This window comes from Nyctereutes procyonoides, unplaced genomic scaffold (genome assembly GCF_905146905.1).
Source record: "Nyctereutes procyonoides isolate TBG_1078 unplaced genomic scaffold, NYPRO_anot_genome, whole genome shotgun sequence".
NCBI lineage: Eukaryota > Metazoa > Chordata > Mammalia > Carnivora > Canidae > Nyctereutes > Nyctereutes procyonoides.
Window position 1 is genome coordinate 29647644 of NW_026575046.1, and position 144179 is coordinate 29791822.

Here is a 144179-nt window from a genome sequence, read left to right on the forward strand (position 1 = left end):
GGGTATGATCCTGGGTCAGGGATCGAGTCCCGGATTGGGCTCCCTGCAAGAACCTGCTTCTCCCTCTATCTGTGTCTCTGACTTTTTCTATGTCTTTCATGAATAAATAAATAAAATATTAAAAAAAAGAAAGATATTATGACTAAGTGGGGTGCAAGGATGTTCTGACATTTAAAAATCCTATGTTGGGGCACCTGGGTGGCTCAGACAGTTAAGCAGTTAAGCATCTGCCTTTGGCTCAGGTCATGATCTCCAGGTCCTGGGATCAAGCCCCACATTAGGCTTCCTGCTCAGCAGAGAGTCTGCTTCTCTCTCTCTCTAATAAATCTTTTTAAAAAAATCCTATGTTTTTGTAGAAATTGACAAACTGATTTTAAAATAAATATAGAAATGCAAAAGACCTAACAAAGGAAAAAGAAAACCTTTTCAACAAACAAGAAATGAAGTCATTGAGGTGGGCTTGAATCCAACCAGTGTCCTGATATAAAAGGGGAAATTTGAGGCATCTGGGTGGCTCAGTCAGTTAGTTAAATGTCTGCCTTTGGCTCAGGTCATGATTTCAGGATCCTGGGATCAAGCCCCATGTCAGGCTCCCTGCTGAGTGGAGGGACTGCCTCTCCTTCTTCTCCCTGCTTGAGTTCTCTGTTGCTTTTTCTCTCTCTCTCCAATAAATGAATAAAATCCTTAAAAAAATAAAATAAAAGGGGAAATTTGAAAACAGATATATACACAGGGGGAACACCATGTGAAAATGAGGGAGATACAGGGATGATATTTCTGTAAGTCACAGAATGCCAAAGCTTGACAGCAAACACCAGAAGCTAGGAGAGGGCCCCGGAACATACTCTCACAGCCTTAAATAGAATCAACACTACCAACACCTTGATCTTGGATGCCTAACCTCCAGAAAGGTGAGACACTAAATTTGTTGGTTAAGCCACCCAGTTTACGATACCTTGTTACAGCAGCCTTGGCAAACTGATACAAATTTTGGTATGCCAGACAATAAACTGGACTTCATTAAATGAGAACTCTCTGCTCATTATCTGCACATTAGGAAATAGGCAGACTTGGATTAAGTATTTGCAAACATGACAGAGGACTAATATCTAAAATATATATAGATCTATGTATATTCTATAAATAAAAAGGCAGCCAAAAATGGCCTAAATTCTTGAACAGATATTTCACAAAAGAAGAGATATAAATGACCAATAACTACTTGAAAAGGTACTCAACTTCTTTGTCAAAATGGATATGCAAATTGAAACCACAATGAAATACTATGATACACCCACCAGAATGGCTAACAGTCAAAAGAGTTTTTACATCAAATTTTGGTGATGTTGTAGAGCAACTTGAACTCTTGTTGGTGGGAACGTAAAATGGTTCTACCACCTTGGGAAAACGCCTAACAATTTCTTTTAAAACTAAACAGGCATCATCAGCCCTATGATCCAGGATTTCACTCTATTTATTCAAGAGAAATAAAAACATATATTCGCAAAAAAAAATGTGTACAAGGATGTCCATAGCAGCATTAATTCATGATAGCAAAAAGTTGATAGGTAAGTGATGGTATTATCATACAGTGGAATGCTACTCAACAATAAAAAGGATTTATACACAACATCATGGATGATCCTTCAAAACATCATGTTGTTGGAAAGAAGCCAAATACAGAGTTTACAATGCATGATTCCATTTATATAAAGTTTTAAAATAAGTAAAACTAATCTACAGTGAAAAAATCAGAACAGTAGTTGCCTCTGGAGATTGGGGGTGGGGGGGTGGGTATTGACAGGGGGAATTTTTCTGGAATGATGGTAATGTTCTACATCTTGACAGGGATTTGAGTCACATAAGATGGACACCTCATCAAAATTCTTGAATAGCATACTCAAGATCTGTGCATTACAATCTATGTAAATTCTACCTAGAAAAGCTACAAATACTGAACTCTGGCTAATTATATAAATGCTTAAGTGCTTCAAGGAGAAGTATACCGATGTCTTCAATTTACTCTGAAATGCATAAAAAAGATTGACAGATGCATAAAGGAATAGATATGTGATGAAGCAAATATGGCCAAATGTTAATTGTGGATCTAGTTAGTGGATATGACTGCTCACAGTAAAATTCATTCAAACTTCCTGTAGGTTAGAAAATTTTTATAATAAAAATGTTAGGGAGAATACAAAGACTAGAGGAACTCTGGGGGAGAACTTATTCTAATCTTAGAAAGCTATTTCATCCTATACCAGTCTTTCTCAGAGGGGTTGTCTGCCTCACCAACTTACTTAGATCCACTGAAGGAACTTATCGACTGAGGTTTAAGAACTAATGTTCTAAATCCCTATCCTGCAGGATTTCACTACACACCCAGAGCATCAAATGCTACTTCATCACCAACGCCCAAATCTTGATCTTTCTTAAGCTCCAATTCCCTTTAGGCTGGGGATTGCCACCGGTCTCCTAGGTAACTTAAACTTACCAAAATCCACATTGGATCATTTTCTTATCCTTACTTCCCAATCTCACTCTCTTCCCCTACCCATCTTTCTGTCAGGAAAAGCCATCCTTCCACCATTTGACCAAACAAGAGACTGGGGGGTCATCCTAGACTCCTCTTTCACTTCCATTTATTTCAGGATACAGTGGTTCACTGACTTGGCTTCTAAAACATGTTACATCACTCTTTGTCCTATGAGCAGTTCAGTTGTCATGATGTACTTTCTGGGCCTTCTCCATGAGAGGACCTCAAAATACTATAGACAGTGAGAAGGGTTAGGAGGTGAGGCAATAGGACAAGTAAACAGAGGTTAAGTAATGTGCCCAAGGGCACAACACTGGGAGGTGCTGAAGGGAGGACTGAACACAGTAACCTGGCTCCAGAGTCCGTTTAAACCATGACTCGGTATAAATAAAACTGGGGTTTCTCTTTTGTGTGACGAGAGTCAACAACATCTCTGTTGTAAGTAACACTAGCTGCCGTAACAGATAAACCCCCAGGTCTCAGTAGCTTACTCCAACAAAAATTCCTCCCATCACAGTGCTCTCTTCAGAGCAGTGAAGAGAACCCAGGCTCCTTCCATCTTCCTGCCATCTTCCTCCCTCCATGGGAGGGATATTAGGGAGATGGGGAAAGAACTCAGAGGATTAAGGGAGAGGTTTTTACAGACCTGGTCTGGGAATGCAAAGGTTACTTTTCACCAAGTGTGCCCCCAGCTGTGTGCCCTGGAGGAAAAGGAAATGGAGTTGGTTAAGTACCAAAGAGTTTTTGTCAGAATCTAATTGCTCTTAATTTTGATTCACTCAAGAAAGATTGAGCAGTTTTTATACTTCAATTTATGCTGGCATATTATGCTTTTCAAAAAAATAAATATCCATAGCCAGGCAGTGCACAAAATTTAGAATCTCCTCCTTCTCAAAAAGGCAAGAATATACAATTGGAGTCATATTTACATATGTATATGTATACATGTACAGGTATAATCAAACTTGGCAATTATTAAAACATTACATGTTATCCACATCTTATTCACAAATTGGCTAAAAATCTTTTACATATTCAAAAGTAAGCCAAAAACAAACCCAACCCTACCCAAAATGTTGTCAAAACACTTGGAAGTAACCTCATTAGTTTACATTTGGTACTACTAGAAATTGAATCAAAATTTCTAAGTCCTTGTAAATTAACTTTTAGATCTTAAAAAAAAAAAAAACCCTCGAAAAACAAAACAAAAAGATGCTCAAGATGAAGTGCTCTAGAGGAAAAAAAAGTTCTCTAGAGAGGCTAAAAATGGTTATATGAGTTATGTCCATCCCATAAATATACAGACATTTAAGGTACATGACACAGAATTGGCTTCAGGAAAAGTTGATTTTTAGATAACTTTTGCTTGTTTCCCTTTAAAATGACTTGTATAGTATGGCAATGACTTTTTAAAGTTACCACTTATCAACCACCACATGGCAGGCTCTGCATTGAGTGCCCTCTGTGCATTATCTTATTTCAGCCTCACAACCATAAGTACTTAATAAAAAGGCCTGGGCTTTCTTCCCATTGTAGAATGGATACAGAGATAAAAATCAAAACAGCCTAAAGCCAAAAATGTACTGGTTTCTAACTTCTACTGACCTCCAGGTGAGCTACCAAAGGATACAGAAAACAAAAATCTAGAAATAAGCCTATGACAAGGTTTGGAAAATTGACCCGTTTTAATTTTTTAAAAACAAAAAACACAACACAACATCAAATTATTTTTACCAACTACAATTCAGTTATATCCAAACATTCTAAGACCAAACAGAGTCCCCTGCCCAGAAGCGGGGGCTGAAGACACATGAAGGTGAATGCTGGAGGTGACAGTCCCAGCTGCAGGTCACAAGTCTTCCAACACGCGCCCGTGCCTTTCGTCTCACAGTTTGTTCACGTGTTTTACAGGAAGCTCTTTAAAAAGAATTTCATCCCAGACACCAGATTCCTTCAATGATACACAGCTCCATGACATTTGTGTTTCCATCCAATTGACAGGAATAAAAAGCATTTTTTGTTTTTGCCTTGTTTTGGTAGCGCAGAGAGAGAAAACTATCCGCCAGATTCCTTTAGTAATAAATGAGGAAAGGAGAGGTAAGAAAAGATCTGGGCTGTGCTGGGTGCTGGCTTCTACTTGTCTCTTTTTTGAGAATGTGACTTCTGAAGTGTTAAATCACACTCATGCCACTACAATGATTAGTACTAGTAATCTTTTTTCAGATGATAAAAAGGAAAAATACCCAATGGACATAAAAATGGTCAAAAAGATTTTACTGCAGGTCAATTCCCACCTCCCCCCCCCCAAAAAAAAAGATACAAAATGAACATATAATTGGGATGGTAACTCAGACATTCCAATTCACCCGGTTGCTTGTTCACCAGAGAAGTAAGGAGAACAGGCGATAAGTTTTATTAGTATGTTAGAGTAGTAACCAGATGTGTTAATGGCAGCTTATTTGAGGTCCATCAATCCTTGGAATACGTGTAGGAAAGCATGGCTATCCTTCTCCGACTGCCCACATCTGAACACATTCAGCTACCATGGAAACTACAGAGGAAGGAAAAATATATTTATTCCAAGATTCATGTACTGGGATTCTGAAGCGCCCTTTCTTCTGTAAAGCCCCGGAGTGGTGATAATGTGCTAGGGACTGCTGTGTTTCCCAGCATGAGCTCCCATCCTCTGAGGGTCCTGAGAAGGATAGTGGATTGGTCCTGGAGCCCTCATGAAAGGAGGGGGTGGTCCCATTGGGTGGAACATGTGTGGCCCAAAACCTGCAGATGGGAGAGGACAAATTTGTTAGGCTTGCACTTTCCTTGACAGCCTTTCAAACCTCTGAATCTTTCTATGGTTAAAAGGACCTACACATGAATCAAAATGAGAAGGGACTTGAAAAAAACATCAGTTCCCAGACTTGCTTAGGAACATCTACCTGTAGTACTTCCTTGGTTTGAGAAACCTGTCCCCTCACACCAGACTACAAGTCCTCACACAGGACTCAAGGTATCCAATAGTGTGTCATCTGAGCCTTTGGTGTTTATGGAACACACCATGCCTACTGGACAGGATTCAATCAGGATTTGGGAGGGGGAAGAAATCACTCTGAGGCAAGACCCTATCACCACCAATATCAATGCTTTATACTAGAATGGAGGGTGTTCAGAAACCAGGACTTGGTTAGAGAGGATGAGGACTCTGCCACAGGAGAACTAGCTATTTGTCATTTACCTACACTCTTCACATTGTCACGGACAGCTTCTAGAGCAGCATGATACACTGTGCTGATCCCTGAACTGTTTATTACTGCCCCCTACTTGCCCCCAAAGATAAAGCCAAATGTAACTTGAGCCAAAATTTAACTTAATTACGAAACCAAGCACACTGTTTAGTTCATGTGATACATTTTTGTAACAAGATTTTCTTAGTAAATTTACATCCTGGCACAAACCCTGTATCTTATATCCTAGAGCAATGACACTTTAAGACATCATTTAGGATTCAGTTCAGAACAGGGAACAAACTGATGATATAGATCACTGTAACATAGTAACTCCCATTCTGAGTATACATAACCTTGGCAGGCCAGGAAAAAAAAAATCACAGATCAGGGATCCTAACAAATCAGGTTTACTTGCATACCTCTATGGGGCAAACTCAAAGGATTTAGACATGATAATGAGGTGTGAAGACAGGACTCTCACAAGGATTTTTCTGGGCTAAGTTAGACCTATTTACTGAGAAGGAAGATGCACGTTACCTGGGGGTGGGGGTGGGGCAATACCAGGGGGAGGTGGCAGTGCAATGTTCACCACAGCTGGAGGACCACTCGGGGGCAGGTTGAAGTAGTTGGCAGAGGCTTCTTCTTCTGCTGCAGGAGGAGGAGGAAGAGCTGGAGAACAGAAAACAGCCAATAGTTAGAGGGGAAACAACTGTGAAACACTGTTTCTACCTCCTGTTAGTCCTGGGCTCCTGCTGGGAGAGAAAGGCTGCTGCAGGAACCAGAGACCCAGCTGGTCTTCCTTCATACTGAGGAACATCAGGGCAGTGTGAGCATCCCATGTCAGCAGGCTACTGGGTAGGCAGAAAGTCTGCACTCACCTCCTGGCAGTCCCGGAACGGGCTCTAGCTTGATCCCAGAGTCTGTGGTCCCATCCTTCTCTTTTTCTTTTCCTCTGGCTGCCTGGGACCTAGAAGACACAGACACATACGACATCAACACTTGGTCCCACCTTCTCTCATACCTCTGCTTCTCGTATTTCTTAGGGAAGCGGAGATCCTTTGCTCCTTGCCTCCTCTTTGGCAAACACTCTTTCCCCATAAATGCCACAGTGCAGAGTGGATAAAAGCAAATGTTTTGAAGCCATAAAGACCTAGATCCAAAATCTGCAGGAAATGTTGTACAGATGAGAAGCTACCTCTGTGTTGTTTGGCATAGCGCTAATTACTTGGCACACTAGAAGCATGGTCAGGGGCGCTGCTGTTCTCAGTGATTTCCTTCCTGCTGGAAACATATTCTCCCTTTGAACCTTCAGGGCATTTCAACCTGAGTCTCTTACGCAATCATCACTTTCAAACTTAAATAACCTATTCTTCTCCACTGGACAACCTCTAGAAGGCTGAATCTAGGTCTAAGGCATCAAATCCACTTTTATACCCCAGTATCACACTTGGCCTACAATACCTAGTCACAAAAAACACAAACCTTCAAAGAAGTAGATTACCACATCAAAATCCTGAATAAACTTTCCAAGTAGGATCCTCCCAAAGTCCACAGGACTGAAGTGTTAGAAAATGAAATACTCTTCTTAATGGTCCTACTGGCTTAAACCTGTTCACCAAAAACATACTAGTCCCCAGATAATGGAACACATTCTTAAAAACCTCAGTAAAGATATTTTAAAATAGTCTAATTCTCACCTTCCCCATTTCACGTTGAGTCTACGGCCATTGACAATCAACTTATTAAAGGACTTCTCCGCAGCCACCTCTGCAGCCTGCCTCGTGGCAAACTGGATGAACGCACACTGCTGTCTTTGCACAACAGTGATCGTCCGGATTTCTCCAAACTGGTAGAAGTGATTTCTGAAGGGGTAAAAAGGTAGAGAAACAGGAGAGTTAGGGATACTCTCCCAGGAGGTTGCAATGGATGATTATTCACTTTTCCACTGATTTACAAGGTAGGGGGCCCCATGGTTATGTTCTAATCATCTGCAGGTTAGTCCCTCCAATATCCTGCCGTATCGTGGGTGCTACTTACGGAGATTAAGAAAAATGAGTAAATAATGGTTTACAAACATGTCAGAGGTTTTTCTCATGGAGAAAAGGGAGCTCCAGGAGGTTCCTTTGGGACCCTAAACCCTACATAAGGGTCTGGCAAACCACAGCCCCCCATGGCCCATGAGCCAAGAACATTAAAAAAAAAAGTTTATGGTTGCAAAACGACAATGACAATGATGGCAAAAGGGAGGAGGAGGAGGAGGAGGAGCAGGGAAACGTCTGCCAGTCTAGCTCACTTAGACCAGATTTAATGGAGAAGGCTACCAAGGATGTGTTATACACGTATAGGAGATTCTTCATTTTATCTCTTTGCAAGAGGTAATTCCTATCACTATCTGTCCAGATGTCTCATCAAGCCAAGCAAAATACAAGCCAAGGATAATACAAATAACACCAAATACAAATCTCTTTAAAAAGCCAACGATTTAAAACATGTTTTATAATTGCCAAGTTCTCTCTCTCTGACATAATCATACTGAGATATATGCCTTATTTTAAAAATTCTAAGTAGCTACTAGATCAAATAGAATTTCACACAAGGGATACCTGGGATGCCCACTTAAGCATCCGACTCTTGATTTAGGCTCAGGTCACGATCTCAGGGTTATGAGATTAAGCCCTATGTTGGCTCCATGCTCAGCATGGAGCCTGTTTAAGATTTTCTCTCTCCCTCTCTGCCTTGCATCTCCTTGCTCCCCGCTGTGTACTCTCTCACTTAAAAAAAAAAAAAAAAAAAAAAAAAGAAGAATCATCTCATGTAATTACTATCATATGCAAGGACCAAGCAACCACTGTTGATGAACATTACTCTGGCATTGGAAAGGACAATTTTATAAAAATTCTAGTCAGCATGATACTAACTTCAGAGTGGCTAAAGAAAAATGTTTTTTACACAGAATTATCATGCTTGCCTGTGTTTTTGCCAAGAAAGTATTCCCGGACAGTTAAAAGCAGAAAGAGCTCATAAAATTTTACGAACCTTAGATCGGTCTCAGTAATAGTATCGCCCAGACCACCAACATATAGTGTGGTGATAGTCTTGTCCTCTGGCGGGTCCAGACGAGGCATTGTGGAAGCTCGCTTTAGAAGCTTATCTGCCACAGGGTCATTGATACCATAATATCGGTCTTTAATATTCTGATCAGCAAGGGGGTCATCTGGATCTGTTGGTTTTTCATGTCTATGGTTCAAGAAAGAACAGCACATGAAGGTGCAACAAAGGAAGATAATTTACAGGTATCACCCAACAGTAGCTATATATACAGGCTCAGAAATGCCTTTTGAACTAGAAATCACCACCCTACCAAAACATATTATCTAATACCAAAGGATTCACTATAATCACACAAAGACTTGCCAGCCTCCTAAAAGCCATTTAAATAATGGCCATCCAGAGTAACAGTGTTTCCCTACCAGAGTATACTTTTCGCACAATCCGCTCTAAAACAAAAAGTAACCAAAACCTGGGTACCCTTCTCTAGGTCAATGGTTCTTAATGTATCTGAGGTCTTGCATTACACTGACAGTCTCATTAAAGCTAGAAACCAGCCCCAGAAAAAAAGCCCCCCGCCCCCCATGGGTGTGGAGTCAACCAACCCCAAGTCAAGAACTCCTAATCCAGATGCTTGGCAGTCTTGACTAAAACATACTCATACACCCTTTAGGGGTCTGGCCTTTACTGGACTTCAACTATACACTAAGATTCAAGCTAGTTATACTATGATAGTGATGACTTACCTCTCAGGTGGAAACTTCTAGAGTCAATATCTATATTATATGGCATAACAAACTTAGTTTCCCAAGGCCTGGTTACAATTAAAAGTCCCGTTACAAGTAAGAACAACAATTTAAACAAGGCCTTCTAAATGTAATAGCCCTAAGACATGAAATCTACCTCACTAGTTGTATAACCTTGTAGATTTTGAAGCAGAAATAGTTTAAGCTATCTTCCATTTCTTAGATAACTAATTATCTGAAAGCTAATAATGAAAATGCAATTCAGCTCTTGCCTGTATGGACATTCCTCTCCTCTCTTACATTCTCCTTTTACCCAGAAGGAGCAAATGTGGGGTCGATTCCTCTTGTAGTAGGGTGTGGTCCGGGCCAGCTTGAGCAGCATGTCACTGGTGGATGTAGCTTTTCCCAACATGCCAACTGGTCGCGTTCCATCAGAGTTAGAAATCTACAGAGGGATGACAAGTTCAAAAGATAAATTATGTAGACTGTCAATCCACTAGGATTCTACCAAAAATAAAATTACATCAAGAAAGTGGCAGCATACTTCTCTCTCCATATTCTGCGTGTAGTACTCTTTGTTGACATCTGACTTTGGCATGTCATCCTTAAAAGACAATCCTGCATCACGAACCTGGATGGGCAGGCCTAGTCCAAAAGAAAAGAGGAAAAAACCCTCAAGATACATTTTAAAACAAATCCATACTGAACCTGCACATGGAATACAACATCATTATTCCCTTCTCTAGCTTCCTAGGTATTTGGAGGCTTTATTTTTCTTCAAAATTTTCATTACCATCAGATCAAAATTACCAGAGAGTTCTATGAAACTGTCCAAATTCTTGAGCTGTCATGAAATTTGAAATCAGTGTTTTAGAACATATTTTAGATGAACAACATTTGCTTACAGTCAGACTCGACCTATAATTAATAAAGTACCTAGCTTTTATTAGAACAGATTTAAAATAAATATAGAAAGTGGGTTATTTTTAGGGGTCTTACAGATCCTCTGGATAGTCACAGGCATGTATGAATCACTGTATTCCAGAACCAGAACACTTCTTTTAACAAACATATAAATAGTATTGTGTGTAATACTATTACATGTGTGTGTAATAGTATTGTGTGTAATACTATTACACATGTGTGTAATACTATTACACAATATGTGATCAGGACTCCAATCAGCAATCTTTCTGACCTTAACATATATATAAATTTATATTTTCCCTTTTATTGTATAGTAGAAACTCTTGTTGAAAAAGTATTTTTCTCGGGATCCCTGGGTGGTGCAGCGGTTTAGCGCCTGCCTTTGGCCCAGGGCGCGATCCTGGAGACCCAGGATCGAATCCCACGTCGGGCTCCCGGTGCATGGAGCCTGCTTCTCCCTCTGCCTATGTCTCTGCCTCTCTCTCTCTCTTTCTCTGTGTGATTATCATAAAAAAAAAAAAAAAGGTATTTTTCTCATGAACAAAATGTCACCTGTAGTTAAAAAAATAAAAAAGATCACCCTCAAAAGGAGTTACTCCTAAGTAGTAGCAGTTATAGTATATCAGTCCTAAAAACACAGTTGAGACAAAAACCTAACACAATTGGCTATGCTTCTGGTAGGGATTGGGGGAAAGAGCTTTGGATCTTGAAAGAAGCCCAAGGAAAAGAAATTACCTATTATATGAACAGTGCCTTTACCTCACTTTGGCTATAGGCATGTAAACGAGAGAGGTTTGGGCCAGTTCTGATGAATTCCCAACTTTTCCTTAAGCTCCTCCTGTTGTTCAGAAGGGCTCTAGAATGGCCTAGTATGATTCTCCTCTTCTAGGAAAAGGAGAGCAGAGTGGGCACTCCAAAGTGGGGTCAGAGCAGAGATGGGATGAGAAATAGGAAACAAAAAGACTGATCTGTCATCCACGGCACCTGCATCTGCATGCTTTCAGATCTGTGAGACAGGGCAAACATACCGTACTCAAGGTCCAAAAGGCAGGTCTGACAGACATTCTTCAATTTACTACAGGTTTGGCACACTTCAGTTTTCTTGAAACGCATGCGGACCCCGGGGCACCAGCGAAACACTGTGAATGGCCTGGCACAGATCTGGAAAACAAAGTAAGAGCCACACAGTGTTAATGGTGCTGATCTGGACAATAAGACTAAGAGATTTTACAACAATGAGAGGCTGAAAGGAAAGACCCTTGAATGTAGGGTTTAAAAAAGATCTTAGTGATCAAGTAGTCTAAACACCATCTGGTGTTTCAATCCCATTTATAACACCCTTCCCCAAGAGTTAAAAAAATTCACATAGTACAGAAATGAAATATTCAAAGTCCTCCCCACACTAGAGGTAACCACCACTAATATGACCATTCATCTTTTTGGGGGGCAATGAGGAGTTACCATATACTCCTTTAAGAATCTTGTGACAGATATGTCCTTCTTCCTCTGCTAAAATCCTTATGTGCATTGTCAGACAACACTCAGTATATCATCTCAAGAGGGTTCGAAGTCCATCCACAGACACTAGGTTAAGAATCTTTACAGAGCTCACTTTCTTATCTCTCACACTAAACAGTTAACAGTCAATGAGTATATAAATGATATATGATAGTCTGTGTAGCGCTGACTTTTATTGGAGAACCTCAAAGCCCAGCAAGTTGGAAAATGAAATTAAATCATTACTCTTTAACAGACACACTTACTTTACATTCTTTCCCATACTTTTCTTTGGTCTGAAACAGAAAAAACAGAAAAGAGCAAGTTACAGAAAGATAAAAACTAGACATGTGCTCCTTCACCAAAGATAACCCCCAAGAAATGTGTCCGGAGATCCCTGGCATCCTAACGAGGTGGGGGGACCGCCAACTGGAGGTGGCAGAGAGGAGAGATACTGTAACCAGCTACTGTGAATTATAATCTCCTAAGAATATTACGGACCTAATACCAGGTAAATGTGTATTTTTCCACTGCCACAATTATTAGGCTCATTTCTGGCTCCCAAGTTCTCTCCCGAAGAATTAAAATTCCTAACAGTTTCCCCAGTCCCCAAATCACGGAGGACGTAGCTATGGCCATCCCGTTGTACAACGGTTAGTCAGAGGTAACTACTATAGACTCATCCTGTGCAGATACTCTGTATAGGGTCAATTAAGATCTCTGGGATCCATCACAACACAGCCCTATGCTAATCATTAGATGTTAATTACTGATCATTTCCCCCTCATCTATAAAGATGTGGTTACCTTACACTAAAGAGACTAAAGGCACTTGGTTAGGAGTCAGGACACCTACTATCTAGTCCTGGTTCTCCTCCTACCTTGCTAAGGCTCCTGGAGTCAGCGTATCTGAATTTAAATCCAGGGTCTACTCCTTACTTGCCATATGGAAGAGACAGAGGTGTCTCTGCCTCTGGTTAACAGACCTAACTGCTAGGTAATGCTCAACAAATATTAGCTGTTCTAGTAGGACTCCTACATCTCAGGGCTGCTGCTGAGTTCCAGGGACAGAATAATAAGCAGGACAGTCCTTTGCAAACCGTCCTACGCTGTGGGCTAGGTCAGTACAGGAGCAACGCATTGTTTTGGCGTAGCTAAGAGAAGCATTTCTTTTTTTTTTTAAATTTTTATTTATTTATGATAGTCAGAGAGAGAGAGAGAGAGAGAGAGAGAGAGAGAGAGAGAGAGAGAGAGGCGCAGAGACATAGGCAGAGGGAGAAGCAGGCTCCATGCACCGGGAGCCCGACGTGGGACTCGATCCCGGGTCTCCAGGATCGCGCCCTGGGCCAAAGGCAGGCGCCAAACCGCTGCGCCACCCAGGGATCCCAGAGAAGCATTTCACTGGACAGCGAGCCAATACATAACACTGACAGAACCTGAGAACTCCCGTTTCACGTGCGATCACTCACCATTCGGATATATGGGTTTTCTCCTAGGCACGTCTGGCACAGAATGGGGAAGTCCTGGTGAAAATGGGAAATGCGGTTGAGAGCCAGGCCCCGAAGACGCTGCCGTCTCAGCCACACTCGTGGGCACGGGGGGAGGGGAGGCGAGGAGCGGGGCGGGGGTCCGGGTAGGGCAGGAACCCGGGGTCCAGCGCGGGCCCCGCCGCGGGAGGGGGCGCTGCCTGCACTTCCGGCAGGCGGCGCGAGAAGAGAGCAGCTCGAAAAGAGTGGAGAGGGCGAGGATGGGGAGCGAGCCGGTCCCGGACCCGGCGAAGCCCCGTCCCTCCCGGCCGGCGGAGGAGGGCCGCCCTCCAGCCGCCCGCTCCGTCCGAGCTAGGCCGCGGCGCTGGCTCCTTCCCGGCATTCCCTCGGCCGCTCGCCAGCCGCGGCCCAGCCTGCCCGAAGGAGGCCTGGCTCCGCCGCCTCTCTCTGTCCTCCTCGGGCGAGCATACTCACCGCATCCTCCCAGTTCTGCCTGTTGTAGGTGTTGGAACCCAGAGAGGTCGCCATCTTGAGAGCGTCTGGAGGCAGCGGCGGCTTCCGAGTTGGGAGAGGGGACCGCCACAATCCCGGCAGGCCCCGAGGCTGGCTCCCGGCCCGCTGACGTCTTATTTATGCGTCTTGGGCGCCCCTCGGGGGGCGGCGCTTGTGCGTCATGACGTCGGCCGGAATTTCTTACCGGTTGGGAGTGCGGGTGGGTGGTACCCTGATGCTTGCTTCGAGTTGGTCCCTGCCTGGGGAGAAGAGCCACCAGGGCAATTGGTTTAAAGTTGAGCGAAAAAAATAAAGGAACAAGTAAGGAATGAGGGGCTGGGATTAAAACAGACTCCTAACTCTGGGAAACGAACAAGGGGTGGTGGAAAGGGAGGTGGGCGGGGGGTGGGAGTGACTGGGTGATGGGCACGGGGGGGGGCACTGGGCGGGATGAGCACTGGGCGTTATGCTGTATGTTGGCAAATTGAACTCCAATAAAACATTTAAAAAATAATAGAACAGCGTTAGCTCCCACGGAGCGCTTACCATGCCCCACCCTGGGCCCCCGGCTTGCTGTGCCAGTATCTTAATTCTCACAAGAGCTTCTCGGTGAGGTTGCCAGCTTTACCAAGCAGCAGCACAGAACGTCCAGTTGAAGTTCAGATAAACAACCAACAACTATGTTTGGGACATATTCATACTAAAAACGACTCGGGCATCTGAAAGTCCCGTCTAACTGGATGTCCTGCATTTTATCTGGCAACCGCTACCCTCTAGGCAAGTATGATTGTCCCTCTTTTATAGAAAAGGAAACCTGGAGTTCAGAGAGATCAAGTAACCAGCGCTTCTGGTGGTGTAGCTAATGGTGAAACCACAGACCCAAGGACAACAGTACTCTTTTCTGACCTTAGGAAATTAAAAAGGGCCTTCTGGATCAACACGTCCGTTGTCACACCATTTCTTGAACGACTCATTACTGCATTGCCAATATTTTTATGAACTCAAGCATTCTGTACCCTGTCCATAATTTTAACACGCTGTTGTTAAACTACCTAATATGTTTAAGTCATCACATTTTTTAAAAAATCAGTTTTAAGGTATAATTTATGAACAGTAAGTTTACCTTGGTATATAGTTATGAATTTTTACTTACATTCACTACAAATCGAGAATGGTTCCATCACCCCCAAAAGTTCCTTTGTGACCAAGTAAATTCCTCTTTCCCCACAACGCAGTCCCGGCAACCACTGATTTGTCGTGTTCCTGTAGTTTTGCTGTTTCCAGAATATCATGAGTGGAATCCTATATAGCTTTTTGAGTCTGGCGTCTTTTCTTCCAATATTGTATTTGAGATTCGTCCATATTGTTACATGTATCAGTAACTTGTTCCTTCCTAATGCTGAGAATTTTTATTTTTGAATTTAAATTCAGTTAATTAACATATAATGTTATTAGTTTCGAGGTAGCGGTCAGTGATTCATCAGTCTTATATAACACCCAGTGCTCATTACATCATGTGCCCTCCTTAATGCCCATCACCCAGTTACCCCATCCCTCCCCCACACCCCTGCAAACCTCACTTTGTTTCCTATGATTAAGAGTCTCTTATGGTTCATCTCCCTGATTTCGTCATGTCTGATTTTTTTTCTCCCTTTCCCTATGATCCTGTTTTCTTAACTTCCACGATATCGTATAATTCTTCCTCCAATTCTTATTTCACTTAGCATAACATCTTCTCGTTCCATCCATATGGTTGCAAATGGCAATATTTCATTTTTTGATGGCTGAGTAGTATTCCACTGCGTATGTATACCATACCTTATCTTTTCATCTGTCAATGGACATCTGGGCTTTCTCCATAGTTTGGTTGCTGTGGACTTTGCTGCTATAAACATCGGGATGCAGGTGCCCCTATTTTCAACTTTTTGAGGAACTTCCAAACTGTTTTCCAGAGTGGCTGCACCAGATTGTATTCCCACCAAAAATGTACTAGTGTTCCCCTTTCTCCACATCCTCGCCAACATCGGTTTCCTGACATGTTAATTTTATATTGCTGAAAATTTTAATGTTTGGATGTACCAGGTAGGTTAAAAAATCCATATGCCAGTTGACAAACATTTGAGTTGTTCCAGATTTCAATGATTATAAATAAAGCCATTATAAACATTGACATACATGCTGTTGTATGGCCATACGTTTTCATTTGTAAATACCAAGGAGTGGGATTACTTGATCATATGGTAAGTATATGTTTCCTGTATGAGAAAGTTCTTGGATTTATGTTGCCTTCTTGAATCTATGTTTGTTATCTTTTTAAAAACGATTTATTTTTTCTTAGTAGGAGGACGGGTAGAGGGAGAGAGAATCTTAAGCAGGCTTCATGCCCAGTGGATCCTGATGCAGAGCGCAGTCTCACAACCCTGAGATCAAGACCTGAGCAGAAGAGTCAGATGCTTCAACTGAGCCATCTAGGCACCCCTTTTTCATTTTTTATTTTCAAGTAAATTTTATGCCCAGCCTGGAGTTTGAACCCAGGACCCCAAGATCAAGAGTTGCAGGTGCTGCTAAGCCAGCCAGATGCCCCTATGGTTTGTTATCTTTTGTTAGGTTTTGCAAATTCTTTTTAAGTTTTTAAAATCTTTGAGTAATCTCTGCACCCAACCTGGGGCTCAACTTACGACTCCAAGATCAGGAGTTACATGCTTTTCTGACTTGAGACAGCCAGGAGCCCCTGTTTTGCAAACTCTTAGACATCATTTCTTTAAATACTCTTCTGTCTAGTTTCTTCTCTATCTGGGACTCCAATTATACATATCAGATATTGTTCCATAGATCTTGAATATGGTGTTATTTCACTATTTTTGCGGGGTGTTCTGTTTGGATCATTTCTATTGGCCTATCTCTAAGTTTCCTGATTATTTCCTCAGCTATGACAAGCCTACTCATGAGGTCATAGAGGATATTCTTCATCTCTGGTCCTGTTTTTTTTTTTTTTTTTTTCCAATTTGTCCCTTTTTTATAGTTTCTGCCTCTCTGCTGAAATGTTCATATATATTATCCCTATTTTCAAGTAGATTTTTCAACATGTTAATAGTTTAAGTCCCTGTTGATAGTTCCAACATCTAGGTCATATCTGTATATGGTCTTATTGTCTATGAAAAAAGTTTTTTCTTGCTTGCATAACTCAAATTTTTTTATTAAATACCGGTCATTGCAGATAGTATTAATGCCTGGAAATGCAGAGATCTGTTAGGCTATTTGTGTGGGATTTGGTCAATCCAGTTAGAAATTGAGCTGGGTTTGGGTTTTATTGTTGCTAAGGTTGCCTTCAGTGCATTACAGATTTCATATCCTCTAGCCTTATTTTGTGCTTAGGATGGGGCTAAAAAACTTTTCTCAAGTGTTTATATTTCATCCTTAGCTTTTAGCTGCCTGCACACCTGTACCATAGTGGTAAGTCTCTATGGCCTTGCCTGTCCCCCAGCTGCTGTTGTTATTAGCTCCTTGCTAGGTTGGTAGTTGGGAATAGGTTGGGGGTTCTTTGTTCTGGTTCAACCTCATTCTTTAGTAGGTCCTTTGTGGCCAGGCCTTGGGAATGGTTTTTTTCCCTCAACATTCTTGCCCTTCCTGTCTGTGGTAGCCAAACCATGATTTGTGTTTGTGGCTGGCCTTGTAGGGGAGTTTCCAGTCCTTCCTGCAGTGGTACAACTTTAATGGTTTTGGTTGGTATAAAATCCTGGAGCTCAGGACTAAATCTTGTTCCTTTCCCCCAAGAGTAGAGGATTTTTCTTACCAGGCCCCTGTGCCCTGGGAAGACACAATTTTCTGTTCCTCCCCCAGTAGCTTAGGCCTTTTTCCTCCTTCTGAGGGAAGAGCCTGGGCAGGAGGAGGCAAGCTCCCTGCCTTTCCTTTTTTTTTTTTTTTTTTTTAATTTTTAGAAATTTATTTTTTAATTTTTAGAAATTTAAATTCAATTTGCCAATATATAGTGTAACACCCAGTGCTCATCCCATCAGGTGCCCTCCTCAGTGCCCGTCACCCAGTTACCCCATCTCCCCACCCTCTCCTGGCTTTCCTATAGTAGCAGCAGACCTCTCCTGCAAGGCTCCAAACCAAGGACACTCTGAGGAGCTCCAGGATCCTCCCCTCCTTGTAGGTCTTTCTCATGAATGCCCGCTGGAGGTTTTGAAAAGAGCTTATGAGAGCATGCAAGCTCCTAATGTCTTAGGCTCCCAGGGATTTTAGGCTGTCATGTTAGCCTAAATTTGGCCTTTTTAACCATTCTTTAAGATTTTAATTGATTTTCTCTTACCTACTCGTATCATGGTCCACACTTCTTCCTCCCGTGCTGTGCTGCTCTGCTACAGGAGAGTGCAGTCTATGTTTCTGTCTCTCCTTGAAATTCAGGCTACTTTGTTGCTCTGCAATATCAGCTCTCTGATCCAATAAAATTTGTGATTTTATCATCTATCCACCTTTTCTTTTTGAGTGGGGGGTGACACTCTTTCCAGATACCTATATCACAGGCAGGAGTCTTGGAACTCCTGAGTGACCTCATTTTGAAATACAGCTTAAGAGGAAAATTTTTGTCACTTCTATAAATGGGAAATTAGTATCACATGTTTAGATGTAGCCTTAAAAACAAGTACAGTGAAAATGAACAGTATTTTTTTAGTAAGTAGCTACTTTGTCTGCCAAAAGCTCTGAACTAGAAACTTAGGTTTCAAAAAGAGTGTTAGATGTTACAAACATGGGTATTGATACTTTTTTTTAACAGAAGGGCCATTTTTGATTTTTTCTTTTTTTTTTTTTTTTTTTTTTTTATTTATTTATGATAGTCACAGATTGAGAGAGAGAGGCAGAGACACAGGCAGAGGGAGAAGCAGGCTCCATGCACCGGGAGCCCGATATGGGATTCGATCCCGGGTCTCCAGGATCGCGCCCTGGGCCAAAGGCAGGCGCCAAACCGCTGCGCCACCCAGGGATCCCTGATTTTTTCAATAATATGGTAGATTCCAGGACGTCTGGGTGGCTCAGCGGTTAAGCATCTGCCTTCGGCTCAGGGCGTGATCCCATGGTCCCGGGATCGAGTCCCACATCGGGCTCCCTGCATGGAGCCTGCTTCTCCTTCTGCCTGTGCCTCTGCCTGCCTCTCTGTGTCTCTTGTGAATGAATAAATAAAATCTTTAAAAAAATATGGTAGATTCCATATTATTTAATGTTACTTGAATTTCATACTTAAAGTCATTATATATTTCTCTATAAATGCCCCTGATTGCCAGAAAATGAGGATAAAATATTGCCATTGAGCATCAAGCGACTCAGCTGAGTTTTTTTTTTTTAGTTTGTGCTGGCTGCTTTCTCTTTTTTAATATTTTTTATAATTTTTTTAAAGATTTTATTTATTCATGAGAGACACAGAGACACAGAGAAAAAGGCAGAGACACAGGCACAGGGAGAAGCAGGCTCCACACAGGTAGCCCGATGTGGGACTCCATCCCGGGACCTCAGGATCACGCCTTGGGCCAAAGGCAGGTGCTAAACTGCTGAGCCACCCAGGGATCCCCATGGCTGCTTTTTCAATGGAATAAAGGGGAGACACATGATAAAGGGGCCCAAATTTATCTCTGAATGAGTGCAATCCAGTAATTGGGCTGCACACATACAAAACCCCATAAAGAAGGAAAAGGGAAATGCCCTGGAGAGATAACAGTGCTGTAGATCAAGATAATTTCTAGATGGGAGTAAGGGAAAAATGGGAAGACAGCAGAGAAATAGTTCTGGAGAAGGTGCAGAGAGAAGGAAGAGTATTCTGGGTTGAAAAAACAATAGAACAAGAAAGCTCAAGGCAAGTGAGATATTTGGCTTATGACAAGAGGCTTATGTGTATTAAAAAAATAAAGCTAAAAGATCAAGAGACATATACATAAGGGAAAGGGTGGCATTATTCAACAAACATTAGGTGCCTACTATTTGTCAGGTATTCTATCCTCTGCAGCTATAGAAACTAAAAAACAAAGACAAAATCCCTGCAGTATAGAGTTTGTGTTCTAGTGTGATGTGTCAAAAAGTAAAGAATATATTATGCTGGTGTGTAGTGCTATGCTAAAAAAGAATGCAGCCAAGGGGAATAGGGAATGTGCTTAGGGAAGACAGTTTTCACACCATTAAACAAGGTGGTCAGGGAAAGCCTAAGAAGGAAATCTTTCAGCAAAGGCCTGATTGTGATGAGGGGGTGAGTTATACAGGTATCTGGGAGAAGAGATTTCTAAGTAGATGGAACATCCAGTGCAAAGGATTTGAGAAGATGCCTGCCAAGGAGACTCAGGAACAGCAGAGACTTGTATGGCTGGAGTGGACAAAGCATGGGGAAATAACAGATGAATTCAGGGAGGCAGCGATGGTAGGGAGTGGGTTCATTTCATGTAGGACCTCATTAGCCATTATAAGGAGTCTGTATTTGTTTTGCTCTTGGACAAGCTAAAAAGCCTAAGAGTTTGAAGTGGAAAAATGCCTTATTCGTTCTGGTTGCTGTGTTGAACACGGAATAAAGGGTGGGGTTAGGTCAGACCAGTTTGGATGCTACTGCAATAACCTCAAGGCCTACAGAGCCTATGGTGATTTGGCCCAGGATAGTAATGGTGGAGTGTGTGAAGTGGTCATAGTTTGAAGATGGAGCTGATACGATTTGCTGACTTACTGCATGTGGCATGTAAAGAGTCAAGGTTGATGCCAAGGTTTTTGTTGTGAGCAACTGAAAGGATACAGTTCCATTTAGTTAGGGATGAATGCAGGAGAGGCAGATGTGGTAAGAGAAAATCCACTGTGGTTTTGAACTTTCAGAGACTATTCTAGAATTGGTAGGTAGGTAGGTAGGTAGGTAGGTAGGTAGATAGATAGATAGATAGATAGATAGATAGATGAGAGAAAGAAAGAGAGCACGCTCACAGGGAATGGCAGGGGGAGAGGGAGAATCTTAAATAGGCTCTGTGCTAGGCATGATCTCACATGGGGCTTGATCTCAATGATCCTGAGATCATGACCTTAGCTGAAATCAAGAGTCAGATGCTTAACCCACTGAGCCACCCAGGTGCCCCAGTATGTAAATTTACTAGATAGTTTGAAAACAGATCACTAAAAGTGAGCAGAGAGAAAAGAGTAAGAAATACTTGGCACATTCCTTATGGAAAAGCTTGCCAGTAAGGTAGAAGCAAAACCAGGAGGCTTTGTGTTCTGAAACCAAGTCAAGAAAGATTTTCAAGGTGGGTGAGATCAGCTGCCAGATGCTACTGAAAGATTAAGCAGATATGGACCGTGAATCAGCCATGCATTTAACAGTGTGGATTGTTGGAGAACTTGACATAAGCAATTTTGGTGATGTGCTGGGGTGGTAGCCTAAGTGGAAGCAGTTCGGGTAAGAACAGGAGGAGAGGTACTCAAAGTTTTTGAAGGAGTTTTGCTGTAAAGGGAGTAGAGAAATGGAGTAGCACCTGAAGAGGGGTATGAAGTGAGTTTCTAAGATAAAAGAAATCCTAGCATGGTGATGGAAACAACGCAGGAGAGTGGAGGAAGAACTGCTGAAGTAACATCCTTGAACAGGTGACAGGATGAGACCAACTGCACTAAGTGGTGGGTCTGGCTTTAGACAGGGGTATGAACAGTTCATCTACGATAAGAGGGAGGGAAGAGTTACAGGAGTACAGGTGAAGGTGGAGGAGTGGCTACCTATCAGAGGTGGGCCACTATAGATATCTGAAAATATATCTTTGGGAGCAATGACTCAGGATAAAAGCTGATAGAGACCTAAAAGAACATTTATATACTAGTTCTGAGAATATAAGGAGCCCAAGTATCGTCTCTATGTTATAGTGAACTAACTATATGAGGTTTCAGCTTAGTTCATTTAAGAAATGGAAGAGGGAGCATGCCCCACTGACATACTAATTCTCTTCACTCCAAGCCAGTCTTCTGACTCTGAGCCATGCTGTTCCAATCAGCCCTCCTGAATGCAAATGAAAGACACACTCAAGCTTTGTCTGCTTTATTTCACTACATTAAGTTAAGCTATAAGGCAAAACAGGAACCTGTAATTCATAAAGATCAAGGAAGTGCCTCTCATTCTCAAAAGGGACCAAAAAGGATGTTTCTTCACAAATATGCATGACATTTACTTGGCTCATTATACCTATAAGCACTTGGAACAAAAACCTTAATGGGCTAATCAAACCACAAATACAAGTTAACTTAGCTTTATGTTTCCAAAACCGAAGTTTCTAGTGCTAATGACATCTCATTCGTCTGCAGTGGTGGGCACTGTCTATGCATTGACAATCTTGCACCTGATCTAATATAAAAAAGCAACAAATAAAATTCCGAATTCACCAGCTAGAGGTATTGAACCATAATTTATGTATACTAATACATAGAATACTGGTTGCACTGAAAACTATCTTGAGGAAACATTAAAACAATGGCTCTGTTATACTTCAAATTAATTTGGCTTCTGAAGAAAAAAACTTCTATGATCAAAAGTATTTTTGTGTTTCTGTGTCACATGGGGGTGATGAGACTGATTACTTCAACATTATTATTTCTGGGAATGAGTACTAGCTAGCTACATGCCATAAATGCACAATATACAACTGTGTGTAGTCTGCAAATGTGTAAACACAGGAAGCCATTCTCTACTTTGACATTTGAGTCCTCCACCCGCAAATCTGGAAGAATGGCTTCCGAGTAGGCTCTAGCAGGTAGTGAAATAAAAACTGATACTCTGTGGGGTCACAAAAAGTTAAACTATTTCTATAGACTGCAAATTTGTCATTATACAATCCCCTACCCCAACTCCTAACAGGCTAAACCCTACTTATTATTGTCATAATATTAGAAATACGTGTATTTTTTTTCTTATATTGCAGCATATATATTACTCTGTGGAACATTGTTTCATAAAGTTAGCTTGACCTTTTGAATACAATTTAGTGTCTTTCAAAGGCTTCCTAAATATTTTTACTTTCCAGAGGGAGCTAATGTATTCTAGATTACTATATATCTTAATTTTTTTTTAAATTAAAAGCTTGAACTTAAAAAAAAAAACACAACAGGATAAACAGGAAATTTCTCTTTTCCCCAAAAATGTGTTGGCTGCTTGCTAACAATACATTTACAGAAAATGTGGTGCAGCTGGTGGTCTGCTTGGTCAAGTCTCATTTTAGAAAACATCACAGAAATTAAGGTTACAAGCCAACTGCCGGATACCAAAAGGAAACAGCATATGTGCTGTCAGGCAAGTATTCTGGGGGACTAGCAGAACTACTTTATGGTTTACAATCAAAATGGCCTTATTCAACATATCACATGATATAAGTCTTAAACTCAGTAAGGGGAAAAGTTCTTTATCTTAATATCCAATTTGGGGTTCAAGACATTGTAATTGCTATTTTCCCCTTCAAATCAATGGAAAGACAGCAGTTCGGATCATGCTAAAAATCTAACCTTTAAAATGTTTTCTGCATTCCAGAAGTGAACTTGTCTACCAAGTTTTCTTTGGGCTCTTTCCAGGTGTCAAGTATGTAAAACAAGTTATTGAATTAAAGAGGCAGAGCAAAGGGGAGGAAGAGGGAGTAAGACACAAAAGGGCTGCCTCCGGATGTCAGCGTTAACCCCTGGATATTGTGGTAACATTTAAAATGAATGGAATTCTCCACCCCTTTGACATGACATGTGATTGCTGGAATAAGTTCCATACTCTAAAGAGAAAGAATTTTTTTTTTTTATGAGAAAGAAATTTTAAGAGCACCTGATACATAAGCATCCTGTATTCTCAGAAGAAAGCAAATGAAAGTGCCTTAAGAATCTCACAGGTTTTTCCAAACACCACAAAATTAAGACAATATGACAATTCTATTCTGTCAAATGGAAACCTCAGCAAGATGGGAGGCATGGCAGCGAGTGAAGGGATACATTAGGACTGTGAGATTATAACTAAATGGAATGCAGATAGTGGTTGGTACACTGGGACCAATGCTGGCTCATTAAGAGAAGGTCTACCTTTCAGTTATCATTTAACATTTTATCTGTGAGATTGTGATCCTTTTTGAGATCAGACTGGGAGACATGGTCAGAATTTTTCAGGTGGTAAATCCAATGCCACTCCAAAGAACAGCCATCTCCCTTTTTGGGGAGGGAACTATGCTGTTGTTATTTGACGTGCAGGGTTCAGTGAGGGAGACAGATTTACTGCTATTAACAGAAGTCAGAGCAAGAGGAACAGCAGTTAGCTTGTGTTCCCCATGCCTTGCCTATGCCCCCACCCTCCTAGGAATAGGATTCAGTAGTGCATGGGTACATTGTTACAAACAAGGCTTAATGAAGCAGCGGCTTCCACATTTTAACGTGGGCTTGTGGTGATAATGTCCTTTGGGATCTGCCCCACCAGTGGCACCTTTTAAGGAAGAAGCGGACCCAAGCTGAGTTCCACATGCTGGGTGAGCCAGATGACTTCTGTGCCCTGGTCACTTTCTTCAATGGGGCGGATGGGGGCTGCCAGGTTTTTAAAATCATGCTTCATCTTAAAACACACGGTCACTTCACCCTCCTCACGTTGTGGGGTCACTTTGATGAAAATACCCACTTTGTTGGCCTTTCTGAAGGCTATAATGCTATGGAAAAAAAAATAGTATTAGGCAGGTCACAAGTCAGCCAAGCCACCAGGATTTACATTTTATCTGATGACAAGTTAAGGCCACCATCCCATTTTATAGTAAAGAATTCTTTCAGCAAAATGTCAATCTATCTTTTTAATATTACAAAAGTAAAACATAGTCCTAAAAAATTCAAATGGGAAAAAATAAGTCTTCCCTTATTTTCCCTTTTAGCACACAGAGAAAAACTACAAACACTTTGGTTCTTAACCTACCAGATATTTTTCTATGAGCTTTTACACTTTTCTGCTTTTTTAACCAACTTAAAAGGGACACACTATTCTATTAACTTGGTTTTTCTTCCACTCAGTTTATCACAAACACCTTTTCATACTGGTATATATAGATTGTCTCCATTCTACGTAATGGCCACATAGTACTCTATTATAGATTTACTGTAATTGGTATATACTGATGTTATTGCCAATTTTCCTGTTATAAACAATGGTGCTGTGAATATCCCTTTACATTTATGTTTGTGTGCATGTGGTAATATTTCTAACGGATACAGACTGATATTAACTCAGAGCTTTAAAGGAATTTCTGGAACACCATAAAATTAGTGTTTTTATAAATAAGCTCTGTAAATTAGAAACTTTTAGAATATGGATGCTTGAGTGGCTCAGTGGTTGAGCATCTGCCTTTGGCTCAGGGCATGATCCTGGGGTCCGGGATCAAGTCCCACACTGGGCTCCTTGCAGGAAGCCTGCTTCTCTCTCTGCCTATGTCTCTGCGCTCTGCCCTGCCGCCCCCCCCCCCCCGTGTCTCTCATGAATACATAAATAAAAAAACTTAAAAAAAATTTTTTAGAATAGAAAAATAATCTTTTTACTTAAGATTTCCAATCTGATTATCTCTGGCATGCACTTGAGGTTTGTGCTTTAATAACTTCAAACAAAAAGTCAAAGGGCAATGAAACATAATTTGATCTACTATTCAATGATACTCTAAGTTACTGGATTTAAACATTTACAAAGTATTATATAGTATTAATTTCCAAATATCTGAAAGTCCTAAAAGTGCAATGTGAAATATAATTCAATTTTTTATTAATCTGTCCTGTAATCTGACTAGAATTTGATATCTCAGATGATCTTTCCAACAGCTGACTTTGGTTTAACATATTTATATACTGAATTAATGTCATTTAAGGACACACATAAAGCAAAGATTACAGAGAATGCACTTTGTATTATATTAACTCAATACATTTTGTGCTCTAGTAAATAACTAAATCACTAATTTGTCTGATTCATTTAAAAAATAAAAAACTCAGTTAAAAAGAGTGAAAAGAAAAAAAATTAGTGTCTTTCTTGCATAATTTCCTAATCACTGTATCTGGGAAGCTTTTTTAAAGAAAAAAATGCAGATTTTGGTGCCCCCCCTACCTACATCTGCTAAAAACAATCTTGCTTTGTGACACAGGACTCTGCTGTCCATCTTTCAGCTTTGCAGGCTGGCTCCTGTCAAGTGGAGGGCTCTGAAGGAGACTAGAAACCTGGAGGGGAAAGGGCTTGCTCCTGCCTACAAGCTTCCTATTTGTGTGTGGTTCTCTGGCGGGCATCACTCCAGCAATGCTTCCTCACCCAGGAAGGGGCAGTACCTGCGCTGCAGTTTTAGACTGGATCCTGACTGATGTACTCCTCATCCCGGGAACGGTTTGGTTTTTTACTTCTCAGTTACTAAGTATGAGAGAGTAAAATCTATTCTCAAAGGGCAGGTGGGGAGGGGTAAATGGACAAATCCAATGATAAAACTATAGGGAGGGAATACTGTATTCTGTTTGCAACTACTAAAAGTCATGCACTTGAAAATGTTTATTAACGGGAAAATATATTTAAATGGGAACAGAGATCAGAAACTGCTTACAGAATGATCCTAATGATGGAAGAAATATATGGAAGGGCAAACAACCAAAATGTTAATGTGCTTATCTCTAGTGGTGGTATCTTATTTTCTTCTTTACTATTTTAGGTATATTCTGCAAATTTGTCATAATTATTTTTATAAACAGGAAGAAAAAAAATCACCTTAAACAATCAAGATAAGAAAATTGGGATCGTTAGGTGAGCCTCCTCTATTAGCCAACTGCAGGTGTGTTGGGGAGTCACTAAGAGAGAACTCACTCAGGATCATCCTGGAAGTCCTGCGGTTCCGCCAACTCGTCATACTCTGCTGCTGCATCCTTGCCAGCTAGAATGAGCTCTTTGGGAGGCACTACCACCTGGAGCATAAAACAGACAGGGTCACCTCAGAAAGAATGTGTTGTAGGACATTCATTCAACATACAACACAGTAGGACACTGACTTAAACATACAGAAGTAAGCTTCAAGTTTCAAAAAAACATATGGTATTACTTCATTCATACAGAGTTTAATAACATACTGTTTAGGAACATAGACTTTTCTAGTAAAAGTACAAGAATAAAGAACAGGTCAGCATTCTTCAGACTAAGCCTTATGTCGTGACTAGGCCTCAATTTTGCTATGTCAGAGGTTAGCAGATTGAACAATGTCAACCACGGTTGTAATTATGGATATACGAATGAGGCTGGGGAGGCATAAGAGAGAGAAAGATAGGAAGTCTGTAAGCTGGGTGTACACTTCGGCATTTATTTCTGTCTCATGGGAACAAGTTATCAATGTTACTAAAAAGAACAAGGACAGATGAGTTTCATCTCTCTTTGAAAGTGATGCTAGTAAGTGAAATAATTAAAAAGCAGAAAGAAAAAAGAAAAAGGGGATCGAGAAAATTCTCTAGTAAGTATTTTTTGAGTAACAGCTAAGTAAAACACAGGCATCATTTCTATCAATTCTTGCTGTATCATGCAGAATTATGAGTCAGTAATAGATTGCCCACTGAGTAAAGTTCTTGATCTAAAATTCCAAGTATTACATGAATCACCAACTAGCAAAATGAAGAAAGGCTACATTTTACTCATTCAACTGACATTTACTGAAAATCAAAATCACCTATTTTAATAGTTGGTGCCATGTATACTGCATGTAAGCAGAGGGCAGCTAGAAGAGGCACCAGCTTTTAAAAGGACATGCTGAAAATTTTCTATGGGTCTTGAAAACTGAGTATGATAAGACTGAGAGAGGTGTGGGCCTGTATGTCAGAGAATGGCACTCTAGGTAGAGAGTAGCATCTGTAATTCTCCAGCATGAAAGTGCATAACCATTGCATCTGCTCGGATAATACGCATTAATATGTTTGATTTGGAGAATGCTAGATTTGGAGATCTGGGGGAAGGGCCTCCTGGAACAACAGAGGGGAGACCATGGAGGACCTCTCTAGCTATGCCAAAGAATGTGGATTTCCTCCCTAAGTCAGAGGAATGCCAAATGACCAGCATGCCATGATCAGAGATAGATTTTACAAAGGTTGCTCTTGTGGCAAAACAGACAACAGGCTGGAAAGGAAGTAAGGGTGGATTCCAAACAGGTCATCCCGAATGTTACTGGCACAGTCCAGGTAAGAAAGAACAAGATCTGCAGAAGGCAGCGGCAGTGTGATTGTGCATACAGCAAAAAAAAAAAAAAAAAAAAAAAAAAAAAAAACCTCAAGGGGTGAAATCCAAAGAATTTGATTACTGCTTGGATGTGGGAACAGAAGACAGTGTGGAGTCCTTCAAGCAGGTCAAAAGGTCCAGGGAAAGTCAAGGTCCCTCAGGATAAGGCAAAATGCTCCTACCTTAGCAGTGCTATTGACATTATCGGGGTCTCCCTCCTCGCACTCCAGCAGCGTCACATGGGTGAGGTTCTCCACTGGATTTGTAAGTGTCAGGAGGACCTGGCTCTCCTGGGGAATAGGAAAAGCCTGTCTCAGACATGTTCCACTGCTGCCACCTAGGTCCACCTTCTTACTGCTACACCAAGCATTTCAGAAAACCATTACAACCCCAGCCCCCCTTACTCCTAAGCAATAACACCCACCTATACCTCTAAGTCACTACATCATTCTCAGAGGGTTGGCGGATTCCTATTTTATTATTTATATATTGGGCTATATGTGCTCTGGAGCTACTTAAATTACCTGAGGAAATAGGACAGATCCCACAGAAAGGGCCAGGTACTAGATTCAGAAATTCTGAGGAATGTACATTATCTAAGTGATTAAAGTTTACAACTCTTGCTCCAACCAGTCCTCCATGTAAGGACTCCTGAGCAATAACTTAGTCTGCTTAGTCTGAAAGTTCTCATAAATAAAATATGGGAGCTGCAGGGTAGCCAGATATTGAAAAAAATCATTTGTTAGGACTCTAAAAGACTTTTAAGATTTCTTGACCCATAATTTGCTCGTTTTGCACTTTCTTGAGATTGCCAAAATCTTTCAGATGAACATGGATTACATAAATGTCTTCATAAGCAGCACAAAAGTAAAGAACTAAAGGGGCTGCTGGAGAATATTCTACAACCCCCGGGGGGCAGGTGGGGGCACAGATAAGGAACTCAAAGAAGAAGAGCTGTAATAAAGAAGAAATCTGGTTGATTCCTGGTATCTGACACGCATACAGAAATGGGATGTGGAGAGTCTTCTGGCTGGAGAAGAGCTAAAGGTGTCTGTGGGGTAAAACATTTTCTCTCCTCACCCATCATTCCATCTTTATATAACGTGCACATTGCTCCTTCAAAATTTATGTTAAAGATGCTGTTGCCAAGAATCTCAGAATAAAGAAATTAAAAATCTCAAAACTTTTATGATTTCAAACTTTATCCCTTGCTCCTGAATTTCATGCTAAATATACCGCCACACACACACACACACACACACACACACACACACATCTCTGATCAACCCTTAGTCTTCCTGTTAATAAGCAAAGTACTAACCTTCATGTAGCGAAGGTTGGGAATCGACATGATTCTCACTTCTGGGATATAATTGCTATGCGTGAATAAAAAATACATTAATGTTCATTGAAGTCTCTTAAAGTTATTACTTTTTTTAAGCAATTGCAGCAAAGATTTCTTCAAGTTAACTAGAACATGTCACACAAAAAGAATCTTAAATAATCATACCATCATAATAAGATCTTAAGACATGAAACCAACTGGTAATGAGTTGTCCTGAAATCCTGAAATGATAGGGACTCTTATCATTTATTATTTTTTTAAGATTTTATTTATTTATTCATGAGAGACACACAGAGAGAGGCACAGACATAGGAAGAGGGAGGAGAAGCAGGCCCATGCAGAGAGCCCAAAGTGGGACTCGATCCCGGCATTCCCAGGATCACACCCTGAGCCAAAGGCAGACGCTCAACCACTGAGTCACCCAGCCGTCCCAGGGACACTTCTATTTAGAGCCTATGTGTCTCTGTGCATTATAGTAAATATCTTCCTTTTATACATTTGCTAGATATATTTTTGAGATTTTACTAATTCATTTCTGTAAATCGAAAAGGCAACTAGTTATAGGGCCCATGACTGACTGGGTCAAAGTACTACTTACCACCTACTTACCACTGTTATATAGCTCTATTTGCAAGGTAATGTTTTAAATGCTTTAAATTTAACTTATATAATCTTCCCTGTGACTGCATGAGACAGGTGTTATTATTATCACTGCCATTACCGAAATGAAGAAACTAGGCTTGGGAGAAGTAACTTGCTGGTGAGTGGTCAAGTAGCTCTAGGGTCTTTCCCCTTAACCACTTCATGTTTTGCTGCCTCCCTAAGTAAGACAACACAATACCATACTCACATGTGTTTAGTCTGAACTCAAAACCACCCAGAGTCAAATCCCAGTTTAGTGTTTATATACCTATTCTTTCCTCCAAAGTCAACAGATCAGTGTTTCTCAACATTCCTGACTACTGTAAGGACTTATTTTTTTTTTTAATTTTTTTTTAAAATTTATTTATTTATGATAGTCACAGAGAGAGAGGCAGAGACATAGGCAGAGGGAGAAGCAGGCTCCATGCACCGGGAGCCCGACGTGGGATTCGATCCCGGGTCTCCAGGATCGCGCCCTGAGCCAAAGGCAGGCGCCAAACCGCTGTGCCACCCAGGGATCCCAGGACTTATTTTTAATTACTGCGTAATATTCTACAACCTGAGTGTACCTCAATTTAATCAACTATTGTTAATGGTTAACCAGACACTGGAATTTCTAGATTTTTGCCTTTTTAAAATGTTACAATACACATCCTTACATATATATCTTTAGATATTGGTGGTTTTGCTTCAACAGAATAGATTCCTAAGATAGTACTGCTGGTTTAGTCTATGTAGTTTTGTCTTGATATTCCAGGGCACTCTCCAAAAAGACTAGCAATCCACAAGCCTACCAACAATGTATACAAATGTTTCCCCACATTCTCAGGAGTACTAAATGCTATTTATTATAGCATATATTTATAGCATATATTTATAAACTTTTCCTATCAAGTACCAGCATCTATCCCTGTATTCACTGACCATTCGAAATTCTTTTTTTTTTTTTAAGATTTTATTTACCTATTCATGAGACACAGAGAGAGAGAGAGAGAGAGAGAGAGAGAGAGAGAGAGAGGCAGAGACACAGGCAGAGGGAGAAGCAGGCTCCCTGCAGGGAGCCTGACATGGGACTCGATCCCAGATCTCCAGGATCACGCCCTGGGCCTAAGGCAGGTGCTAAACTGCTGGGCCACCGGGGCTGCCCTGAAATTCCTCTTCTATAAGCTGCCAGTTCAAATCCTTTTGTCCCATTTCCACTTTTATCTTTCCAATTTGTGGGAATTGTCTAGGAACAGTAAATTTTTATCTGTCATGGAGTAGGAAATATTCTTTCTTGCTCTATTGTCTGTCTCATGATTCTGTTGTCAATTTTTTTTTTTTAAACAATTCACATCTGTTAGGTTTTTCTCTAAAGGCCGAGCTATTCTCTTCCTTAGTGGTTTCTGGGTTTGCTGCCTTACTTAGTTTCCTCTAAGCATTTCTTTCCCTGAAGTCAAGACAATATTTTCCTAATTTTTCAAAATATTTTTCTTGTTTGATTGATGGTTTTTGCAGCAAAATTCCCTTCTACTGACAAGTCCCAGTAAAATTAATACTAATGATCACTTTAATCTAATTCGATGACTGTTATTAGGACATAAGTAAGATGAGCATTGTTCCAGGATACTCTTTGATTTGCTATACTTGGTTATTTTTTACTTCAATATTTTGGGTCATTACCAAAATTAGGTACTTTATAATTTGTAATCAATGAACAGTTACTCTCTGTCCAATAATCAACATAACAATCACTGTCCCACACCACACTATCAGTGTGTTTCTGATGGAAACACTCTTGATTCTAGGTCTATAAGTTGTTTTAAACTTCATGGTACGTAACTCAAAACCTAAACAGAAGAAATAGCAAGATTATTCTGATGCGTTTTTTTTTTTTTTTTTTAAGCCCAGAGTAAATACATTTCATGTTGAAAAAAGGCAAAGAACAGTAATAACTAAAAACACCAATTCCAAAATACTCACACAGCAACCAGTTGGATTTTGAATTTGATAGATGTTGGATTAAATTCTGGCTTGCTCAAATTATGTTCACATTTCTAAAAATAAAAAATTATAGTATGTATCAGAGGAAATCAAGAATATACTCTGCCGGATCCACAGAGCTGTTAAATTCAGAAGGACAACATTTACTCAAGTTTTGTTTTATTTTGTTACAAGACCATGCATGTTTTGAAAGAGCATATGCTACTGATCACCAAAATTTGCAAAAGATGTTTTAGACATAAGTAACCACACTATCAAATATTATTATACTTTTGCGGTACTTTACTGAAATAAAAACTAACACATACTGAGTACATACGTGTGTGGAACAACGATGTGTTCCTTAGTTTAAATGGATTTAAACATCATATTGACTTTATAAGTGTAGGTACCATAACAATTATTGTCCCCATTTTACACATGATGAAAACGGCACAGAAAGGGTTAAGTAATCTGTACAACTCCATAGAGCCAGTGAGAATTGAAGCTGGGTCAGGGAGTGTGGGTAGCTCAGTCAGTTAAGCATCTGACTCTTGGTTTTGGCTCAGGTCATGATCTCGGAGTGGTGAGATTGAGCCCTGAGTCAGGCTCTGCCCTCAGATGGAAGTGTTTGAGATTCTCTCCCTTGGCCCCTCCTCACACCTAATGCACTCATGCTCTAAAATAAATAAATAAATCTAAAAAAAAAAAAAAAAAAAAAAAAGGAAGAAAAGAATCAAAGCTGGGATTTAAATCCAAGTAATGTGATTTCAGATCCCATGTTTTAAAATACAGTAACAATTTTTTACTTTCTTGAATGGGTACTACATATACCTGGTTAAAAATTTCTTAACAGTACAAAACAGGTTCAGTGTAAAGGTACCCATTACTTGTCCTTTGTCCTTCTCACAGCCCAATCAGTATCTCATGTGTTTTCTTACAAATAGCCTATATATACACATACAAATATATACACATATCATTTTTTTACAGTAACATAAAAGGGAGCATTTTATATACTCTTCTGTCCTTTGCTTTTTTACTTATCTATCTTGGAATTCCATACCAGCACAAAGAGCTACCTCTATATTCCATTGTAATCATTTCTGTAACTTATAATACAGCAATGAGTATTCTTATACATCAGACATTTCCCACATGTGTTAACTTTTGCTAATCTGGTAACTATCAAACGGTATCTCACTGTAGTTTTAATGAGACATTTCTCTGATTATTGTAGGAGTATCTTTCATGTTTACTGGCTACTGAGATTCCCTCTGCTGTGACTCGCATGTTACTATTTACTGGGTGCTTGTATCCTGGAGTATCTTTTCCTTACTAATTTGCTAAAGTTCTTTACATGTTCTGGACATTAATCCTTTAATTATATATCTTACAAATTACTTTTCTCAGGCCATGGCCTATCTTTTCATTACTTACGGGTCTTCTTTGGAGTGCAGATATACATTTTATTTTTAATATGTCAAATATATAATAATATTGTCCTCTATACTTTGTGATTTGTCTTATTTATGGAATATTCCCCTACCCAGAAGTCAAAGATTTTCTCCTGTTTCCTTCTAGAAGTTTTGCTCTTCATATTTGCTCATTAAAGTTTCTAATGTTCCAGGGTGCCTAAGTGGCTTCAGTTGAAGGGTCTGCCTTCAGCTCAGGTAATGATCTCAGGATCCTGGGATTGAACCTTGCACTGGCTCCCTGCTCAGTGGGAAGTCTGTTTCTCTCTCTCTGTCTGCCCTTCCCTCCTGCTCATGCGTTCTTCTCTCAATCTCTCTCAAATAAAAAAAATTTTTTTTTAAATAATCTTAAAAAAAAAGTTTCTAAATTCCTGAAATTGACCTTTGTGTATGGTGTGAGACAGAGACCCAATTTTATTTTCATGTAATTATTTGATCTAGCAAAATTTAAGAGGCTATTCTTTTCCCAACGATCTGGAATGCTATATTTGGTAAATACCAAGTTTCCTCATACCCATGAGTCTGTTTATGTTAGCTCTATGTTATTTCTAACCTAACATATATGCATATTGAAAAAACTTTTTATATTTATACATATTTTCCCTCCCTTCCTTTCCTCACACAAAAAGTTGTGTACTTGTCACACATCCTGCTTTTTGCGCTTAAAAATATACCCCAAATTAGTACCTTCTTTTTTAGAATTATAGTACTCATTGTGTGGATGTACCATAATCTGCATATTTTGGTTTGTATTTGTGGAGGTCTATTCACTATTTCTTTTCTTCTACTTACTGTAGTATAGATTTAATCTGCTCTTTCCAATTACCTAAGGTAAACACTTAAGATGATTGATTTTTAATCTTCCTTCCTTTTTCTGATCTACAAATGTAATACTATAAAGTTCCCTCTAAGCACAGCTTTCACAGCATCCCACATATTTTGCTAAGTTGTTTTCCTTTTTATTCAATTTAAAATATTTTAAAATTTCTCTTGAGGTTTCTTCTTTGACACATGCTATTTAGAAACGTGCTGTTCAATCTCCACATATAATACATGTATTGAGGACTTTCTACTTTTCACTACTTTCTAGTTTAATCCCATGGTGGTCTGAGAGTAGACATGGTATGGTTTCATTCCTTTTAAATTATAGGGTTTTTTTTTTGTGTGTGTTTGTTGGCTCAGAATGTAGTCTGCCTTGATGAATGTTCCAGGTAAGCTTGAGAAAGATGTGTATTCTGCTGTTGTTAGATGAAGCTGTCTACAAATGCCAATTATATCTAGTAATTAATGGTGTTGTGTTCGGCTATGTCTTTGTTTTCTACCTGCTGAATCTGCCCATTTCTGAAAAAAGGGGTGATGACACTATGACAGTGGATTCATCTATTTCTCCTTGCAGCTCTCTCAGTTTTTGCCTCACATGGTCTGACACTATTATTAGGCACATATACACATTAAGAACTGTTATGTCTTCCTGGAAAAATCAACTTTTTTTTTTTTTTAAAGATTTTATTTATCCATTCATAGAGACACACACAGAGAGAGAGGCAGAGGCACAGGCAGAGGGAGAAGCAGGCTCCACACAGGGAGCCTGACGGGGGACTTCGATGCAGTGTCCCCGGGATCAACCCCCGGGCTGCAGGCGGCGCCAAACCGCTGCACCACCAGGGCTGCCCGAAAATCAACCTCTTTATCATTATATGATGTCTTTTATCCCTGTTAACTTCCTTTACTTTGAAATCTGCTCTCTCTGAAACTAACATAGCTACTCTTGCTTTCCAGTGACTAGTATTAGTATGGTATATCTGTCTCCAACTATTTACCTTTAATCTATGTGTCTTAAAGTGGGCTTTTCCTTTTAATTTATTTTTAAAAATTCGTTGAGTATAGTTGACACATAACACTACATTAGTTTCAGGTGTACAACATAGTGATTCAATATTCCCACATATGGTATGCTCACCAGTGTAGCTACCAGCTGTCACCCTACACTATTACAATACCATTGACTATATTCCTATGCTTAGCCTTTTATTCATGTCATTTATTCATTCCGTAACTAGAAGTCTGTATCTTTTCCTTTTTTTAAATTTTTTTAGAAAAGATTTTATTTATTCATTCATGAGAGACACACACAGAGGGAGGCAGAGACATAGGCAGAGGGAGAAGCAGGCTTCATGCAGGAAGCCTGATGTAGGACTCAATCCTAGGACTCCAGGATCACGCCCTGAGCCTCAGGCAGACACTCAACCACTGAGCCACCAGGAGTCCCTTTTTCCTTTTTTTTTATAAAGCCTTTCCATTATAGAAATTTTCTAACATATGCAAAATACAGCATAGTATTACAAATTCCTAGGTACACGTGACCCAGCTTCAACAATTAGCAACTTGTTAGCAACCATGGGCAAACTCGTTTCCTCTATACTCTCACCCTTCTACCATGTCTTATTATTCTGAAACAAACATTGGGTATCATGTCATTTCACCCATAAATATTTTGGTATACATCTCTAAAAGACAAAGGTATTTTTGAAAATAACAATACTATTATCCCTAAAAACATGAAAAGTTCTCTTAATAGCATAAAAAAATCCAGGTAATGTTTAAATTTCCCCAAAGGTTTCATAAATGTTTTTTTCCCATCCCCCCCTCCTTCATTTTCTTCTTAGGTTGTGTTTGAATTGGGATTTAAATGAAGTCTACATGCTGTGTTTGGTTGATATGCCTCTTAAGTCTCTTCTAATCTAGAGTTGTATTGTCAGTAGCCACTAGTCACACGTGATTATTTAATTAACAAAGATGAAAGATCTAGCACCTCAAACACAATGTCACATTCAAGTGCTCAACAGTGACATGTGGCTAGTGTCTACCATGTTGGACTGTACATATACAGAACATTTCCAGCATCAGAAAAATTTCTGCTGAATAGCACGGATTTAAAAGTTTCCTTTTCCTTTTTTTTTTTTTTTTTTTTTACAATTTATTTATCAAAGAAACTCAATTGTTTGTTTTATAAATCTATAGAGGCTGGATTTGCTGATGGTTCCTCTTTCTTCCTCTCTTTTAAATTATGTTATTACTCCTTTTTGTTTCCTCTTTACCAGCCTATAAGTTATATATTCTTTCACTACTCTTTTAGAGGAGTTAGTGCTATGAATTTATTAACCTTCAGGTACCTCAGTGTCCATATCTGTAGAACAATAACAATAGTATCCACACCTCATAGTTGTAAGGATTTTTACCTTGAAAGCAAATTAAATTGGTACCTGGACACCTAGTACATTCTCTAAGTATTTTTTATATTTACTACATTCCAGAAGCTTTGATTGGCCAGATACAAATGTTTATTTTTGCTTTTCTCTTGTAGAAATGGCAACTCTAAAGAATGTAATAATTACCCGACAGCGCAGGGATCGTTTGATCAGAAGATGTTTGTGACGAGGATAGAGCTGTGAAGCACAGACTGGCTGGAAGTCAGGCTGCAAGAGGCGCTGCTGAAGGGTGGTCACTAGCATGAAAGGCAGAAACCAGACTTAGTTTACAATGACTCACTCAAAGTCAGACTTACATGAGATAATCACATGAACCAATACTTCCTTGGTGAATAATTCTTCAAAAAACTACAATAGAGATATTTGACATTTTAAAGTTCTTCAAGTGATTATATCTATTTCATTTGTTACTTGATTTATTTTACCACTAACAACTATGATACCATTAAAAATCTCAAACTTGGGGCATATTAGCAACAAAAGCAGAATTAGATGTAAAGTAGAAACAACGCAAAATAATGTAAAATATTACCCTCTGTTAAATTTACTGGTCTTGTATAGTAATCTTCGGGTAGAGGCTCCACTTCGTCTACAGCCTGAGCTGGCTCAATCTTTATCTCTTTTTGGTCCTCTCCTTCTTTAAGGCTAAAAGATAAAAAAGCATTCATTTCTCAAAGGTCCACCTGATATCCTCAAAGCCTATGATATCAGTAACTTAAGTATTCTTCTACTGTAAATTCTTTGTTCAGGTCTTTTCTAAGCATGACAATCTTCTTTTGTCATGTGGCAATTGTTTTATGCCACATTCCTTCAATATTCAGTTCAATACTTGTTTTTCTCCTTAAAGCCATTTAATGTCCAAACTTACGACAGTCCAGCAAGGGTACTGATGGTTGCACCAGCTCGTGGTCGCTGAAGTCTGGTTCCAAGACCATATTTGTCCTAAACAGAGTTCAGAAATTCCAATTACAAATCCCATATTTATATATCCTATTTACCAAAAGAAAGATTTTTTGGGGGGAGGGGGTGGGACAGCATGAGAAGCTCAGGGAAATAAGCAGGAAAAGAAAAAAAAAAAAGCTACTTTGAAAGCTCCTTTTAAAGGAAGTAGCCCCAGATCATCTTATTCTTAAAAGTAAAAGCACCAAACATGGAGACTAAAGCTACATTAGTAGAGTAAAACTGAACTAAATGTAATTTTTAGAAAACTGTTAATCTAAAAATATCTAAGCTACGGCTTAGAACAGAACTATGTGGCGTGTCTAAGGTACATGGCACATGATGAACATCTTCTTGGAACACCAGTGATCATCTGCTAACTTCTTCAGGGTTAGCAAGAATCATAAAAGAGAACTTACCACTACATGAATAGTGTGTTGCTGTAGGCCCCCAAATAGCAGCAGGTTGCAACAGAGACAAAAAAATGCAGCATAAGACAGAAGCAAACTCATACAGCAGGCAGGTTAAAAGGGAAGCTGGAAGAATAATGCCTTTAATTCAAATTCCTCTCCTAAATATACCAGTGCATATGCCGATCATACCACTGGGCTATTCCTAAAATTTCATTAAATTCACTAAAGCTTCTGCCAAATCTAGATGTTTTGCACGTTTTAATGTTTTATTAAGTTCTAAACTAAGTATTTTTATATGGACCTCACCAATGCTTAGGGTTTCAACGGTTTAGCTAATTCTCATACGAAGTAGTATGAAGCAGTACAAGTTACATTTCCTCAACTGTCAATCTACCCCACAGGATTATTGTGAGGATTAAATATGTGAAAAGTGCTTATTAGCACAGTGCCTGACACATTACTGTCCTTCAATAAATGTTATTGTCAACCTCCTGGGCCCCAAGCAAGCATATAGAAAAGAAATTATTCTATGAGAGCAAATAAAACCTGAGGGACAATAACAAAAGCTTCAAATGCTTATCTTTGCTTCTGGATTGGTAGTATACAAAATAGTAGAGAATGTCTTCTGTGAAGAATTTCTATCAATTACACTGGCATATAATACTATTTATTTAACCAGACAAAATGCACTGTTGTAAAAGTCAGTGTTCTTCACACTGGGGAAATATAGGAGGGTGCCAGAAATAATGTGAGCTGGGAACCCATTACTACAGGATGTCAAAGGTGGCCTACCTGGGTAATATAAATAAAATCTAAAACTTGCCCACCTTCTTCTGACTTTCTGTTTTAAGAGTTCTGTGGTGTCTACAAAATTAAACATTAGCCCTGGGGAATAATCAGAAGAGAGAGGGCAGTGATTCAAAAAGGAACACAAAGGTCCTTAAAACTCAAAAAACTCGGGATCCCTGGGTGGCGCAGCAGTTTAGTGCCTGCCTTTGGCCCAGGGCGTGATCCTGGAGACTCGGGATCGAATCCCACGTCAGGCTCCCGGTGCATGGAGCCTGCTTCTCCCTCTGCCTATGTCTCTGCCTCTCTCTCTCTGTGTGTGACCATCATAAATAAATAAAAATTAAAAAAAAACAAAACAAAACACAAAACTCAAAAAACTCAAATAGAGTGAATGATATGGCAAAAACCTAACCGCTGGACTTAAATACCTATGATTTGAGAAACTTTCTTTGCTACCCATCATTCAGGAATCTAAGGTCAGCAGCCACTTTCTGAAATAGTCATTGTTCTCAAGGCACACAGGTCTTGATCAATGAACTGCACATTCCTTTTTGTACCAAGTCCTCACCGAAAAAGCCAAAGGCATATAGTTTCTACGCCGTGCCAGTTTCTTGCGATCTCGCTCAACCTTCTCTTTCTGAGCAAGCTGCTGGTAATATTCAATCAGTTTGTTCATCTGCAAGAAATCAAAAATGTAGTATTTATTTTCATGAAAAGCTAACAAGAAATATGCAAAATTAATCAATGAAACTACCTGGACACATAATGAACAGAGAAGTCAAATTACTATGGTGGGCAAATTTGCCCTTTTCTTCAAAGAGAACTTTTATTAGATTTCTCTAGCTTATTTGCAGAATTAAAGTGGAAACTTTAAGCTTAAAATGGGAAGAAATGGGCAATGAAAAGGCTTGGAAATTTCATGCCCTCTTTTTACTACTCTTTTACTCCATTACTTATTTCCCCTTACAGCTGATCCCTTTTTTTTCTGCATGGCCATAGGCCCATCTATTTCTAAGAATGTGACATCTCATACTCTGCCTTCTCCCCCACTCATACATTTTCATTTTTTAGAATATATTTTAATCCTAAAAACAATAAATATTGTGAAAAGTTCAAGTATTAAACATGAAGAATAAAAAGCAACACTTCTCTTTTATCTCTTGTGCCCAAGTTTACCCTTTCCCTTACTAAAGGTATTTGCAATCATCAGCTTACAGATCTTTCTTACACACTTACAGACAGAGGTATGTTACATTTTACACACATTAAAACAGAAATCCTGTATAGAGATATATAGCTTTTATATGTCTGAAAAATAGGTATTTTTTCATACAGGGGAAAAAACATTATTTTGTAACTTACATTCCATGTAGTACTGTTTCCTTTTTCTGAATCATAACCTGACTGCAGAACTGCAGCTACAGCTAGTTCTCTACTAACTTAAGCCAGACTAGAACACACAACCACTGTGATTTAATGTTTTATGAGAAGCACTGTCTATGTGTAACAGACACCAAAATACACATCACAGATTTCTTTTTCTTTTTCTTTTTTTTTTACATCACAGATTTCTAAGCATATGTTCTATCCACTGATAAAATGGAAGATCTTCAGTCTTTTTCTCCCTCTTTTCTTAGTTCATCCTCTCTCCGACGATACTTTACTTACCCGTTGCGTGTGAGGATTTTCAGGTTCCTGCCAACCACCACTAGCTGCAAAACAAAGGAACATTAAACAAATTTCCATAATTTGGTATTTTTATTTCCATAGAAACAGGTAGTTCTGGGCAGCCCTGGAGGCTCAGCAGTTTAGCGGCATCTTCAGTTCAGCGCCTGATCCCAGAGACCCGGGATCAAGTCCCATGTCAGGCTCTCTGCATGGAGCCTGCTTCTCCCTCTGCCTGTGTCTCTGCCTCTCTCTCTCTCTCTCTGTCTCTCATAAATAAATAAATTAAAAAAAATTAAAAACAAGAACAAAAAAGCAGGTAGTTCTGAGTTATATAGACCAGAACATTTAGAATGAATTTTTCATTAAAAATAATAATGGTTAAAAAAAAAAATAATAATAATAATGGTTATAAAGATAACCACAACCACAACTAATACATGCATAGCTTCTGTGACAGACATCAAAATGTATTACATTTCATTTTCTACAATAACCCTCTAATATGGGGATTCTTATTATTAGTCTCATTTTACAAATGAGGAAATTGAGGCTCAGAGAGGTTAAATAACTTGCCCAAAGTCACACAGATAGTAAGTGTAAAGCTAGGACTTAAACTCAAGCAGTTAGATTCTTAAGACACTGCTCTTATTTATAATACTATGCATTTTCTATGTTCTATGACCTCGATTCAGAGAAAAATTTCTTACGTAAGTAACAAACTACACAAATCATAATGGAAAAGATTATTCTGGAAAGCTAAAAGTAAAACCAAAATGAATACAGCTGACTCTTAAACAACACAGTTTGAACTGTGTGGGTCCACTAAATGCATATTTTCAATAAATACAATACAGTACTGCAAGTATACTTTTTATTGCTTCCCTGGCCTACTTTACTATAAAACTATATCTATCTATATCTATATACACAATACATATAAAAATATGTGTTAGTCAACTGTTTATGTCATCAGTAAGGCTTCCAGTCAACAGTAAGCTATTAGTAGTTAAGTTTTTGGGGAGTCAAAAGTCACGCACAGATTCTTCACTGCACAGTGGGAGTGTCAACACCTCTTTCCTCTGCACTGTTCAAGGGTCAACTGTATATATCTCAATTAGACTCGCCAAAAAGAGGGGAAAAGTAAATTATAGTGAGATACCATTTTACAACCATCAGTCTGGAAAAATTTGAAAGTTCGATAATACTAGAGCTGCCAAGGATCTGGAGCAATGGGTAGTCTACTCTTATTACCAGTGGGAGCAAAAATTGGTAAGTTATTTTGGAGAGCTAAAGATACAAACAACTTAAAAGAAGCAATTTTACTTTCAGTTATGCAGAGAAACCTTTATTCTTGGATGCTTCTGAGAGCACTGTTAACAAAGGTAAAAAAAATGAAAGCCTAAATAAATGTCCATCAAGAAGGGACTAAGTAAACTCTGGTAAGTCATGTATAAATCAATTATGTATCAGGAACATAATGCCAACACAGAAAAGTTGTAGCAGGATACATACAGTATGTTTCCACTTGAAAAACACTTGTTAGTGGCTGCATACATACATACATATGTGGAGAGGTATAAAGACATGCATGGATACTAATAAACACTGAATTCAGGAGTAGGATGATTACTTTCTCTCTAGGAGGCTAAGGAAGGGGAATATAGTTGAGATGGGCTACACAAGGGGCTTAAACTGTTTTGGTCATGTTTAATTTCTGAAGTTGACTGATAAAATACATGAATGTGTATTATCTGTATAAGTAAAAACAATCTTTTTTCAAAATAACAAGGACGCTTGTTGAAGAGGACATAAACAGTTGACCTTGCAAGAAACGGCAAAAATATCCTTTAGCACAATATTCATATTTTAAAGACTGCCTTACTTTAAGGCAATCATGAAAATAATTATGTGAAACAAATGTTTTAGTTGTAGTAATATTTTGCAAAATCTAGATGTTTTACCTAATTGCTTCTTTAGAACTGGTAATTTACTCTGAAGAGCAATTTGGGAGACATAACAATCTCATTTCTCTGCACATTACAGACATAATGGCTTACTTATAAATAAACAAATAGTTCTAAAGTGGTTTCAGAACTTCTCAGACACCAATGACATCATGAAAAAAATTATCTGTACTCTTTAAGAGCTCCTAGTATTCAATTATCATTGTCAAAATACTCTACAGGAGATAGATTTCTGGAAGTAAACACAGATTTTAAGCTTTGAAATACAAATTCTCCAGTCTTAATAGCTCATAATCTAAAAAGCATAAAACATTCTCTTAAGAGTAACACTGAGAAATCTATTTGGATTTCTGGGCTTTGTTTCTTTAACTTGATAACAAGAGACAAAATATAAACAGAAAAATACACTTCAAAAAAATACACTTCAATTCAATGAGGCATATATACTGCCACTTTGAGGATGGATGGATGAATGGATGGATTTGTTTGTTTATTTGTTTATTTATTTATTTCAGAGAGAGAGAGAGGCAAAGACACAGGCAGAGGGACAAGCAGGCTCCATGCCGGGAGCCCGACACGGGACTCGATCCTGGGACTCCAGGATGGCACCCTGGGCCAAAGGCAGGTGTTAAACCACTGAGCCACCCAGGGATCCCCCTTTTTTTTTTCATATTCAACTTAAATGCATAAGCAAATTCCAACAACTTACTTGCTACACTGATATTAAAACACAAATATTTACTGACAATCTAGAAAGGTGCTATAGAATCTTCCTAATACAAACCACATTTCAGGAAATATCAATCCAGCAACAACAAAGAGCTCAAGCATTCCAAACCAAACAACAGAATCAAGGATTAAATTTTTAGTAACAGAGTTGAATCTAAAGAAACCTGACCTATACTAACTTCCAAATTATGTAAAGAGTCCTTCATTTTAGTTACGTCAAATGAAATAATGAGTTAATTATGGGCTTCCTCATAGACTAGGAAGCTGAAATTTTAATGAAAATCCAAAAAAAACGAAGTTGTTTCAGAAAATTGAATGAAATTTTAGAAATAAAAAAGACAACGGGGAGTTAGCAATGCTACTGTTTTATAAAAAAATAAATAGCAACTCAAGACTTTGAACTGACTGTACAGTTTCTCTTACGTTAACCACGAGTACAGGAAATGTAAAAATAAAGGAAGTTTCCTTTATTAAAGGTAAGTGCAATCTCTACTCTGAAATGCTCAAATGATGGAAAGGTAATTAGTGCCTTAGGTGCACTTTAGGTCCAAACACAATTTTTCTGTTTCACTGGTATTCTACATAAATACATGTATCTTTGAGCATGTGTTTAACGCCTCAGGGTATTTGGATATGAAATTGCTAAGCAGAAGGATAAAGCAATTTATTATTATTATTTATTTTATTTATTTTTTATTGGAGTTCAATTTGCCAACATATAGCATATCACCCAGTTTTCATCTCGTCAAGTGCCCCCCTCAGTGCCTGTCACCCAGTCACCCCATCCCCCTGCCCACCTTTCTTTCCACCACCCCTTGTTCGTTTCCCAGAGTTAGGGGTCTCTCATGTTCTGTCACCCTCACTGATACTTTCACTCCTTTCTCCTTTATTCCCTTTCACGGTTTTTTATATTCCCCAAATGAATGAGACAAACATATGTTGGGTATTTGTCGTTTCTAATGGCTGAGTAATATTCCATTGTATACACAGACCACATCATCTTTATCTGCAAATTATTTTTAATAAATGGTGAAGGAGTTTAAGAGTATACTATCATGATGAACACGGAGTCATGTACAGAATTGTGTAATCACTATATTGTACACTTGAAATTAATGTAACACTGTATGTTAACTCTACTGGGATTAAAATAAATAAAATGCCATTTATTTTGTTAAAATAAGAACAAATATAAAAAGGGGCACTTTGGAGCACCTGGGTGGCACAATCAGTTAAGAATCCAAATCTTGATCTCACTCAATTCTTTTTTTTTTTTTTTAATTTTTATTTATTTATGATAGTCACACAGAGAGAGAGAGAGAAAGAGGCAGAGACATAGGCAGAGGGAGAAGCAGGCTCCATGCACCGGGAGCCCGACGTGGGATTCGATCCCGGGTCTCCAGGATCGCGCCCTGGTCCAAAGGCAGGTGCCAAACCGCTGCGCCACCCAGGGATCCTGATCTCACTCAATTCTTAAGCTCATGGTCGTGAGTTCAAGCCCGGTGTTGGGCTCCAAGGTGGGGGTGGAGCCTATTTTGGGGAAATAAAAAAGGAGGGGGCGGTGCCTGGGTGGTAGAGTTAGTTAAGTGTCTGACTCTTGGTTTTGGCTCAGGTTGTGATCTCACAGTCATGAGACTGAGCACCAAGTCTGGCTCTGCACCCAGCACAGAGTCTGCTTGAGATTCTTTCTCTATCTCCCTTTACCCCTTCCACTCGTGCTCTCTCTCAAACAAATATATCTTAAAAAAAAAAAAAAATAGAGGAGTGCCTGGCTGGCTCATTTGGAGGAGCATGACTCTCAATTTTGGGATTATGAGTTCAAGCTCCATGTTGAATATAGAGATCACTCAAATAAATACACTTTAAAAATTAAATAAAGTGTAAAAATAAAATTTAATTTTATTATTTTATTAATAAATTTTAAAAATAAAAATTTTATAGAAGTTATCAAACTGCTCTCCCAGGTAGTAGCATATAAAATAACTATTTTCCCATATTCTTGCCAACACTTGATATTACCAGATTTAAAAAATTTGCCAAATCAAACAAGTTTTAATTTGCATTAATAGTATAAGGCAATTTATGATACTCAAAGAAAGAGTTAAGAAATAAAAAGAAAGGGCTAAAAAATGTCAGGGGAGGGAAACACAAACTTGAGTCATAAATTTATGAGAGGTTAAGGTCTTACTATGGAATTTGCAAGGTTTGGAGAAGTTTGGAGTCCAGATAAAGATCATTTTAACCCTATCATAGGGTCTTCCATGTACACATTTTGGTTATCGATCATTTTTATTTCCATTTTGAGAGCTGCTCTTCTTATCCTTTGCCTGGTCTTTCTCTGGGTCCTCTTTCTTGATTTACAAGGGTTCTTCATTTTCAGTTATTTATCTTTAGTCTGTTACATATGATCCAAATATTTCTCTTAGTTTGTCATCTTTATCTTTTAGATTTGTTCATGGTGTCTTTCATCATCAGGACTATTTTTTAGAAAGAGCATCAGTATTTTGATTCTAAGGGGACACCTGAGTGGCTTAGGGATTGAGTCCCACATCAGGCTCCCTGGAGAGAGCCTGCTCCTCCCCTCTGCCTGTGTCTCTGCTTCTCTCTCTGTGTCGCTCATGAATAAATAAATAAAATCTTTAAAAAAAAAATCTGCAAAAAAATTTTTTGATTCTAAGAAAGTGTTGGGATTTATCAATGCTATTTTATCAACTCCAAGAAAACTAAATAGTTTATCCAGTCTTAGATGAAACATCATAGTCCATAAATGTGAGAGTTTGGGAACACAGAAGAATTAGATCTGAATTTAGCTCCTGCCTTCCAACAAGTAACAGAAATAATAACCTGCTCCTGCCTTCCAACAAGTAACAGAAATAATAATCTGTGGGCAATTATAACACTGCCAATTTCACAAAATCTCATGTTGAAGTCCGCCTGACTCACCTACAGATTTGTCTGCCATGCCTACATCTCTAGATGTCCAGCGACAAAATCCACAGGCCAGGTAGTAGGCTTTCTTCATGGTGGTCTTGGCAGGGTCATCTGGAAGCTGTGTGGAGATGCTTGTTGCCCGAGTGGAGAGAGTATGCATACAGCCAGGACAGTCAAAGCAGTTGGCACATCTATAACACAACATAACTGTTCAGTCATTTGACAAATATTGATCAAGCACCTGCCTTGTGCCACATGTTGTTCTAGGTATTAGGAATTCCAGAGGGAACTATAAGAGAGGAGTGTCTCTCAACTAAAAAGAAATTAAAAAGTATTAAAATCTTGTTTTAAAATTTAAAAAATATGTATGTATATCTATTTTTAGTAAAATACAATCATCACCAAAGTTCCTGAAGAATTAAAGCCTGACTCAACCCTACTCCAGAGAAAATCACTGTTAAATAGTCTGGATTTAAGTATTTCAGACTCTTTTTAGGCTTACACGGACCACGATTTCTGAGGAAGAGAGAGGTCACAGGACAGAGCAGCTATACAAGGAAAACTTGAGAGGCAATAACACAATAAGCTGTGAAATTGGGTTTGGAAAACAACTGCTTATTTGCTGTGTCAGAGAGCTGACACAGAAACCAAACAATGCTATCAAGGTGCAACAGTTCAGGAGCATTGCATTTTCAGGGCTTTCCGTTCTCTCCTTAGGCCCTACTCTTCCCCTTCAGGGGCCCTGTGCCTTGTTGCTTATAACTTTCTCACCATCTGAAATTATCAAGATTTCACTTCCAGTCCTGGACTTGCTCTGAAGCTCTGTTCCACAACTCTATCTGTGATACTTTGCCAACTGGATAACATCCTCATATGAGGATAATAATGGTATCCACCCACTGTTCACTGATATTTTGAGGATTAAATGATAAAATTAGTGTGTGAACAACATTAAAAAAAAAGTGTCTGGCTTATCAGGAGGTAATTATCAGGTTCAGGAAAGATAAGTCATAGAGGTTCACATCCACGGAGGCTTAAGGGTATGATGGTAGAAAGGATCTCCATGCTAAGCTAAAAATCCAGTGGGATGAGCACACCTACTACCCAAATCTTGTTTTTTATTAATACCATTTTTCAATAAAAGGAACCAGGGCTACTTGGAGAAATTGCTAATTTAAAGACTGAAGCAGAGTCCTGGGATGAGACTAGAGTATCTTGTAGGACAGAAAAGTAAGGAAATGCTCCAAGAATGAATAACCCCCGGGCCCACCCCATGCAATGATGGCAGTATGTCAAAGGTATACAGGAGTCTACTAAAAGAGCTCCCAATGGCCAAAGCTGGAACAATCTAAGCAAAAAAAAAAAAGTGGTACTGGATTATATCCTAATGCATAAAATCAATATTCATGCTTTAAATAAATAATTAAATAGGAGAGAAGAGAGAAAAACCTGCCATTCAAAAGAATTCCAAATAACTTATGTAGAGAACCCTCACGGAGGGGGCGCATAACTCCCAACTATTTAAGTGTCAGCTGTAAGTGTGATTTTTCCCTCCAAAGAGTACAGTATAAAAAAGGAGAAAAAAAGAACGACCCTACATCAGAGAAACCTGACAAACGAGAGTTCAAGCCAGGTCATCAAAATTAACATAAACAGTGGTAAGTTCTATTAATAGTATGTACCCTCAGTGGATGTAATGAAAGATGTACTTTACCTCTGTTGTCTTCCTCCCCAAAACATATTTCCCCAGCTGATGAAAAAAACATCAGATAAATTCCAATCAAAGGACATTCTACAAAATATCTTACCAGTACTCCTCAGAACTTTTAAGGTCCTCAAAACAAAGGAAAGCCTAAGAAAATGTCACAACAAGAGAAGCCTAAGGAGACATGACTATTAAATATAAAGTGTGTATCCTAAGTAGAATCCTGGAACAGAAAAAGGAGAACAGGAAAAAACTGAGGAAATCTGAATAAAATGAAGTGTTTATTTAATAATAAAGTATCAATGTCGTTCATTAATTGAGGCAAATATACTATACTAATGTAAGACGTTACTAGGAGAGACTGTGTGTGAAGTGCACAGAACTCTCTGTACCATCTTCACCTTAATTCTTAAGTTTAAAGCTGTTCTAAAATAGAAAACTAATTTAAAAAATCAAAGGACAATTCATCTTTGGCAAAGGTGATGCTAAAAAGTGAAAACCAGCTAGTTAGAAATGAGAGTTAATTCCATGTATTTTCTTACTAGCTATTAAAAAAAAAACAGTTGAGAAAACAGAAAAAACAGATCACAGTCTTACCTATTCTTTTTTATTTTATTTTTTATTATTTTATTTTTTAAAGGTGCTTTTTTAAGAATTTTTAAAATTTATTTATTCAGAGAGAGAAAGAGAGAAAAGCAGAGGAAGAAGCAGGCTCCATGCCGGAAGCCCGATGTGGGACTCGATCCCAGGTCTCCAGGATCACACTCAGGCTGCAGGCGGTGCTAAACCGCTGCGCCACCGGGGCTGCCCCTTACCTATTCTTTTTTAGTTTGGCTTCAGCTGATGGCATATTTTCTAAGCAGCTGGGACAATAATGGGAGTCCACCTAGAAAGAAACAAGAAACTAAAAATCAGAGGAAAAGGCACTCAGTCTAGCTTGTATATACATCTATGCCAAATAGCGAATTATAAAATATACTGCAGCAGAAAGTGAGAAACCAATGATATGCCAAAGAACCTAGACTGTTTACAGCTTATTCTTCAACCATGTTTTTTCTTATCCTCTAGATTTTCTAAAACAGTTCCATTTTTCCTTTCTGATCTTTCCTGTTCCCTTTCATCAGGGTTTTATGTAATACACGTGTTAAAAGGTGTCTATGGAAAAGAAGAACTCTATGATAATTTAGTGTAACGGAGTAATACAAAATATAATAACCTACTTTGTGAAGCTGTGATCAAATATCCTTCCATCCTTTTTACTGTTTAGCTTTAATGGACTGTAAGAACGTGACCACACTTAAATTGTTAAGGGAGACTTAAAAAAAAGTTATCTTATTACTAAAGTATTACAGGTTCACAAAAGCATAAATTAATATTTACAAAACCAGCTTTAGACAACTGATTAGAGATTTTTAAATGGCAAATTAAACTACTAAACTAGCAAGATAGCCTTATTGTATTTAACTCAAAAACAGCAGAAAATTAAATTCGCTGTATTTTTTAAGGTCTGAATAATTATTTTCTTTAATGTAGGTACATCCTATTGGACAATTCTAGAACTCTAATCACCTACAGATGTAAAGACAGATTTGAATATAAATACTATGATACAAACAGGCTTCTTTTTTCATCATCTGCTCTACATAAGACCACCTTTGAAAGAATAGTTTCTGCTCAAATAATCTCCAGGATAAAATAAAATAAAATACAGTATTGGCTAATATGTGCACTCACTCATCATAAAAGGCAAACAATAATTTGTTCCTTCTTGTGGCTCCTTTCAAATTACGGCTGTCCCTTCAAGTGCAGCTCCAATCCCAGGTTCTTGGTTAGAACTTTCTGGACTCCTCCAGCCCTCACTAGTCTCATCCTTCCCCAAACTCTAAATGGCCTCCACTTCATAGGTGGAAGTACCCACGAGTCTGTGAAAGACGCAGTAAGACACAATGTCCTAGCTCAAGATATCCTTGGAAATCATGGAGACTGAGCTCTCCAAGGACCACCAAGTGGGAATCTAATCCAATAAACTCTGGAGGTGGAGGTGGAGCCTGAACGGGAAAAGCATGTAAAAGACAAAGGACCTGCTAAAGAGATACGGAGAAGGCACAAATGAAAAAAATACAAGAAATGTCATGTACATGATATGGCACTGATTTTTCTCTTGTATTATTTAACTGCCTTCTGTGACTATTCTTATTTTTTGTGACTATTCTTAATATGATGAAAAATATACCAAATAAAACTATTAATGATAATGTGTAAAATGGCAGACAGCATAGGGCACGTATTCATACGCATTTTTAACAGGCTGGGGATCTTCAGTGAAGTTCTCTGAAGCATGTTTCAAACCCTGATTTGAAAGGCTGAGGAGTTTCAAATCCTGGTCCTCCCTGTCACCTCCAAATTTTTGGCTGTGATCTAGGTCAAACATTGCATCTGTTACCTTAACTATAAAGTAGTGTGTGTGTGTGTGTGTGTGTGTGTGTGTGTGTTTAAGGTATCCATTCTGTTGGGCTCTGGGATGATTAAAGGAGCTTACATAAACCCATGGCATATACAAAGTACTGAATAAGCAGTAACTGTTCCCAGCAGCTTTTTCTTAACTAGACTGGGAGTCACTCAACAACAGGATTTATGTCTTACTCGTCGTTTAATCCCCAAAGCTTACTGAATGAACAAGTTGTGCCAAGTGCTGCAGAAGTTTGAGGATTTCGTTATTTGGCATACACACACACATATATAATTTTTTTTTTTTTTTTTAAAAATAGGGTGGAGTGCTTTACGAGTTCTGAGCAATCCCACTTGCAACGCCCAGTTGTGCCTGAGGACAGCACCATACCCTGTGGAGAAACGCCATGAGCTTCTTACACGACACACCTTATTCTAAGCACTGTTCGCTCAACTCGCCGCAACCCAACCTCTTCCCTGCTGCAGGCCTTGGCCTGAGCCGGAAAACAGAGCCCGGAAGGCCCTTTCTGGCCAAAGTAAGGGCAGAACTTCCAGGAGGGAAGAAGCGTGAATGAGACAGCCTGCGGGCTCCACCCTACAGACGGTCGTGGAAAGACGGCACGTCGCCCCTCAGGTGGGCCCCAGTCAACACCCCCACAGCTTCCTCCCCAACCCACCCAATTACCAGACCCCCACCCCCACCCCCCAGGACACAGCCAGGGCTCCCAAAGTCAGGTTTGTCCAATCAGAGGGCGCCCTAGACCCAAAAGATCCGCTCAGCCCCACCCAAGGCCTCGCCTTCTTTCCAAATGACAAATCATAAGGCAAATTAAATCGCAAGCATATCTGAGTGACGGAAGACACAGCCAATCGGCAACTAGGAAAATGACTACCCGCCAGTCGCGGTGACTAGGACGAACCCTGCCCCCCTCCCCCAACACAGACACAGTCGGCACGGGACGGCCGCATTACCTCGTGAGACACACATTCCAGCGACCGCAGTTCGCTACAATAGCGGCAGAAGTAAAGCTGCGACAGCGGGGCCCGGACCTTCTTTTCTCCCTGGACGAGGTAGAGAACCCTCTCTGATTGCAGCAAGGACGCCATCTTGGAGGGGGAGGAGCCGACGACGCGCCTGCCGCGTCACGTGACCCGGGAGCCTGCGTTTCTCTCGCCGCCTTTCCTACGTCTTTCGTCCGACGCTTTGCGTCAAGCTTCCGACCGCGGGGGCGCGGGGCGCCGGGCGGAAGGCGGTGCGCGTGCGCAGCTGGGCATCCCCGGTTTCTCCCCGGCGCTTCGGTGAACTTTGGCTACCTGGACGGGAAGTCCGGCCTTTCTGTGGTTAAGCACGCAGTCAACTGATCGAACACAGACAGGCCGGTGCTCTCCTTTTTCCTTATTTCTCCCCAAAAAGAAAGGCTGCTCTTTTGTTCTATTGACAGCTGCCCCTCCTGCCCTCGCCTTCCAGGCCGACCTTCGGAAGGCAGAGGGAGGGTCTCGGGGACAGAGTCCTCTGGGACTGGAAAGTTAGGAGTCGCGCCAGCAATTTCTCTGGACTGCCCTGTCACTGACCTGTAGGAGATCTGCACAGGCCTTATCTCGTTTCAGATTTCGTAGACTGTGAGTTCCTGCACATCGAAGCCGTGTCTCATTCATTTCCCGGTTTCGAGTACTTAGAATTAGGACTAAGTCTATATTATGAGCGTTGGGTAAGTTATTGATTAACGGAGGAATTAAGTCAATGAGTGAACGATGTTGCTAGGTGTCATTTACCTTTTTTTTTTTTTTTAAGATTTTTAAAGAATTTGCTTATTCACGAGAGACACAGAGACAGAGAGAGAGGCAGAGGGAGAAGCAGGCTCCACGCAGGGAGCCCGACGTGGGTCTCCATCCCGGGCCTCCAGGATCACGCCCTGGGCTGAAGGCGGCGCTAAACCGCTGAGCCACCAGGGCTGCCCCCTTTTATTCTAATGCATACACTTTGGGACGCCTGGGTGGCTCAGCGGTTGAGCATCTTCCTTTGGCTCAGAGCGTGATCCCGCATCTGGCTCCCTGCTCAGTGGGGAGCCTGCTTTTCCCTCTGCCTCTCCCTCTGTGTCTCTCTCTCTCTGAATCTCTCATGAATAAATAAAATCTTTTTAAGAAGGCTTAAATATGTAAAATGACCACTTAGGACCCGCCTCTCTCATGAATAAATAAATAAAATCTAAAAAAGGCTTAAATGTGTAAAATGATGACCACTCAGGACCCGCCTAGCAGGGGCGGGAGCCTAGCAGGTGCCTGCCACCAGCTCTGTGCTCCTCTCATCCTACTAATGTATTATTTACCTGCCTGATATTGGAGTTGGTGACTGAGAAGAAATGGAACTGAATGTTAATATTAGCTAACATCTATTGAATACTCATCGAGGGCAATAAGCCGTGACAAAACTTTATGTACACTGTCTCATTTAATTTCAACAAAAAACTCCGAAAGGTAAGTACTGTCATTTCTGTTTTGCAGCCCTGGGAAACTGAGGCTCAGAGAATTTCAATGACTCGTCTTAAGATTTCATAAACAGCGGCGGAACACTGTTCTGACTCCAGAGCTTGCTTGCGTTATTCCTATGCACACTGCCTCTAGCATGTTTCCGCCCAGCTTTATTGAGATACAATTGACAACTTAAAATTATATGTATTTAAGGTGTACACCCAGATAATTTGATATACATTGTGAAATAATGAACTCAAGCTAATTAACATATCCATCACCTCACATAACTCTTTCTTTTTAAGATCTTATTTATCCATGAGAGACTCACAGAGGCAGAGACCTAATGAGAGGGAGAAGCAGGCTCCCTGCAGGAAGCCTGATGTAGGACTGGATCCCAGGACCCCAGGATCATGCCCTGTGCTAAAGGCAGAAGCTCAACCACCGAGCCACCCAGGTGCCCCTATTTCTTTCCTTCTTTCTGATGAGAACACTTAAGATCTACCCTCTTAGTAAATTTCAAGAATATACAATATTGTTAACTATGGTCACATTGTTACATGTTAAATCCCCAGAAGTTATTCATTTTGCATAACTGAAATTTTGTACCCCTTGACGAACAATTCTTCATTTCCTCTTCCCGCAGCCCTTGGCAACAACCACTCTCTCCACTTCTATGAGTTTGTCTGCTTTAAAATCCATATATAAATGAGATAATGCAATATTATCTTTCTGGGTCTGACTTATTTCACTTAACGTAATGTCCTCCAGGTTCATCCATGTTGCTACAAATGGCAGGAGATAATATATTTATGTTTATATTATATTTATATATCAGTTATTATGTATATTTATATATCACATTTTCTTTATTCATCTGTTGACTTTACATTGTTTCCATATCTTGGCTATTGTGAATAATGCTGAAATGATCATGGGAGTGCAGCTATCTCTAAGATTCTGATTTCGTTCTTTTGGCTGTATACCTGGAAATGGGATTGCTGGATCATAAGATAGTTCTATTTTTAATTTTTTGAGGAACGTCCATATTGCTTTCTGTAGTGGCTATACCAGTTTACATTGCCACAAAAGTGCACAATAGTTCTCTTTTCTCCATCCTCAACAACATTTGTTATCATTTGCCTGATAATGGCCATTCTAACAAGTGTGAGGTGTGAGGTCATTATGGTTTTGATTTGCATTTCTCTGATGATTAGTGATGTTGAGAACCTTTTCATATAGCTGATGGTCATTTGTATGTTTTCTTTAGAGACATACCTATTTAGTCCTTTGCCCAGTTTTAAGTTGGGGTATTTATATTTATTTAGCCATATATTTTGGATATTAACCCCTTATCAAATATGATTTGTAAATATTTTCTTCCATTCTATAGGTTGTCTTTATATTCTGTTGATTGTTTTCTTTGCTATGCAGAAGGTTTTTTAGTTTGATGGAATCCCACTTGTCTATTTTTGTTCTTTGTTGCCTGTGCTTTTAGGGTCATATCCAAGCAATCATCACCCAGACCAATGTCAAGAAGTTTTTTCCCTGCGTTTACTTCTGATAGTTTTGATTTCAGTTCTTCCGTTTAAGTCTACATTTTGAGTTAACTTTATATATGATATGAAATAAGGGTCCAATTCCATTCTGTTGTATGTGGATATCCAATTTTCCAACACCATTTACTTCAGAGACTATCTTTTCTTGTCAAAGATCAGTTGACTGTTGATGTATGGATTTATTTTGGGACTCTATTCTGTTCCATTGGTCTATATGTCTGTTTCTATTCCTGTTTTGATTACTATAGCTTGTAACATATTTTAAAATCAGGATGTATGATGCCTCTAGCTTTGTTCTTTTTGCTTAAGATTGACTTGGTTACTCAGAAGTCTTTTGTGGTTCCATATAAATTTTAGAGTTGTTTTTTTCATTTCTGTAAAGAATGCATTTGTGATTTTGATGGGGATGGCACTGAATCAGTAGATCATAGATCACTTTGGATAGTATGGACATTTTAGCAATATTAATTCTTCCAATTCATGAACACTTTCCATTTATTATCTTCTTTAATTTCATTCATCAGTGCTTTATAACTTTTAGTGTACAAATCTTTCACCTCTCTGGTTAAGTTTATTCTTAAGTATTTTATTTAATGAATTTATTTTCTATCATAAATGAGATTGTCTTCCTAATTTCCTTCTTAATTTTCCTTTTATGTTTTCAGATAGCTTGTTGTTAGTGTATAGAAACACTACTGGCAAGGGAAACAAGAGCAAAAATGAACTATTGGGACTTCATCAAGATAATAAGATTTTACACAGCAAAGGAAACAGCAAAACTAAAAGGCAACCTATAGAATGGGAGAAGATATTTGCAAATGACATATCAGATAAAGGGCTAGTATCCAAGATCTATAAAGAACTTATCAAACTCACCACCCAAAAGTCAGATAATCCAGTCAAGAAATGGGCAGAAGATAGGAACTTGTATAAAAAAGACATACAGACAGCCAACAGACATGAAAAAATGTTCAACATTACTTGGCATCAGGGAAATACAAGTCAAAGCCACAATAAGATACCACCTCACAGGGATCCCTGGGTGGCGCAGCGGTTTGGCGCCTGCCTTTGGCCCAGGGCGCGATCCTGGAGACCCGGGATCGAATCCCACGTCAGGCTCCTGGTGTATGGAGCCTGCTTCTCCCTCTGCCTGTGTCTCTGCCTCTCTGTCTCTCTCTGTATGACTATTGTAAATAAATAAGATACCACCTCACACCAGTTAGAATGGCTAAAATAAATGTCAGGAAATGACAAATGTTGGCAAGGATGCAGAGAAAGGAGAACCCTCTTACACTGTTGGTGGGAATGCAAGATGGTGCAGCCACTCTGGAAAACAGTATGGAGGTTCCTCAAAAAGTTAAAAATAGAGCTATCCTATGACCCAGGAATTCCACTACTAAGTATTTTGCCCAAGGATACAAATGTAGTGATCCAAAGGGGCCTCCGCACCCCAATGTTAATAGCAGTAATCCACAATAACCAAGCTATGGAAAGAGCCAAGATGTCTATTGATGGATGAATGGATAAAGAAGATATGGTATATATATAAAATGGAATATTACTCAGCCATCAGAAAGGTTGAAATCTTATCATTTACATCAACATGGTTGGAACTGGAAGGTATTATGCTAAGCAAAATAAGTTAATCAGAGAAATAATTATCATATGGTTTCACTCATAAGAGAAATATAAGAAACAGTACAGAGGATCATAGGGGAAGGGAGGGAAAAACGGAATGGGAAGAAATCAAAGAGGGAGACAAACCATGAGAGACTTTTAACTATGGGAAAGAAACTGAGGGTTGCTGAAGGGGAGATGGGGTAACTGGGTGATGGGCATTAAGGAGGGCATGTAATGTGAGGGCATGTGATGGGTGTTACATGCAACTCATGAATTACCTAACTCTACATCTGAAAATAATGATGTTCTATATGTTGGCTAATTGAATTTAAATTTAAAAAATTAAAAAAAAGAAACATTACTGATTTTTACATGTTGATTTTGTATGTAGCAACTTGGCTGATTATTAGTTTCAACAGTTTTTTTGTTGAGTCTTCAGAGTTTTCTATATATATAATAATGTCATCTATGAACACAGATAATGTTACTTTTTCCCTTCTGATTTGGATACCTTTTATTTATTTTTCTTGTCTAATTACTCGGGCTAGGACTTCAAGTACTATGTGGAATAGAAGTTATGAAAGTGCGCATCCTTGCCTTGCACCAGATCTAAGAAGAAAAGCTTTTTAGTTTTTCCCAACTGATTATATTAGTTGCGCGCTTTTCACGTATGGCCTTTATCATCTTGAGGTAAGTTCCTTCTATGCTCATTTTGGTGAGAATTTTAATCAAGAATGAATTTGAACTTTGTCAAATACCTTTTCTGTGTCTGCTGAGATGATCATGTGGTTTCTTTCATTTTTAAAATATATTATGTCACATTGATTGATTTGTATATTTTGAATCATCCCTTGCATCCCAGGGATAAATCCCAATTGGTCATGATATATGATCCTTTTTAATGTGCTATTGAATTTTGTTTGAAGATTTTTATATCTATATTAATTAGGGATAATGGCCTGTAGTTTTCTTTTTTTGTGGTTTTTGTCTGGTTTTGGAATCCGGGTGAAGCTGGCCTCCTAAAATGAATTTGGAAGTGGTTCCTCTTCTTCTGTTTTTAAAAGAACTTGTAAAGGATTGGTATTAATTTTTTCTGAATGTTTGGTAGAATTCACCAGTGAAGCCATCTGGTCCTGGGCTTTTCTTACTGGAAAGTTGATTACCGATAGTTGCCTCATTTGTTATGGGTCTGTTCAGGCTTTCTATTTCTTCTTGATTCAAATTTTAGTAGGTTGTATATTTCTAGGAATTTGTCCATTTATCTGGGGTATGTGGTTTGTTGGCATAAAATTGTTCACAATAACCTTATATGATCCTTTTGTTTCTCAGGCATCCATTGTAATGTGTTCTCTTTCATTTGTGATTTCACATGAGTCTTCTCAATGATTTTCTTAGTCTATCTAGGGATTTGTCAGTTCTATTTATCTATCTATCTATCTTATTTATTTATTAGATTTTTATTTATTTATTTTTAAAGATTTTATTTATTTATTTGACAGAGCACGCACAAGCAGGGGGAGAGGCAGGCAGAAGGGGAGGGAGAAGCAGACTCCCCACTGAGCAGGGAGCCTGATGCTGGGCTGATCCCAGGACCTTGGGATCATGAACAGAACCAAAGGCAGATGCTTAACCAACTGAGCCACCCAGGCGCCCACTATTTGTCTTTTTAAAAAGCCAACTCTTAACTTGTGTTGATTTTTTTCTATTATTTTATTCTCCTTTTTTTTTTTTTTTAGTTCAATTCCAATCTTTATTATTTCCTTCATTTTGCTAACTTTGGGCTTAGTTTGTACTTCCTTTTTTTAGTTCTTTGAAGTATAAAGTTAGGTTTCTAAATTTGAGATCTTTCTTCTTTTTTAATATAGGCATTTATTGTTATAAACCTAACTTTTGGTACTGCTTTTTCTGCGTCCCATAACTTTTGGTACACAGTGTTTTCAATTTCATTTGTCTTGAGATATTTTAAAAATTCCCCTTTTTAAAAAGATTTATTTATTTATTTGAGAGAGAAAGAGTGGTGGGGGGAGAGAAACTCAGGCAGACTCCCTGCGGCTCGATCCTACCACCCATGAGATCATGACCTGAGCCAAAATCACAAAATCAGGTACTTAACCAACTGAGCTACCCAGGCGTCCCTCAAATTCTCTTTCGATTTCCTCTCTGACCCAATGGTTGTTCAAGTATGTTGTTTAGTTTCCGTGTATTTATGAATTTTGCCATTTTCTTGCTGTTACTGATTTCTAGTTTCATTCCATTGTGTTCAGAGAAGATATTTAGAATGATTTTGATCTTCTTAATTTTGAAGTCTGATTTTGTGGCCTAACGTGATCTGTTCTGGAGGAAGATCCGTGTGTGGTTGAGAAGGTGTTTTCTGCTGCTGTTAGGTGGGATATTCTGCTAATGTCTATTAGTCTGTGTGATCTACGGTGTTGTTCAAGTCAACTGTTCCTTTATCGTTTTCTGTCTGGATTATTCTATTCATTACTGCAGGTGGCGTACTGAAGTCCCCTTGTTCTAACTGTCTTCGGTCTTCAGATCTGTTAATATTTGCTTTATATATCTATGTGTTCTGTTGTTGGCATAAAATTTTTGTTATGATGTTAGTAATATCTTACATATAATATAGCACTTTTTGATTTATATAGTGCTTTCATATATATTATCTCACAGTTTGTGTCACATTCTAACAATTTAAGCCTAAAAATCAGTAAATTCCATTTACTCTGACCTCTTATTCACCAAGCAATAGTTTCATAGTTGGACTCTGCTCTTAGAAGAAAATGTATTAACAGCCAACTGCTTTGCAGTTGTACCTCATGTTAATGAATTCTTTGGCCTCATGGCTTATAACCTGGTCTCTGCTAAGTGTTAATCACTTTTTACTGGACTGATCTCTGGTAAAATCAAGTCCCAGAGCCTGCCGGTAAAGAGAGAGTACAGACTGGAGCTGACTCCACATGAAATATAGTTTTTGGAACACTGGATTTGAACAGTTCGATGTTCGATTCAATGGACAATTATCTGGTTTCTTTTTCTTTTTCTTTTTTTTTTTAGATTTTATTTATTTATTCATGACAGAGAGAGAGAGAGACAGAGACAGAGACACAGGCAGAGGGAGAAGCAGGCTACATGCAGGAAGCCTGACATGGGACTTGATCCAGGGTCTCCAGGATCACACTCCAGGCCAAAGGCGGAGCTAAACTGCTGGGCCACCGGGGCTGCCCCAATTATCTGGTTTCTATGTGGCAGGAGGAGAGAGGGAACCAGGGATAAATGAGATAGTTCCTGCCCTCAAAGGTCTCAGAGTCTAGGCCCTAGAGCAGTGTTTCTCAAAAGTGGGCCTGGATCAAGAATTACCATTATAAATGTAGTTTCCAGGCCCTTATCAAGACCCAAATTAGAATTTTGGGGGTTCCCAGAAATCTAAATCTCTATTAAGCTTGCAGGTGAATCTCATGTCCACGATATTGGAGAACCACTGTTTTTTGGTAATCATTGGTTTAATTTTCTGCCTTTGGCCCCAGGACTGAGCATGGCTGGCCTTGTCTCTGCTGCTTTCTGACCATTGGTAGCACTGCTTGCAGGATGTCAAATGTTCTCTGTGCACTATGCTATGGAATATGGATAGTCTCCAGTGGCAGAAAATGAAATCATCCTGCCTATCTCTTGCCAGGCCTCTCTCCCCACTTCAGGGGCTGGCTTCTATTCTCCTTGATTCTGGTTCCACAGAGCCCTATCTGTCAAACTCTGAAAATTAGACCTCACTTTGGAGATCTGTGTTCCAGTGCCAACTTCAGCCCCCAGGCCCAGGTCTCCCCCAAACCTTTTTACTTTTATTTTATTTTTATTTTTATTTTTTTAAAGATTTATTTACTTATGATAGACATAGAGAGAGAGAGAGAGAGAGGCAGAGACACAGGAGGAGGGAGAAGCAGGCTCCATGCCGGGAGGCTGATGTGGGACTCGATCCCGGGACTCCAGGATTGCGCCCTGGGCCAAAGGCAGGTGCTGAATCGCTGAGCCATCCAGGGATCCCCCTTTTTACTTTTTTTTTTAAAATAAGATCTTTTTTTAAAGATTTAATTTTTTTTTATTCATGATAGACATAGAGAGAGAGGCAGGCAGAGACACAGGCAGAGGGAGAAGCAGGCTCCATGCGGGGAGCCCGACGCAGGACTCGATCCCGGGACTCCAGGATTGTGCCCTGGGCCAAAGGCAGGCGCTAAACCTCTGAGCCACCCAGGGATTCCCCCCCTTTTTACTTTTAACTCTATGATTACTACATGAATACTTTCTTGGGATCCCTCTGGGAATCCATGTGGCAAACCTGGAGGTGTAAAAGAGTGAACATTCTATGGGACAATCATTGACGAATGTAGGGTGGGAACCTGTGAATAAATGCCCCCCTCTTCTTTCTCCTAGATGTCCTCTGCGTGTTTTTAGAGGGTACCAGCAGGATTGAGCCCTAGTTGCATTCAGTGGTGACGAGCTTGATAATGTGCCCCTGTACTGACCTTCCTTCCAACTGGTTGACTTTGCTCTCTGACTGCAAGTTCCTTTCTCTTGTTTAAGGGGGGGGGGGGGTTGAGGCTAAGATAGAGACCCAAAAGTGGAGCTGCCAAATAACTGGTAACCACAGTTAATACTTAATGGAAATGAGCTATTGTGAAAAGACCAGACCAGTTTATACTCTCACCGTAAGTATCTGAGACTTCCATTTCCCCTTGTTTTGCCAACATGGAATGTTATCAAATATGAGTGAATAATTTTACACTTTATAGCTGTGTGGTTTTGAAAAATCTGTTTTCACCTCTGAGTCTTGTTTCATAACCCATAGAATGGAAAGAATAATCCCTGTTTTAGTGTAAATAGAAAATCACCATGTCTGTGAAAGCACTCTGTAAGCTATGTAGTAGTAGGCACTTGTAACAAAGGGTCCCTAATTATACCAAGTATGAAAAACCCAAAGGGTTTTCCTTTCCCTAAGGAACTCTTCAGAGTAAATTCACAATAACGACTAAAAAAAACAGGACTCAGTCACACTGTGGTCAAAATGAGATCTTGAGGAGAAGGCCTGAAATTGAGCCCCCATATCAAAGTCTCGGTCCTCTGTAGCTTAAGAACCCTAGAGGCTTGGTCTAACCTGTGCTGGCCATCTACCTGTGCCACCCTTCTCATTTTGGTTTCCTGCTAGAAAACTGCATTAATCACAGGTTTCCTGGCATTGAATTTGCACACTCATCTAAAAGTCATGGTAAGTGAACAGAGGGGAAAGAAAAAAAAAAAAGGTTTCTTCAAACCCCTCCTGTAGCTTATATCCCAAGGGTAAATATGGCAGAGGGCTACAACCATGCCTTCATTCTGGGAGAGTGTCCACAGACTCAACTTGGAATTGATTTTTCTAGAGCTTCTTACCTTGCCCCATATCCCTGCTTCTCCTATTATAGCTATACCCTTACTCTCACCTAGCTGCCCCAGCCAAAAACCTAGAGACTTCCTAGGTGGCTCTTACCTTTTGATCCTACCTCCTGAATAGCTCATCCACCTGCCTCTCTTCATTCTCATAGCTATTGCCTTAATTCAGTTTTACTGTTTTTTCTCTTGGGTCTGTTGCAGCATCCTGACTGCTACTTGGTTTGCTCTCCACTTTGAGCTAGAGCAATGTTTCTGAAAGCCGTATTTTGATCTTGATCCTTTTTTGTTGTTCAGCTTTCTCCAGTGGCTCTCCAATACCTACAGGAGACATCCCCAAACTCTTGGGATAGCATATAAGGTTTCTCCAGGCCCTGGGGCCTTCCTACCTCTTCAGCCTCATCTTTCAAACACCTCCTACTTGCACTCAAGGCTGATGTCTCTTGCTGAGCCAACAAGAAGAATGGGCTGTGTCCTTGTATGCCTTCATGCCTCTGTACATGCAGTTCCCTCCTCCAGCTCAAGGTTAATTTCCTCAGTGAAACCTTGTCTGAACCTACAAAAAGGGATTGGACATGCTCGCCTTTGTCCCACAGCTGTGTCCTGTTAGAGCAACTGACATACTTCTTTGTCTTTGTTTTTTGTTTTTTTTTTTTTTTTTTTTTTTTTTTAGCAAATCTATCCTCCCTTCCAGATCATGGCCTGGCAAAGGGCCTGGCCCAGAATAGGGACTCAATAAATTCGGTTTGATGACATACATCTGGGATTATTTATTATGTGCACAAATTGCTAAGTCTGCTCACATTGCCTAATAGGTATTGTTCACAAGTCACCTAACATACATACAACAAGCCTATGCGACAGGTGCTATCACTATGAACTCAGTCTTACAGATGAAGAAACAGGTTCAGGGAAACTTAAGGACCTTGCCCAAGGTCACACTAATAGAAAGTGGATGAACCCAGGTTACCTAACTCCACATTCTACCATCTTACAGATTACATAGACCATGGTTTGGCAAACTTGTTCTGTAAAGGGCCAGATCTGTAAAGGGCCAGATTGCAAATATTTTGGGCTTTGAAGGCCAAGAGACAAAATCAAGGATATTATGTAGCTATATAACAAGAGAGAAAACTTCTGTTCCATCTTTCTGGATTGCCCATTGCAGGCACATTGCCCCAAGTTGGAGAGCTTCCCAGCAGAGAGAGAGAAAGGCCAGTGGTAGGGGAGGGGTAAGGGGGAAAAGAGAGAGGCTGCCACCATGCTCAGTTTAACTTTCTTCCCCAGTGACCTATACCTGGGTGCTCTTCTCTCCTCCCAAGGGAGTCTGGCCGTCTCAACTGGGGCAGATTGAGATTCCACTGCTCAGTGACCGGCAGTCACCAGTAGCAGAATCCCCAGTGCAGGCAGCTACCAGCATGGGCCCTAGGCAGCAGCAAGACACAAGTACTGGGCTGGGAGGCAGGCCCTGGGAGCAGTGAGAGAAAGAGGGACATAGGAGGATGCCTGGCTCGGTTTCCAAGACTTACAGTGCCAGCCTGCTTCGGTGGCACCTGCAGGCTTCAGAGAAACAGGCAGTAGCCATGGGCTGGAGTTTGCTATCTCTTGCCTATGATAGCATCCTGGTATAGTAGACTGGATGACTTAGAAACATCACAGACTAGAAAGATCCTGCTTTAATCCTTCATCTTTCAATGAAAATGAGGTTGAGAAAGTTAAAGAAATATGCTGCATTTTCTGATTTCTGGTACAATATTCCATTTTCTCATTTCATAAATGAACTTTCCTGCTTCATGGTACATCAGTTAATTCGTATCCATGACTGAGTAAGAAACCAGTTACTCCTCTAACAACACTTAAAAAAAAAAAAAAAGAAGGGAAGCCTGGGTGGCTCAGTCAGTTAGGCATCTGCCTTCAGCTTGGGTCATGATCTCAGGGTCCTGGGATCCAGCCCTGCATCAGGATCCCTGCCCAGTGGAAAGTTTGCTTGCTTTCTTTCTTTCTCTCTCTCTCTCTCTCTCTCTCTCTCTCTCTCTCTCTCTCTCTTCTCTCTCTCAAATAGCATCTTTTTTAAAAAATAAGGAAGGAAGAAAGCAAATATAAGAGGAAGTGGTATGCTAATGGATAGTTTGTTCAATTTTGCCTTGTAAGTTTGCTGGGATGGCATCCTTCCCATTTGAGGCATGTGAGTTTTACATCTCTAGAACGCTCTCCCCTTGGCTTCCACGGGACTTTTCCAAGCACACGTCAAGCCAAAGCAAAGCCTGTCCCCCACCCTCTCCCTTCTCTGGGTTTAGTAGACCAATGGAAAGTTCTGTGACCCATAGAACACTTCCTTTGTGCTCTCCTGAGAATGCAGAGACACGAGCTGGGTGTCATCTTTCAGCTGGAGAGTGCACAGGGTGACCTCGGGCTAACCACTGCAGCAGTACAGCTGTTACCCAACTGTTGCTAGTGCTTGAGGCAGACCTCCGGCCCCCGAAGTGCTGGCTCACAAGGGCCAGACAGCTCATGACCACTCACACCACTCATTTCCTCCTCCCACTTGTTTGCCAACTCACCCCTGGAAACTCACAATTAGTTCTAGAGACTGTAGCTCTCATGCAATGAGGGTAAAAGCATGGAAGAGTAGAGCCAGAAGTGACCTTAAAGATGAATTAGTCCACACTCCTTACTGTAAAGATGAGCAAAAGCCAGCCCAGCAAAGGGAAGGGACTTGGTAAGATGCCGGAGGAAGTTGAAGGTGAAGCTAGAGTTTGAACACAGGTCTTCATGCCAAGTTCATTGCTTTCTTGACACTTGGTTGGACCTCCATCTCTACACAGTTCACCGCCTAACTCCAAAACTGGCTTCTAGAAGACCACCAGTGTATTGATGGTTGATCTGACTGAAATAGAATCAAAGATTGAATTCCTGCCTCAGTGCCTGACACCCAGCAGGCACTCAATAAGCATTTGTTGAATGGATGGATACTACCTTCAACTATCTGGAACTTGCTCGCAAATGGAAGTCAGTGAATTAAAAAATATATTTTCCTTTTGATCTTTGAGCAATTCCTTCTTTTAGAAGGTAAAAAAGAAATGGGGGGAGGGAGGCAAATTGCAATTTTAGATGGTCAGGGTAGCCCTTGTGAGAAAATTGGATTTGAGCAGATATTTGAAGGAAATGGGAAGTAGGCTGATGGTTATTTGGGGAAAGGGCCTTCCCTGCAGAGGATAGCAAAGTCTCTAAGGCCTAGCTAAGGAGCATCAAGGAAGTAGAGGGGCTGTTATGGAGTGAGCAAGGGGGAAATAATTTAGGAAATGAAATCCCAGAAGTAAGGGGGAGGGGGTGCAGCTCATAGGGTCTTGAAGGGCATTTTAAAGACATTGTATTTTTGCTCTGAAGGCAGTAGGGAGCTATTGCAGGATTTCAAGCAGAGCAGTGACATAATCTAACTTATATTTACAAGGGTCACTCTGGATGCTATTTTGAGAATGGACTATAGAAAGACAAAGATAGAAGCAAAGAGTCATTTTGGAGATTACTGCAGTAATCCAGGCGGGATATAACAGTGCCATGGACCAGAAATTCTGACTATTTTGAAGGTAGAGTCTACTTGATTGCCTGATGGCCAGCTTGGGCACGTCATGCACGCAGCACAGACTACCATATGAAGGGTGGTTCGGAGTCATGCATCACAGAGGCTCATGTTGGGTTGGGGAATAATCCATTTCATGGTTTGGCTAAACTCAGCCACTGGGAGTTTATATCCTTATCAAGATTATTTGCTTCTTTCTCAGGTCAAAATAAAAACATCATAGAAAGGATCAGATGCTTTTATGTTTAAAAGAAGGGGATGAAACTAACTTGTCTCTAATTTACTTTGTTCCAAATCACAAAGCATGATGATTACCACACAGGAAAGCGTATTTCACAAGAGACCCAGAGAAAGAGCCAGTCCATTGCTAAACAGATCTTCAGAGCTCCAGTGCGGGCTGAGAAGGGGATGCTGGTGTGGGAGAGCCCAGCCCATTTGGAATGGTGTCAAGGGCTCCTCCAAATAAGTTTTAACCTTTGCTGTGAAGGTAAAACAAGTGAATAAAAGTTAAAATGAGTACAGCATAGAACATATTAAGTTGGTAGTATATGTTATTAGGCTACCAAGTTTAGTCTAATTTCTTCATTTACAAGTGGGAAAACAGGTTCAGACAGAAGAAGTGGTTTGGAGTGAAACTGATCTCTAACTTGCCAGATTGATTTATTTTATTATGTTTAGATGATTTCCAGTCTTGCCCACACTCCCTTCTGTGCTTTTTTTTTTTATTTATGATAGTCACAGAGAGAGAGAGGCAGAGACACAGGCAGAGGGAGAAGCAGGCTCCATGCACCGGAAGCCCGATGTGGGATTCGATCCCGGGTCTCCAGGATCGCGCCCTGGGCCAAAGGCAGGCGCCAAACCGCTGCGCCACCCAGGGATCCCCCTTCTGTGCTTTTTGATTGCCTCTTACAATTCATTTCTGGGGAGCCCTTTTAGATTTTGAGATGTCCATGTTTTATTTGAGAATCTTTCTGCTCTCACAGGGAAGCTCTTTTGTTTTCATTTTTGTTTTTAGGTTCCACCTGTAGGACATCCCAGGACATATCTGTAAGTAAAGAGATCATATGGTAATTGTCTTCCTCTGTCTGATTATTTCACTTCACAAATGCCCTTGAGGTCCACCCATGTTGTCACAAATGACAAGATTTCATTCATTTTGTGGCTGAATAATATCCATTGTATACATACCACAATTTACCCATTCATCCATCGATGGACCTTTGGGTTGTTTCCATATTTGGCTATTGTATATAATGCTGCAATGAACGTGGTGGTGCATGTATCTTTTTGAGTGTTTTTGCTTAAAAGTGTGAGTGGAGTAGAGCATAATCACAAGGAATACTGTAGCACCCCAGGGCTAGTAAAAGAAGGGTGCTGTGTATGACCTGAGGTCTGAAGGGGTAGGGGTAGGGAATACTTACCAGAGCTTGGAGTCAGAGAGGGCAATGTGAAGAGGGCCCCCTGACAGGAGCCAGGCATTGGCATCCCCAGGGTGGAAGGTAGAATGCAAAATGCCTCAGTTCCTGCTGCCTCTTCCTCCTTAGCTGAACCCCACAGGAAGTCAGATGTCAAAGAAACCTCTCGTAGTTTGGCTTCCCTCCAAAGCTCACTATGAGATGAGAGTTTAAGTGAAATCATCTTAGGTTCAGGGAACACCAGTGGAGGAGTGAGGAACTGATACAAGGAAGAGGAGGTTCCCAGTAAGACTGGGCTGTTAAACCAGCAGTCTGGGTGGGTGCCTGGAGCTTAGTCCCCCAGAGAAACTCTGGGGAACAACATAAACACACCACTCAAAACATCACTGCAGGGTGAAGGAGTCAGGTGTTTATGCCTCTACTAACATCTTTGGCCAAGGGCTGCTCCTGGGGATGTGTGTGAATTCCTGGGTATTTTGAGACTGCCAGGCTGGCAGATGGGGCTTGTGTGGGCAAAGCCCTCAGCCACAAAAGAGCAGGTGCTGGCAGCTGAGAGCCTGGGGAGAACTGAAGTGGAGAGGTCCAAGAGATTCAGCCAGGGAATTGACAGTGTCCCACTGAGGGGGGCTACAGCCTGTACAGATGCACCTCCTATGCACATCGCAGGATGGAGGAGGGTGTGGAGGGTGAATCCAGAGCGACAAATAAAACATACACGCATATTTAAGGTAAATGAGTAAGGGCACCTGGCTGGCTCAGTCCGAAGAGCATATGACTCTTGATCTTAGGGGCATGAGTTTAAGCCCCATGTAGGATGTAGAGATTGCTTAAATGAATAAATAAATAAAAACTTAAAAAAGAATTAAGGAATAAAGACCAAAAAATAAAGTAAATGAGTAGTATTTACTAATACTCTCTAAAATTTAATAGCACTATTTAGGTTTCAAAATCAGGAGGGTTTCCTTCTGATTCTCCCAATTACTGTCCTCCACCCTCTGTCATAGTATGCATCTGATGGTCTGACTGTGCTTGTACATCGCGCATGACTCATTAGCTAGGGCAGGACTGACTCCTCACGGAGCAGAGAGCAGAGGCACGGCACAAGGAGGGCTGAACTCAGTAAGAGTCAGTTAGCTGAAAGACAAGTAGAGACAGTCCTGCCACTTCCTGTCTGAGGAATCTTAGGCAAGTCAGCATGTCCGCTTTGGGGCTCTGTTTTCCCACATGTAAGATGGAGGTTAATAACATTTGCACCGCAGAATTGCTGCAAGGACTAAGCGGCATGATGCATCTAAAACCCTTGCCATGTGGCAAATGTTCTAAAAAAGTGTGCTTGAAGTAATCTTTCTTGGAAAGAAAATAAAGGCAAAGCCTTCTATTTTACATATTTTTTTCTTAGGATTTTATTTATTTGAGAAAGAGAGTGAGTGCACAGAAGTGGGGGGGGGAGAAGCAGGATCCCCACTGAGCTGGGAGCCTGACGTGTGACTCGACCCCAGGACTCCAGGATCACTACCTGAGCTGAAGGCAGACTCTTAACCAGCTGAGCCACCCAGGCATCCCGATTTTTTTTTTCTTATGACCACAAAAATTATACCGGCTGGAAGCACCTGGGTGGCACAGTCAGTTAAGTATCTGACTCTTGGTTTCAGCTCAGGTCATGATCTCAGGGTGGTGAGATGGAGCCCCACATGGAGCTCTGTGCTCAGCAGGGAGTCTCCTTGAGAGTCTCTCTCCCTCTAAAATAAATAAATAAATCTTTAAAAATTATATTGGCTGGACTGTGATATCTGCCAGTAATAGGCATTCTCTTCTCTCTCATCTACATGACTGTGATAATTGAACACTTTGGAATTAAGCCATGAAAGTGAATGCAGATAATTACAACCATGAGACCATGGGACCATCGCCTGAAAGCTATAATGTGGAAGGTTTCCATCTCCATTTCTTCCCTTCTGTTCAGCAACTTGTTTTCAGCTCAAATGCCATTGGTTTGAAAAATTCCATAATTTTACTTTCTTGCCTAATCATTAGTTCAATGAAGTCTTTCAGCTACAATAAAAAAAAGTTGTAATTAAAAGATCCTGCATCTAGTTTTTAGGTTGAGGGCGCATTTTTTGAAAGTTAGCAAACCAGTGGGGCTTCCCCAAAGAGTAAGATGGGATTTTGCCCAAGGATCTGTACAGTGGAAATGTTCTTGGGAATTGTTCCAAGGAGAGAGGGGAAGGGAGAGAACAAGTCATCTCAGGAGTCCTGCTTCCCAGTGCCTGATTTTTTGGGAAGAACTGAGCTGTTGAGGGACCTGCAAGCAGGGAGCTGGTGTCTGAGCTGGACATTTCCATAAATGGAACAAGATGGATCATCCTGCATAGATATGCTAGTAACTCAAAATGGTAGCCATCTTAAGAGGCTGAGTCTACCTTGAAAAGATATTGGAAGTGCAAGAGACTTCAAAGAATATCTAATTCAACTCCCTTCTTTTTACTTTTGGGGTCAAAAGACCTCAAGAGGGATAGGTACTCATCAAAGGTCACATGACAAACTAGTGATAGAGCCAGCACCAGGAGCCATGGTTTAGAGCTGTTTGGTGCCAGTTTAGTGCCCTTTCCATCATGCCCATGGTACACTCACTCCCCCCATCTCACCAGCCATCCACCATTCCAATGGAGTCCTCAGCAATATCTTTCTGCTTGCATACCTCCACCATTAGGGAGCTCATCTTTCTCTCTCTCTCTCTCTCTCTCTCTCTCTCTCTCTCTCTCTCTCTCACACACACACACACACACACACACACATAACACACACACACACACACATAAATGCACCACCCAATTGGTTCTGTTTCTTTGGAGAACCATGACTAACACAATAAGTTTTCAAGCATCCAACTGCCTTTAGGCACAACCTCAGAACTAGAAAGAGAAGTCTTTGTTGACCTCTCTTCTCTGCATCCTGTCATTTATTCACCCCACAGAAAGCAATATTCTGCGCCAGATGCTGGTGATAGGAAAATATCACAACCAATATTGCGATCTTATCTAAGGCCCTTGATAAAATCAGACCCTACTCCAAATCATTAATGCAATGACAGAATTTCGGCTTTATAGTCAGACAGTCCTGGGCTCATAATCTGACTTTGACAATGACCAGCTGGTGACCTTGGGAAGCTGTTCAATCTTCCTGAGGCTCAGTTGAGTTTCCCCATATGTAAAAGAGGGGTTTGCTTAAACAATCTTTAATTTTGGATGTGCAGTGTCTTAATTTATTGAAAATGCAGGAAGGGAAGAATTGTAAATACCATCAGTCAACCAATAAGATGATAAAGAATGCTTAAACAAGACTGATGAATAAGATGCACAACTAGTTAATGCTCTATAGGGCAATAAAACATCTACCTCTGGGCTCAGAGAAAACCATAGATTGAATACATGCTCCACACCTATCATGTATACAGATAGGTAATGCTTACCAGTGACAGGCTTTTCCGCGTTCATGATTTTACTTAAATCCTACTTCACCCTCACTAAAATCCCTTGAGGAAGGCATTGCCATTAACATTTTGTACAAGGGAAAAGTGAGGCTCATAGACATTAAATACTTGGCCCAAGGTCACACAGTTACTGCCAGAATGAGGATTCAAACTCAATTTTTAAAATTTCAGTTGATTAAGCATCTGACTTCGGCTCAGGTCATGATCTTGGGGTCCTGGGATCAATCCCCACATCAGGCTCCCTGCTCATTTGAAAATGCTTAAAATAGGGCAGCCCCAGTGGCTCAGTGGTTTAGTGCCACCTTCGGCCTAGGGCGTGATCCTGAAGACCTGGGATCGAGTCCCGCATCGGACTCCCTGCATGGTGCCTGTTTCTCCTTCTGCCTGTGTCTCTGCCTCTCTCTCTCTCTCTCTCTCTCTGTGTGTGTGTGTGTGTCTCATGAATAAATAAATAAAATCTTTTAAAAAATAAAATGCTTAAAATATAATTTTTATACATACAGATAGTGAGCAGGCATCAAACTTTTACTTAGGTGGTTAGTGAAGGAAACAGCAGGATGAGAAAGAATGCTGGAATAAGATTGATGAGTTAGATGCAAAATTGGTTAATGCCCTAGAGGGCAATAAAAACACAACTTTGAGGACTATCTTTGCTAATAAATAGAAATCACTTCCACCCCTACTGGACAAACCAAGCCAAACAAATAAATTTGTACCTTATCAAAACTTTCTGCAGGTTAGTGTCTAACTTTACAAAGTTGTTACAATGTCTGGACTGTTCATTAACAATAAATAGTAAGTGAAACAAAGGTACACATGCCTAGAGAGTCAGATGACCTTTATGCAGGCTTGTGAAGCTATGCTCTGGTTTGATGTTAACAAGACATCCAGTCATCCTTTTGGTTTGTTTCCATATTGTGGATAATTTTTCTTGTCACTCCACCTCTGTGATAATAAACTTCAAAAATTATCTATGATCATAAGAACAGCTGATTTCATTATATTTGGGGGGTTATTTGATCTGTCTTGCTTGCATAGAAGCCTCATTGTCGTGTGGTCAGCACATGGTGCTGAACAACTACTATAGCAAGAGAATTAACTTCTGTATAGAGACTTCACAAAGAACTAGGACTGAATTTTCAATAGCCACTATCCTTCCAAAGATAAATTCTCACCTCGATTGAGATACAAATCACACAGCATACAATTCATTTAAGTATACCATCACTGGCTTTTAGTATGTTCACAGAGTTGTGCAATGATCATCACAATCAATTTCAGAAGGTTTTCACTACCCCAGAGGGAAATCCCACACTTTTTTTTAAATTTTTTTTTTTTATTTATGATAGTCACACACACACAGAGAGAGAAGCAGAGACACAGGCAGAGGGAGAAGCAGGCTCCATGCACCGGGAGCCCGACGTGGGATTCGATCCCAGGTCTCCAGGATCGCGCCCCGGGCCAAAGGCAGGCGCGAAACCGCTGCGCCACCCAGGGATCCCAATCCCACACTTTTTAAATATTGCCCTCCATCCCTCCTCACAAGCCCAGCCCTAGGATACCACTAATCTTTCCATCTCTACTGATTTGCCTGTTTTTGATATTTCATATAAATGGAATATCTAATAGATAGGTCCTTTGTGCCTTGCTTCCCCTACTTAACATACTGTTTCCTTTTTTTTTAATTTTATTTTTTTAGAGGAGGGGAGTGAGAGGGTGAAAGGGTAAAAGAAGAGGAAGAGAGAATCCTAAGAAAGCTCCATGCCCAGCCCAGAGCTGGACATGGAGCTCGATCTTACAAACCTGAGAAAATTACCTGAACCAAAACTGAACTTAACCAATCGAGCCACCCATGTACTCCTAGCATACTGTTTTCAAGGATCATGTTGAAGTGTGCATCAATACTTTTTTTTTAATTGCTGAGTAATATTCCACTGTTTAGTCATAAAGATATAGTGTCCAAACAGGAGAAAACATCTCCTAAGAGTTTTACAATTTTAACTCTTTTTTTTTTTTATGATTGTCACACAGAGAGAGAGAGAGAGAGGCAGAGACATAGGCAGAGGGAGAAGCAGGCTCCATGCACCGGGAGCCCGATGTGGGACTTGATCCCGGGTCTCCAGGATCGCGCCCTGGGCCAAAGGCAGGCGCTAAACCACTGCGCCACCCAGGGATCCCAATTTTAACTCTTTCATTTATGTCTTGATTCATTTTGAATTTATTTTTGTATATGGTGTAATGTATTCTTCATTCTGTGGCACTTGAATATCCAGTTGTCCCAGCACCATTTGTTGGAGAGACTGTCCTTTCCCTCCTTAATTGTTCTGGAAATAACACTGAAAATCAATTGGCCATAAATGTGAGGGTTTGTTTCTGGACTCTCAATTATTTTCCCATTGATCTATGTACCTATCATTATTCCAATACTACACTGTTGATTATTGTAGCTCTGTAAGTTTTGAAATTGGAAAATAAGAATTCTCCAACTTTGTTTTTTTGTTGTTGTTGTTTAGGATTTGGGGGCAACTTGTGATCCTGATTAAAGAACATATCTGGTAAGATTTCAGTTGATTTATACTTATTGAAACTTATAGTATGGCCTGAAACCTGGTCTAATATTCTTTGTACATGAGGGAGAATGCATATTCTTCTATCATTAGGTAGATCTGCCTTTTAGATCTAGCATGTGTATAATACTGTTTAATTCTATCTTCTTGTTAATCTGTCCAGTTGTTCTATCCAATATTGATAGTGAGGTATGAAAGTCCCTGAAAATTATTATCACATTGTCTATTTCTCCCCTCAATTCTATCAAGCTTTATGGTGTGTGTGTGTTGCTAGGTGCATATATGTTTATAATTGCCTCATGGATTGACTCTTTTATCATTATAATATGTGCCTCCTTGTTTCTAGTAACATTTTGTTTAAAAGTCTATTTTTTTCCTGTTATTAATTAATACATCCACTCCAGCCTCCTTATGGTGGCTGTTTGCTTTGTTTTTTTTTATTTATTTTTATTTTTATTTTATGATAGTCACAGAGAGAGAGAGAGAGGCAGAGACACAGGCAGAGTGAGAAGCAGGCTCCATGCACCGGGAGCCCGATATGGGATTCGATCCCGGGTCTCCAGGATCGCGCCCTGGGCCAAAGGCAGGCGCCAAACCGCTGCGCCACCCAGGGATCCCTGGCTGTTTGCTTTGAATCATATAACTTTTCTGTCCTTTTTTTTTTCTTTTTCTTTTTTTTCTTTTTTTTTTCTTTTCTGTCCTTTTACTTTCAATCTATTCATGTCTTTAAATCTGAAGTGTGCCTCTTATACATAGGATATAGTTGGATTTTGTTTTTATTTTATCTAGTCTGAAAATCTTTGCCTTTTTATGGAACTGTTTCACTCATTCACACGTAATACTATCATCAATGTAGTTGAATTTTGCATCTGCTATTTCATTTTTTTATATCTTATACTTATTTTTTGTTTTTATATCTTCTTTGCTGCTTTCTTTTCTATTAAGTGGATATTTTCTAGTGTTAATATTTTAATTATTCAGTGATTGATGTCTTTGCTCATCTATTCCAATATCAGAAAACCAAAGCTAAAAAATTAATCTCTAACAAGCTCTGCTTGCAGTCCCTAAGAGTAAGAGACTTTATCTTTTTTCAAGGTCCCCAGCATTTACTAAAGTTGGTGACCTACCAGCAGGTGAACTTCATTACTATCTTGCCAACATGATGTTGAGACTCTGTGAGCCATGGAATAGGTTTGCCAGACCAGTCTCCTGGGAGGCCACTGTACACACAGGAAGTATAACTCTTGGTCCTTAATGGTTACATGATCGTAGCCAATTAAATGAATTTTTTTCTCAAATATAAAACCCTTTGATGGCTTTGTTTGGTGATATATTTGTCCAGTTACATCCTTGTAAAGAGGAAGGCAGTTTCTTTCAATCTTTCAATCTTCTTACTTTGCTAGAGACTCAGTAAAAGTGCTCACTCTTGAATTCTGAATGGTCAGTGGAACAAGATATCATTTAAAAAATTTCCTTTTAGTTTGCATTAGCAGAGTTTGCTAAATTGAGCCTTATAGAGAAGAAAGTAGAAAAGGAAAAAAAAGGGAAAAAGGACTTCCTTATAAGCACATCAAATACAAAGCATTAAAAACAATCCAACAATATTCTAAAAACATGTAGCCACAATTATATTTCTCTCATGAACGTATTTGACTCATGTAATTAATTCTTGACTTGTAAACTTTGGACCAACAGTATACTTCCATGAAGTTGATTGTTTCTGGACTAAAAGTGTCCTAGCAATCCTGAGTTGATCCTGTGGTTCAGTCTATAGACATCTACCTGCGGTCACAATGGTAGCTTATGGTAAGAAGCCTGGCCCTATAAATCTATTCCAGTTAAGAATACCTGGTACAATAGTTCTCAACAATTTGTTGGGACTATCCTTTGTTGAAGATGCTTTAGCATGCAGGAGAAGACTTCAGGTAAACATGTAAGGAAAGCAAAAAGCACTTGTTTGATTAGACTGAAGCCTCTCTTAACTTATTAGACTAAACAACCATATCAGAAGAGGGGGGAATAAATCCTATTGGGTTATGGTTCTTGTCAGTGTTTTGTCAAGTGTAAGAATGTACTGTGGATATGGGTACACAGACAAATCTACTTTTATTTTTTTTTATTATTTATTTTTTAGAGGGAGGGGAGGGGCAGAGAGAGAAGGAAAGAGAATCCTAAGCAGGCTCCGTGCCTAGCGCAGAGCCCGACATGGGGCTCAATCTTACAAGCCTGAGATCACAACCTGAGCTGAAACCAAGGGTTGAGTGTTCAGTCAACTGAGCCCCCCAGGCACCCCCCAGAAAAATCTAAAAATCTAAAAATAAACATGGGAATGTTACAATGTACTTTTTTGATTGGATAGCTTATCCCATTTTGTGGGCTTAGTATATAATGCAAATCCTATAGCAGTAGTGAGCCAGTTAAGGCATATGGAGCATTTCAAACATACCTAATTCTACCCACTATCCCTCCTAATTGTGAATGACATATAAGGTGAGAGGCAAGGCCTTTGGTATTTTAGCTATCTAGAAAGCACCAAAGATGGTTTGATATGTAAAAACGCATTATATTTTTATAAACTATCAAACTGGTCTTGGGAAGGTAACATGAAAAAGAATTTTCAAAGAAGAATCATCCCTAACTTAAGACAGAAGCATAGATGCTTGGGAACAGTGAATGGTTGTAGCTTGGCTGCCTATTAGAGTGACAATATACTAGTACTAAATAAACATAACCATAGGTACAATTATAAGGAACTTTAGCTATTTAATAAATGAGGAACTTCTGTTTTGTTTTTAAGTAATGAAGGGCATGACAATGCACAGAACACAGAAAGTAACTTTGATCAGATATGTAATACTTCCTATTTGGGCAGATTATAAAGAAATTAAAAGTAACTTTCCATATCTCTTCTTCAGAAGAAACTGGGAATATAAGTGTAATCTGGCTGCACAATGTCATCCCATTGATCACCAGGGTTAATTTGGCTGATTGGGCTGGCTATGCAGGTGTCCCCTTCCTCCCACATCTCTCCTTGTACATCCCTCCAGAAGCTAAACACAGTGGAGGAGGATGGATAACCTTCTCCCATAGAGAAGGACCATTCAAGGGTATATGAGAAACTGCACATCTCTGCTAGAACCTCCAAGCAAGTTCTCAAGGTCCATTTCTGGGGGAACATAGGATAGTCATGCTTCCAAAACTCCAGGCACATCCAAAGGAGGTGTTACAGCTACGTGTGGCAGTTTGCCTTTCTCAAAAAACAAACAAACAAACAAACAAAAGCCAAACTGAATATTCCAAGACTAGTTTCTCACTTTAACATAGAGAATAACAAAACTAAATTCTACTCTTGCATTAATGTAACAATTGCTAGAAAGACCTTTTTAAAAAGTCTAATGAGTAAGCCCATTAAAACAGAGCCAATTTTGTTAAAATTTTAACATATTTCATTGCTTCCTTATAGACTTATTATTTGCAAGTATTATAAACTAAGGAAACAAAGTTTTCTTTTCATCAAACTTCTACAACTTACCCATTCAAAATGTGTCTTTTGCCAATCTTTCACATTCTAGCATAGTTTTCTTACTTCAAGACGAAATTGCTCTTTTTCCCCTTGATAACAAAATTGCACTCATAATCTTATTCTATATTTATATTTCTATACTACTTCAATTCTTAAGATAGTCTCAATGGCCCTTTATATGAATCACATTTTTTAAGTTTTACATTTACCTCAGGAGAATTGGCATTGTTACAGACTAGATTTTTTCTTCTTGAAAAATGATATGTTCATACATTTGTTCATATCTTATTTTGTGTATTTTAAAAAGATTTTTTGTCTTTTATCAGATTGAATAAAATGGGATCCTACTCATTTCTCTTTTTTCCAGCTTTATTGAGATATAACTGACACTTAGCATTGTGTGAGTCTAAGGTGTACAACATGTTGATATGATACATTTATAAATCACAATATGATTACCAGCATAGTATTAGCTACCACTGCCATCCTATTGCATAGTTTATCTTTTCTTTTTTGTGGTGAGAACTATTAATATATATTCTCGGGATCCCTGGGTGGCGCAGCGGTTTAGCGCCTGCCTTTGGCCCAGGGCGCGATCCTGGAGACCCGGGATCGAATCCCATGTCGGGCTCCCGATGCATGGAGCCTGCTTCTCCCTCTGCCTGTGTCTCTGCCTCTCTCTCTCTCTCTCTCTCTCTCTTTCTCTCTCTCTCTCTCTCTGTGTGACTATCATAAATAAATAAAAATTAAAAATTAAAAAAAAGATATATTCTCTTAGCACATAAATTACATCTTTTAAGCAATGTAACTACCTTCTATTTCCTCAAGTATATAACTGTGGGCAAGTAACTAAGTATGGCTTGAAATATACAAACATTTAGCAGACCAGCAAAGCAAACCTTATAAAACCTCTCCTGGCCTCACACATCCTATTTGCATTTCTTAAAGTGGCAAAATTACACCTATACATTAATATACCAAAGGTTTAGCCACTCTCAAACATAAAAATAAGAGGCAAAGGAGTGTGTGTGTGTGTGTGTGTGTGTGTGTGTGTGTGTGTGAGATTATATGCATGCTTGGTGATGAATGTTTTTGTGTTCTATCTTCCTTATAAATTATCCAAGCAAAAAAAATTTCCTTACAAAAAAATCCTTACAGGTTTTACTGGCCTCACTGTCAATTTAAAACAGTTTAAATTCTTAAAGTATAGTGAAAGACCCTGGAACTTACATTTAAGTTGATATATTATAAAGTTACATAATCCTTGATAATACAAACAATTCAGGAAATCCAGATTAACTACAATTTTCATGATAAAACATAAAATGTACTCCATCACCCTATTACATCATCTTGTTTTTTATTCACGTTTTCATGACTTGATATCATTTTGCTTATTTACTTATTTACAGTGAACATTTTCTCACTAGGTGTCAAACAATAAAGAGAGAATTTATCTTCCTTGGTATCTAGAACATGTATGAGACTTTCAATGAATAGTTTTGAATAAATACATGAATGAAATCTTTACATACAATAATTGCTTCAGATGGAAGGAATAGGTCTCATTTTACTATTTTACAAGTGAGAAAACTGAGGCATTAATGATCTTTTAGCTACTCAGAGTCAGAATTTTGGTTTCCTGATTTCCAATTCAATATACCACATTATTTCCCAAAACTGACTAAATAAATGTACTTGTGCAAGTGAAAAATATATGAATAAGAAAATTCTTGCATAGGTGTTGTTCACAGAAAGGGTTTCTTTTTTTTTTTAAGGTTTTATTTATTTATTCATGAGAGACAGAGAGGCAGAGACATAGGCAGAGGGAGAAGCATGCTCCCTGTGGGGAGCCTGATGTGGGACTCCATCCCAGGACCCTGGGATCAGAACCTGAGCCAAAGGCGGACACTCAACCACTGAGCCACTCAGGTACCCTTTAAAGAAAGGGTTTCTGAGATGAATTGTATCCAGTAGGGGCCTCCTTTAGGCAGTGTTTTGGTAGAATGTTGTTAGGTTACGACTTCTTTTATTCAAAATCCCCCCACTGGGGATCCCTGGGTGGTGCAGCGGTTTGGCGCCTGCCTTTGGCCCAGGGCGCGATCCTGGAGACCCGGGATCGAATCCCACGTCGGGCTCCCGGTGCATGGAGCCTGCTTCTCCCTCTGCCTATGTCTCTGCGCCTCTCTCTCTCTCTCTGTGACTATCATAAATAAATAAAAAAAAATCCCCCCACTATCGGGGATCTCCCCATAAGTATTACTTTTTTTTTTTTTTAATTCTTGATGGCTTTCCCTTTGGAGTACTTGTAATTGAGGACCAAGGAAGTGAAATATAAGTTGTTCCCTGGGTTTCACTGTAACAAAGCTTGGTACTGAAACTGTGTTTTTTCCCCTCCTCCTACTTCAACACAGCATCCATTATTCTTCTCTTCTAAAGCTCTCTTGGCAGCTGAGACAGAGCTAATGGGGTACATTTCCCATAGGGTATTCAATTTTCTCTTTTGGCTCACTTTTTGGGTGCCAGGGCAAATCATTATTAAAGAGATACTGATACAGTACAAACTGGGAAAGGCAGACAGTCTTGCTGGTGCTGGCTCCAGCCCTGGGGTTCTGCATTCTCCCAGATGGGAGCCAGCCTTCACATCCAGCACATGGAGTTATCAGGTGTCCACCCAGAGTAATCCCCCTTCCACTAACCAGGAAACATGTTGTATTAAATTGAGATTGTCCTTCTTTAGCTTTTTGGGGTACCCCCCCACACTGAGAGTTTTGTATTAAACTGTTAAGAATTGTGTGGTACTTGGTTTGTTTGCCTTTCTAAGATTCCACACGTCTCTTTTGATTAAAACATGTTGTTGGGTGATAATTCCTAGAATTTTTGTCACATCATTTCTCCTGTCAATCCCCTCCATCCTCCTCATTGTTTCCCCTCTTTAAAAACTGGCATCTGGTAGTGATGATTCAGATGTCATTTCTGCTGACCTCATCCCCGACTTAGAAAAGCTCGTAGGGGTAAGTTCAGCCCCCAAACCATATCTGATTTAGGCCTGGGGAGACAGCCTAGTTCTCACTAAATCTACGGGGCACAGGAAGAAACTGACACACGAACTGGGTTTCTAGAGTCCGCAAGGTCACGCTGACGGTCAAGGCCTGAGCTCCTGCTTTTTTAGAGCAGGACTGAAGAGCGCTGGCAGGACTGCTGGATTTAAAACCAAGGGGACTGAGACAGGACCGGAATCGCTGTCCCTGGTGCATCACAGAAACGGCAGGAGATGGCACAGCTGCACCGCCCTGGGTGGCAGCTGGGCCGGGAACGCGGGGCGGTGCGTAGGATCAAGCTCTCCCCGGCCCATCGGCATCTCGGGTCGGGCCGGGTCACTGTTGTCTCAGAAGTGAACAGGATGCTCCGAGGCGTGTCACAGCAGACGACCAACCGGCTCCACGCTGGCGTCTAAGTCCGTCCTCGCGGCAGGGCTGGGACGCAGGTTTTATCGGCCCCACTGTGCAAAGCCGCCGGTCGAGCATCCTGCGCTCGGTCCGCTGCAGAGCGGGGGCCGGGGTCCGCGCCCCTCCGCGCCCCTCGCGCCCACCCATCGGCCGGCCTTCGCCCGCGGAGGATTTCGGAGCACGGAGGACGCCTTTTCCGCCAGCCCGAGCCTTTCGGTCCGCGGTAAGGAGAGCGGGGCCCCGACGGCCGGAGCGCTGGCGCGGGCCTCCCGGCGGACGCGGGGCGGGGCGGGGCCGGAGGGGAGCGGGCCCCGGGGTTCCCCCCCCGGGCCGCGGGGGCGGGGCGGCGGCGGCGGCGGGGGCGCGGGCTTTCCGGGGGCGGTCCCTGGCGGCCGGGCATTCCAGAGCCGCCGAGCGCCGCGGCCCGGGGCCGAGCCGCGCCGAGACCCCGGGAGCGGGGTGCCCCGAGCCCCCCGCGGGCCGCTGCGGCGGCGGCCGCGGGCTCTTGCCGAGCAGCTCTGCGGATCCCGGGGTGAGTGGGGCCATCGGGCGTCGCGCGTGGGGCTCGGTGCTCGTGGGGTCCCTACCCCGCGTCCTCCCGACTGTCCCTCTGCTTCCACCTTTCCTCCCCATTCCTCCCCCGTCACCACTTCTGCGCCCCCGTTTCCCGCGTCTGTCCGCCGCGAGGTTGCGGCCACCGTCTCCGCGGACCTGGGGCCTCCTGGGAGCCGCAGCCCGGGTGGGGGAGCCCGGCCCCGGAGGCGCGGGGACCCTGGGGGGTGGCGGGTTCCCTTGGTCCGTCACCAGCAGTGTCACCGTCCTGTCTCCCAGCCCTGTTTCTCCATCTGCGAACTGGAGAAATTGTCCCTGGCGTCCAGAAATCAATGGGAGAGGGGGGTGTGCGGAGTATCGTGGGGAGAAGTCTGCCTTTCAAACTCCCCCCTCCTCCTCCTCCTCCTCCTCCTCCCTCCTAACTCCGGACTTGATGGTTCCAGGCGCGGGTTGTCTTGCCCCCGCTCCCCCCACCCCTCCACGAATTCCTTGAGGGTAGAGACTGCCTCTCCATGCCTCATCTCCGAGGCCTCCTCAGCACTTGGCCCAAGGCCTGGCACATAGGCGCTCAGCACTGTTTACTGAGTGCAGGAACTGAGAGGTGTAAACCATAAAAACCTGCGCAGCTGTGGGAGGTTGTTATTTTGAGAGGCCAGGCAGGACTCCTGTTCCCGCAGCTCCACCCTTTTCTTCCTGACTGGCACGGGTGGGGGGCGGCGGGGGCGCCCTCGGGAGTCTCCCATTTCTCTCTAGATTCCTCAAAGCTCTAGGCTATCGTAGTGAAAGCTGCTCAGACATTCAAGAATCAAAGATTTCTGGAACATCTGCTACGACCTTGGCACCACTGCAGTGGGTAAATAGGAAGGCTTGCAAATGCCTGAAAGGGGTTTGGGGGTGTGGGGGTAGCGGGGAGGACTGCTCTCTAGAAGTCAGGAGACCCTCTGAGTTACCTTGATGAAGCATTTTCCCCATCTTGACCTCACCCTCCGTGTCTGTAAAACGAAGTGGGGACGGAACAGATGGGCCTCTACCGTTGAGCATGATACAGCTCTTCGGGTTATGTAGGCGGGCCAGCCATCCGGTGAGCACATGCAAGACAGCCCAGCTGAGCTTCAAGACATCATGTACTTGACCCAGTAATGACCCAAAAAGCCAAAGAGAAGCACTTCTCCAACGCAGCAGGGACCTCCTGTTCCCAGCTGTCCTGGGGTTATGAGTCATGCCATGGAGGTTACAAGTCATGCTCCATCAGTGTTCCAAATAGTAACTTCTCAGGGTGTCAGAACTTTTCACTGCATGAAAGGTCTGGGGGTTCCTTGTCTCTGGCATGGCCACCTAAGAATCACTGAGCAGTGGTGAGGTGTTTGAGACATAAAACAAATTAGAGACTTTGGGGGCCTGATGTGGTTAGGTCACATACTGGGCCTGGAAGTGACAGGCCAAGGAGGTAAAGAAACAGACTTGGTCTCAGGTGTTCTGATCCTTCTTTTAAAAAATGTGCTTCTGTTTCTTCTTGGTGGTTTTAAATCTACAAATAAAGGAAATGTCTCCAAGGAAAGAGAACCTTTTTTTCTTTTTTAACGATTTATTTACTCATGAGAGACAGAGAGATTGAGAGAGAGAGAGAGAGAGAGAGAGAGAGAGAGAGAGAGAGAGGCAGACACAGGCAGAGGGAGAAGCAGGCTCCATGGAGGGAGCCTGATGTGGGACTCCATCCTGAGACTTCAGGATCACATCCTGGGCTGAAGGCGGCGCTAAACCGCTGAGCCACCCAGGCTGCCCGGAAAGAGAATCTTTATCTTGATTGGTCTTACACTGCCACTGTTGGCAGTGGAATCAAAGATAGACACATGCATTCACACTCACAGTGTTAGGAATAGGTGTGACATGCCCTGCAGACACCTGCCCTGATGGGCTGGGCAAGCCAAATGATGTAATAATGATTGGACTTGAGGGGCATCTGGGTAGCTCAGTTGGCTAAGCATCAGACTCCTGATCTCAGTTCAGGTCTTGATCTCAGGGTCTTGAGTTTAAGCCCCACGTTGAGCCTGCTTAAAAAAAAAAAATCATATTTGACATTTACTGAGCGCTATGAGCCAGGTGTTATTCTAAGCATTTTGCATGCATTAATTCATTTAGTCTTTACCACAATCCTATGAGGTAGGGACCACCATTATATCCATTTTATAGTTGAGGAGACTGAGATCCAAAGAGAGTAGGGAACTTCCCCATGATCACGGGAAGTAGGTGGCACTGCTGCAGTTTGCACCCAGGCAGTATGGTTCCAGGGCCCACGCTCTGAACCTCACTGGAACTACGGGGATCTGGGTTCAGATCTTGCTTCTGTCACTTAATTGTAGGGTGACCTGGGGGACAGTAAGAATTTGACAGCCACTGGGCCAGTGAATCACTAGGGACCCTGGTATCCTGGTATCCTAACTCACCAAGGAAATAGAATGGTGTCCATCCAGGAGAAAAGCTCAGAGGTAGCCAGGCAGGGGGACAAGCCAGAACTACACCCGGCTGGCATAGTGGACAAGAGCAAACCAGCTTTGACAACCACACTGTGTACTTTACATTGCTTAGTGGTGCATAGCTCTAGTTTCCTTATTTTTTTTAAAGATTTTATTTATTTATTCAAGAGAGACACAGAGAGAGGCAGAGACATAGGCAGAGGGAGAAGCAGGCTCCCTGTGGGGAGCCCAATGAGGGTTCAATCCTAGGACTCCTGGAACATGACTTGAGCCAAAGGCAGATGCTCAACCACTAAGCCATCCAAGTGCCCCAATTTTTCTTATTTTATTGGTTTGGACTCGGACCAGCTGATTGGGTGTGTGTGAATTGCTGGTAACTGACTACAGGGGATCAGAGAGAATGAAGTGGAGGAAGGAGAAGGAAAGACAGAGGAAAGTAAACGCCCCCAATCAGTTTCAAGTAATGGCAACATGTGTCCCTGGCATACCTGTCACCACTCCTAATCCCTGCCCAGGCTATAGTTGATCATCAGGACTTTGCACCTAATCTCTGCAAGGCTAGGGAATCCTTAACTCAGTGCTCTGGACCACTTCTACCGATTAATCAATCTGGAAGGTTTTTTTTTTTTTTTTTCTTGCTCTCCCAGATTTTCCACTTCATTCCTCCGGGGGATGGTTAAGGAAGTAACAAATGGCAAAATGGGAGACTTTTTTTGACCATCTCAAGTGGCATTTTAGGAAATACCTTGGGGCTTTTTCACAAATCATCTTTTCCACTCTTTCCTCCCTCCTATTTTTTCTTTAATGGTCTTTGACCCAAGACCATCCTGGACCTGGCGCAGGGCTCTCAGGGAGGTAGGACGTCAGGGGAGCAGAGTGAGACTTTGAGAGCTGGCTGGACTCTTGGAGATCACCTTGACCACTCTTTCCAATTGACTGACAGGTAAAGGAGGCCCAGTTCAAAGGAGGGACTACTCAGGATCACACTGTGTGGTCCGATTCTAATGCTGGACCAAAGTACCACAAATTTAATGGCTTAAGAAAAATCAGATTTATTGTCAATTCTACAGTCAGAAGTCTGTTATGGGTCTTTCTAGAAGAAAATCAAGGGGTCAGTAGGCTGAGTCTCTTTCTGGAGTCTTCAGGGGAGGATTGGTTCTCTGCTAATTTGAGTTGTTGGCAGAATTCAGTTTCTGTGACTGTAGGACCAAGGTCACCGTTTCCTTGCTGGCTGTCAGCTCGGGCCATTCCCTGCTTCTCCAGGCCACTCCTTGGCTCACAGCTGGCTTCCTCAGCCTTCAGAGTAAGCAACGGTGAGTCAGGGGCTTCTCCTGCCACATTTCTCTGACCCTTCTGCCTTCTTCTTCACTTTTTAGGACCCATGTGATTAGACTGGGCCCATTTGGTGGTCCAAGATAATCTCCTCATCTCAGAGTCTTTAAATCACATCTGTAAAGTCCCTTTGCCTCTGTTTTCATGACTCTGTCCTGAGTCATGCTTCCTTTTTCATATTCACGGTTCCAGAGACCAGGACATGGACATCTTTGAGGGGCCCCTTTCCTGCCTGCCGTACACCATGAGGCCTGTTTTAGGAGACTGACTCGTTCCCAGTCACATAGCCTGGCAGGGACTCACAGCCTTCTGGTGCCCTTGCAGCTCTATCACTACCCCCACCCCCGGCAGCCCACCAGCCCACCACCATGGACAGCCTCCTTTGTCAGCCCAGCACACAACAGGCACTTAGTCACGGGCAGATAACCATGATGGATGGTGGAGGCTTAAGCAGGATGCTGTGGATTTGGCCTGGGCTTCTCTGCTGGCTCCCTGTTGGTTTCTAAGACTCTGTGATTGGCTGGGTCAGATGGGTACGTGCAGTCTTGGATAGCTCTGGCTGTTTTTGTGTCTCTTTGAAATATCCTGGTGTTTTTCCATTTTTCCAGCCACAGAAGAGCCGATAGAAACTCAGGCATGGAACAAGTCTTTAGACTGTTAAGATTTTTGAGAGAAACCGGAGCCAACTGGGGTAAGATGAGAACAGAGTGCTCCTTGGGGACCTTGGGTGATTGGAGAAAGCCCTCTGATTTGATTCTTTTCACATTTTTGATAGTTGTGTGTCCTGCCTGTTCCGTCCTCTGGCCCCTGTCTTTGGAACAGAGGTCCCTAGTGAGATAAATGGTAAATGCTGGAGGCTATTACAGAAGGGGAGGAGGGTGAGGATGGCCTCACCCTCTAGTAGGCCTGAGAAATCCCCTCCCCTCTCACCAGCGCTCCATCCTCTTCTGAGATTATCACAGAGTTCTGTCCTCTTCTGAATCAGAGCAGGAAAGGCTCATACTGTGGCCAGCAGCTCCACCACCCCTGCCCTCACCTCTGTGCATGGCTCTAGAGCACAGGGGATCCAAACTTGAATTTGAGCTCCCCAGCCCAAGAAAGCAAGAGGGATTCTTAGAGAATATCGGTCCTCCTCTCTCCTCTGCCTGGTGTGTACAGGCTGGTCTGGGGAAAGGAGGAGGCCCTCATACTCCTTCCTGAATGTACAGAGAGCCCAGAAAATTATCAAGTTCGAGGATGCATTTTATTTTAGAGATCGGATTCTGATTTTTAAGATCATGGGGGTGAGAATCCTTTCTGGAAAACTAAGTTCCAACTAAGCTCAAATCTAAAGTTCTCCGGTCTGTCCACATTCATGCCTTCACTGATCTTCGATTTATTGGGCACTTACTGTGTACCGCGGGGCCTGTGAGCAGTGCTGGGGGTACAGCAGTGAACAGGAGATGGGGCTTCTGCTGCCCCCGTGCATGCATTTGAGTGGGCAAGGATGGCCAATAAAAACACATACACAAAGAAACAAACAAGCTAATTTCAGGTTGTGAAAGTGTCTGAAGACCATAAAACACAAGATCTGGGAGCTGCTAGACGAAGGTAGTGATTTAGCAAGGTAGATCTGGAAAGGCTTTTTCAAGGCGACATTTAAGAGGAGATCCTGGACATTGAGACACTGGTTGTTGAAAAGGAAGATCTGCAGGGAAGAGCATCCTAAGAAGAGGGAACAGCGAGCACAAAAGTCTTGAAGTGGGATAAAGTCGTTAGTGACCTCAGGCTAGTAAGTGGCCAGTGGGGCCTCTTGGCACTTGACTTGCTTTCTCTGCCTGGCCTAGATGCTCCATTCTTCTCAGCTGGTTGTATCAGCTCCTTCTGAGGGTAGAGCCTTAGGAACAGGTCCTATAAGCCGAGTGATGCTAGTAAGCCCCCTGAGTCTACCCCCTGGTGGGGAGGGTCAGCCTCATTCTTCACATTTGGCAGGACCCCTGAAGAGATGGGCCCGGCATCAGTGACTTAGAGCTGGTGCTCTCGCCTCCTCTCTGGCCTCTGTGCCCAGAGCTGCTTCTCAGAGCTCTGGCAGTGCTGGCTTAAGGCCACACCTGCAGGAAGCCACCTGCCTCTGTCTGCTTTTTCTCCCACTTTGGGATAATTAAGCTCTCCTGCCAGCAGGAAGTCATTTCTTTTATTGCCTTCTTCCTCCGTGAGCTGCTTGGTGGTGAAACCGGTTGGATAACCACTGGCAATCCCTCAAAAGTTAACTGCTAGCTGCAGCTCAGATGTGACAGGTGTGCTTTTCCTGTGGAGGATCAAAGCTGGGACAGACTATCAAAGGCCCTTTGCGAATGATCGCCGTGGTTTCCTTGATCAGCCTCGGAGCAGTCATGGTGACCAAACTAATGGTGGGGCCCCCGAATGCTTTGAATTCAGGAGCTACGCTGTGCCCCCCAGCTCAGTTGAACACGCATGAAGCCATTACTATGCACCAGGCATTGTCCGAAGTAAGTGCTTTGCATGCATTATCTCATTTCAATCCCTCAGCATCCCAGTGACCCCAGCTACTACCGCTAGTTATTACTATTTCCATTTTACGAATGAAACAGCAGCTTTGGGGTTTTGTTGATGTATGTACTCTACTCATCCTGCCTTTCTCTTTATTTCTTCCATTGGAACACTTACTTCTCTTCAAAGCCCGTATCAAAGTCCCCTTTCTTTGTAAGGTGTTCTGATTTACTTAGACCAAAACAAAGGAATGAAGATGAACATTTTTTGAGCATCTATTATGTTTCAGGGCTGTATACATATTGTCTCGCTTTATCCTCACAAAAGAAGGGGGCAACATAATGCTCTTAGCATTGTAAAGATGAGGAGTTCGAGGTTAAAGATGTTAAGTGACTTGCCCTGAGTCACATCTCTAATAAAATGCCAAGCAGGATGCAGATCAAGATCGTCTCTACTACAGTCTGTTTCTCTTTCAATGTCCTTCCTCTTCTCCAAGAGCAGGTGGTTTACACCTTCAAGGTAGGAGCGGTCTGCCTTATATTGCAATTAGCAGTTATGAGTGATGCCTTTTTCCTGCAGAAGAGAGTGAGCTTATGAGCAAATATCTCCATCTCCACCCCCGCTCCTTGATGCTCGGTGTGAATCACAGCACAATCCATATTTATTGAATTGATACGCCACCTGTTTCATGCTTGGACTGAAGAAATCTGTCGCCGTTAATCAACCATGGTTGATTTTTTAAAAATTTGTTTTTCAGTGGAACCATGGTTCATTGGTTGATTAAAAAAATTCACTCATATGGACTAAGCCTCTGTCATCTTTGTTGATAAAGTGAAGACATGCGCCAAGTCAGGGATGCTAGCAAATTCTAACTGAAAGGGGCCGGGGGGGGGGGGGGAGGCTATTTGCTTAGGTGAGTCCCTTCAGCCAGGAATCCTTAATCGTGGGAATGAACATCTGTCGAGTATCAGACTACTGCCAGGTGCTGTGTGTGATTCTCTCCTGGAATCCTACGAACACTTCAAGGGAGATTCTATTATTTGCCCGTTTTTGTTTTTGTTTTCAGCTGAGTAAATGGAAGCATTAGGAAGATTAATAACTTAACCTAAGATAGGTCAGCTAGAGAGTGGTGAAGCCACATTGAAACCCAAGCCAGCTGGCCTCAGAGCCTGGGCTCTTAACACTGTCACATGAGCATAGAGGAGCAAATTCCCTGCGGTTTCCTGGTATTCCCCCCATGGAAGCACTCCCATTGCCCCACCAGCATCCTAGAGCTTGGGCATCTGTTGATTTAAGAAACGTGTATTCAGTACCCCTGCCGCTGAGTAGAGGGGGAAGGCGTTCTGGAAGGAGAATGAGCTGTGCTGGGTAAAATCAGTGCTGCAGCAGAGCTGGAACCCAGGCAAGTTGTCCAGTCCTTCTCCTGGGTGCACGGGCCTTTTTCCCACCTCGGTGGAATCTTCCATGGCTAGTGAGATTCCAGTGTCTCTTCCTCTTTCCTGACGGTCTCATAGCCAGGAATAAAGTTACAGGCTTAGCCATTACCTTTTTCACCAAATTCATCTGCATTCCAACCTTGAATCAAAGGGATGGGATGCAAAGGGTAGAACTGCATTCACCAGCAATTCTGACAGGACTTGTTTTTGATTGAGGGGTGTGTGTGTGTGTGTGTGTGTGTGTGTGGCCTTGGGAAACCATCTCACCTGTCCCACCTACCATGATGTGGCCTAGGGCTCTGGGCCTCAAGGCTCTGGATGGCTTTTACAAGGTAAAAAAATAGAACCAAGAAGTCTGCCTGGCTGTCATTCTTCCTATCGGTTTGCTCCCTACCACTGCTTTCTCCAGCCTGACTCCATACTTTCTCCCAGCTTCCATCTCAGACAGGATAGAGACAACTTGAGAAGAGCATGCAGAGCAGGAAGCCTGAGTTCTCCCCTCGGTCCTGCCCTGAACTTGCTATGTGACCTTGGTAAGTCACTTCCTTCACTTTTAACATGGAAGGTAGGCTATGTGGTTTTAGTTAGATAGTGTCTAAATTCCTTATAGATTTCTAGAATGCCATGTTTTTGTAGAGATTTCTTCTCCCTGGAACAAACTCAATACAACAGAGTATTGCTGGATTAGTTTTCTATTGTTGCCATAACAAGTTAGCACAGATTTGGTGGCTTAAGAATACAATAACAATCTTAGTTTCCATGGGTCAGGAGCCCAAACACAGCCTTGCTGGGTCCTTACAAACTTCAATCAAGGTATCAGCCACGTTGTATTCATGTCTGGAGGATCAATTAGGAAAGACTCTGCCTGCAACCTCATCCAGGTTGTTGGCAGATTTATTTCTTGCAACTCAAGGCCAGCAGAGGAGTCTCTTTGACTTCAGGGAAGGGGAAGGCTTCAGCCCTCTTTTAAAGGTCTTACATCTGATTAAGTGAGGCCCACCCAGGATGCCTTTTTTTTTTTTTTTTTTTTTTTTTTTATACTTTAAAGTCAGGGGATCTGTAACCTTAACTACATCAGCAAAATCCCTTCATCCTTGTTAGGTGACCGAACCTAATCCCAGGGGTAGCACCAGGGAACAGAAGTTATGGGGGCAATATTAGAATTCTACTTACCACAATTGCTTCATAGAAATATCCTCTTTACAGTTTTGACTGGAGCATATTAGAACCAGCTTTCTGTTTTGTGAGTTAGGTCAAATGATTTAACATATGAAATCAGTTCTAAAAATTACTTGTTCTTACATTAAAACTATTCTGCTTTGGGGACACCTGAGTGGCTCAGTGATTGGGCACCTGCCTTCAGTCCAGGGCATGATCCTGGAGACCCGAGATCGAGACCCACATCAGGCTTCCTGCATGGAGCCTGCTTCTCCCTCTGCCTATGTCTCTGCCTCTCTCTGCGTCTCTCATGAATAAATAAATAAAGTCTTTAAAAAAAAACTATTCTGCTCTGAACTTGTTTTCTAAATATTATGATTCCCTTTATTCTCACATAATTATCCTCAAAGTTATTTTCTCCCAATATTATTAAATGAATATATATATTACTACATAATTGGGAATTTTATATATATATGAAATATATTATATTATATAATTATATAATATATTGAATATTAAATTTAATATATTAAATACGTTAATATATAAAAATTATTCCCAGAGGAAATAATTAAATGTTAACTTTTTATATTTAATTAGTTTTGATACTTTCTATTTGAAATCATATATAATAGAAACCTATTAATTTAAGAACTCTTCTGTATCCTTCGCTGGTTTTAAAAAACTTTTTGGGGCAGCCCGGTTGGCTCAGTGGTTTAGCGCCGCCTTCAGCCCAGGGCCTGATCCTGGAGACCCAGGATTGAGTCCCATGTCAGGCTCCCTGCATGGAGCCTGCTTCTCCCTCTGCCTGTGTTTCTGCCTCTCTCTCTCTCTGTGTGTGTGTCTCATGAGCAAATAAATAAAATCTTTAAAAATAATAATAATAAAAAAACCTTTTTGTTCTATCAGTATTCAAGAGAATTGCATTGAACTCCCACACTGTAACTCTGACTTCATCTATTTCTCCTTATAATTCTGAAGTTAAGTACAGAAAAAGTAAAAATCTACTACCTTTCTATGTACTATTTGTCCCACACATTCTATTTTTCCCTTTTATCTGGAAGTTATGTACTCTTTTACTTTTATTTATTTTTAGAGATTTTATTTATGTATTCATGAGAGACAGAGAGAGAGAGAGAAAGGCAGAGACATAGGCAGAGGGAAAAGCAGACTCCACACTGAGCAGAGAGCCTGATGTGGGACTTGATCCCAGACCTTGGGATCATCCCTTGAGCCTAAGGCAGACACTCAACTGCTGAGCCACCCAGGCGTCCCTCTTTTACTACTTTCAAATGGCTACCCTAGAGATTACAATATACATCCTTGATTTAAGAAAGTCTAATATTATTTGGTTCCTCTGCCCTTTCCCAGACAATGCAAAAAAACCAGAATACTTTAATTCTATTTCTTCTACTATTTATTTGCTATTGTTATTGCACATTTTAATTCTGTTTTTGTCTGAAAATGTCATATTTCATCTTAATTCTTGGCAATTATTTTTGTTCAGAGCTTGAAGGATATCATTCTGCTGTTTTCCAGACTCCACTGTTTCTACTGAGAAGTTAGATATTAGTCTAATTGGTTTTCATTTGAAAATAATCTGCCTTTTTTTCTCCTTATGGTTTTCAGCAGACTTACTATAATGTGCTTTTCTTTCCCTCAGCTTCATTCTAAGTGTTTTTTTTCTTTTTGATCTATCTTCTAGTTCACTAATTCTTCTTTCTTCTATGTCTCACCTGCTGTTAAGCCCATTTGTTCAAATTTTATTTCTAGTATTTATTTTTCAGTTCTAGAATTTCTGTTCAGTTTTTTTAAAAAAAACAAATCTGCCATGTTCTTTTTTTATAGTTTTCAGTTATCTGTCAAAATTCTCAATCTCCTTGAACATAGTAAGCAAGGTTATTTAAACGGTGTGTCTAAGGGACAACTACAGTATCTGGAACCCCTGTAGATCTTTTTCTATTGTCTGTTGTTTCTGATGGTTCTGTTCTTGTCATCTTACATTTTTTTTCAGCCCTTCTTATTTTTGGTTTTGCATTAGACATTATATGTCAAAAAAAAATCTGAAGCCTATTGTGATTGTTATCTCCTCCAGAGAGGATGTAGGTTTGCTTCTGCCAGGCACGTGGAAGTACTAGCAATGTGAAACAACCTTAATTCAATTTCAGGGACTGTGATGATTCAAACCTGGGTTGCAGTGTCTGGGATTGGTGTATTTCTTGTTCACTCTTAGCACTAAGAGTGCTCTTTTGGGGGTGCCTGGATGGCTCAATTGGTTAAGTGTCTGCCTTTGGCTCAAGTCATGATTCCAGGGTCCTGGGCTTGAGCCCCATGTCAGGCTCCCTGCTCAGTGGGGAGTCAGCTTCTCTCTCTGTCTCTCTTCCTTCCTCATTCTCTCTCTCAAATAAATAAAATGTTTTTTTAAAAAAAGTGTGCTCGGGGATCCCTGGGTGGCGCAGCGGTTTGGCGCCTGCCTTTGGCCCAGGGCGCGATCCTGGAGACCCGGGATCGAATCCCACGTCGGGCTTCCGGTGCATGGAGCCTGCTTCTCCCTCTGCCTGTGTCTCTGCCTCTCTCTCTCTCTCTCTCTGTGTGACTATCGTAGATTAAAAAAAAAAAAGTGTGCTCTTTGAAGTCCAACCCCAGAATGCAGAGGTTTTATTCTCCTTGTCTTGGGAGGTCCCTGAGTCTGTCAGAAACTCTGCTTGGTCTCCATTGTCCACTAAGGGAAATGCTGCTTCAAATGCCAGGATCACCTCCCTGGATTTCCTCCGTTCCCAGATCTTACCGTAGTAATTCCTCATTATTTTGTTACTTCTTAGTGCCTTCAGGCAGTTTTATTTTTTTTGGCCTGGGGGACAATTTTTCTAGTTGTCCTCAGTAGGAGAATTGATCAAAATGATCTAGTCTGCCATCACCAGAAGTGAAAGTCCTGATCTTTGTAGATTGCATATCTTTTCTTAATTCTCTAAATCCAGGATGCCTTTGGCCAAAAGCAGTGAGTCTGACCTGGACTTAGGAAAGAGCTATGGATCCGGCATATTCCATGTTCCTTACCTCTGGGTCTGTGTGGAGGCTTTGGAGATGGTCAGAAGACCTGAGTTTGAATGTCTGTTACTTAGCTTTATGACCACTAGCCAGTTAACCTTTCTTGGCTTTCATATCCACATCTGTAAAATAATATATCCAGCACAAGATTATTATGAAGGTTAAGTAAGTTAATGTGTGGGACGAGGCCTAACACACTACTTAGCACTTGGTATTTGTTAAATGTTGGCTTGTGTATTGCTGTATTTGAGGAAATAAGAGGATGGATACTTCACTTCTCTTTGCTTCTTGGAAATGAGCTATATCTTCTGAATAAATAACAGTAATTCCTAAGAGAGTATCTTGTATATAGCAAGTACTTGATGAATGAATGAGTGAATGAATGAACGAACATCCTGGACAGAGTTACTTATTCTAGTGGTGCTCAACCAAAACCAGTATTACTTTGTCAGAGGGTGAGAGCTGCTTGCTAGGGAGTAAGTCTCATGATTGAAAGGTGGATAGATAGAACAGATTAGTCACCTTGAGTCCAGTTATTCTAAAACAATTGACTTGCAAGAAATTTTAATTCCTGAAATTTATATTTTTTTTGTTGGAACTAGAAAATTCACCATATGATAGAATTAGCTGGAATAATTATTCTTTTTTTCCCCCTAAAATATTTTCAGTGGCTTATGAAAACTGGCCTCTCAGGCAGCCCAGGTGGCGCAGCGGTTTAGCTCCGCCTTCAGCCCGGGGCATGATCCTGGGGACCCCGGATCAAGTCCCGCATCGGGCTACCTACAGGGAGCCTGCTTCTCCCTCTGCCTGTGTCTCTGCCTCTCTCTCTCTCTATGTATTCTCATGAATGACTAAATAAAATCTTTTTTTTTTTTTAAAAAAAGAAAGAAAACTGGGCTCTCACAGAGTTGGTGGTGTAGGGGCCCACATGGCATCAGTGGCTGGTGATACCAGTGGCTTCTTTGCATGTCAGCTCAGAGTGGTGTTAACACAGTGCTTAGACAAACTTATATTGAACATATGTCAAAGTTTATTTATTCATTTAATGAGGTAATTAGGAGATAAAGTATGCCAGTTTAAACTGACAGGAGTTTAGGCCTGACTGCTGTTGTACCTCCCATGATCATAAAAACCACAGTTTTATCTGGGATAAGGTTGAGTTTGTGATATGAATGTTCTGGGCCCTAGTCTGACATAACCCATTAATCAGAAATAACAAATAATGTATCTGCAAAGCAAATGATAAGCAGCTTGATCTATGGTTATTAATTAGATGTGCCAAGAAACAGGGTTTTATGCACTCACAAGGAACCATGCACCCGGATGCCAGATAGGGGTCAAACAGAAGTCAGCTAGCAGAAGCTTTGAGTCCTGTTTTTTCTCAAGGAAAACTGTCCAGCGTGCCATTAAAGATGCTGAACATATGGTTTATGTAGTTCTTATTTTGGGGACAAAATTTATCTTTCACAGTGGGGAGAGGTGTTCCATGGGAAGGAACAGCCTATCAGAGGACACAGAGGACATGTTTGAAGACTGGGAAGGTTGAAACAAGGAGAGAGCTCCCTGTGCACTTGGATGTCTGGCCACGTTCATGGCCAGCCTTAGAGCCCTGGAACAGTGGTAGCTCTGAAACGGCCCTTGGAGAACATCACAACCTGTGGTTTTCTGACTGTGTTTTGAGGAACCCAAGGGGCCAAGGAAAGCTGAACAGCTGTGCTGTACCAAGCAAATGGGTTGTGCTAAGCAAGGACACTAGAATAATACCTGGGAAAGTTACTTTAGTTTTCTATGTTATAGTTTAGTATTGTGTTTAGTTCGAATTATATGTGTGAAGGGGGTGAACACCCAAATCTCTAGTGCTTAGGGCCTCTAAGGATATTTATCCAGCCTCACTGGCTGGGACCCCAAAATTCCTCTTTTGGTTCCTCCCTGGCATGCTAGAGCAGCCCTGCTTTTATCTGTTTTTATGTTCCAGGTTTTAAATAATGCCATGTGCAAAAGAGTACAATCTAGAGTATGGGTTACAAAAAAAGTTTCATTTATTCCTCTACTTGTTCTTTTTGTGTTGCTTGGGCAAGTGGCTTGATCGGATTTATGTCTTTGAATGATTATTCTGGAAGAAAGTGGAGTTAAAGGTGGGGAAAGACCTCAGTATCTCAGTTTTGCCATCTGTGAAATAAGGCTGGCTGTGGCTTCTGTGATTCGTGATTATGAATGAGCCTCGGAGCCTGAGTTCCTGTAAATGACAGGTTTTCCATATGAAAGTCGGCCAGGGAAATTATTTCTGGCATTTGGAGTCACGGAAACTGTTTGATGTTAATGGGTTTACCAGAAAGGGCTTTCGTGGGGTTCTTTTGGCGCAGGGCAGGCTAGCTGTTGATGTAATCAGGAGACCACAAAGAATGATTTCTGCTGCCTCTGTCCCTTCCCTAACAGTGTATGTCTCCTGTGACTCATGCTTCTGTGTCTTGGAGTTGGAAGTAAGTGACCACATTTTTAAGGCTGAGGCAGGGCCAGCCTGTGCTTCCCCCTCCTCGGCAGGCCCCAGCCTGATAATCCCGGGTCTCCTAGAGAGCCTAGCCAGAGGCTTCTCCTTCATCCTGGACCTTGCCCGGGTCTGACCAGACTGGCTACAGGGCACGTAGGAGTCAGTTCCTAAATCACAGTGCTGGAGAGAGTCATAGCAGCCTTAGAGATCCATCGGTCCAGGGGCCTCCAAGCCCGGCTGCATATTGGGTCCGTATTGGCCTCCTCCTGTCCCCTCTTGAGTCTAATTCAATAAGTCTGTAATAGGACCCAGAAATTAATGGTTTTTTAATATTGTCCTAAGGTGGTCCTCCCCCTTGGCACAGTATAGAACATTTGGTGACCACTGATCTAGGGTCATACTTGAATTTTATTCAACCGTTTCCCCCTCAATCCAGTTGACTTAAGAAAATTAAATATAGGAACACCTGGGTGGCTCAGTGGTTGAGCGTCTGCCTTCTACTCAGGTGGTGATCCCAGAGTCCTGGAATTGAGTTCGGCATCAGGCTCCCTGCGGGGAGACTGCTTCTCCCTCTGCCTGTGTCTCTGCCTCTCTCTGTGTGTCTCTCATGAATAAATAAAATCTTAAAAAAAAAAGGAAAATTAAATGTAAGACATGCTCATGTTTAGAAAATTCAAGCAGCATAAAGACATGAAGAATGAAAACCAAAAGCTTCTCCCAGTCTGGCCCCCAGGTAATCACTGTTTGACACTTTCTTTGAAAAGATTCTGCTCATAAATGATTTTACATTTATGTATCGCCACCTATCTGTCTACTTAATTCTACAAAATCTGAGCCAGAGGAATAATCCTATACACATTATTCTGTACTGTACTTTTTTTTTCCCACTTAAGATATTCAGAACTCCACCATAGATCATTATTCTTTTTAATACTTACTATTAAAGAAATTAATATTTGTAACACCCTTGCAACAATGCATGGTGAGTAGCACGCACTGTTATGTTTGTTAAATGAGCGAATGCAGGCTGCTGCATGGTACACCAATATACAGATATACTCTATCTTACTATTATGGACATTTGTTGTGTTGGTTGCTATAACAAATGATGCAGAAATGAATATCCCTGTGTGTACATCCCAAAGGGGACTTTGCCTTGGAAATGGCAATCAGCACCTTCCTTAGCAGGGCAACAGTGGGCACGGAGTCAAAGGCATTGGGAAGAAAAAGTTACTAATTAGGAAAAAGTAAGAAATTGAATTGGGATTGGAAATTTTGTCTGGGACCTAGATCTAGAAATCTAGATCTCAGATCTAGAATAAACCACAGGAGAGTGTTTGTCCTAGTCTTGTGACCTCTGAGGAGGGAATATATTGTCTATGGGTCCCAAGTTGTACACTGAGCCCTGGGGAGGCTCAGTGAACTCTTTGGGAAAGGGTGTGAATGGGGGCTGCAGGATCTTTAAAATGTTTGACAGGGATGATATTTGACATCCCCCAGACACTGTGCAAACTCCGAGCTCAAGAAAGTTTACAGTTTAATGTTCGCCTTACTACATTCCCTTTGGGATGTTCTGTTTCACGAAGCCCAGTTTTTGGTGGTTGTCATGATACAGCAAGCAGTGAGCACAAACGGGAGCATGGGACGGGCGGTGGGTGGTGGTATTGTCGACTCTGACTCCAGAGTCTGAGAAGTCGTACAGTGCCAAACCATTGCCCACACCCCATTGGTAAGTGACTGGTGAGGAGTGAAGGAAAGTGTTTTCTTCTTTCAATTTGTGTGTATGATGTCTCTCCCCCCCCCCCCAACAGCTACTAGTCTGTTAGGACATAAATGCTAATTGAGTTGTTTGAAGCTAACTATGTAATCAGTGAAACTGCTAGATATTTCTTTGGGCCCGCAGAGCTGTGAAAAAATTACTGAGACACGAAGGGTGCCGTGAATTGAAAAAGTCAGGGAATAACTGATTTCCATCTTATTCATCAGAACTCTTTTAGCTGTTGAGTGAGAGAAGCCAAACTGACTCAGGCTTAAAAGCAGGAAATTATTCACTTCTGTGTCTGGGGTGGCTGGGATTGCAGATGGCGTCAGACTGCATGGGGTTCGGGTCCTGAAAGCTCCATTTCTCTTTCCATCTCTAAGATGGGCTATCTAAGCGTGGGTGAGACAGCTCCCCTGCCCATCCTTTCCAGACTCAACATCCTCTTGGTTTAGCAGAGCCCAGCAGAAGGAATCCTCTTTCCCAATAGCTTGTGCATAAGAGCCCTGGGCGGACTTTGGCTGACCTGGCCTAGGTCACTTGCCCAGCCCTGAATGGAGGTTATGGAGATTTGTGATGGCCAAGCCTAGGTGCCATATCTACCTCTGTGCTCAGGTGAGCACCCTCACTAAACCACATGGTAGGTTCTCCACAGAAAAAGCAGGTTTTGTTACCAGGAGAATGGGAGAAGGGACACAGGACCAAAACCAGTTGATTTTCCATTTTAACAGATGAGGGGCCAGACTGGTAATGTGATAATTTACAAATTAAACATGGTGGCTCTGGAGTCCCACCCACCTGGCTTCACTTCCTTGGGCACATTTACTACATCTGTGAAGGCTTTAGAGTCTCCATCTATAAAATGGAAATAATTGAAGATAAAATCCAATATATAAAAGAAGGCTGGGGCACCTGAGTGGGTCAGTCAGTACAGTGTCTGCCTTCAGCTCAGGTCATGATCCTGTGGTCCTGGGATCGAGTCCTTCCTAGGCTTTCTGCTCAGCAGAGTCTGCTTCTCCTTCTCCCTCTGCCCCTCCCCCCTGCTTGTGCTCTCTCTCAAATAAATAAATAAAATCTTAAAAAAAAAGTAATAAAAAAGCTGACAGTAATAGTCTCCACCTTATGGAGCTGGTGGTGGGGCTTAGCACACTACCCCCCTGGGTAAGTGAGCCCATTATTGGTCAGGTAACCTTAAGAGCACCCAGCTGGTAAATGACCCAAGCCTCTGAGTCCTGGAGAGGGTACAGAATAGTGACTTCCTCTCTCCTGTCTGTCACAGAGTGAAGCAGCATGGATGCCGTCAGCCAGGTCCCCATGGAAGCCGCACTCCCCAAGCACATCCTGGATATCTGGGTCATTGTCCTCATCATCCTGGCCACCATTGTCATCATGACCTCCTTGTTGCTGTGCCCAGCCACCGCGGTCATTATCTACCGCATGCGGACTCATCCTGTCCTCAACGGGGCTGTCTGAAATCAGTGTCCCAAGAGGGGCCGGGGAGAAACATGGATAGTATCTCCTCCCCCAGCCTCTTCCTTCTCAGAAAAGCAGCAGGAGGGGCTTTGGAGTGTGGACTCTGGAGCTTGATGTGTGAGAGGAGACCGGAGTTCTTGTTTGGATTTTGCCACCGGCCAGCTGTGTGAGTTGGGTCAAGGGACCTAACTCTGTGGGTTCCAGGTTCCCACATGGGGATCATGGGGGATCTAAATGGGGATCATGGTCCTGCCCTTCCTACCTCAGAGGGTTGTAAGAACCAATGCCTTGGGTGGAGGTTAAAGCTGTTTGTGGCTATGAATGGTAAAGCCACCACAGATACACGGGGGTTATAATTGCTGACAATGCCCTTCAGGGTGGTGACGAAGACACTGGGGGCAGAGCAGCCTTTGCCAGTGCCCCTCAGGTGGAACCAAGCAAAGATACCCTGTCTGCATTCCAAGGGGCCAGCAGGGTTTTGGCTCAAAGTCATTTTCTCTGTGGTGCCACTCCCTCAAGTTAACCTAATTTGGAGGGAACTGAGTGTGGCAGGAGGAGGGAGATGGGTAGAACTTCCTAGGACCTTCCTGTGCCAGAATGTCTACCCCTGTAACAGTCTAGAGGATGGCACTGCCATTTCTTGGCAAGGCCGAGGGACCTGAGGTGATGGGCTTCTTTCTGCATTGGAGTCTCCTCACTTTGACACTCAAGCTATGTGTCACAACACAGGGTGGCTGAGTTCCCTGGATGGCTTTCAGGATCTCCAGCCCCCACCAACTTGTGTGCCTCACACTCAAGAAGCTGTGTCCCCTCACCCCAGCACCTGCTCTAACCAGCTCCGTGGTGTCAAGTGTACGCCCTTCATCCCCTCCCACCAGCACTGCAGCCAGTCTAAGCTACAGATTTTAAGAGATGTTCCCAGGACTTTTGGAACTCACTCAAGACAGCGATGATTATTTTAGATGCTATGATCTATATTTATAGAGAGATTTCTGGACCACTCAAGCTCTTTGACCAAAATCAGGAACATCTTGGGATTTATTAAATTATGTAAGAAGATATAGCACAGATATCAGAATATTGTGTGGAAGTGATGCTGTTACTTTGGTCTGATTTCATTGATGTATGCGACCAGTTTCCAATAAAGTGCTAGAATGACCATGTCTGAGGTCTTTCTTTATCAAGCACTTATAATAAGCTCAGGAACTTGGGTACAAGGATTCCACTGAATTTATGGGCCTTAGAGACAGTATGAATGTAAGAACTGAAAGGGAAAGAGAGGAATCCAGTTGACTTCCAAGGTTCCAGCTTTGGCAAGTGGGTATTTGTGGTTTACTTAGACATAGGATGCAAGGAGAAAAACGAATTTGGTGGGTAAGTGATGAATTTGGTGTCAGACACATCGTGTTTGAGGTGCTCGTGATCTTTAGGCAGACACTTTCACGATGCAACTGGAAACCTAGGTCTGTTCTTTGAGAAAGATTTTGTGGCTGGAGTTACGCTTTGGGGGATTATCTGCATATGGTAGCTACGCCCCGCAAGGGGACAGGACCACCCAGGCAGAGTACATGGACCGGGGGCAGAGCTAAATGCAGAACTTGGCAGACACTACATAGGAGTGGAAGGGGGGCGGGGGAAAGATAAAGCAAGGAGATTGTAAAGATCATGTGCTTAGAGGTGCTATGAGGGGGATGACATCTTATTGTGTGGGTTGAGGAATGAGACAGAGGTAAGGAGGTGGAGACAGAATGGACAACTCTCCAGGAATGGGGCTGTTGTACAGAGGTAAGGGAGGAGGGTTTGGGAAGAATGGTCAAGGGGAATAACTTTATGTGATAAGATTTGGATTGGTTTGCTCAGCATCTATCCCAATCTTTGCTTTGCTTTTCCCTTTTCCCTATGCCTTCCTAGGTGACAGAGGCTAGCAAGTGAAAACCTACATTAAACATGAACACTACATTTCCCTAACTAAACTGTAGCCAGAGATTCAGACGTGATTTAGGTTTGCTAATCAGATGCACACATGTGAGGCTTCCGTTTGGGACCTAGTTAGATTAGGACAGAGACTGCAGGGTGTGAAGCATCCACGGTCTAGTGGTCGGTCCATAGCTATGGGCATAAGACAGAGCCAAGATTTCTGCGTTTTTAAAGCAGTGCCCTGTCCTTTGAGAATTGTAGTACTGAAGTATCTGGGAACTTTGTTTCACTGGGGCAGCTGTCTAGAACTTAAACCTCCTGATTACTTGCTGGAGGAAAACTTGAGATATTTGTAATTGATAAGCATGGCATCAGTCTTGTGCAATTGGAGCCTATGAAAAACAGTACCCTGAGAATTGCTGGATGTGGGGTGTAGGTTCTGTGTGTGCCACCTAGCCTTTCTGAATCTGATTCCAGGTCTGTAAAGCGGAAGGTATCAGAATTGAGAAAGAGAATGAGAAAATCATTCTAGGATTTTAGGGTGGAGTGTAAATAAAGACTTTTAGGCAGTCCACCAGATGGCGATACAGCTCTTTTTTTTTTTTTTCTTCCTCAAGTGAAGTAGCTCACAGTTCCCAGCCAATACTATCATTCCTAGCGCTCAACATTTTATTTTTCCAGTGCTGGTTTCAGCAACCCTGAAGGTAACTTAGGATCATCCAATCCAACTTCCCCTATAATAAAGGAATCTCCCTCTCTAATGGTAGGGTTGCCATGTGTTGCCTCCTCAGTATTTCCCAGTGTTCTTGACAACCTGCAACAGATTCACCCAGGAGCATTTATTTACAAATGCAGCTCCCAGAGTCCTGGTTCACATTTATGAGAATCCCTTGGAAAAGGTCTTGCATATCTGTTTTGTAACAAAAAGCTACCTGGGTGATCAGTGAACAAGTTAAACGTGGAGAACCACATGGTTGGTGGAAAGGAATTCACTTCTTGCTGAAACCACTCCTTGATAACCCTTGTATTAAAATTCTTCCTTGAGAAGGGAGAAGAAATGGGTAGGAAATATCAAAAAGGGAGACAGAACATAAAGACTCCTAACTCTGGGAAACCAACTAGGGGTGGTGGAAGGGGAGGAGGGCGGGGGTGGGGGTGAATGGGTGACGGGCACTGAGCAGGGCACTTGACGGGATGAGCACTGGGTGTTAATCTGTAGGTTGGCAAATTGAACACCAATAAAAATTGAATTTATTATTAAAAAAAATATAAAATAATAATAAAATAAAATTCTTCCTTGAGTAAGAGAGAAGTCAGGCCTTAAGATGCCCCCTTGGGGGCCACCCTGAAGAGATCAACTTCCTTTTCCTTGGAACTTCTGAGCATTTTTTTTAAAAAGATACATTATTTTAGAGACAGTGGGGCAGGGAAGGGCAGAGGGAGAGAGAGAGAGAATCTCAAGCAGACTCCTGCTTTACGTGCAGAGCCTACCATGGGGCTCAGTCTTACAACTCTGAGATCATGACCTGAGCCAAAATCAAGAGTCAGTCGACCTAGCCACCCAGGCGCCCCACTTCTGAGCATGAAGATCACTGTCATGAGTTACCTCATCCTACCATCTTGCCTGAGTGGGAAATTCACACTTTGCATTACATGGTGGCTGTCATCCTCATTCCCTCCTTTGGCAGCAGAGCAAGGGCCTGAACAATCTTGGCTTCACTGTATGTTGGCTTTCTGATTGTGGGCAAGGTAACAAACTCTTTGAGTCTTAATTTCCTCATCTGTAAAATAGACACAGGAGTAACTCTAGCTACCTCACAGGATTGTTACAAGTATTATATGTGGTCACAGTGGCAAGGTAGGTGGTAAAATACAGCAAATGCTCAATACCTATGATCTATTGCTAGTGAGTCCTAGTTTCTTCATCTGTAAAATGGTGATGACAGTTACTTCTGAGTGTGGAGGGGATTAAACGAGATAGAAAAGAAAAGAATTTGCCCAGTGCTTGGCACATGGAAGTCTCTCAGTAATGGTTAACTATAAGATGGCCAATAATACAAAAATACCAAAGGCCTAATGGGGTTGGATTCTTAAATTATCAAAGTATTGAGATTGGCAGAAAACTTCCCCATTGACATCCAGTAAGACTGGCACTAAATTCACAGAGGGCCTTAAACAAGTGTGAAAATCATACCTCTTCTATATTAATCTCCCTTCAGGAATTATTTCATAATTTATTCACCATTATTTAATAAAACACCAAGTTTTCCACTTCTAAGTTTTAATCCTTCACAGAAGTTGCTTTCTATACTTTTAAATGTCAAAAAAAATTTTAAGCCTTTTGGTAAGATAAAACTTTCATCAGGTCTTTATATGATTCTTGCTAAAGAGAGAATGGAAAGAAGATTGTGATGTGAAGTGGTGATAATAATAAAATGTTGATTAAAAATAGATCTGCCTATGACCCAGCAATTGCACTGTTGGGGATTTACCCCAAAGATGCAGATGCAGTGAAACGCCGGGACACCTGCCCCCCCATGTCTATAGTAGCAATGTCCACAGTAGCCAAACTGTGGAAGGAGCCTTGGTGTCCATCGAAAGATGAATGGATAAAGAAGCTGTGGTCTATGTATACAATGGAATATTCCTCAGCCATTAGAAACGACAAATACCCGCCATTTGCTTCGACATGGACGGAACTGGAGGGTATTATGCTGAGTGAAGTAAGTCAATCGGAGAAGGACAAACATTATATGGTCTCATTCATTTGGGGAATATAAATAATAGTGAAAGGGAATAGAGGGGAAGGGAGAAGAAATGGGTAGGAAATATCAGAAAGGGAGACAGAACATGAGAGACTCCTAACTCTGGGAAACGAACTAGGGGTGGTGGAAGGGGAGGAGGGGGATCCCTGGGTGGCGCAGCGGTTTGGCGCCTGCCTTTGGCCCAGGGCACGATCCTGGAGACCCGGGATCGAATCCCACGTCGGGCTCCCGGTATATGGAGCCTGCTTCTCCCTCTGCCTATGTCTCTGCCTCTCTCTCTCTCTCTCTCTCTCTCTCTCTCTGTGTGTGTGACTATCATAAATTAAAAAAAAAAAAAGGAAGGGGAGGAGGGCGGGGGGTGGGGGTGAATGGGTGACGGGCACTGAGCGGGGCACTTGACGGGATGAGCCCTGGGTGTGATTCTGTATGTTGGCAAATGGAACACCAATAAAAAATAAATTTATTATTTAAAAAAAAGAGAGATGAAAAAAATAAATAAAATTTTGAAATCCTTAATTCTCAAAGTTGAAGCAACTTCTAAATTGTTCAAATCACACAAAGAATTTAACTGAAGTGTATGAAAGGCTCTTCAATTCCCATGGAGATTTACATGCTAAGAAAAGGTTTCTCGGACACCTGGGTGGCTCAGTTAAGCAGCTGCCTTTGGCTCAGGTCATGTTCCCAGGGCCCTGTGTGTCAGGCTCCCTGCTCAGTGGGGAGTCTGTTTCTCCCTCTCCCTCTTCCTACCCCCTACTCATGCCTTCTCTCTTGCTCACTCTATATGAAATAAAATCTTTGAAAAAGAAAAGTTTCTGTGTTAGGTTTCTAATAACATTATTTGTCCAAATCCAAAAAGTTATTATATATATTTAAATTTTGACAGCATTATACAGTGAACTGTTTATATGTACAAATTTCCGGTCAAGCAGACTGAATTCCATCTGGCTCCACCAGCATGTTCTGTTGAAAACAGCTGTCTGGGTCTTGCTGCCCTCATTTGTAAAAGTGGAGATCATGCTTATCTCTGCGGTGCCGCTGAGATTAAGGAAGACACCATATCTAAAATATTTACAGAGACCCTGGTTTGCAGTAAGTACTCAGTGTTTATATGTTACCTAAAAATGGGGGAGGATCATTAGCTCTGTCTTAATACAGATACGGGTAGGCAAGTCTGCTGGATCTGTCTTGCTGGATTGGTTTCACCCAAATACCTGAGGAAACATTCCGAGGGCCCCTGCACGAAAGCAGTGAGAGTGAAAGACACCAGCAGGGGGTTTGCGAATTCAGTTCTGACACTATCCACCCAGAGAAAGAGCATCAGATCCCACAGGTAAAGGGTTCAGTTCCATAGCACTGCTCTCCACGTCTCAGGCCTGTCCCAAGCCCAGGTTGTTACCTGTGCTTCTGACCTATAGCTACATATTGGAGGCTCCAAAAGCCCCTCTCCACCTCAGGGCACAAAGGTCAAGTCCAGGTTGTTGCCTGTGCTTCTGACTGGTCATAAATCAGAGGTTCCCACAAACTCCTCCTTGGCTTCCATTATTTTGCTAGAGCAGCTCACGGAACTCAGAAAAACCTGTTTACCCACTAGATTACTAAATCACTGATTTATTACAAGGGATATTGAAGGATACAAATCAGCAGTCAGACAAAGAGACACATAGGGTGAGGTCCTGAACAAAGGAGCTCCTACTCTTGTGGAGTTTGGGGCCTGGCACTGTGGCACATGGAAATTCTCTAAACTCCCTCCTTTTAGGTTTTTATGAAGGCTTCATTACAGAGACATGATTGATTAAGTCCTTGGCCACTGGTGATTGATTCAACCCCCCTGGAAATCAGGGGCGGGGACTGAATGTTCCACCCCTGTAGTCATGGTTGGTTTCCCTGGCAACGAGCTCCATTCTTACATGGCTTCCACCAAGTCACTTCACTAACATAAATCCAGTTGTGGTGGAAAGGGGCTGATTATGAATAACAAGACCCTCATTTCACCTTTATGGCTCTGAAGTAATTTCAGGAACTGAAGCCAAGAGACTAATAGGATGACAAAAGGAGCTCCCATTGCTCTTATCACTCAGGAAATTCTGAGGAACTGTGGACCAGGAACTGTGTGCAAGGGACAAATATACATGAGAAATACACTTTGGTTGTCTGAATGACTAAATATATATATTTCTTATAAATCACAATATCACAACAGCTAAACAGTCTAAGGAGAAACTAAGAAATAACATAAAAAGCTAAGTCAAATAACTATTATCCTCATTTTCTATTTATATATTTTCCTTAAAATTATTTTACTTTAACGATCAAGTTTTTTCCCTCAGATTTGTGTCTTAGTGACATTAACAAAAAACCCCATATTAATATGACTGTACAATAAAAGTTTAGCAGTGGTTGGAACTCAGTGTTAATGAAATGAAGACACAGACAAATACAGATAGAAAAAAAAAACAGTTTTCACCAAAAAATAGTTTTCATAATTTTTCATTTTGACAATAAATTTCATAACAGTATGAAGAATATACTTTTTTTTTTAAGAATATAGTCTTTATGAACTTCAGAATTGCTATTAGTGACTACAATTTCCCCTACTGGAACCCTCTTGCACTGTTGGTGGGAATGTGAACTGGCACAGCCACTCTGGAAACCTGTGTGAAGGTTCCTTAAAGAGTTAAAGAAAAATCTGCCCTACTACCTAGCCATTGCACTGCTGGGGATTTACCCCAAAGATATAGATGCAGGGAAAGACTGAGACACCTGCACCCCAATGTTTACAGCAGCAGTGTCCGCAATAGCCAAACTATGGAAGTAGCCTCGGTGTCCATCGAAAGATGAATGGCTAAAGATGTGGTCTATGTATACAATGGAAGATTACTCAGCCATTAGAAACGACAAATACCCACCATTTGTTCAACGTGGATGGAACTGGAGGGTATTATGCTGTGAAGTAAGTCAATCGGAGAAGGACAAACATTATATGGTTTCATTCATTCGGGGAGTATAAAAAATAGTGAAAGGGATTTTAAGGGAAAGGAGGGAAAATGAGTGGGAAATATCAGAGAGGGAGACAGAACATGAGAGACTCCTGACTCTGGGAAACGAACAAGGGGTGGTGGAAAGGGAGGTGGGCGGGGGTGGGGTGGGGTGACTGGCACTGAGTGGGGCACTTGCCGGGAAGAGCACTGGATGTTATACTATATGTTGGCAAATCGAACTCCAGTAAAAAAATATACCAAAAAATAAATAAATAAAAGACTTTTCCCTACTGGAGTTCTATATACTTTGCCTTTACTCAAGATTTGGACCTCAAAAAATGTCTTTAAAATTTTTTGTTGTTGTTAGAAAAAAATCCAATATGAATGTTTCTGTCTCATGATACATAGCAAATGTTTATATTGTGTGTAATAAAGAATTGATATTTACTTTAAAAATGAAGATATTTTGTGTTTTAGGAATTGAATGGCAATTGGCCGAAGAATGATTTGTGGACGTTCTGGACACCAGGATGGTAGATCACTCTTATTTTTTTTTTTATTTTTTTACACTTAGTGCTAAATTATTTTAAATTTATGGGAAGCTAAGCTAAGTGAACCATAACTTCTCATTTTGTTGCAAGGGGCCTGACACTTAAATCAATGTAATGATTTGAATGCCCCACCCCCCAAAGAAATGCCAAAGATATGCCCACTTCCTAATGCCCAGAACCTGTGAATGTGCATTTATTTGAGGAAAAGGCCTTTAGTAATATCATTAAACTAGGGATTTTGAGATGAGAAAAGATCATCTTGGATTATCTGGATGGGCTTTAAATCCAGTGATAAGTGTCTTTTTAAGAGACACTCAGGAAGAAAAAGAAGAGGCAGTTTACCCCTGGAGGCAGACTGAAAGTGGCCTCAAGCAAAGAATGCTCAAAGCCACCAGAAGATGAGTCTTACAATGGATTGTCCTCCAGAGACTTTGGAGGGAACAGGGCCCTGCTGACACCTGAATTTGAGACTTCTGACATCCAAACTGTGAAGGAATAAATTTTTCTTGGTTTAAACCACTGAATTTGTGGTAATTTGTTCTAGCAGCCCTAGGAAACCAAAGCACTTGGTAAGCTGATGTGTGGTGACAAAAATTTTTCAACAACTGCATGAATAGACTAAGAATTCTAAAGAGTAAACATTATTAAATGAGGGGAGATAGCCTGAGCCACATTAGAAAGGGAAAGAAAAAGGAGGACAAAGAGAAAGTGGAGTCTGGTAAGCAGAATGTGAGCTAAGCAGGGAGAGACTAGGCTTTGTCAGGCAGCCAAGAAGAGTATGAACTAGAAAGAAAAATAATCCATGTACTTTTTTTTTTCCCAATTTGAGGGAGTTACTTTCTTCTCATATTCTATTTGTATATCTTTGTGCTTGTGTAATTAAATAAATATTTTATCTCAGAAACAGTTTCTCAGAGAAAGTTCTTGGGTAAGATACAGTCTTTTGATCATATTCCCATCAGAAATAGTAAGTAAGAAGGATGTGAAGGGGAGCAGAATACATGACCCCAAAATATGTCACTTTGGCATGTGGATTATTTTGAGCCTAAGGCAATCAAAATCCAGCAGGCTGTAGAGAAACTTTTACTTCTCCCTTAACCACCTGAAGGAATTTAGATAGGGAGCTTGGCCCAGAAAGAGAGGTATTACCAGGGATAATGTTTATCTGACCTTTCTCTGTGGCTGGGCAAACATCTAGTTACCAAATATCTATTCTTATTGTCCTGTGAATTACCCTTCCTCCCTTTGAAGGGAAGCCCTAGGCCCCTATCCCAATCCTTAGATCAAGATGGCATAAAAACCTCAACTGTCTGACTTCCTCTTGGATCCATATTTTTATGGGGCTCTCTAAATATGAAATTAAATTTTTCTCCTGTTAATCTGTCTTATGCCAATTTAATTATTAGACTATTCTAAGAACCTAGAAGTGTGGAGGGAAAATTTTCCTTCCATACAGATGGAAGAACCTAAATGAAAACAAGTTATCTTAAGCATGGAGACATGCAGAATTCAGCCAGCATATTGGGAAGATAATGAGATAATGGGAAAGAACAAAGAGTCACTTAGAAAAGAGCCATCGAGGCACCTGGGTGGCTCAGTCAGTTAAGTGGTTAAGCATCTCTCTTTGGCTCAGTCATGATGGGGTCCTGGGATAGAGCCCCACCTGTGTTGAGCTCCCAGATCAACAGGGAGTCTGCTTCTCCCTCTCCCTTTGTCCCTCCTCACTGCTCAGTGCTTTCTCTCTCTCAAATAAATAAATTCTGTTTTTTCTTTTAAAGCCCTAGAAAAGTCCTGTGAGTTGGGGTTGTGGAATTGTATAAAACTTCTGGACAAAAGAGACTCTATTTTGAAAAAAAAAGCTCCATTTTCCTTTCTAAAACAAATGGCTAATGAACTCTTGAACTGGGCAAAAGAGCCTTGGACTGAGCCAGAAGCATCAACTGTATTACAAGCAAATTGTTCTTCAAGTCAGGGGCGCATCCTGATGATCAGACTACTGGTGTGGATCTCCTGAAGACAGAATAGTTAACTAATGCATACCAGGAATAGTTTCATTTGTTAATACCAATAGAATAATCTACCAATGTATAACCAAAGCAGCTTAGCCTGCTGGTACCAATTGACATTTTTTCTTTTCTTTTATCCAAGTCATGTAATTGCCCCCTTCCTATTTTTCAGAAAAAAAAAAAAAACCTTACTTTCACCCCCAGAATAGGTCATTGTGGTTACTGTTGGAATCTCTCCTCTGAAATTTCAATTCTAAGATTACAAATAAGGGCCTTTGTTCTTTTCCAGTATTGCTTCCTTTTCTTGGTTGGCAGGGTTTTTCCCTGATCCTTAAGAAATGTTAGCCATACACAATAATGGAGGGCTGCAATCTCTTAGCCAAGAATTTTTTTGGTCAATAGTTTTAAATTCTGAAAATGGAACACTTTTATATATGGTTCTGCAGTGCAGATATCAAACTAATAGAGAAAATAGGTATGCATTGTGAAAAACAGTGGAGTTTTTTTGGCAAAGGCTATGTAATTCCTGTCAATCCAAAGGACTCTCTAAACTTTGGGAGAGGGTAGGAAGTAGCTCTGCTCTTTGAGATGTTCTGTTTTATTCTGTTGCAGGATGAATGTGGCAAAAATAGATGTTAATGATCCGAGAGACCGGAGGTATGCAAAGCTATATGTAAAATAGAAGCTTAGGACACCTATGAAAAGAGACAGGATTCAAGTTAAGTGTTCTTACTACAATAATAATAATATTCAAAAAGTAAAACAGTGCTTGAAATGTTATAGTTATTTGAAAGTTGTTGCTTTGATACTTTGCCGAATACTTGTAAAAAATTTTGCCAGTATTTTTTTAATATTTAGCTATAATTGGAATAATACAGTTATTATACATTAGAATACAACTAATATACTAAAAAGAGAGGAGGAAGAGAGACAAGAATTAACAAAGTGGCAAATATTATATAATATCCCTGATCCTCATGAAATTATCAGAATTTTAAACTTGCTTGATTTGAATTTTTTAAAGATTTATTTACTTATTTATTTTTATTTTTTTTTAAGATTTATTTATTTATTCATGAGAGAGACACACACACACAGAGGCAGAGACACAGGCAGAGGGAGAAGCAGGCTCCTCGCAGGAGCCGGATGTGGGACTCCATCCCAGGACTCCAGGATCACGCCCTGGGCAGAAGGCAGATGCTCAACCACGGAGCCACCCAGGCGTCCCTTGATTTGAGTATTTTATTTAAAAATTCTTCCAAAAAAATCTCCAAGGAAATCTTCATTATTGTTCATATTAGTTGGAAGGCTCAGTTTAAGGTATTGATCCCCACGGAAATACTTCTAATATAGTTGTAGAAAGTCTATGCTCACAAAGTTTCAGTAAACTTAAAAATAAGTTTTGTAAAAAAGTTATTGTACACCTAAAATCAAAAATGAATTAATTCCTTATTTAAAGGAATGTCCTGGGCAGCCCCATGGCTCAGCAGTTTAGCATTGCCTTCAGCCCAGGGTGTGACCCGGGATCCAGTCAGGCGTCGGGCTCCCTGCATGGAGCCTGCTTCTCCCTCTGCCTGTGTCTCTGCCTCTCTCTCTGTGTCTCTCTCTCTCTCATGAATAAATAAATAAAAAATCTTTAAAAAATAAATTAAAATAAAGTCCTTACTTAAAGGGAAAAGGAATATGTTCCAGAAATATTTCAAAACTTCTATTTAAAAATTAATACGAAAAATAGTGAAATACTATTTTGAAATAGGTTGGGAAGAGAATAAAATGATAGGTGGAAGTAACCTTCTTGAAATCTGTTGTCATCTTTGAGTGTTCTTGATACAAGAACTTCAACACAAGAAAACTGGAGAACATAGGAAAAATAGAATCTCTAATTTAAAATTCTTTCTGTCCCGAGGCGCCTGGGTGGCTCAGTGGTTGAGCGTCTGCCTTTGACTCAGGTTGTGATCCCAGGGTCCTGGGATCAAGTTCCGCATCAGGGAGGCTGCTTCTCCCTCTGCCTATGTCTCTGCCTCTTTCTGTGTCTCTCATGAATAAATAAAATCTAAAAAAAATAAAATAAGATAAAATAAAATTCTTCCTGTCCCAATTAATCACACATACTCTAATTTCAAACATCAATTATAAGAGTAGGTCATATTGTCTGCCATAACTTTTTTTTTTTAAGAAAAGTGGAATAGTGATTTTTTAAAAAGATTATTTATTTATTTATTTGTTCAGGGGGTGGGGCAGAGACACAAGCAGAGGGAGAAGCAGGCTCCATGCAGGGAGCCCAACGTGGGGGCTCCATCCCGGGTCTCTAGGATCACGCCCCAGGCTGCAGGCAGCGCTAAACCACTGCGCCACAGGGGCTGCCTGGAATACTGATTTAATGACTGTGTTTAAATTCTATCAAATCACTCTATTTGGGGAAGAAGTGATGATTTTTTCCAGTGTTATGTCAAGAAAAAAATGGACGGGAGTCCCTAGCCTGGTCACGATAGGGGCAGGAGGGTGGGGCTGAGCCTCACCGCCCCTTTGGTCTCATGGAATCAGCTCAGAAAGCATTGTGTGGAAGATGGCCCCACTTCTAGGAAACACTAGACCAGATTTAAGAGAGTAACAGTAACCTTACTAAAGTAACATTACTTTATCCATTCATCTGTCCAAGGACATCGAGGCTCTTTCCATAGTTTGACTATTGTGGACGTTCTGGAGGGTATTCTGCTAAGTGAAATAAGTCAATCAGAGAAAGATAAATATCACAAGGTTTCATGCATATGTGGAATTTAGGAAACAAAACAGAGGATCATAGAGGAAGGTAGGGAAAAATAAAATAAGACGAAATCAGAAAGAGAGACAAACCATAGGAGACTCTTAACTACAGGAAACAAACAGTTGCAGGAAGGGAGGGTGAAGAGTTGGGGTAATGGGTGATGATCATTAAGGAGAGCACGTGGCATAATGGACACTGGATGTTTTCTGCAACAGATGAATAACTGAACTCTACATTAGAAACTAATGATATACTAAATGTTAACTAATTGAAAAATTAAAAAAGTCAAAAGAATAAAGTAACATTACTTCTAAAGAAATCATTTACATGGATCCTGATATAAAATATTAGTGAGGGGCATAGACTTCTGTCCAATAAGAGATTTCCTAAATCATAGCCATTAGAGTGAGATAATTATCTCTGCCTTCAACTTAGGCTAATTCTGAAAAGGCTCAGAGTGTAGGAAATAGCTGATTTAATGATCAGAGGTCTCCAGCTACCTAGCTACAGGTGACAAATTAAAACTCTCCCCCTGAAACATGAGGAAAAATAGATATTAAATTCTATATTTGAATGAATGAATGAAATACTCCCTTGCCCTTATTCAATGTTTAGATGTTCAAGAGGTTTCACATAAATATTTTCTTAAAAAATCTTTTCCTGTTCAGTAAAATTTGATTTTCCCTCATAAAAATATTCCCTAAACACCTACTACTGGTTTATTCTTAAAACTTCTTTTTTTAAAAAAAGATTTTATTTATTTATTCATGAGAGACACACAGAGAGAGAGAGGCAGAGATACAGGCAGAGGAAGAAGCAGGCTCCATGCAGGGAGCTGGACATGTTCTCGGGACCCCAGGATCATGCCCTGGGCTGAAGGCGGTGCTAAACTTCTGAGCCACAGGGGCTGCCCATACTGGTTTCTTCTTAAGTATTTCTAGTAACTCAAAGTTTAGTCACCAAAGCAATTTTCTACCTAAAATTGGGGAGTAAAAATTGGAACAGAAAAGTCAACTTTTAAAAAGATTAAAATAAGAAGTAAAAAAAGAAAATATATTTTAAAACTTTGACTTCAAACTTACTCAAGAACACACAATTTCTTAGTTATCAAATCATGGAAAAAAGGCTCATTCTTGAAATATGTGAATGCTTCTCAGAGTCCTAAATACCTGCAAAACCCAGTCATTTTGTTTATGCAGTTGTACCAAAACAGTTTCTAACAGAGTTATGTGAAAGAATTGTTTTTTCTCCTGATAGAAAACCAGAAAGGTCAGTAATTTCTGCCAGGAGAAAGGGCAGGGACCATGTTCCTCCCCACATGAATCCTTGGAAACCAATTGAAAGCACTCCAGAAGCGCATCAGTTCCAGGAGGGTGGGCCATGATAGCTGGAAGCACAAGCTTCAGAACCAGATCCTCAAAGCTCTGTGCAAAGGCCCCGAAAAGCACTTAAGAAAAATCACAGGAATGCAGCCTTTAACAAGTCTTCCTTGTAAAAACAATTTTGTCCACCTTCTACTTCAGAAAACAGCATTTCTGGATGTTGGGGTGGGAGGAGTCTGGAGAGGGGATATTTTCTTTCCTGTGTTGAATAAAGAAGTCTCCCTGCCTTCTCTCTCCCTCAGAAGGGACATGGTGTCTCCTGACAAAGTTAATAGCATAATTCATCAGTCGAGATAAGGAGGAGGAAAGCAATAAAAACAATTTCTTAAAGTTCCTTACAAAAGTCTTTCAAGAAAAATGATTGTGATCAAGAAACCGTCTCAAATATGTATCTCTACAGTTTTCCTGGTCCAGCGGGATTGGCAGTAGCAGGAGGGCTGTAGAAACCTAAATACTGCCTCATTTTCTGATTTTCCTCTTCACCTGCAGGAGCTCCCTCTGTTCTACTCTTTCTACAGCAGTGAAGAATGTAGAAGAATCTTCAGAGCCTCTAATTGTTAGCAACAATTCAAATTTATTAGTGGAGACAGTGACTTTGATGTAAATTTCCTTTTCTTTGGTTTAACCCCAAAATCACTGCATGTCTAGGTATTTGCAGGAATGCTTAACACACTTCTCAGGCAAATGGGTCAGGTCAGTATAAAATAAACATAGGAGGCCTTTAATATATTCTGTTGCTTCAGACCAGATCATTTTTAATTTTCTGATTATCCTAAAATGTTTCTCCTTTCACTCCTTTAAACCTTACTTGGTTCTTCGGGTTCTTTCTTCCTTTTGTCTCCCTCTGTTTCTTCCCTTTTTTTTTCGACTCGATGATCATGATGTCTCTCCTCCTCAAGGGAAGATGCTTATTTTAAACTTTTGGAAAGTTTTTATGTAATTCTTTTTTTTTTCAAGATTTTATTTATTTTAGAGAGAGAGAATGCAGGGGGAAGAGGGAGAGGGAGAGAGAGTCTCAGTCTGTCTAAGCGAGGAGCCCCCTGCAGGGCTTGATCTCATGACCCCAAGATCACTACCCCATCAGAAACCAAAAGTCGAATGCTCAGACAGACTGTGCCACTCAAGCTCCCCTTATGTAATTATTTTAAAACGTTTTGTCAAAGGCTGGTGCCACTAAAATAACAAGCAGAACTGGATTATTTTGAAAGTGTCAGGCATATTTTTGAGGCTTGACTGCCTAGGAGCTCAGAACTATTTACCCAAGCATTAAAAGTAAATCATTGTGCTGGCTCCTGCTCCAATGATAAGAGCCTTTCTGTTAACAAACTGCCCCTATGTTTCATGCCACAAACGACTTTTTATTCCCCTAATAAAGAGCAGTTTTCAATTCCTTAGTCATCATGAGCAAAACAGGGTGGCCAGAGACACACTAGACTATTTTTCTAAAAGAACGTCCCAGGGGCACCTGGGTGGTTCAGTGGTTGGGCATCTGCCTTTAGCTCAGGTCATGATCCCAGAGTCCTGGAATCCAGTCCTGGATGTAGTCCCGCAGCAGGCTCCCTAGAGGGACTGGAAGCACAGTGCTTCCAGAGGGGAGCCTGCTTTTCCTCTGCCTCTCTCTGTGTGTCTCTCTTGAATAAATAAATAAAATCCTAAAAAAAAAAAGAAAAGAAAAAGAAAAAGAGAACCTCCCATGTTCTTTATTGAGGGGAGAGAAATTTTGATGGTGATGGGAAGAAATTTAAAGTACTCTTGCAGTGTGCGAAGTTATGATTCATCATAATAGTAAACATGGTTATTTGAACTCTAGAAGGCATACATTTTAAAAGTGTCTGTATGATCTGCTTAAAAGAATTTTGACTTTTTAAAATTTATTCTTTGTTTCATTTTATATCATTCCTTTAATATGTGACCGATCTCACATATCTTTTCCTTCCTTCAAAGTGGATTTACTCTTCTTCCTTTCATTTGTTAACTTTCCGTTTACTTATTTAGAGAAAAGCTCAAACATGCAGAAAGTTACAGGAACAGTAAAAGAACATAGATTGTTTTCCTGAAATTTTTTGAGAGTTCAGCTGCCCATGTGATCACCTAATTTACCTGTGTATTTCCTATAGACAAGGACATTCTCCTATGTAACCATAACATCACCATGGAAGTCAGTAAATTAACACTGATGCATTACTCTCACCTAACTCTCAAACTCTTTCAAGTTTCACCAATTTTCCTAATATTGTCTTTCATAGCAAAATCCTCCAGCTCAGTGTCACATTGTCTTACCTCTTTAGTTTTCTCAATGTGAAGCAACTCCTTCGTCTTCCTTGATTTCCATGACTTTAACGTTTTGAAGATTACAGGCCAATTATGTGATAGCATAGCCCTCAATTTGAGTTGCTCTGATGTTTTCTTATGATTAGATTTAGATATGCATCTTTGACAGGATTATCACAGAACTGATGCTGTGTTCTTATTGCAGTCTATCAGATGGGTCACAATTTCCAGGTGTCCCATTACTGGCAGTGTTCATTTCAGTCTCTTATTGGTGTCTGCCAGTCTTCTCCATGCTAAAGTTATTTTTTCCCCATTGTAATTAATAAGTATTTTGTAAGGAGCTACTTTGAGACTCTGTAAATATCCTGTTCCTCATCGAACTTTCAATTTCTCCATTCATTTATTTATTTCAGTCTGTTACTCATGGATTCCTACTTTATTCAGTGGCTACAACCTATTACTATCATCATTTATTTTGATGCTCAAATTGTTCCAGATTTGGCTGGTCAGAACTCTTTCACGAGTCCTTTTGACTTGTCTCCATAATTCTTTGTGCATTTCTTTACTTCCTGGCATAACATGATGTTCCAGGCTCATCTTATACTTGCCTAGCCCTAGACTTGGTATCAGCCATTTCTCCAAGGAGCTTTGGTTCCTTTTAGGGGAGTGTGATATTGGGGTTTTGCTGCTTCCTGTCTTCAATGGACAGAACTAATTAATAGTTAATATAATTCTATATTATAATATGCATAATATATCATATAATTAATATACATGAAGTTAATATAATTATATATCAAATATACATATATAATTATAATATATGCATTACATTAAAACTCATATTTATATCTTTATTTCTATATCTATCTATATTGCAAACTATGGCTTTATACTAATATCCCCAATTCAAATCTAATACCACAGGGTTCGTTCATTCAAGTTTTCTCCTTTTCCATATTTGAAACTCTCAGGAATGAGAAACCTTAATATATTTATTTGATCAATTCTTCCGGGAACTCATCTATCTCTTGTTACCACTGGATCCCACATTCCCTATGCCATGCCCTCCTCACTGACTTGGGCTCCAACACTCCAAACTAGTCCATCGTCTTTAGCTTGGTTGGGCTTTAATACCCTGCCCAGGGCCACCACAGGAGTCTTCTTAACCTCACTGTAGTCATCTACCTTGCTTCAGCTTCACCTAATGCTTTTGTATTGATCCAATCAAGGAAAGGATGAAAGAAGAGTTACCACTTTATTTTCAAGCTAGTATTTGTAAGTACTATTTACCAAGCTCCATATTATCTCATTTTAGTGACATTATGACCCCGAGAAGTAGACATGATTACTTTCTACAAATTGTAACTGTCAAGATGAAAGAAGTTCTGTCACTTGCCAGCATGCATAGCCAACAAGTGGCAGATATTGGCCTGAGCCTATCTCTCTGACTATACCCAATATTCAACTTGGAAGGTGTGTATATATTTCATATCTTTTCAAATGCATAGAAAAAGTGGTTCATTTTTAAAGTCGATAATCACTATAGAATTTCTAGTGTATAAATCTTTTGGGGATACGAATTCTCAAAAATCTCAACTATAAGCCCAGAATAGATCACTCCATGCAGTCTTAATTTGCTAATTAGGTGCTTTGAAAATTGTACATAAAAACAATGTTCTCTCTTTAATGATGGCATTAAGGATTTCAAAAGGTATTTTATAATTTATACCATTTCATCTCACAATCTTATATCTCTGGTTTTTTATGGAATTATTTTAGTGGTTAAACTTTTATGTACTGAATCATTCAAAATGCCTTCCCACAATTTAGAAAGAAAAATATGAGAGAATATTTCTCAGCCTGTTTGTCTCTTGTTAAATAATGGTGAACTAGTGTCAGAACTAGTTTCTGAAAGAAAAACATGAAAGATTACTTAGAAGAGGCTGGATTTTTAAACTCAGTTAAAAATCCAATATGATTTCATGGTCAGTTTTACAGAGATTTGTCAAGTTTCCTGTCTAATCTAACTATAATAAATTGTAAGGAAAAAACCTACTCTTTCCTTTTCCCCTGAGTTTTCACACATTTTCATAAATGTGCATGGAGGCCTTTGACATTCCTGTGCTATTGTCTAGCTTATGTAGCACCGACTGTATGCCAAGCACTGTTAGATAATCTACTCACAGTATTTCATTTAATCCTCTTAATCTGTTAGATAAATATCTTCTATGGATGAGAAAATTGAAGTGTAATAATAAGTATGTATCAAGCATTTCTTGTATGTGAAGTGTTGTGCTATTTGCTTTGTGCGAACAGTCTCAATTGAAGTCTCACAACTACTTTCATATATTGTAGCTCTATAATTATTCCAATCCATGCTTCTGGATGTCACCAATCACTCCACTGCTGCACCCCACACTCTCTGTGTGAATGCCCTCCTCACTGGTTTGGGCTCCAGTAGAACTAGACAAGTTACAAGATAAGGCTAACCAGAGTGGAGAGGAGGAAAAGTCCTATCATTCTCCAGAATGAGGACACTAAGAGTGATTCCTAACACTGGCAAACCCTTATCAATACTTTGTTGCTTCTCTGTCATTGCCCTCATCCTAACATAGGGCCAGACCCATGTCATTTGTGTTTCTCCAGTTGTGGTTAACAGTCAGTGTCTAGGCAGTGGCAGACCAGCACAGGGAGATATTCTGTTCCAAAGAATTGTCCCTAAGAAGGTGACAAGCTACTTACCTCCCTGCTCCTCTCCCTCCTGCCTGGCTGCAAAGGACAGGATGGAACTGGAAGCTTCCTCTCTCTGGTCTTCTTCCTGGTTCTTCTAGTGAAGTATGGGATGGGCAAGCCCCTCTGTTTCCAGCAACTGAACGCTGGATTTCACAGAGATGACCTGGTGATTGGGAGCTTTTCCCGTATGTGTCAGTTGAGAGCAGTTTCACTGAACAAAAATTATTTAAGGCAATATCCCTACCAGGCCTGTAATCTTTATTTTTTTTAAAGATTCATTTATTTATTCAGAGAGAGAGAGAGAGAGAGAGGCAGAGACACAGACAGAAGGAGAAGCAGGCTCCATGCAGGAAGCCCGATGTGGGACTCCATCCCGGGTCTCCAGGATCATGCCCTAGGCTGCAAGCGGCGCTAAACCACTGCACCACTGGGGTTGCCCTGTAATCTTTATAAGTAAGTAAATGTCACTAGCATTTGGTCTGAATGGACGGATTTTTTTTCATTGTGCTCATAGAGAACCCAGAATAAACATGCTGCTCCCTACCTTGTTATCTCGTAGCGTCCTCAAACTCCAAACTGAAGATACCAACCATCTCATTCCCCTTGGTCCTTTGCCAAAGCTCTCCCATTGCAGCTTGGTGCTCCCTGCCACCCCCACCTCCAAGGAGGCCCAGGGCAGGGAGATATCTTGAGAGCATCTGTAAGTTCCTGAGCCCAGCACTGGGAGGTGTTTCAGGGTAGCCCCTGCCCTGAAGTGTCTCTGGGCCTGAGCACAGTGTGTTTGGAGCGGCAGCTTCTGGAGGTTCTCTGTTCTATACACTAAAGTCCAAGCCACAACTTGTTCTTCCTGGGATGTGGAAGTGGGAGGATTCACTTCTCTTTAAGTTCTCGCTGGATGTGTCCAGTCACTTAGGTCCAGACAAGTAGCCAGGAAGGTGGTTGGTTGTTCAGATTCTGTGAGCCAAGCTCAGCAACCTGCATGCCTTTACTTTCCAGAGCCCAGGAACAGCTCTCAGCAGAGGGTCAATGACTCCTGTATGATGACCTAGGAAAAGTAATCTTAATGTACTGAGCTTTTGGATACTATATTTTCTGGGTGAGGGTATACTATACTCAGGATCCTTGATCAGCCCCTGAATCAAACAAAAATGGTAGCCGTCAAAGACCTGAAGAAATTATTTCAGCCAGGCCTGTCATTTCTTATAAGCACAAAAGTAATTTTTCTAATTCTGTGAAGTTGAAGTTTCATTACTGTGGATAATAGAACACAAAGATCTTGACTGTAGTGTATTTACTAGGTTTGATCAGATGGTGACTGTCCAGGCACGGATGGGAAGGTGGGAGGGAGGTGGGGGCTCTCAGTCATGCTGACATAGAATTGGTTCTTAAAATACAAGCCGGTTCAACTACAACTGAATTCCCAGAAAGTAGTGGCTGAGAGGAATTGCTATAGTGTTCTGTTCAGCTCAGAGAGAGACTGGGATAAAGCCACATGTCAGTCTTGCTCTGAGTAGTTAAGGGTATAATAAGTAAACTTGATGGAGCCAAATACGAGTGTTTGGTAAAGTCAGCATCCATTCTAATTAAACAAGAAACCAAAAAATAACTTTGAGTCATTGGAAATAGAAGAGAACCTCCTTAACCTGAAAATGATATCTACAGAAAATACGATGAATCAACATTATTCAAAATAGGGGAATGATGAAAGTTTTTATTATGAGACATATATAAGGGAAAGTATTTGTACCATTATTTTTCTATTTGACATCTATACTAGAAGTCAAAGTCTGTTCTACTGGAGAAGTAAAGGCAAAGATCAGGAAAATCAAAAATGTAATTGTCTTTATATAGGGATAATATAATGGTCTACAAATGAAACACAAGATAATTTTCATAAAAATTGTTAGAAATATGAAATAAGTATTTTTAAAAGATTTTATTTATTTTTTTTATTTTAGAGAGAGAGCACACACAAGAGGAGGAGGGGCAAAGAAGGAGGGAGAGGGAGAAGCAGACCCCAAGCTGACTCAGGAGCCCTATGCTATATGCCAGCTCCATCTTGCCACACCCTGAGCCAAAACCAAGAGTTGTACACTCAACCAATTGAGCCACCCAGGTGCCCCTTATCTAGCTACTTTTAAAAATCTTTTTCTGTTAACCATGCAGAAAAGGCATATAATAAATGTGCAGTATAATTAACTAAAATAAGAATACTCAGTTGGATACAAATCAAGTCAAAACACAGATCAATGTCAGCATCCCAGGATTCCCCTCTCAGCCCCATACTTTTATGAGGACCACTTGATTTAACAAGAATATGGGTGATCATATAGATGAAGGAAAAAAACCCTGAAGCAAAATATGAAATTCTGGACTATGTTTCCAATACTGAAGCACTGAGAAAGGTGGGGCAGTTCATCCTGAAAGAATCATTAGGTCAAAAATTTATCATTTGTGATGAGGTGATAGAGTGGCTACTGATTCATAAGAAAAAGGTCAGAATTCATATACATTGCCATAGCAAGAAGAGTGAGAGACAACACCAGTAATACTCAGCTTCTTTAGCTAAATCTGCACACCATCTGCATGAATAAAATTACTTGATTTCAAAGGACGCCATTTGCATGAAAAGAAAAAAAGTGTTGAAGTTGTTTAAAATTTTGGGATATGTGGCACTTTATAATATTATAAAACATAAGACCAATATAAACAGGCATCAGAAACTATGTCTATGCATGCCAAGAAGTTAACTCTTTACCTTTTTTTTTTTTTTTTAAAGATTCTATTTATTTATTCATGAAAGGCAGATGGAGAAGCAGGCTGCCCGCAGGGAGCCCAATTAGGAACTCTGATCCCAAGACTCCCAGATCACAACCTGAGCCAAAGGCATACGCTCAAACACTGAGCCACCCAGGTGCCCTTTTACTGTTTGTTATAAAAATCACAATATATGTATTAACTTTTTTTAAGGTTTTTAATTTCTTTAAGTAATCTCTATACCCAACATTCAGCTTGAATTTACAACCCTGAGATCAAGAGTTGGATGCTCCACTGACTGAGCCAGCAAGATGTTCCCATACTAACTTTTATATTACTAAATCTAATTCACTATGATGTAATTGAGCATTTACTTTTGGCACAATATTTAGATTTTTAGACCCTTCCATATATGTACTCAACATTTGGTCACTCTGTCTTAGGTTCCCTTTTTACCAACAATATTCACTGTCTGTAATTTATTCTTAATTTCTGTGAACATGTTAACTTTTTTTTCCCATCAGCTTTATTGAGATATGATTGACATATAACAATGTGTAAGTTTAGGGGCACAATGTGATGATTTGATGCATGTATATAAGGAGAAATGATTACCACAATAAGGTTTAGTTAACACTTCCCTTACCTTACATACTTACCATTTTTGCTGTTATTGTTATAGCAAGAACATTGAAGATCTACTCTCAGCAACTTTCAAGTATACAACACAGTATTGTGAACTATAATCACCATGCTGTACATTAGATCTCCAGAGCTTATTTCTCTTATGACTGGAAGTTTGTACCCTTTGGTCAAAGTCTCCTAGTTTCCCATAGTCCCAAGCCCTTGGCAATCACCAATCTACTTTTTGTTTCTATGAGTTTGGCTTTTTTAGACTCCATGTATAAGTGAGAGCATATTTTCCTTTTTCTGTCTGACTTATTTCACTTGGCATAATGCCCTTAGTGTCCATCCATGTTGTTGAATATGGCAGGATTTTCTTTTTGTTTTAATGACTGAATAATATTCCATTGCATCTGTGTGTGTGTGTGTACACATGTGTGTATATAATCCCATTTTCTTTATCCGTTCATATATTGAAACACTTAGGTTGTTTCCAAGTCTTGGTTGTTGTGAATAATATTGCATGAATACGAAAGTTGCAGATATAAGACAATGATTTCATTTCCTTCATATAAATACTCAGAAGTGGAATTACTGGTAGTTCTATTTTTCATTTTTAAAATAGTTTTTAAATTTCTTGAGGAACCTTTACACTGTTTTCCACAGTGGCTGCACTAATTTGCATTCTCACCAACAGTGAACAAGGATTTCCTTTGTCCCCATGCCAGCACTTGCTATTTTTTGTCCTTTTGATGACAACCATTCTGACAGGTGTGAAGTAGTATTTCATTGTGGTTTTGATTTGCATTTCCCTGATGATGAATGATGCAGAGCAACTTTTCATGTATCTGTTGGCTGTTTGTATATTTTCTTTGGAAAGATGTCTTTTCAGTTCCTTTGCCATTTTTTAAATCAAATTGTCTAACTTTCTGCCTTTGAGTTCTATGAGTTCCTTAAATATTTTGTGTGGGTTTTTTTTTGTAATTTATTTATTGGCGTTCGATTTGCCAACATAGAGTATACCACCTAGTGCTCATCCTTATATATTTTGAAAATTAACTCCTTATCAGATACATGGTTTGCAAATATTGCCCCATTCCATAGGTTGCCTTTTCACTTTGTTGAATGTGGTAACTTTTTTCAAACTGTATTGTATACAGTTTCACATTTTTTCTATTCTATTCTTTCCCCCTCACCTGAAATTAATATTCAGATCCTTCCTAAACCTAATTCTCCAATTTCTGTTCAGACTCCTATCTCTGAATGTTCTCAGAGCTGTGGTCCTGGGTTTAGAAAAACTGCTCCAGAGGGTGAGCCCTTCTACTGTTTTGACTGTGTCCCATATCCACTGGGGAGTTCTCCAATGAGACAAGTAAGGTTCTAGAGGAATCTGATCCTTTGGCCACCAATAAAATAGAACTAGAGTGGATGAAGAGCTATCTTTATTGGTCAGCTTCAGCTTTCTGTGGCATATAGAACATTTCTGGAGAGAGTGACAACCTGGGATATTGAACTTGAGAAATGTAAGATCTGTGAGATGAGTAGGTAGGACTTAAGTCTTGTGTTTTGGCATTATTTATACCAGGACAATCTTAAAATGTGGGGAAGTTGTTGGGACACCTGGGTGGCTCAGTCAGTTGAGCATCCAACTCTATTTCGGCTCAGGTCATGATCTCACGGTTGTGAGATATAGCCCCATAGGGCTGCGTGCTGAGCATGTAGCCTGCCTAAGATTCTCTATCACCCTCTCCTTCTGCCTCTCCCCCCACTCGTGGTCTCTCACTTTCTCTCTTTCTCCCCCCGCCCCCCCCCAAAAATCTTTAAAAATGTGGGAAAGTTATTTTATTTTACCAAGTCAGTTAAATAAATCTTGTGTTGACGGGATAACATTATAAAAGATTAGGAATCTCTCTCATGACAATTACCCTAAAAATCATTACATATGAAAGGACTGTAAATGAATTGATTGGAAGATCTAAGTGTGGGCTTAGATAGGAAACTGGGGAGATAATATAAGATAACAACTCCCTGAAAATGGAAGGCAGTCTCAGATAGCTATGAAGTAGAAAAAGTGCATAACACCAAAAACTGTAGCCTGGGGGTACCAAAGACCAATTTCTTTTGGCTCAACTTTTTTGGTGGGATGAACTCTCCTGGTGGCTTTGGGTTATACCCAAAGTATATCTAGTTGAGGGTGGGAGTGGGGTAGAAGAGGTAATCATTCGATGTCAGCTCATTAGGTGAAACAAATGTACCCCACTGGCAGGGAATGTTGAAAATGGGGGAGGCTATGCATACGTGGGAGCAGGGAGGAACCTTCCCCTAGATTTTGCTTTGAATATAGAACTACTCTAAAAAAATAGTCTCACAAAAGACAAACAAACAAAACACGAAACTACCACTCTTTCCCTACTTTATGTGTTCAGAAGTCTGGAAACACTGAGGCCTTAGGCACCCCTGCACAGTGGCTCACCTATGTAATGTATAGTAAGCATGAGGCACCATGGGAGCCAGTTTACTGACATTCTGATTAGATTCCCACAATGACTTACAAGCAGAATATTATTTTACAGAAAACAGAAGTTTAGATCTAGCCTACACAAGTGGAATACCTCTTATGTGCCAGGCGTGGTGCCATTTACTTTTCATACTTATTCAATCCTCATTACCACTTATGAGGTCATAGAGTCTACTATTTCCTCCATTCGCTGTTGAAAAATTTGAAACTCAGAGTGTTTAAGTAACGTGCCCAAGTACATGTAACTATGAAGTGGTGGTATCCTGATTGCAAAGCCCCAGGCTCCAAGTACTAGCTACATAGTAGCTTGGAAAATGTGGGAATGGCAGCAAAATATAGAGAGAACTAAAACAAAGCACAAGAAGAGAAAACTGGGGAATTTTTCCACCTGGAGAAGATAGTAAGATTAAATATGGGAAAAGAGTGCTAGTTATCTTTACCTATTTTTGAGTTCTGTGGAGAGAGGAGACATGCTCTATGTGGCACCAGAGAGCAGTTAGCTAGGGTACTGGGAGTAAGTTTTTGTTTAAAGAACTTTTTTTTAAATAAAGATTTTGTTTTTAAGTAATTTATATACCCAATGTGGGGGTCACAAGCTCAAAAGCTCAAGATCAAGAGGCATATGCTCCACTGACCAGGCCAACCAGGTACCCGTACAGAGTTCCCTAACATCTCCAAGGGCAGCTTTGGTAGGAGGTGTTTTAATATGCCCAGGTGCATAATACTCTAGTCAGGCATGGAAAGGATATGAGGAGTCCTTAAGACTCTCAGTTTTGACTCCAGGACTCTGATAATAGAAACCTGAATGAATTTGCTAAGAAAGTTGTGAACTTCTACAGTGCAAACCTGGAGCAAATGGGAAAATATTTGAAAAAAAGAACCACATTGCCATCTGGTGATCACAACAATTATTTCCTTTTACTGACTGGGTTTTGAAATAAAACCACTAATATCTATCAGTAATTAAGATATAGCTTCCTTAACCTGTTGACAACATTTTTTCTTCAATGCATTTATATTTATTTCTATAAATAACAACTTTTTGTTATCTACATCCCCATAAATTTATCTGGTAATTTCTTTGCAATAATTTCCTAAGAAAGCAGATGTCGTGTCAGGACCATTGTTTAATTTTAAAGCTTTTGATATGCATTTCCCAGTTGTCCTTCCCAGAAACGTGGTACCAAAGTGCCATTCCACCAGTATTTAATAATGGCATCTTATTCTCTGTACCCTCACCAGTTCTGCATAAAATCCTTAAGCCATTTCTTTTTTTTTTTAAAGATTTTATTTATTTATTCATCAGAGACAGAGAGAGAGAGAGAGAGAGAGAGAGGCAGAGACACAGGCAGAGGGAGAAGCAGGCTCCAAGGAGCCCCATATGGGACTCCATCCTGGGACTCCAGGATCACGCCGTGGGCTGAAGGCAGGTGCTAAACCACTGAGCCACCCAGGGATCCCCCAAGCTATTTCTTTTCCTATTTGAGTTTATTTGTATGTGCATTAGAATATCCTCTTCTGTAATTTTGTAGTTTTTGAATAGTAATGTTGAATATTAAAATATGCATTTTGTAAATTTGATTTTTCTTTTCTGCCTGTCTTTTAGCCTGCCCATCTTTACTTATTGATGTGTATGTGCTCTTTATAAAATAAAAAGTAATACCTTATTTTACAAACACTGAACATCCTTATAGGCCAGGCATAGTGTTAGCAAAACATCTATGTGAAAATAGTTCAGATCCCATAGGGGAGTTTTGTTCTCCTCTACCTCTCCTCTACATGCAATCACTAAAAAATATTAGCTACCTATGTGTCAGGTGCTGTACTTAGAACTGGTAATACATTTGTGCCTCATCAGGAAGTAACTATTACCTTTATCAAACCGTAATAATTTGTATTGGTTCCAGGAATCTAAGGGACAAGATTTGTATTGGAAGATCAGGACTTCAACGGAGACTCTCAAACAAAAAAATACCTATTTTGGATCTATTATGTGCCAGTTATTGACCACAGTGAGAGATTTACATAGGTGAATAAAAAGTTGCCCATCTCATTATGGGCTGCTATCCTACTGCACATTGGTGGGTCAAGCATAGAAAGCAATGTTGGTAGCTACCACGTATGGTACAACTGTGAATCAAGTACTGTGCTTATTACTTCTGATGCATTATGTCTAACCTCTACTGCAACTCTGAGTTGTGATTTTTGTCCCCATTGAAGTAATGTAAGGCTGGAGTAGTTCCCGGTAAACTAGGACGGTTTTTGCTAGTAGTGGAGGGGTTCAACCTGGACATATCAGGGAGGTTTGGTGAATGTAATAGGAGGAAAATTAAGCCAGATATAAATCCTGGATCTAAAAAAGAGTCTGCATGTGACTCTCTCCCATGCAAGATGGGGGGGAGGGGGAAATATGGAATGAGAGCTTCAGAAAACTTCACTTCAAAAACCATCAGAGGTCATTTTATATCCTTCATGAAAGACAATCTCTTTAAGAAAATTCTCAATTTTTTTCTGCCCAGAGTATTTTTTATTTTTTTTAAAGTTTTTTTTAAAATTTATTCGAGAGAGAGAGAGAGAGAGACAGAGAGACAGAGAGACAGAGACACAGGCAGAGGGAGAAGCAGGCTCCATGCCAGGAGTCCGACGCGGGACTCCATCCCGGGACTCCAGGATCGCATCCTGGGCCAAAGGCAGGCGCCAAACCGCTGAGTCACCCAGGGATCCCCAGAGTAATTTTTTTAAAATTTTTATTTATTTATGATAGTCACACAGAGAGAGGCAGAGACATAGGCAGAGGGAGAAGCAGGGTCCATGCACCAGCAGCCCAACGTGGGACTCGATCCCGGGTCTCCAGGATCGTGCCCTGGGCCAAAGGCAGGCGCCAAACCGCTGCGCCACCCAGGGATCCCCCCATGTTTATTGTTAAAAAAATAGTGGTTAAGATGGATACAAAGCATACTGTATAAAATAGTACTACTGTGTTTTACCTACAATTTTTAAAAACCATTTCTCACAACAGCCCAATCAAATTGTTATGATTGCTATTATCTTCCCATTTTATAGTTAAGGAAATGAAACTTATGAAGTTCAGAAACATGCCTAGGTCACTCCTAGTAAGTGGTGGAACTGGGGAATGCTCCCACACAGCCTGACTCCAGAACCAGTGCTTTTATCCACAATACTATATTATGGTTTGGTGTTAAAAATTAAAACTACACAACAGCTAAAGGAAATAGAAAACAAATATTAAAAAATAGAGCTAAACCAAAATACACCATTGATTCCACTGAGTGTGAACAGATATTCTAATTAGAAGTCAAGAATGTTAGGGATACCTGGGTGGCTCGGTTGATTAAGTGTCTGACTTTTGATTTTGGCTCAGATCATGATCTTATAGGTCTGATCTTAGGGTCATGAAATTGAGTCCCAAGTCGGGTTCCACACTGGGTATGGAGCCTGCTTAAGATGTTTGCTCTCTGCCTCTCCCTCTGCCCTGCCCTCTTGTTCAGGCTTTCTCTCTCTCTCTCTCTCTCTTAAAAAAAAAAAAAAAAAAAAAAAAGAAGTTGAGAGTGTTAGACTGGATAAAATACTGAACTACATGCATGTTCTTTATATGAGACACAACTTAATTACAAAGCCAACTAAAGGTTGAAATTAAAAGTTTGGGGGTAGGTGGAGCACCATATAATACCTAACAAAAGGAAAATTTGGATAGCTATGATGAAATTAGTCGAAGTAGACTTTATAGAATAAAAAATTACTAGACATAGAAACTTTAGAATTATAAGAAGCTTAGTTCACCAGGAATATATAATACTATTTCAGTCTGAACATCAGCAACCAATACACAGTGGCATGCTTCTCTGTTGTGTAACAATACCCTTTTTTCATTTCTAAATGAATATTGTAAAAGAGATAAAATATATCCCCTGATCAGGAAAAGATTCTTTATGTCTTGAAGTAAAGGCAAGGCATTCTAATACATGAACTCTGTTCCCCAGCTTAAGTTCTATGGCTCTGTGGTTCTGAGTTTCAGTGGTAGACAGGCTCTAATGTGGCTCCCCATGATCACTACCTCCTGCTATTCACAGATTACATAATCCCATCCTTTTGAGTAACTTGCTTCTAAACATTAGAAGCAATGATGAGAGGCTATCACTTCCATGACTTTTATCTTGCTGGAAAACTCCCTCTCTCTCTGGCTTTGATGAAGAGAGTTAACATGTTGGAGAGGCTCATGTGGCCAGTAAATGAGGGTGGCAACCAGCCAACAGCCAGCAAGGGACAGAGGCCCATAGTCCAACAGCCCTTAGGGAACTGAATCCAACAACCACATGGTCTCTTGTCCCAATTTCCTTAGTACATTTGTAAGGGTCTATAAGCACCAGAGCTGGTAGGCATAGTCAATCCATATATAGAGCCCTTATAGACTAAGGGACCCTCTGGGCAGACACATCTGGCTAGTTGACAGGTATCCATTCTTGCAGGCAGAGGAAGGCCAACACCAGGATGATTGGATGGCTTGGTGAAAGGAATGAAGGCTGGATTGTAGAATCTTACTTACCTCACCTCCCAGCCAGGTGCTCTTGTGCAGTGAACAGCCTGCACAACATTATGGGACAGACTTGGTGACTCCAGACTGTCTCACAGACCTCAGACTTAAATTTCCCCCACCCTTCCCTGCCCAAGGCCTATTGCAGTTCACTTTTTCATCCCTCTGAGCAGCTTTTATCTGTGGACCCTTATAGACCCTTATGAAAGTACTAAGGAAAATGGGACAAGAGATCATGTCTTTCCAGGTATCTTGATAAAAGACAGTCTTAAGCAGCAAATCTATGTTAACACGTGACCGCCTTCAAACATCACAAGCCTATAAAGACCTTAGAGCTGGCTAGGGAGTCCAGGAGTTTTCATCCCTTCCTCTAAGACACATACAGCAGTAACAAGACAATGGTACAAATAATGCACTCCAACATGACACCTGAGCTGATAGGGGCCTCCTAGGCAGGGCTTCCAAAGACAGCACAGATTCAAAGGAAGAAGAGAGCTGACAGGACTGGAGGTTCCCAGACGCTTGGTGGAGGTGACCTTTGATTAAGTATGTAAAGGATTAAGGGAGTTAAGACCAGACTGGGGGTGTGAGGGGAGAGGGTGGGTGGGTGGGTGGAGGGCACCGGGGGATGGGGGAAGCCTTGTGTGCCCCAGTGAGGAGGGAGGGATCTGTCCATCCTTTTTTGGGGGAGGGTAGCAGGGGGCCATTAAGGGTGTTTGCACCGAGGCGTGATGAGATCAGTGATGGACTTTATTAATGTGAATTCGTGCTGGGGCTGTCAAGAAAGGAGGTGGATATGAGTTAAGGTAGAATGGGCAGGACTCGGTAACTTTCCTAACAGGAGTGGAATCTGGCTGGGCCAAGCGGCTAACAGCCTGCTCCCTTCCTTTTTGTCTCTGTTAATCTATTAATAGAAGCCCTATCTATATGTGTCTGTTAATTCTCTGAACCTAGTAAAGATATCAATCCACCATCATGGAAAAACAACATCTCTATCTGAAGCTGGCCACTAGCTGCTCTTAGCTTCAGCTCTATTACCCTTTACCTAAAGCCAGAGATCTTTTTTGGTAATTGGGAAAATGTCATTCACCCCCTAAGTCCCATCAGGGGAGAGTTCTAGCAGTACTAAGGCCATCTCAGTTGGGACACTAGACATAGCTGTCTTTGGGGCAAAGGACAAGAAGACCCCGGGCCAAGGTGTCTTGGTTCTCGCAAAAGTAGTTGGTGCTTTGAGAGGCTCACTTGAAAAATGAACTGCATTTGGAAGGGCTCAGTGCCGAACAAACCGCCATCTGGAGGCCTTGTCACAAGATTCCTAGTGCTTATCTGAAGTGTTTTGTAAAGGTGAATTTCCAAGATCCCTTAGGTATTACCTCTTTTATTCTTACATCCAATGTTGCAACACCTTCTAAAGCATACACCATCCAATCTATTGTTGAACACTTACAATCCCAATCCGGGCAGTCTGATCTATTGTGGGATATTCTTTTTTTAAAGATTTCATTTACGAGAGAGAGAGAGAGAGAATGAGCACAAGCAGGGGGAGCAGCAGAAGGAGCGGAGAAGCAGACCCCCTGCTGAGGGACCCTAGCACGACCTGAGTCAAAGGCAGACGCTTAACTGACTAAGCCACTCAGACTCTCTATTGTGGGACATTCTTAACTAACAGAGTCAAAAGTCTGCCTGATAGTCATGCACTGATTTTTGTAGACATCAAAGAGCGCAAACAGGCTATGTACACGTGCACAAGTTGTCAGTAGCTATCAAAATCTCAAATGTACATAATCCTGGGTGAGCAGTCTCACTTCTAGGAATCTATTCTGCAGATATATGAATAAAAATGTTTAAAATGAAGGATGTTCGCTGGTGAATCGGGGTAGTGCTCTCTCAGACACTGGAACTGTTCAAGCAAAACTGGTACTAGCCAGGGGATTCCTGCATTAAACCATGAGACTGGACTTGATGACTTCAGAGGTTCTTCTAATCATAAGCCCTTAACTTATTCATCTACAGGAAGAGGGGGAGCAGGCGTTACTGGAATCATTCATTTTCTTCTCTGTTTGTTCCTCCTCTCCCTCAGCACAGGTCATGAAGATCCATGGGGAAGAGTATCAAGACCAGGTCAGAGTCAGACTTCACATCATTCCTGAGATATTCAAGGTCTCCTCTTCCGGTAATGCTTAGCGTGCCTGGCAAAGGGGCAGCAGCAGAGCAGGGATAGCAGTGACAACAAGAGCCATGGCAGGTGCTGTGGACATGGAATCCACCATGTCCTGATTTAAGACAGATCAATTTTGTGTTGGCAGGAGCAGGCTTCATGGATCCGGGAGGCAGCAGAGCCTGCGTGGCCAGAGCAGGTGCTTCCAACACGTCCCCACCTAGGAAGTGAGGTCTTAATATTGTAACAGTGTTCTAAGAGGGCAATTCTAGGGATCCCTGGGTGGCGCAGCGGTTTGGCGCCTGCCTTTGGCCCAGGGCGCGATCCTGGAGACCCGGGATCAAGTCCCATGTCGGGCTCCCGGTGCATGGAGCCTGCTTCTCCATCTGCCTGTGTCTCTGCCTCTCTGCCTCTCTCTCTCTGTGACTATCATAAATAAATAAAAATTAAGAGGGCAATTCTAGCTTGTCAACAGGAGCTGCCAGTCTCTCCCCAGAGGACAGCATGAGTGTGGTGATTGTAGAGCACAGGCGACCAGCAAGCCTGTGTCAGAAACAACTAGAGTCCCACTAGTGGGATCCCTCATCTCAAGCTTGCAGAAGGAAGGCTACATGATTAAATAGGATGGAAGCTAAAAGGTCTCCCAAACCAATGCTGAAGCCTAGAGGGAGAGAAAGGAAAATGACAGAACTCCCACTAGAAAGCATTCCCACACCATAGGCTGGAGACGACAAATCAACCCCAATTATCATTTTTCTGCTAATCCTTAGCCTGCCATGAAACTTCTAGGGGTGAAGAAGAAAGAAAAAGGCCAGAGGAGCTCAGGGGTAGAGGACACAGCTCCCCCTTCCATGAAAAACAAACAAACAAACAAACAAACAAACAAACCATAAACCTCAGCCTCCCCACAAAGGATTCTGGGTGGATGGTCAGGTTTCTCTCCCCTGTTTACTTTCTATTGACTTTGATACAATCGCAAAAGGTCCTGTGCTCAGGTCTGGGTGGTGAATCAAGAGAAGTAAGAAACACAGACCCTCAAAGAGCTTGCAGTGTGGTTGAGTGGATTGCAAACTTTTCTCTTTTTCTCTTCCCCTGCTCATGGAAATCACATAGGCTAAATCACAGATAATGCATATAGATTTGCAAGTGCCATAGGAAAAGAATTGAGTAAAATAGAAATGATCTAAATGTTTTCCTCTCTGGACTATGGTCTCCATAAGGATAAGGACATGACATAGGTCAACTCAATCATGCCATGAATTGAATGGTTTGTTTGGGAAGAAAAACTTAGTCTTCCAGCTTACCTACTCCATGCCAGGCATTATACTTGGCACTTTACCTACATACCTAATTTTCCCAACGATTTTATAATTAAGGCTTCATCTCAGTTTTACAGATTAAGAAAATAGAGGTTCAGAGGACTTAAATAACTTATACAAGGTCACACAAGGCAGTAAATGGTAAAGCTAGGTTTGCAACCTATGTCATTTTGGCTATTTTTTTGCCAACAACTGGCAAAAGCTATTTAATAGGCAAAAATTGGTATACATTTCTTTAAAACCTTATTTCAGACCTATAGTAAAGTTGCAAAACTAGTAGAGAGGTTCCATATATTCCTCACCCAGCCTCCCCTACTGTTAATAACTTATACACCATAGTGCAATGATTAGAACCAGGAAATTCACAATGATAACAACATTACTACCTAAATTAAGTATGTCACTGGATTTTCATCAGCTTTCCCACAAATGTCCTTTTTCTATTCCAGGATTACATCTAGAATCCCACACTCATGATTTTTTTTCACAATAGGTAATGCTAATAAGGACTCAAGTAAGGTACATTCCTTGTATTTTGCTGAAATGTAACTTTATGACACAGGATGTGGTCTATCTGTGTAAATGGTCTGTGTGACCTTGAGGAAAATTTGCATTTTGTTGTTTTGTGTATTTTGTTATTTTTGTGTCCTGTGGCAGTGAGGTGAAGTTGGTTGAGAGTCATCTTTAAGTCTACTGTATCTTCACTGATTTTCCTTCTACATGTTTTACCAATTACTGAGATATTGTTATTGAAATTTCTGAATATATTGTAAATTTGTCAATTTCTTCTTGTAGATCCGTCAGTTTTTTGGCTTCAAGTATTTTTAAAATTTTATTTATTTATTCATGAAAGACGCACACACACAGAGAGAGAGAGAGAGAGAGAGAGAGAGAAGCAGAGACATAGGCAGAGGGAGAGGCAGGCTCCATGCAGAGAGCCCAATGTGGGACTCAATCCCAGGACTCCAGGATCATAACCTGAGCTCAACCACTGAGTCACGCAGGCGTCCCAGGGTTCAAGTATTTTTAAACTCGGTTATTTGGTGCACAAATAACTAGAATTTCTTTATCTTCCTGATAAATTGACCCTTAATCATTACTAAATGACCTTCTACTTTGGTAATATTCTATACTCTGATATCTAATTGGCTGATATTAACATAACCACTTCCACTTTCTTTGGATTGCTGTTAGCATAAGTATATTATTTGTCATCTTTTTACTTTTCAGCAATGTTTATGTTTTATTGAATGTCTTATTGGCAGCATATAGTTGTGTCTTTTTTTTTTTTAAATCCAATCTGACAATCTCTGACATTTAATTGGGTGTTTTGGGCCATTTATATTTAATGCTGCTATTGATATATTTGTGTTTAACACCTTTCTCTTTCTTTTCTATTTGCTTATCTGTTTGTATTCTTTTCCCTCTGATTATACTTTCTTTCATTATGTTTATGATTTTATTTTAGATCCTGATGGGTTCTTGGCTAAACATTTATAATACATATCTTTAACATACCACAGTTATTATTATATTATACTAATGCCAATTTAAGAGCCATACAAAAATATAATACACTTCCATTTACCCCATCCTTGCCTTGGTACCTGTCTTGTCACCCATTTTACCTCCACATAGGTTATAAAACCCACAAATATATTCTTATATTTGCTTTAAGCAGTCAATCATCTGAAGATATTTAAATATTAAGGGATAAAAATCTTACGTTTGTCCCTATTTTTACCATTTTCCAGATTACCATCTGTTATAGCTTTCTGTGATTACAGGACTTCCTTGAACATTTGTGGTGCAGCTCTAATAGTAATGAATTCCTTCACCTTTGGTAGGTGATAGTAATAGGTGAAGAAGGTGAATAAGTATTTTACTTTTGCTTCTAAAATTTACTTCTGAAGAGTAAATTGTAGATAGTTTAAAAAATTTAATGCTTTAAAAAAGTTACTCTCGGGGATCCCTGGGTGGCGCAGCGGTTTGGCGCCTGCCTTTGGCCCACGGCGCGATCCTGGAGACCAAGGATCGAATCCCACGTCGGGCTCCCGGTGCATGGACCCTGCTTCTCCCTCTGCCTATGTCTCTGCCTCTCTCTCTCTCTCACTGTTTGCCTATCATAAACAATAAAAATTTAAAAAAAGTTACTCTCTTCTATTGTGTTTTCTTCTGACAAGTCTGCTGTAATTCTTATTACAGAAGAATATGTCTTTTTTTCTTTCGCTTTTTGTATTTTCCCTTTATCACTGGATTTAAGCAATTTGATTATGGTGATACTTGTATAGTTTTATTCATGATTATTTTGCTGTGGGTTTCAGCCAGAATTTTTTTCACAAAAAAATTTACCACTATCTTGATGCAGTGCATCATAGTTAATCTACAAGAAAGTCAAAGGTATATGGGCAATGATCATGAGTACATGTGCAATTAATTTGCACACTTAAGTTGTATCACTCAGACTGATGCAGCAATGGGTGATTTATTACTATGAACTATAAATTGTGATTACTAATATCAGGGCTTAGGGGTAAAACAGTAGCAGTAACTAAAGAAGGTAGATAATCTATGCTGAGTTCATTTGATATTAAAATGAGTTCTTTCAAACCTATTTTTGAGGGCTGCTATGCTGGTTTTAGAATTTTCCTCCAACATTCTGCACCCATTACAGAAAACTGAAAGTTTTTGTATCATGAAAAGGGGTTCCCTGAGACACATAAATTTCATTACTAAAATGGTCTAGTCCCAGACAAACCTGGATGATTTATGACCCTAGGGTCAACATGGTTGGAACTCATTGTACCAAAAGGTCTGTAATTTTCCTTTAGTTAAAATTTTAAAAAGCACATTACACAGATCGATGAAGAATAAGAAGACAAAGTGCCTGATCTTCAAACCAAGGTCAACTGTGATGAAAATAGTTTTAGTAAAGACTATGGACTTCAGAAGACAGAGAGAAGGAAGCAATAGAAAAATATTTGGCACACAAGTATGAATAGTTACTATATGTCTGCCACTAGGATTGCCAAAGAAAATGGAGCATACTCTGTGAATTCTAGGAAGTGGTCCCAGTAAATTCCATGGAGAAATTTATTTTGACCATGTCTTAAGTTACGAGATTGTTAATGCAAGTCAAAATGGTGACACTGTTCATGAGGAACAGATGGTTAGGTCATAAATTGTATGTGATGTGTATCCAACTGGATATGAAGTTAGCTTTTTTATACAGACCCAGGCTGTGATACTGGAGATGGCTATAGATCAGAGTAGATGAGAGGAGGAAAGACAGAGGGCGGGAGGGAAGGATGGATGTTGAATTTAAGCTGTCCTTGTGACTTGTTTTAATAGTAAAATACTGCAGAAATAAGTTTGTGCTAATTCCTATCCTAAGCCTTAAAAAAGGCTTGAGAGCTTCCAATTCTGTACTCTGAGAATCCAGCCACCCTAGAAAAGAGAGTGATTATCCTGAAACTACAATACTTTTAAGGAAGCCTAAAGTGAGCCACCTGGAGAGGCCAGATGGAGGAAAATCAAAGTGCTCCAGATGATAGCCCCACATGAGATCCCCACCTTCCACAAAGGCCCAACCGCTACCATCTTGGACATTCCAAGCTAGTTGAACCTCCAGTGAATGAACCATCTTGGACATTCCAAACCAGTTGAACCTCCAGCAAGCCATCTTGGATATTCCAAATCAGCTGAATGACTGCAGCCACAGTTCATACCATTTAGAGAAGAACTACCCAGGTAAGCCTACCTATCCCACAGACTATAAGCAGTGATAATTGTTGCTGATTGAAACCAGTAAGCAAGGCAGGTGACACAGGCCCTGAGCAATTGGCCTCATAGCTGTGTCTGTATGTGCAAATGGATCACTAACATGGGAGAGCAAGAGCAATAGTGGTGATAACAGTGGGTACAGCCCCAAGAGAGAAGAGGGGCTCCACATGGGACAGCACAGGGACCTGGGTGGGAGGCTGCCTTGCTAACCAGTCCTGGATCCCACCCCTCTAGTGACTGTAATTATTAACTCTCTTGCCTAAGTACCAGAACAGGTATTGTAGATGCCCAGGCAGTAATCTTTGTCAGCAAATTCTTATAAAATAACAGCATGTCCATGGACATTGCAATAAAGCATATTTCAAGAAGCTATTAGAATTCTTCAAAGAGTTCAGAGTCTCCGAAAATTTGAAAATTGCTGGGTCAATGTAAATACCCACAGCCTTAGAAATACAAATTACATTTCAAGGTCACCTAATTCAACAGAAAAAAACTCCATTTTTTTACATAAAGCTTTGCATAAACCAATTATTAACAAGACAATTTGAAAATTAATTTTTCCTTTTAATTGAACATATAGACAATGTATAAACAGGTGGTGTGTGTTATTTCATGAAGGCACTTTTGGTTCCTTGCATGACCTCCACAAGTTACAGGAAATGTTATAGGAAACATTAAATTGCCATTGCATAACCTTTAAAGTTAAATTCAGACAGGAAACTCAGCTGTATGAAAATCTAAATCATTTCAGAAAAAGTGTTGTGAAACTCATCAATTGTAAATGTACTATAATTTATACTTCAAGATAATTTATCAGAAATATTTCTCAGTGTTGTTACAGTCTATAAAAATACTCTTAACAGTTCCAGGAATGGTTGCATCAGTGGAAATAGTCTTCTCAAAATTAAAAATTATGAAAAATTAGTTGCAATCTTGGTTTTGCCAAGAGCAACTCACTTTACTTTCAATTATATCAATTTGAAAATAAAGTTACTAAAGGCATAAATTTTGAAGACATAATAAATTAGCATAAAGGCAAGCCAAAAATATCTAAATCAAGATACTACAATAATATAGCACTTTGTTCATTATTTTATATAAATTTTGACACCAAAATAATATTTTCTTACAATTTAAAAATTTATATTCTTATATATCATTATTACCTCTATTATATTTTATAAGTAACAAAATATTTTTAGAGGTAAAATCTTAATATTTTAGTATTCTTAGTAGTCCTTTCTTTTGAATTTTTGAACAAGTGTCCCCATATATTCATTTTGCAGTGGGCCCTAACATAATACAATAGGTCACACACACTCCTATTTACTCAATTATTTTTGCTTTATGATTAGAATTTTTCATTTGCAGGCCATATACAATTTGCTTTAATATTCTTTCAGTTAGTTTATATGTTGATACATTTAAAAAATTATAATACCTTTAAGAATATTTTAATATTTAGCATGATGCTCAGAGTGCACTGCAGTTGTATTTCATCTGTATTTGAAAGAACACAAATAGTGGTTTGTATTATTTGAAGGAAAAGTAACAGGAGTACCAACTACACCCTAGTTTTGATTTCGCAGCTCCAGGTACTCTGGCCTCATTGCTCTTCCTGGAAATGTCCCTAAAGTTTAGAACAATGCCTTTTACAGAGTAGGTATCCAGTAAATATCTGCCAAATGAATAAAAAATTTCTTGATTCTGTGCATGGGAAAATAGAGGTTTAAGTAACTGCAGCTCTTCAACTTATTAAGTGTTATTTAATATATATTTTGTAGGGATAGAGAATGTATGACCTAGGATTGCCTTCAGCTGAAAACACGATTGTTGGAGGAAGGGCAGGCCTGGGAGTTTAGAGATGATAATGTAAGAGTCAGTGAACATCAGTTGAGATGGGGAGAAATGAGGTGGGGTCTATGATAAGCTAGCAGCAATTGGATAAGGACTAAGTCACCCAGTAGTTATGACAGGTTACTTCATATGTAGTATGACTTCTTTGTGTTCATGGTACCTACACCCCTTACTGACCAGAAAGGTCCATGAATTAGACCTACTGTTTCTGGCCTGAGTGTGGTAGCTCTTACGACATTGGCAGCAATATTTTTTTGGCATCTGATTCAAGTGACAGAGTCTGTAGAAAAAAATCCAGGTAAGTTCTTAAGTTGACATTGCCATAATTAAGACATTGGGCTGAATGTTTTGAAAAACAAAGAAACGTCGAAGCTCTCAAAATCTTCCTTTAAACCATGTGGCTAAAGGTTAAAGACTGGCAGGAAAAATTTAAATAATAGTATAGGTGACCTACTTGACAACACTTTCTTCTACATTTGAGTTAATTTTTTGGATATTAGTTGCTTCATGTTATTTTTAAACAATTTACATAGGATAGAAATTTAAAATGCATTTATCTAAAATGCTGACAAACTCATTATAATTATGTATACCATATATATAGGTATAGATGATTCATTCTAATTGAATTATTCTCTTTATCCCAAATATTTTTCTTTCTAATGCTGAATCCCCTTAGACTTTAAATTCAAAATTGGAACAGTATCACAGGATATCTGATATGTAAGATAGATCCCCATGTAAAATTAAGCCAAGTATCATGGGCTCCATGATAAAATATCTAGTTCATAAAAAAGAACCAAATTAATCATAATATGGAGTAATTTTTGTTTTCTATTTATTGTGAAGTTGAGGTTATTCATCAGACATATAGTTTAGTGTTCAAGGTTTAGTGTTCATTATAATTACTAGGTTTTACTCCAGTCCAGCTGAACGTTTAGAGCTGTGTAAACATGGATTCAAAACCCCAAAATGGGGGCACCTGAATGGCGCAGTCAGTTGAGTCTCTGACTCTTGGTTTTGGCTCAGGTCATGGTCTCGTGGTCCTGAGATGAGGCCAGGCCGGGGGCTCTGCACCCCGCCTTAGCGTGGAGTCTGCTTAAGACTGTCTTTCCCTCTCCCTCTACTCCTCTGCCATGCTCATGTGTGTGCATGTGCTCCCTCTAAAAAAATAAATCTTAAAAAATAATGTTTTCTAACTCTAGCTACTGGAAAAGAAGCTTGACATATGGTAATATGGAAATGTTTTCTGGAAATATCAAGTTGATACTCTTTCCAGTTATACTGTATTCAGCAAGTACCAAAAGTTTTGACTCCATCTTTCCCAGGCTCTGTTAGAACACCACACAGACACTGAGAATAGTATGTACATATGCTGTTCAGATTTTGAGTGTTGGGTAAATAGAATTCCCTGAAATAAACAGAAGAGAAAAAGAAGGCTCATAATTACTTTTTGGTTTTTGGCCCAATCTAACTGGAGTGCTGGCATTGCCATTCATAGAGTCTGGGTAACTGCTGGTGAAACAGAAGGAAAGTAATAGTTCCATATATGCTTATCTTTTTATCAATATGTAAGAGCTCCTTAATGGTAGGGAAATACAGCTTTCACTTGACCTAAGTTGCCATTTTTATTGTTTTATGGGTTATTTTTTAACATTACTAATTGTAAATTTTTGATACTTACTTATATTTTATTGTGGGTACATTTTTCATCAGACATTTTTTTAAATTTATTTATTTACGATAGTCACATAGAGAGAGAGAGAGAGAAGAGACAGAGACACAGGCAGAGGGAGAAGCAGGCTCCACGCACTAGGAGCCCGATGCGGAACTTGATCCCGGGTCTCCAGGATCGCGCCCTGAGCCAAAGGCAGGCGCTAAACCACTGCGCCACCCAGGGATCCCCTTCATCAGACTTTTAAGTGCCTTTCTCACACAAAAAATGTTAAATAACCCTTAATCTTCTTAAATACATTTTAATTTAATCTTAACACTTAGAGCTTTGATCCATTTGAAGTTATTCTACAGTAAAGTATGCAATATAAGTGGAGATTTATTTTTCCTCCTAGGGCTGTCCAGTAGCCTCAAGTATCAAGTCTAATTATTGAATATTTCATCTTTTCTAGGCTGATATTAATCACCAACTTTATAATATAAAATTTAGTATGAGCAATAATTATTGTTTTGTTCTTTTGAGAATATACAAAATCCAAGTTTCGAAATTTGAATCTCAAGAGCCATTGGAACATCTGTGTATCTCTGGATTCTTCCTCTAACTCACATCTATTGTTCATGCTTTTCTGCCTCTCTGAAGTCTATTGTGCTGCATATATTGAAACATTCTTGAACTTCATCAGAAACAAACTAATCAATGTACCATTTCTATTTCTAATTTACTCTAAATATATTCATTCCATCTATCATGCCTGCTGCATTTAGTCTTGCTCCCTGCTTTGCATTCCATGCCCCATCTATCCTCACTGTAGACAGAGATGGAAAGCTGGAAAGTATATAAAAAGAAGTTCTAGACTATGAAAAATTATGGGCCCAGAGGATGGCTAAGAGAGGTGAGGGTCAGAAATATTCCCATTGAAGCCAATGTCCCTTTCATGCATGCTCAGAAATGTGTCATTGTCTTCCACCAGGTACCTTAAGAGAAGCCATATTTGGGACGCCTGGGTGGCTCAGAGGTTGAGCGTCTGCCTTCAGCTCAGGTCGGATCCCAGGATCCTGGGATCAAGTTCCTCATAGAGCTCCCCGCAGGGAGCCTGCTTCTCCCTGTCTCTGCCTCTCTCTCTGTATCTCTCATGAATAAATAAATAAAATCTTAAAAGAGAGAGAGAGAGAGAGAGAGAAGCCATATTTCACAATGCACAGTATGGTGTCTGGGGAGCACAGGATGATCTGGCATATGCTAATTCACTCTCAATACTCCCTGCCGCTCTCTATACTGTAATTGATGCAGGTCCCTGAAAAAAAAAAAAAAGAAAGAAAAAAAGAATTAACAACAGCTCTAACTCTCTCCTCCATGTAAACACTGATGGAATTTACAAGTAGGAAGATAACCAAAGAAGTTCTCATCAGCAGAATTTTTGCATTGCTTATGGATGAGGGAGCATAATTTAGAGAACAGAAGTTAGTCATGTAGGTTCTCTGTGTAACTGATGGAATGTCAAAACTAAGAAGCTCTGAACTTAAGTAGTTTCTTCAGGCAACCTATGCAACACATGTACAACACACACAGTGAACACTCATCTCTTCGCATGAAAACCAAATACATCCCAGTGCAAAAATCTTTTTTTTTTTTTTGGAGGTACAGAAGATAGTTTGGACCCTTCCAGAGATAGATGTTGCTTTCTTTATGCTTGCATTTTGCTTGTATCCGTGTTCACTAATCGTTAGTAAAATTTGCTATTAAGTAAAGTACAATGTTCACTTTGGCAGCACATATACTAAAATTGGAACAATACAGAGAAGATTAGCATGGCCTCTGCACAAGGATGACACACTATTAAGTAAAGTGCATAATTTCTAGGGCCCTGCTTTGACAATTTGACCTCTGTGGATAGACTGTAAAGGACTTTTAATCAGAGCTGTGCCATTCAACCAGATTTTAGTGTTTCTGAAATTGCTATGCTTATGCTCAGCTTCTCATTATTCTTATTTTCTTAAAATTTTCAATTATTTCAAGTTTTTAAATTTTCTTGTTCTTGTTTTTTCAGCTACTTTTGATTGCTTGGAGTAATCATTAATTTTGATAAAATTATTCATAAAATCATTGTTTTCTCTCTAAGTTGTAGAGGAGATTACAGTCCTCCTGTTTGGTTCATCATATTCAAAATGCTCAAACTAGAACCAAAACACTTGATTTCTTAGTTGAGCTGCTTGTTCCCTTCTCATTTCACAGGAATAGAAAGTTCCTCACATGTTCTCATCAGGACCAGTAATGCCAAAGCGGTCCATCTGGTATGTAAAGCTGCAAGGTGTTATCTGGAGCCTAAGGCAATCTGGAAACCTCTAAGCACATAATTAAAAGCCACATTCTGAAAATGACAGAACACATGGGAAAAGTCTATTCTCCAATAAATCTTCAGTCCTGGAAACTGAACTCAAAAAGACTGTGCTCTGTTCCATCCTCAACTCCAGGCTCAACCAGAAAAAGGGGACAACTATTTCTGTTTCAGGTTAGTTTGTCTATAATTATGTCTCATTGCCTGAAGAAGTGTTTTAAAACTGAATGCATATTGTTGAATTTCTAACAGAAAGGAAAATGATTCTGAATTCCTGTACTATACATTTTAGGCAACCTAACCAAATATTACCATTCTCTTCTCTGATCTTTATTATTTTCTTCTTTCTGCTAGCTTTGAGTTTACATTGTTCTTTTTGTAGTTCTTTAAGGTATATAAGTTGTTGAACTGAAATCTTTTTAACATAAGCATTTACAGCTATAAATTGTCTCTTTAATACTGCTTTTATCATATTCTATAAGTTTTAGCATGTTTCTTGTTTTCATTTGTATCAAAATATTTTCTAATATCCCTTACAATTTCTTTGACCTGTTAGTTGCTTAAAAGTGTGGTGTTTAATTTCCACATATGTGTGAATATTTTGGTTTTCTTTCTGCTATTAATTTTTTATTTACATTCCATCGTGATTGGAAAGGTACTTTGTGTGATTTTAGTCTTTTAAAATTTATTAATGATTGTTTTGTGGTCTAATAACATATTGTCTATCCTGAAGAATGCTCATGTGCACTTAAGAAAAATATTTTCTGTTGTTGTTGGGAAGAATGGTTTGTATGTATCTGTAAGGTGTATTTGGTACTTTGGTGGTGTTCAAGTCCTCTATTTCCTTATTGAATATCTTGTCTGGTTGTTTCATACATTATTGAAAATGAGGTATTGAAGTTTCCCACTGTTGTTATAGATCTATTTCTGTCTCCAATTCTAAAAATATTTACTTCATACAGTTTAGAGCTATGTTTATATGTGTATAGTTGTTTTATCTTCTTGGTGAATTGCTCCTTTTATCATTATATAATGTCCTTCTTGTCTCTTATAACAGTTTTTAACTTAAAGTCTATTTTATCTGATATTAGTATAGACACTCTGCTCTCTTTTAGCTACTATTTGCATGGATATCTTTTTCCCATCCTTTCATTTACACATTATGGTAGCCTTAGATCTAAAGTGAGTCTCTGTAGATAGTATATAGTTGGATCATTTGTTTTAATTTTTATTTATCTTTGTTTTTTAAAGATTTTATTTATTTGTGATAGAAAGCAAGTGAGAGAGAGCATGAGAAGAGGGGAGGGGAGGAGGAGAGGGAGAAGCAGGCTCTCCACCAAGCAGAGAGCCCAATTCAAGGCTAGATCCCTAGACCCTGGGATCATGACCGGAGCTGAAGTCTGTCACCTAACCAACTGCGCCACCCAGGTGCCCCTAGTTGGATCATTTTTAATCCATTTTGTCAATTTCTACCTTTTGATTGTGGATTTTAATCCATTGACATTTAAAGTCTTTGCTGATAAGATAGGACTTACTTCTGCCATCTTGTCATTGGTTTTTTTCTGTCTTATAGTTTTTGTCCCTCACTTCCTTCATGACTTCTTTGTATTTAGTTAATTTTTTCTACTCACATATTTTTATTCCCTTCTCATTTCCTTTTGGTGTATATTTTATAAATACTTTTTGTGGGATCCCTGGGTGGCTTAGCGGTTTGGCGCCTGCCTTTGGCCCAGGGCGCGATCCTGGAGTCCCGGGATCGTGTCCCGTGTCAGGCTCCTGGCATGGAGTCGGCTTCTCCCTCTGCCTATGTCTCTGCCTCTCTCTCTCGCTCTATGTCTATTGTGAATAAATAAGTAAAATCTTTTAAAAAATACTTTTTGTGATTACCATGGGGATTACATATAACATCCTAAAGTTATAACAGTCTATTTTTAATTGATACCAATTTACTTTCAGTCATATCCAAAAATTCTACTTCTTTACAACTCTACCTCTCCTTTTTAATTGATGCTATAAATGAAACTTTATATATTATGAACCTATTAATATAGATTTATTATTTTCTATGCATTTGTCTTTTAAATCCTATAGAAAATAAAAAGTGGAGTTACAAGCCAAAAGCAGTACAAGCATACCTCAGAGATATTGCAGATTTAGTTCCAGACCACTGCAATAAAACAAATATTGCAATAAAGCAAGTCAAATGAAGTTTTTGGTATCCTAGTACATTAAAAAGTTAGTTTTTAAACAATTAAATCAAAACGAGGGGACTGAGAGGAACACCAGGAGGAATTGTCCATTAGTAGCCATCAGTGTAAGACATTACCACAGTCTCCCATCTTTCCCTTTCCAAATGGTAATGTTCATTGTGATTATCCTGTCTCTGTTCGTTCATTGACTCTTGGGTGTGGAGACAGATAAATTGTGATTTTTAGTTCACAAGTCTCTGAAGTAAGAGAAGAGTACATCTGAAACCTACATAGAAACTAACATGAGATCCTGGACTTTGAACCCCGGCATGAAATGACAGAAATTTTTGTCTCCTTTTGGGAGGGGGTGAGGATATTTTGCATGCTAAGTGAAAGGGGGTGGATATATGTGACCAGAAAAGTGGACTACTGTAGCATATTGAATTATCTTTCTATCCTTTCCTATCAAGCCCCTCAAATATGGGCATATTAGTTAACTATTGCTGCATAGCAAATTACCACAAACTAGTAACTTAATATTTGTGTATTATTTTATAGACTTGGCAAATCTGGGTTCCAGGCAAAATTTATTTTTTTTAATTTATTTTTTTATTTTTTTTGTTGGAGTTCAATTTGCCAACATATAGCATAACACCCAGTGCTCATCCCATCAAGTGCCCCCCTCAGTGCCTGTCACCCAGTTCCAGGAACAATTTAATTGTGTCTTTTGCTTCAGTGTCTCTCATAGCCTATAAAGGAGTTGTCAGTCAGGGCTGGGCTCTCATTTGAATGTTCACCTGGAAAAGGATATAATTCCAAGCTCATGTAGCTAATTGACAGAATTCCTTGTTCCATGGATTTTTTTTTTCTTGTTGGTTGTCAGTTTAAGCACTCTCTCCATATCACTGCTCTCAACATGGACAGAACACTTCATCAAAATTAGCAAGGAAGGACATTCACTAGTAAGACATTTCCATCTTTCATCACATAATAACAGAAGTGGCACCCCCTCACCTTTGCCATAGTGTGTAGGTTAGAGATAAGTCACAGGTCTTGTCCACATACAAAGGAATTATGCCAGGGGTGAATATCCAGATGTGGGTATAATTAGAGTCTATCTTAGAGTCTGCCTGCCACACCAGGCCCCTCACTGAGGGGATGTTTGCACCATATATTTCAGACCTGAACATATGACTTGATTTAAGCCAATGGAATGTGAGTAAAAGTGATATGGGCTTTAAGAATCATTGTGTGGTCTGCCACCTTCACTGCCCTGCCCCCCAAGACCAACA

General features: G+C 40.5%; 3 protein-coding genes and 1 non-coding gene across 8 annotated transcripts; 2 read left to right on the forward strand and 2 right to left on the reverse strand.

Annotated features, from left to right (window-relative positions):
* Positions 1-4197: 4197 nt before the first annotated feature.
* RBM22 (RNA binding motif protein 22) lies at positions 4198-14075 on the reverse strand. The gene is made up of 11 exons (XM_055325255.1): positions 13939-14075; positions 13447-13500; positions 12245-12274; positions 11510-11642; positions 10099-10199; positions 9827-9999; positions 8797-8997; positions 7458-7622; positions 6639-6727; positions 6298-6429; positions 4198-5314 (listed from the first exon to the last, which is right to left on the reverse strand). Exons 1-11 carry the CDS (start codon positions 13990-13992, stop codon positions 5184-5186), a joined length of 1263 nt encoding a protein of 420 aa, XP_055181230.1. The 5' UTR covers positions 13993-14075; the 3' UTR covers positions 4198-5183.
* A 7906-nt stretch (positions 14076-21981) lies between these two features.
* On the reverse strand, positions 21982-51597 carry DCTN4 (dynactin subunit 4). Its single transcript, XM_055324920.1, has 13 exons — positions 51426-51597; positions 48821-48891; positions 46313-46491; positions 40677-40720; positions 39577-39684; positions 37736-37809; positions 37400-37512; positions 36994-37103; positions 32124-32197; positions 29496-29550; positions 28357-28464; positions 26786-26883; positions 21982-24617 (listed from the first exon to the last, which is right to left on the reverse strand). Exons 1-13 carry the CDS (start codon positions 51558-51560, stop codon positions 24404-24406), a joined length of 1383 nt encoding a protein of 460 aa, XP_055180895.1. The 5' UTR covers positions 51561-51597; the 3' UTR covers positions 21982-24403.
* Positions 51598-51640: 43 nt separating this feature from the next.
* On the forward strand, positions 51641-98911 carry SMIM3 (small integral membrane protein 3). 5 transcript variants are annotated; one of them, XM_055324923.1, is made up of 6 exons: positions 51736-52162; positions 53228-53379; positions 56650-56791; positions 72512-72553; positions 79211-79760; positions 97557-98911. In XM_055324923.1, the coding sequence occupies exon 6, from the start codon at positions 97568-97570 to the stop codon at positions 97748-97750; it is 183 nt and encodes a 60-aa protein (XP_055180898.1). In that variant the 5' UTR covers positions 51736-52162; positions 53228-53379; positions 56650-56791; positions 72512-72553; positions 79211-79760; positions 97557-97567; the 3' UTR covers positions 97751-98911. The 5 variants fall into 5 exon arrangements, 4 of the variants coding, with proteins under 4 accessions (XP_055180898.1, XP_055180899.1, XP_055180897.1 ...); XR_008664351.1 differs by lacking the exon at positions 97557-98911 and having other exon boundaries at positions 51641-52162; positions 79261-79758; XM_055324924.1 differs by lacking the exons at positions 51736-52162; positions 53228-53379; positions 56650-56791; positions 72512-72553; positions 79211-79760 and adding exons at positions 79907-80069; positions 88254-88354.
* A 41207-nt stretch (positions 98912-140118) lies between these two features.
* Positions 140119-140221, forward strand: LOC129510061 (U6 spliceosomal RNA). The gene has a single exon (XR_008664503.1). It is a non-coding gene; the product is annotated as a U6 spliceosomal RNA (small nuclear RNA).
* The last annotated feature ends 3958 nt before the right edge of the window (positions 140222-144179 follow it).

What these genes read in the sequence shown, in the direction of transcription:
- RBM22 (XM_055325255.1), bottom strand. Translation starts at nt 13,992, where the DNA reads ATGGCGACCTCTCTGGGTTCCAACACCTACAACAGGCAGAACTGGGAG. An exon ending in CCTTTTGGACCTTGAGTACG is followed by an intron (nt 10,200 to 11,509) that starts GTATGTTTGCCC and finishes CTTTTGGACTAG; the next exon opens with GCCTGCCCATCCAGGTTCGT. An exon ending in CGCAGAATATGGAGAGAGAA is followed by an intron (nt 10,000 to 10,098) that starts GTATGCTGCCAC and finishes ATCCCTCTGTAG; the next exon opens with ATTTCTAACTCTGATGGAAC.
- DCTN4 (XM_055324920.1), bottom strand. Translation starts at nt 51,560, where the DNA reads ATGGCGTCCTTGCTGCAATCAGAGAGGGTTCTCTACCTCGTCCAGGGA. An exon ending in AAAATCCTCACACGCAACGG is followed by an intron (nt 39,685 to 40,676) that starts GTAAGTAAAGTA and finishes GATTTCTTGCAG; the next exon opens with ATGAACAAACTGATTGAATA. An exon ending in GACTTCCAGGATGATCCTGA is followed by an intron (nt 24,618 to 26,785) that starts GTGAGTTCTCTC and finishes TTTTTTCCATAG; the next exon opens with CATTATAGCCTTCAGAAAGG.
- SMIM3 (XM_055324923.1), top strand. Translation starts at nt 97,568, where the DNA reads ATGGATGCCGTCAGCCAGGTCCCCATGGAAGCCGCACTCCCCAAGCAC.